The sequence below is a fragment of the Chenopodium album genome, chromosome 23, assembly GCF_948465745.1.
Source record: "Chenopodium album chromosome 23, dcCheAlbu1.1, whole genome shotgun sequence".
NCBI classification, from domain to species: Eukaryota; Viridiplantae; Streptophyta; class Magnoliopsida; order Caryophyllales; family Amaranthaceae; genus Chenopodium; species Chenopodium album.
Window position 1 is genome coordinate 1,009,642 of NC_137856.1, and position 131,589 is coordinate 1,141,230.

At 34.6% G+C, this 131,589-nt stretch overlaps 11 protein-coding genes and 2 pseudogenes across 14 annotated transcripts in view; 9 read left to right on the forward strand and 4 right to left on the reverse strand.

Moving 5' to 3' along the window:
* The window catches only part of LOC145609507 (FBD-associated F-box protein At5g60610-like), a 1,823-nt gene extending 339 nt beyond the window's left edge, over positions 1-1,484 (forward strand). The window contains exons 1-4 of the mRNA XM_081664973.1: positions 1-311; positions 478-616; positions 729-890; positions 1,044-1,484. The exon at positions 1-311 is cut by the window's left edge and continues 339 nt beyond it. Of these exons, the coding sequence (XP_081521099.1) occupies positions 1-311; positions 478-616; positions 729-890; positions 1,044-1,382 (951 nt within the window). The 3' untranslated portion in view covers positions 1,383-1,484. The remainder of the gene's footprint in view (positions 312-477; positions 617-728; positions 891-1,043) is intronic.
* Positions 1,485-7,444: 5,960 nt separating this feature from the next.
* LOC145609509 (putative glucan endo-1,3-beta-glucosidase A6 pseudogene) lies at positions 7,445-9,140 on the forward strand (annotated as a pseudogene).
* Positions 9,141-10,697: 1,557 nt separating this feature from the next.
* LOC145606619 (putative acyl-activating enzyme 16, chloroplastic) lies at positions 10,698-20,808 on the forward strand. Its single transcript, XM_081662426.1, has 18 exons — positions 10,698-11,091; positions 12,401-12,592; positions 12,864-12,978; positions 13,435-13,522; positions 13,983-14,194; positions 15,036-15,154; positions 15,839-15,988; positions 16,107-16,174; positions 17,005-17,110; positions 17,446-17,598; positions 18,258-18,311; positions 18,395-18,475; positions 18,596-18,733; positions 19,360-19,519; positions 19,892-19,971; positions 20,073-20,218; positions 20,296-20,353; positions 20,439-20,808. Exons 1-18 carry the CDS (start codon positions 10,891-10,893, stop codon positions 20,529-20,531), a joined length of 2,214 nt encoding a protein of 737 aa, XP_081518552.1. The 5' UTR covers positions 10,698-10,890; the 3' UTR covers positions 20,532-20,808.
* A 945-nt stretch (positions 20,809-21,753) lies between these two features.
* LOC145607992 (kinesin-like protein KIN-12B) lies at positions 21,754-29,294 on the forward strand. Its single transcript, XM_081663591.1, has 15 exons — positions 21,754-22,181; positions 22,974-23,111; positions 23,196-23,279; positions 23,374-23,499; positions 23,587-23,646; positions 23,726-23,872; positions 24,678-24,773; positions 25,282-25,427; positions 25,746-25,895; positions 25,986-26,118; positions 26,204-27,289; positions 27,372-27,470; positions 27,556-27,708; positions 27,807-28,625; positions 28,725-29,294. The coding sequence occupies exons 1-15, from the start codon at positions 21,858-21,860 to the stop codon at positions 29,115-29,117; spliced, it is 3,954 nt and encodes a 1,317-aa protein (XP_081519717.1). The 5' UTR covers positions 21,754-21,857; the 3' UTR covers positions 29,118-29,294.
* A 15,693-nt stretch (positions 29,295-44,987) lies between these two features.
* LOC145607741 (transcription factor bHLH62-like) lies at positions 44,988-47,969 on the reverse strand. Its single transcript, XM_081663332.1, has 8 exons — positions 47,044-47,969; positions 46,684-46,875; positions 46,514-46,579; positions 46,321-46,389; positions 46,140-46,211; positions 45,817-46,044; positions 45,616-45,697; positions 44,988-45,503 (listed from the first exon to the last, which is right to left on the reverse strand). The coding sequence occupies exons 1-8, from the start codon at positions 47,809-47,811 to the stop codon at positions 45,466-45,468; spliced, it is 1,515 nt and encodes a 504-aa protein (XP_081519458.1). The 5' UTR covers positions 47,812-47,969; the 3' UTR covers positions 44,988-45,465.
* A 10,341-nt stretch (positions 47,970-58,310) lies between these two features.
* On the forward strand, positions 58,311-72,743 carry LOC145607691 (DNA topoisomerase 3-beta-like). Of its 2 annotated transcripts, XM_081663281.1 has the most exons (15): positions 58,311-58,520; positions 58,611-58,667; positions 60,234-60,337; positions 60,647-60,740; positions 62,139-62,238; positions 62,549-62,792; positions 63,885-64,047; positions 64,166-64,285; positions 65,233-65,312; positions 68,131-68,409; positions 68,601-68,769; positions 70,267-70,395; positions 70,491-70,703; positions 71,214-71,393; positions 71,874-72,743. In XM_081663281.1, exons 1-15 carry the CDS (start codon positions 58,500-58,502, stop codon positions 72,504-72,506), a joined length of 2,586 nt encoding a protein of 861 aa, XP_081519407.1. In that variant the 5' UTR covers positions 58,311-58,499; the 3' UTR covers positions 72,507-72,743. The 2 variants fall into 2 exon arrangements, with proteins under 2 accessions (XP_081519407.1, XP_081519408.1); XM_081663282.1 differs by lacking the exon at positions 58,311-58,520 and having other exon boundaries at positions 58,650-58,667; positions 60,652-60,740.
* Positions 72,744-74,485: 1,742 nt separating this feature from the next.
* On the reverse strand, positions 74,486-77,459 carry LOC145606701 (ras-related protein RABA5d-like). Its single transcript, XM_081662524.1, has 2 exons — positions 76,934-77,459; positions 74,486-75,036 (listed from the first exon to the last, which is right to left on the reverse strand). The coding sequence occupies exons 1-2, from the start codon at positions 77,262-77,264 to the stop codon at positions 74,723-74,725; spliced, it is 645 nt and encodes a 214-aa protein (XP_081518650.1). The 5' UTR covers positions 77,265-77,459; the 3' UTR covers positions 74,486-74,722.
* A 3,238-nt stretch (positions 77,460-80,697) lies between these two features.
* On the forward strand, positions 80,698-85,553 carry LOC145606700 (uncharacterized). The gene is made up of 10 exons (XM_081662523.1): positions 80,698-81,117; positions 81,886-82,045; positions 82,560-82,621; positions 82,890-83,049; positions 83,137-83,257; positions 83,708-83,789; positions 83,893-83,993; positions 84,706-84,784; positions 84,877-84,927; positions 85,206-85,553. Exons 1-10 carry the CDS (start codon positions 80,824-80,826, stop codon positions 85,287-85,289), a joined length of 1,194 nt encoding a protein of 397 aa, XP_081518649.1. The 5' UTR covers positions 80,698-80,823; the 3' UTR covers positions 85,290-85,553.
* Positions 85,554-86,667: 1,114 nt separating this feature from the next.
* Positions 86,668-88,840, reverse strand: LOC145608812 (uncharacterized). The gene is made up of 2 exons (XM_081664407.1): positions 88,329-88,840; positions 86,668-87,224 (listed from the first exon to the last, which is right to left on the reverse strand). Exons 1-2 carry the CDS (start codon positions 88,449-88,451, stop codon positions 86,910-86,912), a joined length of 438 nt encoding a protein of 145 aa, XP_081520533.1. The 5' UTR covers positions 88,452-88,840; the 3' UTR covers positions 86,668-86,909.
* A 1,961-nt stretch (positions 88,841-90,801) lies between these two features.
* LOC145609511 (oil body-associated protein 1A pseudogene) lies at positions 90,802-92,681 on the reverse strand (annotated as a pseudogene).
* Positions 92,682-95,865: 3,184 nt separating this feature from the next.
* LOC145606811 (protein PHOTOPERIOD-INDEPENDENT EARLY FLOWERING 1-like) lies at positions 95,866-114,042 on the forward strand. 3 transcript variants are annotated; one of them, XM_081662641.1, is made up of 22 exons: positions 95,866-96,012; positions 96,617-96,704; positions 97,712-97,792; positions 97,924-98,031; positions 98,265-98,345; positions 98,448-98,536; positions 98,662-98,810; positions 98,922-99,001; positions 99,760-99,895; positions 100,036-100,065; positions 100,222-100,287; positions 100,421-100,494; positions 100,574-100,687; positions 101,653-101,691; positions 104,584-104,652; positions 104,756-104,818; positions 104,909-107,990; positions 108,816-108,880; positions 108,988-109,058; positions 109,191-109,983; positions 112,169-112,704; positions 113,057-114,042. In XM_081662641.1, exons 2-22 carry the CDS (start codon positions 96,645-96,647, stop codon positions 113,490-113,492), a joined length of 6,222 nt encoding a protein of 2,073 aa, XP_081518767.1. In that variant the 5' UTR covers positions 95,866-96,012; positions 96,617-96,644; the 3' UTR covers positions 113,493-114,042. The 3 variants fall into 3 exon arrangements, with proteins under 3 accessions (XP_081518767.1, XP_081518768.1, XP_081518769.1); XM_081662642.1 differs by having other exon boundaries at positions 100,421-100,452; XM_081662643.1 differs by lacking the exons at positions 95,866-96,012; positions 96,617-96,704; positions 97,712-97,792; positions 97,924-98,031 and having other exon boundaries at positions 98,301-98,345; positions 98,614-98,810.
* Positions 114,043-121,713: 7,671 nt separating this feature from the next.
* Positions 121,714-123,480, forward strand: LOC145609630 (uncharacterized). The gene is made up of 4 exons (XM_081665080.1): positions 121,714-121,960; positions 122,050-122,150; positions 122,542-122,661; positions 122,749-123,480. The coding sequence occupies exons 1-4, from the start codon at positions 121,744-121,746 to the stop codon at positions 122,794-122,796; spliced, it is 486 nt and encodes a 161-aa protein (XP_081521206.1). The 5' UTR covers positions 121,714-121,743; the 3' UTR covers positions 122,797-123,480.
* Positions 123,481-124,874: 1,394 nt separating this feature from the next.
* LOC145608640 (protein MIZU-KUSSEI 1-like) lies at positions 124,875-126,744 on the forward strand. Its single transcript, XM_081664251.1, has one exon. The coding sequence runs from the start codon at positions 125,767-125,769 to the stop codon at positions 126,568-126,570; it is 804 nt and encodes a 267-aa protein (XP_081520377.1). The 5' UTR covers positions 124,875-125,766; the 3' UTR covers positions 126,571-126,744.
* The last annotated feature ends 4,845 nt before the right edge of the window (positions 126,745-131,589 follow it).

Genomic DNA, 131,589 nt, shown 5'->3' on the forward strand with positions numbered 1-131,589 from the left:
TGCAATCAAGGTTGTTGCCCTGATATGGAACCTATGCGTTTGAATGACTGGTCAGCTTTTCCCTTAGCCAGAAAAGTCAGGGAACTTGACATTTATGCTCGTGTGAGGAGACCCAAAAACCTACCATCAACAATATTTGGTTGTCGGACATTGGAGTTGTTGAAGCTCAATGTCAATCTTCATCTTGACGTTCCTTTGTCTGTGTGTTTGCCAAACCTGAAAGAGTTTCATCTCACTTTAATCTGCTGCTTCCCGGATGATGACTCTGTGACTAGGCTAGTTTCGAGCTGTCCATCCCCTTCAACACCTTAGTCTGTATGGTTCCTGGAAACCTGAGGTTCCTCTTGTAATTTCTTCACCTTCTCTTCGTAGGTTAGCTATAGAGAATGATCATACCATTGCAGGCGGAAGGAGTAAGGTTGACTTATATGTTCCTAACTTGGAGTATCTAGATTATACTGACACATGTCCAAGGAGCTACTCTATAGCACGTCTGAATGCTCTAGTTGAAGCGGACATTGAAGTGTATGAAGGACCCTATTATGGTGGTGGAATTGAACTGGACCTTGTCTGTTCGATGTATAATGTTCAGCGTTTGTTTCTAAATGATTCCATTGTATATGTGCGTCCTTTTATCCCTTTCATCCTCATGAGTTCTGACTGGGCTTCAAATGTACTATTTTGTTACTTCGTATAGTATTACCTAACTAATTTGTCCATTGGTGTAGGGTTTGAAATTTGTAGATGCTTCTGAACTCAAGAGTAAGCTGCCAGTCTTTCGAAATCTGAAATGCTTGAAGCTTGGTTGTTCAGGCCTTCAGGATTGGAATAGATTGTTGATGGAGCTACTAAATTGTGCACCTTTCCTAGAAAAACTTACCATGACGCAAGTAAGTGTGAAGTTGGATTTTTTATTACAGACTCTCAAAAGTGACTAGCACTATAATTATTGTATTTACAGAGGCTCTTCTGATTTACAACTGCATATTATTACTCATATAATTGTTGCTAAGTGTCTGACTTCATCTCTCAAGTACTTTCAGGGAATCAGATTCGGAAGTGATGAAAGTGATAGAGATTATGTGACGGTGTCTGATCGGGAGTGTCAGGCTTGGAGAAGAACTCAAACAGTACCAGCTTGTTTGGGGTCTCATTTCAAAAAGCTTGTAATAAAGGAATATGCGCATTTAGAATGGGAATTGGAATTCATCAAGTATTTTATGAGAACCTCATTAGTGTTGGAGGAGTTGGTGGTTGTACTTTGGACTAGTTCTAGTTCAATTGCACAAGACGCAAGGACATATTATGAGAAGCTACCAAGAGCCTCGACTGCTTGTTCAGTAAAAATCAAGCTACCAAGAGCCTCGACTGATTCTCAGTAAAAGTCAAGTGATTTTATTTGGGTCTCATATTATGGGCGCTTTCAAATAATGGATGTAGATGTAGTACTCTTTAATGGTTAGAACAAATAGTTTTACTGATTTTATTGTATAGTCAGTATGGAGTCTGATGTTAGTATTAGATAGTGTCTTGTTTGTGGTTCGCGACTTTACAGTGATATTATAGTCAGGAAGGCATGACTATACTTTGGGTGCTACTATAATCAGGAATGCATGCATGACTGATTTTCAGTGTTTAGGAATCTTAACTTCACTTGCTAAACTTCTGTTGTTCTGCTAAACTTCCTGTTAAGCTGCAGATGATGAGGAAATTTAAAGTTCCTAATTCGAGTTCTGTTATTTTCTATTCAAGCTTCCTGTAGCTATTGGAATAATATAGTTGTATAATTTTTTAACTCCTTGTTTAGGTTATATGTTTCCGTAGAGATTTCCATTTCCTCCTTTGTTCATAGCTTGTAAAGATTTTTCTATCAAATATCAATACATACATTACTTGCTTTTCAAAAGAAAATTAAGTGTGTGTAAAAAAAAAAAAAAAAAAGGTCTGACTATCAGATGTTGAATCAGTTTCGATGGTTATATAAATTCTCTCTAGTTTCATATTCCTACTCCATACAATTTATCAAACAGCCAATGCAATCCTTTCTGAAAAAAGTTCAGTATTACCAGATACAACAGTTTTGAATCTCTTTTCCAGGCTTGTTTTTAGCTTGGTAAAGCTATCAATTGTTCTAGTAGTCTCTAACTTGTTCAAATATTGCCCGATTGTTCAAATACTCCACTACCCCACATACCTCTTATTTTATTTAAGTCAATTAAATTGCCTAAAACTATGTGCCGGTTAATATGTATCACTTAAAAAAACACGGAGGGATTAATATTAGTTAAAATATTTTAAAAGGCTTATCTGGAAAAATGTCGTGGCGTGACAATAGATCACTGCCCTAAAGTCGAATTTGCCCCGCACAGGACACACGGACTCGTAGCAATCGACCTCCAGGGATACACGACTCCAACTCTTCGGTGCATAACGGAGAGTTAGATTGAAAACACCTTTGAACAATGCTCAATAGAAAAGGAGGTCATAAAGAATCAATTTTTTAAGAGAGGATATTTTTCCCTTTTTCTGCTTCTCAAAGAGACAAATGGAGAGATGTTTACATAGCTATGGGAGTGAACTAGATACAACGAATCTGGACACAAATTAGACCAAATATGGCTTTTTTGAATGGAATAGGGAGGGGCAATAACTAGTCATTAAATACTGCAATTAAGTTAAAAGCAATTTGACTTATTGAGCATAAATCAAGGAATTGGCTCAATTTGGAAGTAATGAAAAATACTTTAAAAAGAGAAAAATTAACTCTTTTGAAGCACAATTGATTTGGAGTTTTGTAACTAAACTCCAACACTAATTGTTATAATTTGATGTTCTTGCGTTTGATTTTGTTTTAATAATCATGCCATTTTAATTAATTTAGTCTTGTCCTGTAGATTGTGATCTTGAGTACATATTTCAATTGTAGTTGTTGATGATTTTTCAATTTTTCATTCTTACATTTTCAATTTGATTTTGTTTTATAAATGAGTGTGTTCTTGAGATCAGAATTCTTGATTTATCTTCATACAAATAAATTTGCGCGGAATCTGATATGAATTCTTTTGAATGTTGCTTTTGTGGGTATTGAATTTTGATTAAATAAGTTGAAGAATCAGAAATTTAAATCTCAATTGACTGATTATATGATTATGACGATGATTATTATTGATAGTGCTATGATTTCAGTTTAGGGTTTTTTTTTGGAATATTGTGATTATGACGATGCCAAAGATAGATAGGATTAGCTATTTACCTGACGAATTATTGAATCACATTTTGTCATTCCTTCCTATGAAAGAAGTTGTGGCTACTCGTGCTTTGTCGAAGCGATGGAAGAGGATTTACACTTGGTTATCATGCCTCGAATTCAATGACTTGCCTATATGTCATTGTCAGAAACGTCCACATTTGATTGACTCTTACCATGTTTTTGAAATGTATGTTGATAATGTATTGAAAGCATCTCAATCTCAGAATATATAACTACTTTTAGACTTCATTATGGGGTCACTGTGAGATTAGATATCCGTCTTCAAGTTGCAATCGAGGTTGTTTTCCTAATATGGAACCTATGTGCTTGAATGCCTGGTTAACTTTTCCCTTAGCCCGAGCAGTTAGGGAACTCGACATTTATGCTCGTGTGAGGACACCCGAAAACCTACCATCAATAATATTTGGTTGTGTAACATTGGATTTGTTGAAGCTCAATGCTCCTTTGTCAGTGTGTTAGCCAAACTTGGAAGAGTTTAATCTCTCTCTGCTTCCTTCCTGGATGATGACTCTGTGATTAGGCTAGTTTCAAGTTTTCCATCCCTTCAACAGCTTGGTTACCTGAGGCTCCTTTTGTAATATAGTCACCTTATCTTCGTAGATTAGCTATAGAAATATTAAAACATTGTTCATATAAGATCAGAGGGCTTATACGGATATTCCTTGTATTGTTTAATATTGTGGTTAGAAATATTAAACCTGAAAGAATTTAATCTATCTTTAATTATTTCGCTTCTCGGATGATAACTCTATGACTAGGCTAGTTTCAAGTTTAAGATTAAGGGCTTGTTCTCATTGACTGAACTCAGCTGAACTGAAATGAACTGAACTGAACTCAGCTGAACTGAACTGAGCTGAACTGAACTGAACTCAGCTGAACTGAATTGAACTGAACTGAACTGAACTGAAATGAATATTTTATAAGAGAAGGAAATTAGGAGCTGAACTGAACTGAACTGAATTTCAACATAAGAGAACAGGCCCTAAGTTTAATAGTATTGATAACCAAGGAGTATCTAGATTATATTGACATATGTCCTAAGTGCTAGTTTAATGTTACCATACTGATCTTTGTGATTTTCTTCCTTCTTTGTTTTATTTGTGTTTGAAGTGCAGATGGCGGGTGTGCCCAGGAACATCACATTCTTTATTGACAAACTACCTCCTCTTTCTACACACCATGATCAATAAACCATCTTTACTTTTTCAAAATAATCCTATCAATGCCATAGAAAATAAATTCAAGTTTATAAGGCATTATCTCAACATTGTTTTAATGTATGCAGAATAATCCTATCAATGCATACAGCTGGGAACATGTTGCTGCTATATACCAACCAGTATGAAAACAATTGTTTTGTACTTCCTTTTAAGTTATAACTCAAGTTTTATAAGGCATTATCCAACATTGTATGTATAGGTTTTGAAGGGGATACTAGGAAGTAGACTCAATATGGCCGGCAAAATTGACTCTATCTATGTCAACTTTGAAAGCCAGGGATGGTTTCTTATACTTCCACAAGCTGCAGGAACTTTTGAGGATGTCACCCAACAAGGATTTGAGCGTATGATGGCTGAGGTTTTTACTCATGATAGAATCATACATCCTGATACTCATAATGAAATTTGGAGCCGTGTAAATAATATAACAGAAGAAGAATGGTGGGGCCGGTTTTGGGTTGGAGCTGCTATGAGGAGATTTGTGGGGAGAAAAGAAGAATCTGAAAGGAAGTGATAAGTCGGCCCCATAAACGGAAATAGTAACATAAACTATTCAGTGGTAGCAAAACCTATACTTTTTGGTTTTAGCCAGTAGTAAAATAAAATAAAAATTTAGATGGGTAGCAAAATTCAAATAGTGGTGTTTTTGTTGTATCAAAAGTCAAATTATCCTAACTTAATTTATATGCATCAAATATAATGTATAAATACAATTTCATGTAATTTGTTAATCTATAAATGATTTTACTAAAATTTGTTTCAGGTAGCGTGCGTAAAATGTTTCACTAGAGAGAAGTAGAGAGATGAGAAGGGGAAGAAAGGAGTAGAGAGATGAGAGGGAAAAAGAGAATTTTTATTGTTTTTTTAAGAAAAGATTTAACTTTTTCTTTTTTAAAGATAAGGTATTGGATGCGGACGGCCTCATGTAAAATCGATGCGGCTGACTTAGCTGATATATTTTACTTGTTCACTAATATGGCTCCAAAAGTGTTTTGGCATATAATATTGAGTGTTCATCTCCCACACCGTCGAGAAATGCTTGATCAAACGCTCTTTGCTCAGGATCAAGAAACTCGCGAAGAAAAGTGTAGTAAAAATTCACCGTAACATAGGTTTTTTTGCGCAAATTTCTACTTCAGAGTTTAATTTGTAGTAATACGGGTATGGTACTGGCGGCACCATTATTGAGATAGATGTAAGGACAAGAGATAGAAGAGAGGGAAAGAGTAGGAATGACAATTGAATGAGAGGGAAGCATCCGAATGTCGGAAAGACAAAATTTTGTATACTTTCTTATATATGGGATTGGGGTTTCAATGTTTTATATCCTTAGCAAATAACAATCTCACATGAAACTAGTTAATTGGGTAGAATAAGAGTCTGTTCTCTTACGTTGAAATTCAGTTCAGTTCAGTTTAGCTCTGTTCAGTTCAGCTAAATTCAGTTCAGTTCAGCTCCGCTCCTAATTTCCTTCTCTTATAAAATATTCATTTTAGTTAGTTCAGCTTAGTTTAGTTGAGTTCAACTGAGTTCAGTTCAGTTCAGTTCAATTCAATTCAGTTTAGCTGAGTTCAGTCAATGAGAAAAGGCCCTAAAAGTGAACATGTGCCGAGTAAATTAAGCTAGGGAATTACTTGGGCCAGTTGACACGATAATTTGGTAAAAAAATTACTTCGGCGACAATTTTGTCAAAGACTTAAGAGTCGTGGTCAGATCAACCCAAACATTATAGGCTTATTTTGTCAAAAAATAAAAAAAAATTAAAAATAAAATAAAAATAAAATCATATGCTCATTTTGTAATGATATTAATTTCTACCTTTTGATTTTGTAATAATGATATTAATGATGTATCGAGTTGACCTGTAAAATAGTTGTGTGTGCCAGTATTTAAATTTAATTAAGGCTAGGGGAAAAATGTTTAAAGTCGTTATATCTAAATAATTTTAGACCACAAAATAGAGTGTAATTGGCTCTTATACACTCACATACTTCATATCATTTACAATACTAAACATTACATAATTACGGACTAGCTAAATTATATTATCATACCAATATATTATGGAAACCAATTAAAAAAATTATTATTAAGGCTCGAGAATGAGTAAGTAAAACTACTAGAGCTTTGATATAATGGTTGAAGTTAGGCATTAGGTAAACTATTATTAAGAAGGATCAAGTAATAAGCATAAAGTAGTCCAAGTGAAACTGTCCATTTCAAATCTAAATAAAAACAAAAGAGTTACAGTAAACTCACTAAACATATGGGTTGCTTTTGATATTGAAGGAGAAGAAAGTATGGAGTGTGATTGTGTTTCCATAGAAAACAAGCAATATTCATATCAAGAATCATTTTGAAAGGATTAGGAAAAATTCCTTGGTCGTAGTGTATCATGGGCATGTTCGACGACTAGCTTTAAAATACTTCTTAAATTATTAATGTAACATGAGATGTCTAAAACGGACCGAATTAGAAAATGTTACTTACGACAAAGGTAATGTAAACTCTTTTTTTCTTCGTGGTTGAAATTTTGAAACTACTTGTCATCATTAACTAAGTAAATAATACTAAGGGTAGGTAAATATCATACACTTATACATGGATATATGTCCACCTACCCTAGTTTGTTTCAATTTGTATGTCATCATATATTTTGACTTTAGAAATCATATTTATTGATTATTATTAGAACTATATTAACTTAAGAAGTTAAAGCCATTATAAGAACAAACATCTTCAATCCCATTTTTGTGTTTTGGTACTTTATTTCTCACACCTAAAGTTCCTCTTATTTAACAAAGATCAAATACATTGTAGTTGAACAGTTTCTAACTAGATAAACTTACATCTTTTCCTTATATATAACCTAACATGCATCATATCATTACATGAGTCTCTTAGGATAGTTGATTGGAATCATATTAGTAGAACGTATATTGATCGATCATCGATGCCCCTTTCGAGGATTCAAGCTACAAGCATGACTAATAATCTTGCTGCTATATTGTTCTTCACAACTATCATTGCTATTTCAAGTGAGTTTAATTTTACTAAAGAGTTTAACAAATTCTACATTTTTTATGTTAATGTAGCCTATAAACTTGTAATTTTTAACGTGTTTTATTTCATTTTTTGTAGGTGCTCAAACTTCTACTCCTATTGACCGCATTGGTGTCAATTATGGGAAGCTAGGCAACAATTTGCCTACACCATTTCACTCCATAGAGCTCATTAAGTCCATGAAGGCTAACATGGTCAAGCTCTATGACGCGGATCCTGAGACCTTGAAACTACTAGCCGGAACTGATCTTCATGTTTCAATCATGGTTCCCAATGAGGATATTGTTGCACTCGCGGCCAATGACACCCTGGCTAACCAATGGGTTCATGAAAATGTCTTCGCGTACTACCCTACAACCATGATCCGGTACATCATGGTTGGAAATGAAGTCTATAGTAACCATAATATAGAACAATGGGATAGCCTAGTCTTAGCCATGCAACACATTAGGAACACGTTACATGCCCATGATATACATAATATTAAGGTTGGTACACCCTTAGCCATGGACATTTTAGGCTCAACTTTCCCACCATCCAACGGAACATTTCGTATTGATACATTAACAACTATTGTACCTCTCTTACAACTCCTTAATAGGACTGGCTCTTACTTTTTTCTCGACGTTTATCCATACTTTCCTTGGTCATCTAATCCAGACACTATAGATTTAAATTTCACGTTATTTAAGGGAAACATTACCTATGTTGATCCTACTAGTAACTTAACCTATACAAATCTCCTAGACCAAATGTTAGACTCGGTGTATTTTGCTATGTCAAAACTAGGATTTTCAAACATACCAATATTTATAGCCGAAACCGGGTGGCCTAACCAAGGTGATCTTGACCAACCTGGTGCAAATGAATATAATGCAGCAACCTACAATAGGAACCTTATTAAAAAAATTGTAGCAGACCCACCCGTTGGTACACCGGCTCGACCCGGTACCATAATACCCACATTCTTGTTCTCTTTGTTCAATGAGAACCTAAAAGATGGGCCGAAAACCGAGCGGTATTGGGGCCTTTTGAAGCCCGATGGATCACCCGTTTACCCGATCGACCTAAGCGGAAACCAAACAGTTTTTGGGCCCTTAAAAGAGCCCACTAACAACCATAGTTACAAAGGTAAGTTATGGTGTGTGGTAGACAAAATGGCTAATACAACTCAACTTGGACCTGCTTTAAGGAACACTTGTAGCCTATTAAATGGAACCTGTGAATCAGCTCTTGGGCCTGGAAAACATTGCTATGAGCCTGTTTCTGTTGTTTGGCATGCAAGCTATGCTTTTAGTGCTTATTGGGCTAAGTACAAAAATTGTGGCGAACCGTGTTACTTTGGTGGGCTAGCATCTCTCACTACCCGTAACCCAAGTGAGTTTTCCGTATACTCGTACTCGTTTAAATCGTGTGTATTACGGAGTATAAATTAAACAGGAAAAACTTTTTGAGACAGACGAAATACAGTATTTTTTGTTATATGTATTGACTTTTTAGCTCAATCCTTTTCCTCATGATGATTAATACTTGTATTTACTTGTGCAGGTCATGGTACTTGTCATTTCCCAAGTGTTTTACTTTGAAGATCACCAGCATAGCAGCAAATGGAGATTAATTAGGACTTAATTCTTATTTATTCAATTAAAGATTTGTAGTAATTTTAGGAGTATGGAAAATTTAAGAGTTTATCCATTGGATTAAAGCTTATGATTTTTTTTCCCTTTTAGTTTTGGGGAGTAGTGATGTTAAGATTAGGATCATTGGTTAAAGGTAAATTCAGCCAGTGTAATACATGAGTTTGAATAAAAATTTTCTACCTAATACCAAACTCTTTATATGAATGGAGTATAAAAGTAACTCATATGATACCCTATGACTCTATGAGACATGCAAGAGTGCATGGAATATTTAGCAATATATCTATTCAATACTTATATACAATGTACATTGGATTTAAATCATACGGAGTAATTTAAATTTGAAGATGTTAAATTAAGTATAATTAAATAAATTTACACTTCCTCAAAAAAATAAAAAAGAAATAAATTTACACTTGAGGATATAAATTTAGGAGTGGATGGATGGTAAACTGGTAAGTCCCTTCATATCTCACCGGTGTGATCAAGGTTCAATCCTCACCCCCACCACTCTTGTGATAAGAAGGGAAATTACCGTATAATAAATAAATAAATGAATTTACACTTCTCTTTCTTTAGATATCATGATACATATTTTCTTTTTTCAAATTTAGAGTGGTTGATACAATACGATAATTAAGTTTGAACTCAATAAGATGACAAATCTTATCAGTTACAACTTACAAGTATTTAATAGGCCCCACAATGGACCCGGACTTAAATTCCTTTTAAGGCTTTTCTTTGCACATTATGACAATTAACAATTGAAATAAACAACATTATACTTATCAACACATACAAAGGTTACAAGTGCCCTACACATATAACCAAACATAAATGAAAATAGGTTACAAGTGCCCTACACATATAACTAAACATAAATGAAAATAATGGAGAACAACGCATAGTTTCCTTAGGAAGTTGCAAGTGTAGTACGAGTATGTACTAGACTAAAAATGACGTTGTGGGATTGTGTGGAAGAAAAATATTATCCTTAGTTCGGAAAAGAGCATGTCGATTATAGCTAAATATAAAAAAACTACCAAATTAACCTACGAAATACCATTATCAATATTTAGTTTACTATTTCATCTATTAGAGTGTGAACTGTGTGCCAAACATATTCAATAACATAGTTACTTTGACATTTAACTTTAACTCTTTATTAGTTACTAGTTGATACAATATATTTCTAATTTCATAACTACTGACCATCGGAACAACCAATTTTATCGAATATGACCCACAATATTAACGAAATGTCATACTTCGTACTAGTAAAGAATGTAAACATCAATATCAAGCTAAGCTTGCTTACGTGGTATAGTTGTAAGGATTATAGTTCCAAATTGTTAAGTTGAGGGTTATTTCCTTAATTCTTACTCCGTATTAAGGACATGTAGTAACATACAGGTTTTGATCCGATAGGACAATTTATAGGAATGCTTAAATTGTCCAGCATGTTCTTACTCAAATTATCTTGAAATTTTCAAGAAATTAGTCAGTCAGTAGTTGCACTCCCATTGTCAAAGTCTCCTTTGTCCTCTTCTTTCCCACCATCATCACTCTTCCATTATATTAGGCGTAACAAAATCTTCACACTCTTTTACCTTCTTTCTTTCACTACTCATCTCTTTCTCTCTCTTCAAATTCTGTGACAAACCCACCAATTACAACATCATCTTCTGCAATTTCAATGGCGTATACTACCTGTAACATGACCAACATCTCTTTGAATTCTGGGTTGATTTTAAACTCTTTTAATCATCGGAAAATTGCCCTTAATTTCATTCCTTGTAATTCCAAATGGGTGTTCAACAATTTTACTCTTCGTTCTTGGACACAAAATGGGTCGTTTCGCCGTACCCTTGGTTGTGTTTGCTGTCACACTGCTCAGGTATATTAATTTTTTCATGATTTCGTAAATTATAGCAAAAATTTGGTTGTATTTGATAGTTTTAGTTATTGGTGTTCTTGGAATTTTAATTTGAATAATCATGTTTTTAGTTGGTTATTTTGTTATGGAATTTCTTAGTTGATTGGTAGAATTGAAATTAGGCTCTATTAGAATTCTGTTTAGATGATTTAGTTCTTGGTGTTGTTTTACCGTATAACCATTTAATTCAATTCTCGAAATGGTATAAGTTGGGAATTCATGACAAAATCACGCATAGGTAGTATTCGGGGTTTGTCAAGCAACAGGGAATGGTTGCCTTTTTGTTGTGGGAGTTGGCAATTTGGGTAGTCTAATAATGGTAGGTACTGTTATTATAGTACCTGAGGATTATTGTTAAGCAAATTCGGGTGGGGAGAAGTAATGTGAAGGTTTGTAATTGAGCTTATTTGCCATTAGGTTGTGAACTCTATCACTTGAGCTCGAATAAGGTCCTTGCGAGCTTTGATAATTGATTGATAATGGAGTGTGAACTTGGAAAGTTAGTGTGCAAGAGTAACAATAATTAATTTGAAGGATCCCAAATCCCTTTGATGCACAGTCTTAAATGGTGAATTTAAGTAGGTCACAATAGTGTAATGTGACAGATTATTTTCTTTATATTGAAATTACATAGCTATTTAGGTTCGTATCCTGAGATCGTCCTTGTGATAGTTTCTTGCTTGGCTTATCTGTGATGGGGATAGATAGATGATGGTGATCTTGTAAAATTTTCCTTCAGATTGCCCTTCGCAATAATGATGTTCAATTTACAGACTAGTATTTTTTATTTTATTTTTGTTATTTATTTTATCTGGGGGTGGGGGGCATACAAAAGTTTCTCATCATGTTATTGCCTGCTGCTATATAGGATAATTGCTTGCATCCTGTTGTCGGTTTGGAATGAAGAAGTGAGGGCTATAACAAAACATTTAGTCATTTGTTTGACCCTCTTCCTACTTAGGTGCCCTTCATCCTCATCAGTTGCCTAGGTTAGATTGGACTTTTTCTTGCTTTTGGACCTTTGCTGAACTGGAAGGGTCTATATTCTTCCATGCCATATAACTTACAGAGGGATTTGGTGGTTTCAGGATAGTTTTCTTTCATGAGGGATGTCTAATTTAGTACCATTAGCCCTCAATATGTTAGTTAATAATAAAATTTGAGCAGACATTTTAAGATCAGTGATTTTCTGCTACTGACAGGCAGACATCTTGCTGTCACTTGCATGAGAAGCTGCTGACACATTTGGTTCTAAAAATTTCTATCACAGACAGAGGAGTTGCAAAATAGGAAGTGTGCACCTTTACTAGAACATGAGATATTATACAATAAGGTGTTGTTGGGCTCTAGTGACTGGAAAGCAGTTCCTGATATTTGGAGAACAGCTGCAGAAAAGTATGGTGATCGTATTGCATTGTTAGATCCATACCATGAACCTCCTTTAGAGTTGACTTATAAGCAGGTAAATTCTTACGTGTATACATGTACTCTTTTTAACGATTTTTAATTCTCTTTTCATCGATAAATTTACAATACTGCTATTAGACAGTCATACTTTTCAATTTTTTATATGTTGTGTTGGAAAATTTATGTGACAAGAATGAAGTCATACTAATGTTGTGATTTGTAGGGGGGTAGGTTTTTTAGTGTATTCGAACTTCTGAGGTCTCGGTTAGAGGCTTTTCTCTTCTTGTATTGTTTAACTCTTGTTGGTTTGTTTGTCCTTATCACAGCTTGAGCAAGAGATTTTGGATTTCTCTGAAGGCTTAAGAGTTGTTGGTGTAAAACCAGATGAAAAGGTTGCCCTTTTTGCTGATAATTCATGCCGGTGGTTAATTGCTGACCAAGGTATGTTGTCATCGTTCCTCATTCTTTTCTGAGTCTCTGGTTTACAGCTTGTGATCTGTTCTTGTAGCTTATACTTACCGTTGCATGATATCCTTTGGCTAAATTCTTTCTTGGATAGCCCTGGATTTCTAATTTTATATACTTCAAATGAGATGGATAACATAATTTGGTCTTCACGAGGAATTGAAGTATCACCTTATGGAGAAAAGATTCAAATTTGCAAGTCTATCTACTGATTTTACTCCCTCCATCCTGGTATCCTATAGTCTTTGCTTGATATCTTGGGTGGTTGTGTGATGATCCCCCTCCCCCCCTCCCACCCACCTCCTCCTTGTTTTTTCTTTCCTATACTTCATGCCTGCCTCTGCTGATTGATAAATTAATGGGACGGTTTACATGCTCATGTTAATTATCACTCTTGCTTACCCACGGAATATTGTATCATCTTTGGTGCAGGAACTATGGCAACAGGAGCTATCAATGTCGTGAGGGGCTCAAGGTCATCCACAGAAGAACTGTTGCAAATATACAAACATTCTGAAAGGTTAACAAGAAACAAATTTCCTAATTAAAGTTACGGGGTTCAGTTTCTTCTAGTTTACACGGTTTTCACATAATTATCTAAAAGCTGTCTTCTGCCTTACTCAATTCTGTGGATTTTAGACTCTAAAGGTTCCTGAAATTTCCTCTGCACAAGTGCACAGTACGAAAAATCAAATTAGGGGGGGGGGGGGGGGGAGGGTAAAAACTAGTGGAGAATTTAGGAATATATGGAACTCTTCCTATTGAATACCGTTGATGGTTGAACAGTTTGCATTGTGGAGGGGCAGGTTGAGACAAAATTTTCACAAGTTGTTGCTTAATTGACAGCAGATTCTTGCTAAGTTTGTGTAAAGTGTTTTATGCTCCATGTATAAAACAATTATACGTTTCTCCTTTTCTTGCTCCTGCATTTCTTCCTAGGTAATGTCTGGTATCTTGATAAATTATAAATTTCTCTGCAGTGTTGCACTCATTGTGGATACTCCTCCGTTGTTTGATAGAATGGCAGACTTGTTCGTTGCCGGGGCAACAACGAAATTTGTGATTTTGCTTTGGGGAGAGAAAGCAGACTTGAATGTTGGAGAGTCTGATAGACTTTTAGTTTACAACTATAATGACATCATAGCAATGGGAAAAGAAAGTCGGAAACAACTGGCTGATTCTTATGATGCTAGTAAGGCGGGATTCTCTCATATACTTATAAAATACTTTTGCATATTAGAAAGGGGGAAAAAAGAAAGGGGGTTGTGACCGGAAAGTTTCTTGTTATGTGCTTGTTCTCTTTAGGACAATCAATTCTATACTAATAATTGAGTTTATGTTTTGTCCAAGTCTAATTAGAGCAAAACAAAATTGGTGAATTAAAACCTTCTGCTAAAGTGAGAAAATGTTAGTGCTTAAAATCCAGGTTGCTAAAGCAAATTGGGGTCTATTACAGCCTTAACAAATTCAAGGATGCACCATAAAAATGCTTCTGTTAATTTTATGTGTTGATTTAACGTTCTGTGTCTCTATCCTAAGAAATTATTCAACAAACAAATTCAAAGTGATGCTGTGCTTCTTTCATTATGTGTACCTAGTTCCATTATCAATATCTCTGAATGAAGTCCCATCCTTTCAGAGGAACATCCCTAGCGTCAAAATGAGAACTTTATTGATTGCAGTTCTCAATGATAACTTGATGTGTGCTTCTTATCTTCTGCCATAATTGGTCATTCCCTTATCTTTCAAAGCAGCTTCGTCTCATTAGAATGTTCAGATTCCTTGCTTCTGTGCTTGTTCCTCTTCCTCTTCTGTTTGTGCATGTGTTCTAGACACAGACCAACGGACCAAATGAAACTATGAAAGGGACAGAGAGGATTTCAAAATATTTATTTGACACTGTTAGACATATTGGAATGAATCTTCTTAGCATTATTAGTTCAAAATTGCACCTGGCATACTGCAAATGCTTTTTATAATGTCCTTTTTGATGAATGAACAGCAAGCAAGATTCATGATTCAAATGATTTCAGGGAAACTATTCAATTATGAGCCCATATGCTCCAATGACGTTGCCACACTGATGTATACTAGTGGTACCACGGGCAACCCAAAGGGTGTAATGATTACACACCGGAATCTTCTGCATCAGGTATAGTCCCTGCCTCCCTTCTCCGACTTCTCCCAAATCCCCTCTGTTCTTTTGTTTTCTCCTCATGGGAGGTCAGATTCTGGCACTTGGGAATTGGAATCTTCTATACAAATTGCACTTGCTCTTCAAGTTCCAACAATTGCTTTCTACTCCACTTGATGCTATATGTTTATATTCGTTAATATATACAAAGCAGATTGTAAAAATGAACTGTTCTGTGCGATGTTAATTACCTAACTAGTTTCATCTGAAATGTTGCTTAACAAATGACAACAATACTTAGTTTAGATCTTGCCATTGCAAGTCTACTTTGGTTAATCTGGTACACCTATATCCAAACCAGACTAATTTAAAGGGTTGTATCTGGAGTTATAACCAGTCACACTAAGCAATTAAAAGTTGGCTTGCATATTCAGTTGAATGCATCATTAGACAATAGTTTTATGTATTTATGATTTTATGTATGTATTGCCTTGTTACTAGTCTCTACTGTTTAGGCTTTTAAGAATAGATTGTGTATAACTTGACCTTCACAAACCTCACCTTAAGAGTAGCTGCATTTATGCATATATCAACGCCACCCCCCCCCCCCCCCCCCCCCACCAATCCCAAAAAAAAAATGAAGAAAAACCTATGGTCATACTGAGCATTGAGTGATCTGCAATTGTTTTGCCTATTATTTAGATCAAGAGTTTGTGGGATATTGCACCTGTTCAAGCTGGAGATAAATTCTTGAGCATGCTGCCTCCCTGGCATGCTTATGAGCGGGCAGCAGAGTATTTCATCTTTTCACGTGGGGGAGAGCAAATGTACACAACTGTGAAAAATTTGAAGGTATACAATTGGATTATATCTTATTTAGACTTGCTTTGCCAGTTTGGTAATAATGTAACATATTCGAAGTGTCCCTTTCCTTTCCAATGTGAACCTTTTGTTCTACTTGTGACAACAGGAGGATTTGAAAAATTATCAACCTGAGTTCCTGATTTCTGTTCCATTAGTGTATGAAACACTCTACAGGTTAGTTATCTTACAGAATACTGATTATTCATGTTAATTGGTCTGCTTTTGACATGCATGCAAAATATACTATTATCCATACGGCAATTTTGTGCTTATATGGATTCTGTAGCTTAGCTTCTATTTCTGGCACATACCGCATAGGACTCTGTTCTGAGCTTGTGTGGCATAAAAGCCTTCTGCAGTGTAAGTCTTGTGTCTGGCTGCTATTTTAGCCGTGTTTTTAATTATATTGGTTAGTTTGGTAAATAAGTGACAATTCTGTCCACTCTAATTATTCTAAAGAAATTAGAGATTATTCTTTTAGTTGCTAATCTAAAATTTTTAGAGCTGCTTTCAACAGATTTTGCTCCTTGGTCTGCAAATATAGACATAGAGAGATGTTGAAAGCTTGTACAATGATTTAAGTCCTGCACATGATGATATTATTTATAATTAGAGCTTTCCTGAGCATTGCAGCAGTTGGCCCTTTCAGTTTTTTAATGATGCTATCAAATGGCAAGTAAAAGAGATTGAAATATCAAAACCTAATGACGATGATATTTGAGAATTGTTGAAATTGTAGGGTATACAAAGAAGATTAATAGATGAAATAGAAATGGTGTGGTTTTTTGTAAAAATTAAAAATTCACCGCGTCCGGTGCACTTAAAAGGGCTAGTGTTTTGTAATTTTTTAATAATCTTTGGCAATATGATCTAAAGATTGACTTTTAAAATATTTTTTTCTTCTGCTGAATAAGCTGTTTTGCCTATCTATTTTATTTATTATTTGCAATACTAATTCTAGGGTCTCTCTGCGTATCCTTCAAATGCTTGCAATCTTCTTGCAGTGCGATTCAGAAGCAGATTTCTGCAAACTCTGTTGTTCGTAAAATCATTGCTCATGCACTCATAAAGATTAGTTTGATATACATGGAGCTTAAGAGGATTTATGAGGTTTGTAATTTGAGCAATTTGAGCATTTGCTGCTATTGTATACCTTGCATTTATATCTTGTAAAGCTGTGCATGTAAATCATATTTACAGGGGCATCACTGACTAGCATGAACCATTAGATCATACATTAGCAATGAAACAGGGCCTACTTTCTGGACTAAGAAACTAAATAGCATTAATATGCATATAGGCATATAACCCGATCTTAAACAATGATCTTCAGAGTTTGAAACTTACAACTTACAAGAATGAAAATTTAATTTATCAATTACAATTTTCAGTTCGGTGTTAGTAATAATTAATTATACATTGATTTCTGAAACCTTTTGATGTAGGGAAAATATCTAACTAAGAAGCAACAGTCTTTCCTCACTGCATTTGTTGACTGGCTGTGGGCAAGAGTGGCTGCAACGGTTTTGTGGCCAATTCATAATTTGGCTAAGATACTATTGTATCGTAAAATCAAATCTGCTATTGGGATATCAAAGGTACTTTTCTCTTCTGCTTCACTTCTATTGTTTTTTTTTTTTTTTTTTTTTTTTAATTTTATATATATATATATATATATATATATATATATATATATATATATATATATATATATATATATATATATATATATATATATATATATATATATATATATATATATATATATATATATACTTCCTCCATTTCCATTTAGTTGACGCGTTTGATTTAGGCACATATATTAAGGAGAGGAGAGAGAGTGATAGAGAATGAAAAAGCAAGTGGGGTAGCTTATAAATGCAAGGTAAAAAATTTGCCCAAAAAGGAAACGTGTCAACTAAAAAGAAACTTCCTAAAAAGGAATACGTGTCAACTAAAAAGAAACGGAGGTAGTATATATATATATATATATATATGTATATATGCTCTGGTTTCCTTATTTTTATATGGTTATTTAACCTTGAGTAGTGTACCCTGTAGTGTTTTTTATTCTCCATCTTACAACATTCTGAAGCATTCATCATTTCAAATCATTCTCAGAGCACGCAAGTAATAGGCCAAAACAGCTGCTTTTACATGGATTTGATTTCTGCTGTTTTAGAAAAATATTTCAAGTAGTGTACTTTGCAAATGAAGTTCTGAGGCGAATAGTTTTTTGTTTCTTTGAACTATGCAGGCGGGCATTAGTGGAGGTGGTAGTTTACCTATGTATGTTGACAAGTTCTTTGAGGTAAATACTCGCTGTTTATAGCTTTGTAGATCCCGGATTATATGCTGTTATATACTTGTATCAAGACTTTGCTACATTTGCAGGCAATCGGAATCATAGTGCAGAATGGTTATGGTCTGACTGAAGCTTCTCCTGTGGTCGCCGCTAGAAGACCGGCCTATAATGTTTGTAGCTCAATTTATATTCTCTCTTCATTAAGTATATTTTTATTATCTCCCTTGCAGTAATTCCACATTTGATACATGTTAATTGTGTATTCTCTTGGGTTTGTTTTACTTTTGAAGGTATTAGGGTCAGTTGGTCATCCACTTAAGCATACAGAAATTAAAGTTGTAGATGCTGATACTAATGAAGTGCTATCTCCTGGTTCAAAAGGCATTGTCAAAGTTAGGGGGCCGCAGGTGATGAAAGGCTATTTCAAGGTATAAATTGTGTTACATGCTATAACTGTTAGTGAAGTTTGGTCTTCAAATTTAATTTGATAAAAGTAATTTGAAATCACATATGTTTGACAGTTTCTTATTTCCTCACAAAAGAGAAGTATGGTGTAAGTGGGGGAAGGACCTTAGTTTTTTGCAAACATATTTCAGGGGCTTCTATTTAGGCAGGTCAAAAGTTCATCCATGATTGTAAAAGAATGAGAGTGCTGATTTCTATATTTTAGTTGTATGTACCTTTACCACTAATTCACTAGCATATTACAAAGTACATTCAGGCTATATTTCTCAGATGTCAGGAGTTGTATTTATTCTATGTCATAATTATCATAATTTCCAAGTCTCTGTCAAGTAGGAAACATAACAAGTAGTTTGGTTTTACAATTATGACCTAGGTGTAGGCATTGAAAGTTTCAGATTGTGTGTTTATACTAAATTATTAAAATTCCTTGTAGACAATGCTATATTGGGGCTTTTAGTCTAATGAAAATCCAGCATGTTGCTTGATGTTTTCCCCTCAGTGACTTATTGCAACTTCTATAACTTTAGCATTATAAATTGATCACAGCACATATGGGGATTTGGTTAATCTTTCTATGACATCTTTGCAGAATCCATCTGCTACGAGGCAAGTTATGGATGATGATGGCTGGCTGAACACTGGGGATTTAGGCTGGATATCACCTTCTCATTCAGCAGGGAGAAGTCGGCTTTGTGGAGGTGTTCTTGTTCTTGAAGGACGAGCTAAAGATACTATAGTTCTCTCGACAGGTGACTTAAGTCCACAATTTTCAATTACTTTACTTTGTATGACCAGCATGATTCATTTGACAAAAATGCTATTATATGCCTGAAAGATGCTTATACTCCAGTTTGAGCTGTCAACGGTGAAATGAGTGCAAGAACAATGTGATAAAAAGATGTGTTTCCTTTAGTATCTAGTTCCACCTCTCTGACCCATTTGCCACTTGTGATTTCCATAACTCAACTTTTATTTTGTTTGTAATTGATTTCTTTCTTAATACAATTGGAAAGTTCCTTCTATCAGAATCTCCCTGCTAACTGATTTTCATGTTCTCTCTATTATTTGTGTAGTCGTAAGCTTCTATCTGTATTTTGATGCTGATGTTTTATGTTGATTAGGTGAAAATGTTGAGCCTTCAGAGATTGAAGAAGCTGCCATGAGAAGTAGTCTAATTCAACAAATTGTTGTCGTCGGCCAGGTTGGCCTCTCTACATTTACTGAGGCCACTATTCCTTTCCCTTTTCTGCTGTTGTTTGCTGGTTTTAGTTTGCTGAATTCTATGGCTGGTTTCCATTTTAGGATCAGCGACGCCTTGGAGCTATCATTGCTCCGAACAAAGAAGAGGTTTTACAGGCAGCAAAGAAATTGTCTTTTATTGACGCGGATGCTAGTGAACTAGGGAAAGAAATGTTGACTAGCCTTTTACGGGAGGAGCTGAGGAAATGGTCGGTTTTGTAATTGTACATTTAACCTGTGACTGTCTTTCCATTCTTGTTCTTAGCAAGTTTCTTCCACGTTACAGGACTTCAGAATGCACATTTCAAGTTGGTCCAATTCTAATTGTGGATGAGCCCTTCACGGTATGTGATTTTTAGCATCATAGAATTATATAGTTGGTAATATGGTCATGTTCAGTGCCTTTTTACTTCCTTTATTGTATTGCAGATCGAGAGCGGTTTGATGACACCAACCTTAAAGATTCGAAGAGATGTAGTTGCAGATAGATATAGAGATCAAATAGCAAATTTATACAAGTGAACATACGAAAGAGATACGCTCATATAGGTTAGCTGTGATTCAGAGGTGTAGCAATTGATCGTACAGCCATATTGTTCTCTTCTTTACAACATTCTTTGCCTGAAAAGTTTGTGAATAGAAAATAATTGTAAAGGTGTTAAACCAATGCATCTTGTAATGAAAAAGCTGGCACTTTTGCCTTCATGTAAATGTTAATGATGGATTACTTTGGCAATTAACTGTTAATGTGTCAGTGGCTCGCTGTGGCAAATTATTGTTCAGTTCATTTACTTGATGATCGAGATTTTAACGAGCTTTTAGTGTATTTTTTACAACTAATACAACGTTTGTTTATAAACTTAATGAACGAGATAGAGGTTTTTATGGATATATTAGCTTTTTAGTGTATTGTTTACCGCTAATACAACGTCTGTTTATAAACTTGATGAATGAGATTTGAACGAGCTTATGAATTTGTTTTTCCGATTTTCCAGCCTTACAATATTACATAGTTGTACACTAGAGTTAGTAGTGTAAAACATCAAGCAAGATTTCATTGGTAATATCACATTCAAGCAAACATAGTACTATACAACAGTTCAATATACTTGTACACAAAAACTAGAATCTGTCTTGGACCATAAGGTCATAACAATGTTTTATGAAGTACCACATATATTTGTGTGAACAAGATTTGCATGAGATTTGTAAATTTTTTTTTTTTTTTAGAAAAAAAAAAAGAAAATTAGACCCATATTATCTCCATTTTGGATTTATTGCAACAAATTGAGTCACACACATATCAAGACACAAATTAGAATATTAGCTTTTGTAATTACTAGTAATCCTGCTAGTAATAATGTACCTGGTAGTATAATAATTTGATACGGAGTATTATGAAAATATACATTGTAAAGTCAAAATCAGAATATACGAGTACAAAATATACAATAATGCAAAAGTTTAATGTTGCAATTAATCTGAAACGAAGATGATACCAACTAAATTTTGTGGGATCGTAGTATGGGGCCAATGTGGGTCAATGCCCAATTGGTATAGCCGCTATTACACAAAACGGGCCAATTCTAACGGTTGTTCATATTCACCTCCTAAATAAAAATAATTCAATAAAGCTCCTTAGATCCAATACTCTTTTCAAAAAAAGTCAATAAAATCCAAAAACATTTTTAATTTCCCAATAATTTCAAATTCTTCCTTCAACGGCTAGTTTTCACGTTTTCCCCCCTTTTCCCCTCTTTCTCTCTCCTCCAAACTCTCCCTTCACATCTTCTTCTTCTCATCATCATCTTCTTCTTCTTTCTCTGAAATCTGCAGAATTCAACAACAATGAAGCACTTCATGCTCCCCAAATCAATTTCCCCATTATCGGAGCTTTCCACTCCAACAAACCCTAACCCTAACAATTCTAACCCTAATTCCCAAAAATCGAAATCTTCTCGGAAGCAAAAATGCCCTCCTAGAGATAAGGAGAACTCCGATCCTTGCGATGTTATCGCCGGAAAACCCTCGCCGGCGGGGAAGTTGAAGAGCCCTCTTCCGCCGCGACCGCCGCCTTCTTCTGCTAACCCTCTTAAGCGTAAGCTTAGTAACGACGCCGTTTTCGATGTTGCTGGACCTTGTTCTTCGTCTTTGATTGATTCTGGCGTTAAGGTGAACTCATTGATTTATTCATTTGGGTTTTTGGAGAACTATGTGATTTTTGGAGAACAATGTTGTTTTGATTTATTTTATTTTTATGAAATAAAAGAAACAAGTTTTTGTTAATTTGAGCTATTGTGTATGGATTGATGGGTAATCTTGAGTGTTGTCATTTTATTTTTTGTTTTTCTTGGATTTTTGTATAGTTGTTAGTTTGTTATAGTTGATGGAATGCAATTTTGGGAAAGTTTCTGATTATTTTCGAGCTATGATTTAAATGTGAGCTATTTGTGTAGTTTTTGGTGGCAATGTAAATCTGAAACTCATTTGTTACTGTTAATTTGCTGAATAATTTAATTGTAAACGTAATTTGAGCCATACAAGATGTTAATGTTAGTTTGTTAATGCTGTTGTTAGTATGTTAATGCTGTTGTTAGTTTAGATGATGGAATGAAATTTTGGGAAATTTTCAGAATTATTTTAGGGTTTTGATCTAAATTCGTGAATCTTAAAGTCTTTTGTTAATGTTAATTTGCTGAATTACTTGATTGTATTCTTAATTTGAGCCATACAAGATGTTTGTTTCCATTAGATTCAAAATATAAATCATCATTTTTCGCCAATTCGAATACTCAATTTGATTAATTAGTATGGGGTCAGCTAGCTTTTAGAAGAAATTGGAGCGAGACAAATGCTTTGAGCTTACCTTATTACCTTATAGAGTTCAAGTTTGCTTATTGGGAATTCAGGTTGAATAGTTGTTGCTGGGTGTTAAACTGGTATTTTGTTTTTATTCAATATTAGGTGGTAGTGCGAATGCGGCCATTGAACAAGGATGAGAGAGATGGGGAAATGATAGTTAAGAAAGTCTCAAATGATACTTTGACAATCAATGACCATACTTTCACTTTTGACTCTGTGGCTGATATGGAGGCAACCCAGGCAAGTTTGTGTTAAATTGTCTTTCCCCTGTAGTTTGAATATGTGTGAAGGAAAACTAATTATTTTCGAGATTGTCTCTTTCAGCTAGATATTTTCCAGCTTGTGGGAGCTCCTCTTGTTGAGAACTGTCTTGCTGGGTTCAACAGTTCTGTGTTTGCTTATGGACAGGTAATTTCAAAATTAAATCTCATTAGTCACCTTTTTATTGTATATATATAGCTGCCTATGTTCTAATCATATGATATTGATTTTGTCTGAATAGACGGGCAGTGGAAAAACTTATACTATGTGGGGACCTTCCAATGCTTTGCTGGAAGACAACCTAGCAAATGAGCAACAGGGGTTAACACCTCGTGTGTTTGAACGGCTTTTTGCTCGGATAAATGAGGTCAATATTTATCTCCCATATCCTTATAATACAAAGTTTAGCAAATAATAAAGAAGTATCTGTTCTCTTTGTTTTGTGGTGTTTCAGGAACAAATTAAGCATTCAGACAAACAGCTTACGTATCAGTGTCGTTGTTCTTTTCTTGAGGTACTGGAATGAGTCTATTTTCTTCCATTTTTCTGATTAGGTAAAACTACATACAATTCATATTATTTCTGCATTGCAGATTTACAATGAACAAATTACTGATCTGCTAGATCCAAGCCAGAAGAATCTTCAGATTAGGGAAGATGTCAAATCTGGTGTTTATGTGGAAAATCTGGCGGAGGAGTATGTGTCAACAGCCAAGGATGTGATACGGCTGTTGTTGAAGGTTTGAATGGCCTCTGTTTTTATATAGTTTCATTGTTAAAGATAAAGAAGATTTTTGCTGCAACAATTCTCTGTTCTTTTGAGCATCACTTATATTTCTAAAGTAGTTCATGTAGCACACTAGCAGATTTTAATCTGATATTCATGACAAAACATGCTGTTCTTCCATAATTCCTTAGAAAATTACTAAATGTATTCAAAGAATTAACACCAATTTCTAGTTTAGTTGTCTTATACAAAGTATGTACTTTCTCATTCAACAGATCAACCTTTCAGTTTCTGACTTGTTAATGATCAATTTGTTATATAGTCTGTAGTATGTTTAGCTTCTGTTATCTTGAGAGTGAGCATTCTCTCTGCTGGCAATCAATCAGAATTTGGAATAATATTTGAACTAGTCAGCTTATAAGTTGCTATAGACATTACTCAAATAAAATTTCTCCTGTGACTATCCAATATTGTGAATTTGTGTGGAAAAGCTTTTTTCTAAGTGTTCTGTCTCAAACATGCGTTTGATCCCAGCGTTGGGTAATACCTTTTCTGGTTCTTGTGATCTTGTCTAAGAGTTCTATTTATTATATAGAATCAAAAGATGTACAGTTTACGTTCATATTCTGTTTGCAATTGATTTGCTGCCATTGGACCTTCCAAAACCTTTTCTACGTGTTTCAATTACTATTGGACCCTTATCTGATTATGAACTCAAAAATGTTGTGATTTGTGTTCATTATGGTTTGCAACTAGTTTGAAGCTCTTTGCGAGATTCAGTGTCTCTATGTATAAAACCATTTATCTCAAATGTGCAGGGACTGTCACACCGCAGAACAGGTGCAACAAGTATAAATGCAGAAAGTTCACGTTCACATAGTGTTTTTACTTGCTCCGTTGAATCACAATGCAAGGTACTTTTACCAATTATTAGGGGGAGGAGGGGAGTTCATAGTCTTTATCGCTAGTCCTTGACACTGTGGGGGAAGGGGGGGTTTGAGCTGGTATCTGATATATTGGACATGTTATTTGAAATGTTATGCTTGGTTAAAAAAGATAAATGAAATGACATAGGTCAACTACTCTTGAAAAGGCCACTGGAAGACCAGTCTCGCGCTCTTCTTACCTCCTATAGGGTCAAAGCTGTGCTATCTCCCACTCCTCATAAGAGGAATATGGACCTTTTAGACCATTAGCATAGCTAATAATCCACTGTCTCTGTACTAGGTTTTGGCTGTTAGCACTATACAAAAGTAAAATAGACAAGATATATTAACCCTTATTGAAGTGAATTAGCTGGATATTATTGTATTAATGGGAGACAAAATGAAAAAGTGGTGGTGTTTTATTATGCAGCGCTAGGCTATTTGCAGTCTCTTACTTGGACATACTGATATTGATTTAGAGTTTTTTGTATTGTAGAGCATGTCTGATGGCCTGAGCAGTTTGAAGACTAGTAAAATAAATTTAGTTGATCTTGCTGGGTCAGAAAGGCAAAAGTTAACTGGTGCAGCTGGAGAGCGGCTGAAAGAAGCTGGCAATATCAATCGATCCCTTTCACAGTTGGGGTATGTTGTCTCTTAGCTTTGCTATTGAAATTTGTAACCATTGAGGAGCTATTTAGTTCCTCTATTTCTGCGTATTAGGTTATATCACATAATTTTTCAAATTGTTGATAAAAAAAACCTGATATTTTCAAAAACAGTAAACAATCCAATTGTTGTATAAATAGGGTTAGGTAGGTTGCATAAATATAGTTTACACAAGGGCAGGGTGGGGGGGGGGGGGGTCGATGGTTCCATGTTTAACTGCTGTTGCTGCATGGGCAATGCTAATTGCTAAGTATAATTTGAGTGCATCTTCCTCATATGCTAAGTGTATTGCAGGAATCTGATTAACATTCTCGCTGAAGTCTCCCAAACTGGAAAGCAGAGGCATATCCCATATAGAGACTCCAGATTGACATTTTTGCTTCAGGAATCTCTTGGTGGTAATGCAAAAATGGCTATGATTTGTGCTGTTTCTCCAGCTCAAAGGTGATGCTGTAGTCTTTTTCACTTTTAAACCTTCCGAACTCTTTGCCTCTCTCCAAATTGTTAATTGATGATTGTCTACTGATATTACAGCTGTAAGAGTGAGACATTTAGCACATTGAGGTTTGCACAGCGTGCAAAGGCCATTAAAAACAAGGCTGTTGTCAATGAAGTGATGCAAGAAGATGATGTCAACTTTTTAAGAGAAGTAATAAGGCAACTTAAGGTGGGATTTTATAAATTACTCATGGTAAACATGTCATCAGGTCTTTGGTGCTTAGATAATAACTTGTGCTTGGTACGCAATACAGGATGAACTACTTCGCATGAAGGCAAATAGAAACCAAAGTGATCCAAAGGCAGCATACGCAAACAGTTGGAATGCGCGTAGAAGCTTAAGTCTCTTGAAGATGAGTCTCAACCATCCAATGGTAATGCATCATTTAGATGCTGATGGTGACGAGGAGATGGAAATTGATGAGGCTGTTGAAAAACTGAGCAATGTAGTTCGTCAACAGTCAGGTGGCCTTGAAATTAGACAATGTAAGGACGAATGTATTGAGAAGCCAAGTTCTGAAATATCAGATGTGAGTATGGAAGAGGGAATTTCAGAAATAGATGATAATGAAATCATTGTTGATGGTGGGAATATGCTGTCTGCCGAGGGGAAGGACACAGTAAAAATAGAAAATAAAGCTGTGAGTGAATCGCAATGCAAGCTAATCGAGGATGGTTCTGCATTCTTGGCATCTCCAGCTAATATGGCAGATGCTGAGGCCACAAATAGTTCTTCAAATGGCTCCTTGGATACTCTAGTTCCTGAAGTAAATGTCATTCCTTGTGATGTTTCTCCTATTCTGCCATCTCCCCCTAAGAGTGTTTCCCCAAGAATTGTTAACAGTAGCAGAAAGAGTCTAAGAACATCATCAATGCTTACTGCATCACAGAAAGATGTAGAGAACTTTGGATTAAGCAAGAAGGATGCTCTTGCATCTTTGGCAAAGTCTTCTCTAAGGAACTCCCAGCTTGCTCTGACTATTATGTCAGGCAATAATGCACGTAGCTCTACTGATCATTTGGCAGCTAGCCTTCATCGTGGCCTTGAGATTATAGATAATCAGCGGAAGAGTTCTGCTTTCAGGAAGTCTGCATTCCGGTTGTCATTCAAGCCTGCAGAGTTGAAGCCAATTTTACCTATTGAGAAAGTTGATGTTGGTATTCAAACTCTATCAGACAGTGTTGAGATGCCAGAAATAGATGGAATCAAGTATCTTTGCAGTAATTGCAATAAGTCTCTTCATGGAGACGTGAAAGAAGTCAATGACCCCTCAAACCTTCAGTTGGTTCCTGTGGATAGGTCAGTGTCAGCTGAAAAGCCCAAGAACCAGGTTCCAAAGGTATGTAGTAGCTTGCATTTATGTGTCTTGTCTTTCCTTTTATAACATCTATTGAATATGGCATATGATACAACTACAACAGGCAGTAGAAAAGGTTCTGGCTGGAGCTATTAGGAGAGAAATGGCGCTTGAGGACTTCTGCTCCAAGCAAAATTATGAGATTGCACAACTGAATCGTCTGGCAAGTTCAATTAGAAATCACTCATTGCTAGTTATGGCTTGTTTATTTTCAGCAACTTTCTGACTATTCGTCCATTATCGAACAGGTTCAGCAATATAAACATGAAAGGGAATGCAATGCAATTATAAGTCAGATGCGGGAGGATAAAATAATTCGCCTTGAGCATCTTATGGATGGTGTGTTACCTACTGAGGACTTCATGGAAGAAGAATTCATATCTGTTCGTAGAGAACATGAGGTATGTAACACCTTTTTATTATTATTAATTTTGCAATATCAGCCTTGTTTGGCGCCTTACTGACCTTTATTGGAATTATACTTGCCTGGCATCTATAGCTTCTAAAGGAAAAATATGAAAACCATCCTGAAGTGTTGGAGACCAAAATTGAATTAAAGAGAGCACAGGATGAGTTGGAGAGATTGCGAAGCTTCTTTGATATGGGCGAGAAGGATGTCCTATTGGAGGAAATCCATGATTTAAGGAGCCAGCTTCAATACTACACAGATAGTTCACCCAAGGCTTCTAGGCAACGGAAGTCTCTTTTGAAGTTGACTTTCCCCTGTGAACAGAGTTCGTCTCAACCATTGAACACAATACCAGAATCAACTGAGGACAATGCTGCCGAACAGGAAAGGATTCAGTGGGCTGTTGAACAGGAAAGGATTCGGTGGACTGAGGTGGAAAGCCAATGGATATCTCTTGCCGAGGAATTGAAATTGGAACTCGAATCTTGTCGTAATCATACTGAAGACCTGGAGCGAGAACTTGAGTCAGAAAAGAAGTGCTCAGATGAGCTAAAAGAAGCCCTTCAATTAGCAATGGAGGGTCAAGCACGTATGCTTGAACAGCATGCAGACCTTGAAGAGAAACATATGCAAATGCTTGCAAGGCGTAGACAGATGCAAGACGGAATCGAGGATGTTAAGAAGGCAGCTGCTAAGGCAGGGGTCAGAGGAGCAGAATCAAAATTTATTAATTCTCTTGCGGCAGAGATTTCAGCATTGAAAGTTGAAAGAGAAAGGGAGAGGCGGTATTTCAGGGATGAAAACAAAATGCTTCAGTCTCAGCTAAGAGACACTGCAGAAGCTCTGCAGGCTGCTGGAGAATTACTTGTACGTCTGAAAGAAGGTGAAGAAGCAGTAGCTGCTGCTGAGGTTAGTAAAGATTAGTCTTTTTTGCTGTCTCTCATCATTCTGTTCCCTAATGTTTCCTATTAAGGTCATGCTAATATTAAACATTCAAAATTTTTTCAGAGGCGTGCTGCTGTGGCAGAAGAAGAAACTGAGAAGACTCGTAAGCAAATTGCTGAACTTAAGAAAAAGCATGAAACTGAAATTGAGTCATTGAATCAAATTATTGCTGACTCTCATATAGCAAAAGAGGCCTTGCAAGATTCTTATCGTGCACCCAGTGTGATCAAATTTGACACTGAGGAGCAACATAGTATACCAAAAGAAGCCTTACAAGATTCCTATCATGCACCCAGTGCAGTCAAATTTGACACTGAGGCACGACACAGTGCCGGTGATGAGCGGTGGAAAGAAGAGTTTAAGGCATTCTATGACAATGGAATAGATGATGAGCTATCATCTAAATTTGCAGAACCTTCTTCATGGTTCTCTGGTTATGACAGATGCAACATATAGGTAAAAAAAAAACTCAGTGGCCTCTCTGTATGTAAAATTACTAACAGTTGATTTGTTATATATTTCAATATAGTGTACTTGTATTGCTTACCAAGATTCAGTTCCATAGGTTAGAAATCCTCACCATTTGTGAGGCCCAATGTTTTTCTTAACTCTTTTGTAGTCCAATGTATTCAAATTGAGTTGCCTCAGCTATAAAATTCAATTTTTCTGTAGCTTAGTCCATGTTTTGCATATAGTGCCCATGTCGGATCCAATATACAAGTATAACTTTGGACTCCTTATTTTAAATAATGTGTCAATGTCGGATCCTTGACACTTGCACACATATCCATATTGGACATGGGTATACGAGTCCAAGCAACATGTATTTCTTATATGTATTATGGGCAAGAGGAGATAATAAATTGTTCAATTTGGATTGGGATGGTCCACCCATTGGTTTGAATGGTTTGGATAGGGCAGAGATGGGACAAAGGATCTCAAATGAAAGATGTTTTAAACAAATTCTTCATTTTTTTTTTATAATAGAACCTTGAAGAATTATTTAATTATGTTGGTTTCAGTGTCAAGAGGATGGCAGGCAATCTACAAGTGGATGAGTTGATCATGTCCATTTGCTTTTTTTGGTTGTGGTTACTGGTAAGACAAGAAGGAAATTAATTAAGGTCTACAAATTTTTCTTCAAAATTTTGCTATTCTTATTAAGACAAATATATATGAGCAATGGTTGTAACAGCAACTAGGGTGGTGGAGGTCGAAGGTGGTTGGGGAAGGAAAAACGGTGGGATGTGTGCTTTGTAGGGCCCTTTTAACAGATTCCATTAAGTAATAGCAAAATTATATAGCAAAACGTGTGCAATTTATCAATATTTATCGGGTATACTTTAATCGATACTCTAGTCAAGTACTCTCAAAGACTTAAGTAGGACATAACATGTTCACCTCATAGAGAGAGTATATGTGATACTTGCACAAAAAACTTCTAGTTAAAATGTAATGGATAATTGGATCAGTAACAAGTGATTACTATCACATCACTACTATGACATGGTGAAATAAATAAATGGGTGATGTACGTGATAATAAGGAAAATTTGTAAATTACCACCCAAAAAGAGGTCCAGTTTTGAAATTACCACCCATTAAAAACTTTATTTTAAATAACCACCCATTAAATTAAAAAATCTTTCAGATTACCACCCATTTTGATTTTCCGGTGGAAAATCCATTTGAGGGGCCCACCCTATTAACTTCCCTCCCTTTTTTTTCTTCTTTTCTTCGACCTAACTCCCTGACTGTTCCATTAACCACATAACACAACTTCTCTCTCCAATTTCCTCACTGAAATCATCTAAATCCATCAATTTTTCCCTCTTTCTTCCTTTATTTCTCTGTCAAATCCTCAACCACTCCTATACAATTGAGTCAAAACCCTAATTCTGAGGTTTTTTCCTGGAAATTGAATGCGTTTGGTGGACTTGCATGTACTGGTAAAGTCGCCATCTTGAAGTGATCTGGGGACCATAAGCGTGATTTTGAAGCTCCTGGGTACTGCTGATGTCAATGGCGACTACTGAGGTAAGCAATTTTGACCCTATTCAATTGAATTTTGTATATGTATGTTGTTGATGGTATAATTGCAATTATGCGAAAAATTAGGGTTAAATGTGTAATGGGTTATCTTCACAATTGTTTATTATTGCAATTTGAACTGTAATTGTTGTTTGATTGGGTGTTTATTGTTTAATTATGCCACATGTGTTGAATTGAATAAACTATGGTATTGTGTGGGTGAACTGTAGACTGCCAAGTATGGTTTATTCATTAGTGGCTTATTAATATGAACAGTTACCAGGTAAACAGGAATGTTTGGATGTTAAGGTTAGATTAGGTGGGGGGTTTGTGAAAAAAAAAATTAAAGGGAAGGAATATGGTTGTGTATGAAGGAGGATGGGAGTTTTGGAGGTATGGTTGTAAAGTGAGTGACTTGTCAGTGAGCTTTCTCAGAGAGTGTTGCATTTGGGGTTTTGTTAAACTAGATTTGCATGTGCCTAGTGTGTGGAATATTTGGTATAAAAAAAAAGGGAAAGCTTTGGTCAAATGGCAAAAGGGAAATTGTGAATGAAGAGGAAGTCAAGGGCTTTTTAGAGACCAAAAGTAAGGATGGGTTTGTTGTACTTTACTGTACAAGCCAAGACCAGTTTAGGGTTGTAACTGAAGAACCTAACACTGTTCTGCCTACCCAAAATAGTCAAAACAATGAATCCAAGCCCACTGAAATTAGAAGAAGCCCTAGGTTTAAACAGCAAACAAATAAGGGGGTGACTGAGGGAGAGGAAGCTGCTGATAAGGTTGGAGATAGGGTTCCAACAGATAGTGTTAAAGGGAAGGGGAAGCAAGGTGAGCAGGAAGGGACTTCCAGGGGGAAGAAAATGAAGGGAAAATCCAAGGGAAAGAGGAAGAAGACAAAGAGAAAGCTTGAGCTTGAATCAGTTAGTGGATCTGATTCTTCTGATTCTGAGGGGACTGATATAGATTGTGGAGCAGGGGAAGAGGAGTGTGATGATGAGGGAGTAGAAGAGGCAAGGCAGGTGGAGGTTAGTGGGAGGCAAATTTTGGAAGAAGTGAATGATAGTTTGAAGGATGTGCAAGACAAAGAAGAACAACAAGTGTTCTTGGAAAGTCAGCTGCTACAGAATGAGGTAACTTTGCAAAGAGAGTTCACCTCTGACTCTGAGGAATTGGATAGTCCAATAGGGTCTGATGATGAGCATGATAACAGCCCTTGGTTCCATGCTACAACAGACTTCAGCAAACCAATTCAATTGGTGAAGTACCAGAAGTTTATCAACAACAATGTGGTGAGGAAAACTCTGAGGGTTCATGCCATTGAGAACAGGTATGAATATTGGTATTTACATAATGACAGTAGCAAGATCACTATACAATGTAGGAAGAGGTGTCAATGTAAATGGAATCCCAAAAAATGTAGACTTCCTAGTTGTACTTGTGTAGGGGGTAGGAGATGTCACTTTAAGGTGGTTGTTAGGAGGTCTGTGAACCAGGATTTTTGGCAGATTAAGAGCTTAAATTTGAAGCATAACTGTCTAAGAGTTAGGAGCAATCACAACTTAACTGCTGAGTACTTAGCTGAGAAGTACATTGAGGAGTTCAGATCAGATCCTTTGTGGAAAATTAAAGGTTTCAGCAGGAAGGTTTTGGGGGACCTTGGGATTGAAATAACATATAGTAAAGCTTGGATGGCAAGGGCTAGGGCTAAACTGAAGATCTATGGCTCAGCATCAGAACAATATGCTCGAGTTTGGGACTATGGGAAGGCTGTTCTCAAGTATAGCCCTGGATCTGGTTGTGTAGTAATGGTTGAGGGAGTGGAGAGGCCTGAACCTCCTATGTTTTTGAGGATGTATATGTGTCTTGCACCTTTAGCCAAAGGGTTTTTATCAGGCTGCAGACCATTAATTGGGCTTGATGGCACTCATCTTAAGGGTCCATACCCAGGGCAGATCCTAGTAGCAGTTGGTAAGGATGGTAATAACAACATTTACCCTATTGCCTGGGCTACAGTTGAGATTGAGAACAAGGAAACATGGATCTTTTTTCTTGAGTGTTTGATGGGCACACTTAAGGATGAAGAAGGAGGGCTTGGCTACACTTTTATGTCTGATAGACAAAAGGTAACCCTACACTTTTATGTCTGATAGACACTTTTATGTCTGCACTTTAACTAACTTATTTTGTTGATTTGTGAACAGGGCCTGCTAGAAGCTTTGAATCAAGTTGTACCAAATGCTGAAACTAGGTATTGTGTGAGGCATATATGGGCTAACTTCAAGCTTCAATTCAGTGGCTCTACATTTAAGGAGCTATTTTGGTCAGCAGCAAGAGCAACTACCTTGGTAAGCCTAACTTGAACCTGTTCTTTTTATTTTACTCTAACTTAAAGCTTCTGACATTTGATATGTCTTGATTGTTTTTTTTTTTTTTTTGTTTTTTGCACTGCTGTTAGTAAGTCCTGATGTCAATAATGTAGGTTTGTTTGATATGTCTTGATTTTTTTTTTTTTTTTTTTTTTTTTTTGCACTCCACATGTTAGTTTGATTTTGAAGTTGCCATGGAATCCATTAAGTTCTTGTCTGAGGAGGCATATGAATACCTTGCTGACATCCCTCCTAAGCACTGGTCTAGGCATGCATTTAGCTCCTTTCCAAAGTCAAACATGCTTTTGAACAATGTTTGTGAGACCTTCAATGCTGTGATAAAAGAAGCTAGGGATAAGCCTATTTTGACACAAATGGAGTGGCTTAGGAGGTATATGATGAAAAGGAATCATGACAAGTGGGAGTGTTATCAGAAAATGGAGGGCAAGGTTACTCCATATGTGAAAAAAAATTTAAAAGAATTGAACCAGTTGCAAGGCATTGCATTGTGCAAGTATCTAGGGATGATGCATTTGAGGTTGAACTGAACTCTGATCTAGTTACAGTTGACCTAAGTAAAGGGACATGTACCTGCTATCACTGGGAGCTGACAGGTATCCCTTGTGTCCATGCATATGCATGCATCATGGACAAGAGAGCAGACCCTGAAGATTATGTGCACAGTGCATATGCTGTGGACACCTATATGTTGGCTTATAGGTTTGAAGTACAACCAATGCCTGGCCCACACCATTGGGACAAGGTCAAGCTCAAAGCACCTATGCCACCAGCCATCAAGATCCATCCTGGAAGACCTAAATCTAAGAAAAGAAAGCTGGCGCAGGGAGAGGAGGGTGCCCAAAGCCAAACTGTGCAGAAGCTTGTGAAAAGGAGGAGTACCTGCAAGAACTGTGGGCAGCAAGGTCACTATGCAAAAACTTGCAAGAACCCTACAGTTACTCCAGTAGCAGTTTCTTCACCAAAAAAAGGAGGAGGTAGACCCCAATCTGACAGTGACTGGGTGAAAGAACAAAGAAAGAAGAAAGAGCAGAGAGCATTGCAGAAGGTAACACTCAAAGCAAAGTGGATTTTTCTTTTTTTTTAGTACTTACCTGATCCCTTGTTTCTGACTACTCTTGTATGCCAAATTTAGGAAAGTGCACTAGGTGCTACTGCTGGACCTAACAGCATTGGGAACAGGACATTCCCTCAAGAGCAATACACCAAGGAGCAGCAGCAGAAAGCACAACAGAAGCAACAACAACAACAACAACAGCAGGAGCAACAAAGTCAGCAGAGTCAGCAGAGTCACCAGCAAGAACCTTTAAGTCAACCAAGCCAAGCCTCAACAACTACCTATGCTAACACTGTTCCAACTTCAATGAAATACAAGATTCAAGGTAGTACCAATTAGAAGGTGTTAGTGTTAGTTTGTCATATTTTGGATAGTATGTAATTAGAAGGTGGTAGTGTTAGGTTGTATTTTGTGACTTCTGTAAACTTGGATGATGTCTCAATGAAATTGACAGTTTGGTTTGGACAAAATTTGCCCTCATTTTGCTGCAACTGTGTTGATGAAATTGTGGTGGGCCCCTATTCTATTTCCTTTATGGTGGACCCTTTATTTCATTTTGTTTTTTTTTTTTATTTTCAGAAAAGCATCAGCAAATTTGGTGGGCCCTGCATTTCTTTTTTTTTTCTTTATTTCCTACAGAAAGCTTCACCACATATGGTGGGGCCTTTTTTTCTTTTTTTTTTTCCTTCAAAAACATCACCAAATTTGTTCAATGCATTACACTACTACTTCAGCCAAAGAAAAAGCATCAGCAAACATAACACATAAGCCAAATACATCAGAAACAGTTGTTCATTCCATTACTAAAATAACAAGTTCAACATTACAATCAAAAAACTACTACAACAACTACACCTCCCTTAAACCAGTTTATTAACTACAACACAACCTAAAACTAAAATTAAGGACCAAACAACAACTACAACAATCATCAGCTTGCTGTCAGGATTGCCACTGCCATTGAGCATCTTCTTCCTATCTCCACTTAAAGCCTTGCATTTCACTTTCAATGTATCCACCTCATTAAGAAGACACCTTCTCTGCCCACTTAAGTCATCAACATCCCTTTTCAGAGAGTTCACTTCAGCTTTCATCAATTTTTTGTCAAGCAAAAGATTGTTGATCACATCTCTTTGCCACTCAGTTCCATCTTCAGTGTCAATCCATTCAAAACACTTGCACCCTCTAGTTTCAGTGTTAGGGTCATAGAATTTGCAAGCCTTGAATTTCCTTCCTGGGTTCTCTCTGGTCCAAGATGTCAACCTAGCAAAGGGCAGTCCACAATTGCATTTCTTCTGGTTAGTGGGAGATGTGTTATTCCAAGACATTTTCTAACCTGCATTTACAAAGCAACAACTCAGTCAGTCTGTGCAACATTTCCAGCAAACAAGCAATAATATTATTCTAAGACAAGCAAACCTAGTCACTGTGGTGGTTGACCCCCATAATGAGGATAACCAGGGGGTGGCCAAGTCCCATTCTGTTTCATCCTGTACTCAATGATACAGTCAGCTAAGAACCCTGGGTCATCTGTGCTCCCAACATGTATGATGTACATATCCTTATTCCCCAACCTCCTAATCATCTTGAACACATCACCATCATCTTCTAAAGTCCTATACTTCCCTTTATAGATATACTGAAATATAGGATAAACAAGATCAATTGATCCTTCAATTGGATCTTCCATGTCACGAAGTTGATCTTCGAAAGCAATAATTGTGTCCTGTAAGTTACTGTTGCCTACTTCATACTCAAGGTCCACAACAAAACTCAAATATTTAAATCTGAAAATGTACTTATCCCTTCTTTCCATTTCTGCAAGACATCATTCAACAAAAAACAACACAAAACCAAGCTTACAACTTCATGCATGAATGAATCATTCACATCTTTATTTCAAAAAAAAAACAACACATTTGACACTATTATTCAACCTAATAAACAACCATTCACCAAATTTGGACAACACCAACAGCAATTACCAGAAAAATAACATAAACACCCAATTAATTACTTCCACGAAACCTAATTGCAAAATCCCCCAAATTAATTTACCCAGGAACCCTAATTTTTTAAGTTCAGGATTCTTACCTCAAATGCGAATTCAATTGGGTCTGAACTTCAATGGATTAATTCGTCGCACAGTACCAGTTCAAATTTGAGGAACTATGGAAGAAATTAGGGGAAGAATTTGTTAATTGGAGTTTTTTTTTTTTTTTTTTTTTTTGCAAGTAATTGTAGTTGGGGAATATGTAAACACGAAAAATCGAGGAAAAACCCAGTCAATTAAGTCAAACTAGCCATTAATAGTCGTTATGTGGGCCCCTCAAACGGATTTTCCACCGGAAAATCAAAATGGGTGGTAATCTGAAAGATTTTTTAATTTAATGGGTGGTTATTTAAAATAAAGTTTTTAATGGGTGGTAATTTCAAAACTGGACCTCTTTTTGGGTGGTAATTTACAAATTTTTCTGATAATAAACTTTGTTTATAATTGTTACCCAATAAAAATATCTCAATTTTCATGTCTTATTCTTCTTCTTTACTATTGGTGAATGGCACATATATAATACTATTATATAATAAGGTTTTAGCCAAAATGTACAGAAGAAATGTTTTTGTTAGGAGACCATAAAACTAGTGAGTTGTGGCCCTTGTCTATAACCGTGATAAAACCTGTGGCCTACAAAAATGGGACCAATATTGTTCATCTATCTCCACCACCCTAGCCACTCAATATTCTTATCATTTTTAAGAGAATGAACAAGAGACATCTTAAGACAAGCAACAAACATCATACAATGTGAATTTAAGATGAGAGATAATGGGTATGAAAGTAACATCTAGATAATGTCCAATGTTGCCATTAGGAAGGATATAAGAGCTAAGAAATGAAAGGTATTGGCTCCTTCCACTTCTTTTTTCCCTTGGGATGAGTAGTTTCGTTAGCTTGCTCGAATGTTCGATGTTTTACTCTCTACCTCATCATACTTGTATTAAAGTAACGAAATTGATTAAGAACTGATAAAAATAAAATAAAAAAGAAGAAAAAAAATCTAGGTGTAAAGATGGTTGTGAACTGTGCCTCCTATAGGGGTCGTGTGCCTTAGGCTTGATTACTCCCAACACATGGTTATGCACAGCCTAAAATTTCAAAAGGTCGGTCCAAGTAGTCCACGTATCATTTTGTCGTGTCATGTATGTGCTTGCATGCTTATGTTATATTTAACTTAGGCACCGTTATATTCACCTTATGTCATTTTTGTGTATATTAATTATGAAGTACAGAGTAGTGTATTAATATGGAAGACCTAAATGTGTTTATAGATATACATTACGAGTACTTTAATTTAGGATAAGAGTTGGAGGGGAATAGGAACTAGAAACTTAAAAAGTGTCCACTAAATAAAAGAATGTATAATATAAGTAGTGTTTGGTGTAAATCTGATTTGTACTAATACAGTGCAACTGATTTTAAAACAATGATTTGTGGTCTTAACTGCACAAACGTGACTGAATGAAGTACTATACTAAATTGGAAGAGTATAATTAGAGTGATTTCATGTGTTTGGTTCACCTTTTTTAGCTTTATTAATCTGGTGATTAGCTGCTTTAGGAATATCAACCCTAATGAGGCTGAGAGGAAGATAGAAACTATACACCAAATCAGAAGTTGGCATAAAATTGGGCATTTAATATATCTAACTATGTCCTATGGACATAGAACTAAAAACGTTTAGGTTTAGCTTGTGTCCACGTGTCCGAAAGGCGTCATTAGTTGCCTAGGTATCAAACACGTAACACACCGTTTGATAAAAAAAACAAATTTGTGTTACAGAGTAATTAAGAAACTTAAGCAAATGCAGTTAAATTATGAAAAAGTTTCGTGTTTTTTAACATTGTCATCCTTTTTTTATTTATATGATTATGATACAAGAAATTATATTGTACCCTACTAGCTTGTTCTTGGAATTGAAGGTTGTTGTCGAAATTAAAGTTCACTGAAAATGTTTGATGTACCATATATAATGATTTTGGTTAGCCAGTTTGGTGAAAGAAATGATAATTCTTCTAAGACAAATATTGTACGTACCATAAAGATTCATTTCAAGTGCTAAAGCTAATTAGGCTCACATATATTATTAGCTTAGCATATTTCATTCATAATAATAGTAACTACATAAATCCCTAAACATTGTCGTAGTACATTGACACGTTACATGTTAATAATTCAAATGGTTGTGATTCATCAATTGATTAGATGATTGTAGTTGAAATGAACGTACAAATTAAACTTTGGTACACACCGGAGGTTGATTCCAATTCATTACGTCTTTACGTATCCTTACAAGAAAAACAAATCGATTCGAGGCTTTAATTTAAAGAGGGGGGCACCTTGATATGAAAGAAATAGACGTAAATGAAGGTGATCGATATAATGGCAAAGAAAGAGTGACAGCCTGGTAAATGGACCTCTAGTACAGTAGTACTACTACTATTGATGCTAAGGGTTTTTCGTGCAAAGATTAAACCCACAAATAAATAAATAAATTTAAATAAAAACATCAAACATAATTAAAGTCTTTTTTATTATTATTATAAGTTTGTCAATCATTTTCTTTGAACAACCACCCTACAATGGACCCAAAAATGGCTGAATTGTGTAAGCTTAAGTAGCCAAAGACATTGATATGTTCCTTTCATATAAGGAAATGTACTTGTTGTGTGATCAATTGGAAACACTGTGTTTTCTTTGTAGTACCATTATTATTGTGATTTATGAGCTCTTCTTCATTGCCATGAATTTATACTTTGCTTCTCTACTTTGGCTTAATTTATAGATGTCCTTTCTTGCATCAATCTCCTTTTTTTGGTTACGTGTCGTCCCTTTAAAGGTCAAGGTCAAAGCTCAATAAAATAACTGCAACAACAACTTGTTTTGTATAGTACGTAGTAGACATTAAGCCAGTAAGTTTAAGAAATAAAAGTATCATGTCAATATCTATGGTAATGTTTTGTGTCATATAGGCGAATTTTGGATTGCTAACTTGGAAGTTGAAATTCTAAGTTAGGAGCTTTATTATAAAATGCATGTTTATGTTGATGATGTTCCATTAATTTATTACTTTACGATATATCCATCGTTGGTACGTATATTATGAGTTATTTCTTCAAAAATTTCCATTTTAATTTACTATAAATCCATCGTTTATTATCACCAGTCACATGAGTTGTACATATACTTCCTAGATACACAAATAATAGATTGTCAATTCCTTGTATTAAGTTGATAAATTAGAAAATAATATCATCATGGCATTTTAATAAGTGATGAATAGTGTAAGATAAGAAAATTCGAGTAAGTGAACAAATCGATTGAAAGGAAGTGAGTGGTGATAAATTACATTACAACAATAATAATGCCTTTTCATTCTTTAGCTTTATGAAATTGAAAGAAGAGGATAGTTTCTAACACTAATTAAACTCATGTCACTTCAATATTTTCAACATTCTATCATCATTTATCATTACGTCGTATGTCTAGCTTGCAACATTATTAGTATTTATATCATTATTGATGTATCATGTATGATTTTTAATATGTGAACCAATTGTAACCATTATGAGGACGAGTATCGAATCTAAAACCAAATGTATATGTATAATGTTTCATGTTACTCGTGTATGTGGAGTGTTAAAAGAATGTGAAAAAAGGTTTGGGCTGAGAATAGCTGCACATAAGTTTTATTCAGTTCAGTTTAGCTCTAATAAGTTCAGGTCAGTTCAGTTCAGTAAATTAAAACAGGCCCTTAGTTTAATTTTAAAACACATACATACTACTTGATCGAGTGGTAAATAATTATGTACTTAAAACACGTCATGATAAATAATTTGTGTTCAACAGCTTCTACCAATATAATTGGCACAAAGGATAATTGATTTGATGTTTAACTACTTGCATATCATGATCAAAATTATATGTAAACAAGTTTGAAAATATAAATTAATATACTTCTTCCAAGCTAGTATCTTCATAGTATCACACAATAGTTAGTTTAAATGTCACTATCAAATTGATAGAGGATATATATAGAGATTCTCAAAAAAGTTGCAAGAAAAAAAGTTAATTAATAATTAATTAAGGTCCATTTTCAATCTCTAAAAACGGTGTATTAAGTCAACAAATCTTCTGATTACACTAATCTAATCAAAAATATATCACCCTTAACAGAAGCAGATCTTCCCATGCAAAAACAGTTTTTTTGGTTGACTTTCTTGTATTTTTCCATCTCCTAATTATTGTTGTACGTTATAATAATAATAATGTAGTATCAATGTAAATTAATATTTTATTATAATACAAGTTTGACCTACTTATTTTCAATTATGCATGTTAATTAGTCTTATGCCATCATGTAGCATTATCTGGCCTATAAATAAATTAATGGTTCTTTCTTTGAATTTTCCACGTTAATTGTAGTCCTATATTGTTTCAAGCTTATAATTTTTATTTTCAGAAGAATTAATATTATAGTCTTATGTCACTCCCTCCACTTTTATAATTTGTTCGTCAATGCACATTATTTATCATTAATATTACATTAAGTGAAAATTTTCAAAGTTTGATTATGTTTTTTCTTATGTACTTCCAAATTTAATTTTAATTAATAGAAAGAACAAATAGGAACAGTGGGAGTGTTGATATATAAGCTACACACGTTCCAATTTTCAATCATTGAATGGGCCTATTCTGGTTACTAAGCTAAACTAAACTGATGAATTGAATTGAACTGAACTGATTGGAGCTGAACTGAACTGATTGGAGTTTAACTGAACTAAAGTGAAATGAATTGTTTATGAGAATAGGAAATTAGCAATTGGACTGAACAGATTAGAGTTGAATTGAATTGAACTGAACTGATTGAAGCTGAACTGAATTGAATTGAATTGAACTGAACTGAAATTAAGCTGAAGAGAACAGGCTTTAAGATAGAGTATATGTTTACACAAATATGACTACTTTTAAATTTCATATGCATTATATTGATTTCAATAATTTGATTAAAACATAGGAAATCAAAATGTGGATTTATTTAATATTTTATCAAAAACTTATGGAAAAAAGGTATTTAAAAAGGTGAATAAGTGGTTTATTGCCCCATAAAAACACAACTAGGGAGTTCTATTTGTTTGTTGGGCAAATCAACCGCAAAGAATCAACCCCAATATATATTTAGTGGGTGGTCTCTTTTAAAACAGTGGATTTGTATGACTTTTTTAAGATCTTTTTTTTTTTTTTTTGGTTTATCTTTTACATCTGTCTTGTGCTTTACTACTATTTATCATAACTAACATATACAAATCCCATCTACTAGAAAATGACTTATTAACTGTACATTTCCACTCATACAATTTAAACAATCTCTCTCTCTCTCTCTTTCTCTAATTTGCTGGATTTAAGTCCAATCCCAACTAGTAGCATCCAATGGAATCAATATCACTATAATATATATGCATGTCACATTACATAATCTAGTGGGATTTGATTATTTGGTAGGAATTGTGGATGGGACTGTAGAGATTGTAACATATGTCAATAATGTCATATCATTTGGGTTAGGCTTCGACTCATAGAGAATATTCTGATTCAGGTTATATTATAAAATTTTACATGGTATTATATAGCTATTGACAATTTAATTTTCTAAAAATCTCTTCTCGAGATTGACCTAACTCGAATCATCAAACTTGAGAAGTTGAGATAATTTGAATATTCGATTAGTATTGGTTGTTATAAATAAAAAGCCTAATTATATATTATATGTGAAAATGATTTTCCCCAAAATTTAGTCATCAAATTCAATGCAAGCTAAGTGACTTGTAGTTTGAGTGTAACTTGCACTGTACTTTAATTGAATCATTTTCAAGAGAATTGTTAGCCAACTCTAGTGGGATTAAGGGCCTGTTTTCATTGACTAAACTCAGCTGAACTGAGCTGAACTGAATTGAACTGAAGTGAAATGAACATTTTATAAGAGAAGGAAATTAGGAGCTGAGTTGAGTTGAACTAAACTGAACTAAGCTGAGCTGAAATGAACTGAATTGAACTGAACTGAACTGAATTTCAACGTAAGAGAACAGGACCTAAGTTCGATTTAATTATTAGATACATGATACTGCGTAGTAAATTTCTCAATTCAAACATGTTGATGAGATACTCGAATTGTGTCTTTAAGGCAATATCACACAGTCCAACATAATTTAAATAAAATTATGAATTGTGCCAAGATGGTGTGTTTGTATTTAAAAGAACCGTTAAAAGAAAACTAATTAAGGAAGTACATATTTATAAAATTAATCAATACTCGTAGATACTTTTATATATTGATAGTTGAAATGGTGCACAATCAAATATATCATGTCAAATGTTTATCTTATACATACATACCCAATTGCTTATCTATAAAATAATATATACATTAAAAAAATATACATGACCCAATTCAACCAAGCATATTTATTTTCCATTGAATAATTCTATAAAAAAAGATTTTTATTTCTATTTATAAATTTTAATAGGAACAGGTATTGAATGATGCAGAATTTTTCTTTTGTTGGCTTCTTGGTGTCTGGGAATTGGATTTCTCTGACAAATCTTTAATGGCTCGTAATATTATCCATCTTTTAGACAGGGTATGGGTATCTATCTCACAATCTCTTATACTTTCAATCTTTCCCATTACTTTTCCTTCTTCAATTCCTCCCAATTAATTCTCTAGTTTATTTTTAAAATTATCTACTCTATTTATTACATTTCAAAATTGTTTTAACTATATTAAAAAGGATTAGCCTTTGTCCACACATTAAAGATACAAGGGAATTCCTTGTACTTGTACGTGAGACAATTGTATGGTAAGATCAGGGCCTCATTGGTGATTATTTATGTGCCTCGTGTAATTATTACTTTTGGTCAGTATGAGGTACTTTCTCTATTTCATAATATTTATAACTTGGAAGTGCGTTTAATAATTTTATTTGAACTTATTAGACTTTATTATTGTAACTTATGTTAGTTCTAAGTTCTAAGTTGAAGTTTAATAATTTTCTATTAATAATATTGCCCCATCCGTTTATTTCAAAAAAAAAAAAAAAAAAAAAAAAGTTGAAGTTAGGTAGCCCATTAACACTCTAATAATCTGAACTTATATCTTAAATTGTCTTATTTGAACTTATTAATTCATATAAAAAATTCCTACAAATTAAAAAAGAAAATCATATAAAAATGTTTTTTTTTTCTAAGATTAGTGAAAATAATGTAAACAAAATAAGGGGGCATAATTTATAATCATTGCATGGACTTCTAAGAGATAAAAATTGTGGTTAGCTTATGTATTGTTATTTTTTTAATAGAAGAATAAGTATAAGAAGGGATTTATGTAACATTTAAGTTACAGTTCTCTTCACTTATTTAAGGTGTTATCGTCTGATTACATTAAAATCTTGTCTAATTTGATCGTGTTTGAATCTTTACAATCTTGTCATAAATATTCAAACTATTCCGAATCAAAGGGTGTAAGTGTGTAACGATTGTTTTTCATGTAACACCGTGATACCAGTGCACCAGTCTCATGCAGTCATGCAAGCTAGGATTCACCACCAAACAAATTCACAATAATAATAATATTCCTAATCCTAGCCAATTAATTGAGTTCAAAGTATATTACCAACATTACGATTACAACAAAAATATTTGTAAATAAAATATAAAAGTTTTAATTTTTTTCTAATAAAAAAGTTGTGCATTGATTCCCCTAGCCAAGTCAGAAATCACGACTGCCAACCTGGTCTTTTTTTGGTACATAATATTCTATGCAAGATGATTAGAAGAAATTAAACCCCCCCACAAAAAATAAAAAAATAAAATTAAAGTTTAAACTTTGCTGTCTTTATAATTCTCAAAGTAAAAATAAAAATTAAATTAAATTAAAAAAAAAAGGGTAGTTGTTTCTTTGGATTCCAACTCATAATATCCAATTTAAAAAAAATGCATCAAATTTGGACTTAAGGGGTTAAAATTGTCCCCACTAAACAGCTGGTTAGCAGTAAAGAATATTGTTACGTGAATATTAATATTTCTAAGGTCATTTCATGTAATCTTATTAACATCACTCAATATTATCCTTAGCCAATTAATGAAGACTTATGAATTTTGCTTTTATTATCTTGATTATGACACCAGTAATAGGATGTATCATTATCATTGCAACTGTTATGGTTTTGTTGATGTGAAAAAAGGGTTCAAGGGAAATGAATTTTTGGAGTTCACCTAGACACTTCACACTAGCTAGGTTTATCGTTTCATTTAATCTTTTGCCGCGTCCATGTTATATTCACGTGGATGGTCTCTATCTTAAAATATCGGGGTTTTTTTTTAGATTTATATAAAGTATATGAACAGAGTTATTTATAAATTTTGCCCTAGAAAAAGTTTATCGACTAAGTGACTTGTCATTGGACAATAAGGTGAATGCTAAAGACATTGAATTACTATGCAAGATTGTGTTTTGCTTTTGGTGTAGTGCACAACACTATGAAACAAAGGGTAGAACTTATCATTAATTTCTTCCTCTATGCATGCACATTGCTATTAAGTTCAAAACATTATCTTGTGTTTCACAACAATCTATCCCAACAATCGATATTCGCTATGATATTGTGAGATCAACTCATCGAGAGTGTATGTAATCCCCAAGAGTGTTAAAATCGATAACGAACACCCAATGAAGAAAAAACGATGAAATTCTCAAAATCACCAAGGCTATGGTGAACTATAAGCTAAGAAGAACTAAGCTTTGTAAAGGAAATGGCACTATTTATATATCTTCATTAATGAGAATTAGAGCCACAAACAAAATGGATAAGCAATGTAGTAAGTTCATATTACAAGCTAAGATAGTGTTGGGAATGAATGCTTTACTTGTCAAAAGGCGGTCGAAACCTTGTTGAACTCCAATCCCTGTATGTCTCTACTGCTACAACTTATGCTACATCTATTACATTTGATAATACAGAATTTTCCCATCTCTAGGATAGCAATTAGTTTCTAGATTATACAAATTTTCGAGAGTTATCTTCTAATGATTCTCGAAAAGAAAAAAAATGAATCGGCTTAGAGGCAATCTCCTGAATAGGGAGAGAAATATCGAGTCATGGTGGTGGATTGAATCTTGGTCTTGCTTGTAGAATCGTCTGTCCAAATGAACAATGTCGGTATATACATGTTTGGCCTTGTTGATTTGTAAGGCCAAAGTGGTTGAAGTTTTTAAGGGTCATAGCTCAACTTTCATTTGACCGTTTGGCAATGTACCTATAGATCAATTATCAATTAGCTGCATTAGAAAACAATCAAGAAGAATTTGCATCCAACAAATTTAAACCATATGACCAATTTTACACGAATTTTCGAAGATTAATCTCACCTGAAGGTACATTTTGTGTTTGATTTTGGGCAATTCCCATTTGAACAAGACTTTGGAGATCATCTTCCCAAAGATTTGGTAGCTATGACAAGACGAAAAATCAAACAATCCAAATCAGTTTTATGTTCAAGATAACAGCTCTCATATGCTAAGCATCATTAAGTAAAAGGGATAATTTTTCTTAAGACATTAGCAATGTACCTGAGTCATGGAGTCAATGAATCCCTCGATCGAGGGCATCGGAATGCTCGGGTTTCTCCGGATTCCGGGACCATTCATTGGGTTAGCTGAGAAGGGATTCTCAACACCATTTGGCAAAGGTAGTGACATTTGCTGGTTAGATTGGTAACCATAAGGAAATGCTTGTGCTGAATTCTGATCTATTTGGTACATTGTTTGTGGTACTGATGATCCTCTAGATTGAAACATCTAAAATAACCAAAATTCAACAAAATTTGATCAGAAAAATTGCCAAAAGAACATAACCTGACTCGAAAACTCGAATTCTTGCCAAAATAACTTACATCCTTGGAGAGAAGAGCTTCCATGTTAAACTCCATTCTAGGATTCACAGTAGCTAATTTCATGGAAAGGAACTACAGAGAAAAAAAAATTACAATCAATTTTAACTAATTTCACATTCAAGCAACAATTATTGAGCAACAACTAATTATTAATTATATTATTTCAATCAAAGTAATATACCTCAACTTGGCGTTGCAATGATTGCACATAATTTATGATTTCATCAAGAACAGTTGCTTTTCCTGTAACCTATGAACCAAAAATAGGAAATTTACATTCAATTTTATGATCATTTTTATAAAATCAACCCAAAATATAATAAAAAGTTGTCCAAATCTATGAAATTGAGCAGTCCAAAAGAACAAAAAGGTACCTTGTTACAACCAGGAACAAGATCTTGAAGAAACTTCATTCTTTCACTAATTTTTTCTCTTCTAACCTGTACATCCATAAAACCAAATAAGACCACCAATACAAATCCACGGTCTTTACCTCCGTTTTAAAAAATGTTGCAATTAATATGAAATTGCGCGAAAAAATTACCCTTTCAGCAAGACTGTGACTATCAGTAGCTTGGCCTCTCCTAGCTCTGACATGAATGTAGTCCTTTGGAGGCTCAGGCTTTGTTACTTCCTTATTTGACTCCCCTGCATTTTGCTCTGTATTTTCTTTTTTGCCATCTTTTTCATCTAATTTACTTCTTTTGGCATTTGATTCCTCATTTTCTACCTCAACCTAACAAAAACCAAAATTCAACACAATAAATAAGTCTCCCTGTCATCAAACACTATCCCGATTTAGTTGTCACATTATTTTAACTGCGAGTACTGTACTAATCTATTCAAATTACATAATCAACGCGACTATTAATCCCGAACAGTAAAAAAAAAATTACAAATTTACCTTGTCATCTTTGGGAGTTGTATCCTTGACTTTAGCCTTGGAAGCAGATTTCCTTTTCCTTGAAATTGGATCAATTTGAGGTTTAACCCCAATTTCAACACCTGGGTTTTGCTCAGAAACTGAAGAACCTTCTCTTGAATCACCCAATTCACCATTTTCACCCAATTTCTTATCAGAATGAACCCTAGATAATTTCCCAGATTCCAATTTCGCAACCAATCTATGATTATTATTATTATTATTAACACCAACAAAATCATCAAACCCATTTCCAAAACAGGACAATTTAGCAGCTCTTTCAACAAATCCAGGGTCAGCATTAAAAGATCCCAAATTAGATTGAATTGGGTAATTACTATGATTATTATTATTACCCATTAACATCATTAAAGAAGATAGATTGAATTTTGAAGGAGGAGAATTTAAGGGTGTACTATAACAAGAATTATTAGTACTACTATTATTATTATTATTATTATGATTATTTCCTGTTGCAGCAATGTAGGATTGTTGGGGTGAGACTTCACCAGCAGAATCACATATACTCCCTAACCTTCCGATTAATTCCCTGATCATCGTACCCTCACCAGGACCATTATTTTTTGAAGCTACGCCCGCCGTAGTAGGGGAAGATACAATGGAACTCAGGGCGGACTCGAAAGGGTCATTTTGGTCAATTGAGTTCTCCCAATTGGGGTGGAAGTAGCAATTTGAGAGTTGTTCACCTGAAATTTCCATCAAATTTGAGCAATTTAGTTCTTTTTCCATTGAATTTTGGGGTGAATTTGTGAGGTTTTTTTTTTAGTTGAAGGGATTTAGGAGAGAGAAAGAGTGAAGCACTTGTAGTTCACTCAATTGATAAAGAGATGGGGAAGAGATGGAAAGTGATAGAAGAGAGAGAAAGTAGAGAGAGAAAAGAGGTGGTGGAAAATGAGGAAAGTGAAATGGAAGCAAAGAGAGTTGGAACAAAGAAATACTCCAGATTTTCTCAACTTTTTTTTTATTTTTTATTTTTTAATTAATTATTTTCTTGTTTAAGATAGATTAATGGTTTTACTTTTCATCTTTTATGTATGCAATGGAAGTAGAAAAGTTTAGACATTGGTTTATTTTATTGTAATATTGTTCTATTCATAGGTGTCAATACTAGATAGTTGTAGACTTGTAGTGGTGGTGCTAAGGTGGTGGTCATGGGTTGAGTTGAGTCGGGTTACTTCTATTCAAGATTTGAATTTGTTGGTTTTCGGGTCAAACTTAATTATTAATTGTGCCCAAACTCGATGTTTTGGAACAAAAAGAACGGGCTTTTTGGGTTGCCCACAACTCAAACCAGGCCGATGATTCGAGCCCAAAAGATTTGCTCTTTAGGTCAAAAAACTATGCCAATGTCGCTAATATTAGCTCAAGTTGGTTCAGCTTCTTTAGGGCATTCCCTCAAAAAAAAAAAAAAAAAAAAAAAAACTTCTTTTAAGACATAGGAATGTAGATAGTCTAAAAAGAATGCCAAATAATGTTCATTAGGTGGATGAATTATGTCTATAGTTGGGTCGTGTTGAGATGATTTGTTTTTATTGGTGGTGTTTTTCGGAATTACTATTCTCCTCCCTTATCACAATTGAATTTAGTTTTCTAGTTTAGCTTTCTTCTCTCGTTGTGCACATAACAACGTGTAACTTTAGTTAAGTTGCAGATGGAAAACAAATATAATCATCTACATCATGAGTTACACTTGTACAATAGAGTACTTGATATGAAAATTCATACATCACCGCTAAATTTTATAATTTTGTTAAGTTTTTTATTATTAAACGCAACACATGATATAACTTATAAATTGCGCTTTAAATCATATATACTTCATAATATCTATCCAAAAACAATGAAATAGAGCATAAATGTTATTTTTCTTTTTCTTACCTTATATTTATACATTATTAAACCTTTCAATTTACACTTTTTTCACTTATCAACTAGCAATTACTATTATAACTATTCAAAATTAACTAAAAATAGTGCTAAGCAAGTATATTAAGCCGCTACAATGATTCTCCATATGGCTTTTAAAACATGACATTAGTTACATCAACAAAAAAAACCACAACCTATATTCAACATTTATATCATAATCCAAATGAACAAAAGATGATGTATCAAATATGTACCCGAGTGACACGTATCTGTCATACACAACATACATGATGTAAACACTGTAATAAAAACGCGGTAAGTACATTTAAAAATAGTAAGAACAACTACATTCAACATACATCTATGCATCAAAGTTTAGGACCACATACTTCAAGAAAACCAAACTCCCAAATACAATATGAAAACAAAGAAAAGAATGGTGTTAGTTTTGATGTTGGTATTTTTTTTCCCTCCTTTCTAAATTTATGTTGGGAGGTTAAATAAAAAGGAAAATAAAATTAAAAACTAGATAACGTTAAAGGCCTAAACGCCGTAATAGACGGTGGGTTAAATGCCGGGCCTTTAACGTCAAACCAACTCTTCTTTTTTGTGTTTTGCAGCCTTTCTAGTTAAATTGAGATTCCAACACACTTAACAGTAAAATTTTACAAAGTCAATGTCATTATACCATATAATCATCTTTTTAGGCTTCCTTTAAATTTAAGTAATTGGGTAAATTTTTTTTGTTTTCAATCAAGGGTAAAATCATGAAAAGAAAATTGTACAAATAATTGAGTAATTAAGCACCCAAAATCGATATCTATATATCATCATTCAATATAGATTGCTTAGAAATGTTCACTGAGAATATTTTTTTTGGGAGTTTTTATTAAGAAAGACTAAATTAGGTATCATTCGTCTCCATTGACTCTATAAAAATCGTAACCGGAACTTGCAACAAGATATACCTAGCTCAACTTGCTAGAATGTGGTACGTAAACTCATGACATTTATGTACAATCGTCGTTGTGTAAGCTATAGTTTAATATTCCGGTTTCACAAAATTTAAGATCTATCTAACTATATAGTTGGTTGTTCATTGAGCTAAAAGAAATCAAATTGCATTATTGACCTTTTAAAAATTAAAATGATTTTAAAAAATTGTTAGTGCACATTAATTTTTATGAGTTGAAATCATTTTGACCAATACATTACTTCAATCAACAAAGGCTAGTTTTATTTTATAGTGTAACATCCAATTCAGTCAAACCAAGCCTAATTAGCCTACACTTTTTAAGACTAAATTGAGCTCAAACCAATTAAGGTCGACTCAATCACATACAATGTGGCTTGACTACGCTCCCTATCTAGCTAGACTTGCTTATGTAACTAAAGATCAACGAAACTACGTACGGTACTTTCTCTAATTGTAACTTACTACCTTATAAAAGCCTACTCCGTACATTAAATTCAACTTGTACATATAGAGCCTTAGAGAGTCGCAACAAAAACAATGTAGACGAGATTTCATTTAACCTTAGCTAGATCTTTAGTAACTTTCTCAGGACTTAGCTTTCTTATAAAGTTATAAACAATTGACAATCAAAAATAGAGAACTAACATGATTTAAATATCTTTACTTTTTGAAAAATGACTAAAATCTAAGGGACTAATAAAAATATTAGTACAAAATAACAATAAAGAAGTCTATTCTACAATAATCACTCTAAAACAAGAGGAGAAACTTCTTGGCTAAAACTAGTACTAGCAAAAATGAATCTGCATAAACAACAATAATAATACTATTAATTTAATAAATAATTAAATAAAAACAAAGAAATTAATAATTAAATAAATAAGTAAAACAAAATAATAGTAGATGAGATGAGGAAGATGAAAAGAGGAATGTCTGAGAGAAAGAGGTACGAAGCTAAAGTTGTGGTAGGGGTTAAGTTGGCCTTAAGTGGCGCAGGACGATATTGGTTGCGTTTGTCATGGAGTAGGAAACTTCATTTTTATTTATTTGTAAAATTAATTTATTACACTATTAATTAATTAATTAATTAATTAATTTTATCATTTAACTATTGTTTTAATTTGTAGTTTAAGTTAATGTATATATTTGACTATTTGCTTGGTTTAGTTTAATTAACATATGGTATGGAATTAAGGGACATAACAGCAGAAAATAAGGTTGTAGATAGCGTGGCTTCAATTTTAATCTTTTTAATAAATATCAATCTTAATTCCCTTTTCTTTTATGATCAGTCATCTAGCTTATAGTTTATTTTGACCGCTTATTTAAAGTGAATTTTATATTGCATGATTATTTACGTTTTTTTTTTTTTTTTTTTTTGTGTTTGAAGAAGAACCACGAAGATGCTTTGTATGCGATGTGAGATTCGTAATCGTGTATCTATAGCTTGACTAACTTGATAAAACTTTTATCTTAAAATTCAATTTTAACTAATGAAGGGTGTGTGCTTGGAGGTGTATGCCCTTACCGATGCCTTCTATTTCTAAGTGTTTGATCCGTGAATATTGAACTAATTTAATAAAAGATCCATTGTACGTATATAAAACATTACTGTATATGTGGGTTGAGGATCGTTCAGGGTCTTACTTCACAGCTTAGCTTGAGTAGACATACATATATCATTTTTTTGTTGCTGCAAAATCTACATTGTATAATAGTATTGTGTAATAATGTAAACTAATAAAAAAATATCAAGTTATCATCACTATGATTTAGACAAGTTGGGATAGATATGTATGAATCATAGGGTGTATGTGAACAATCATGGAATAAGTTATTGCCACTAGATGTACTTTTACAATGACTTATTTGCTAATATAAGGTTAATAAACATTTTAAAATGTGGTTAATTTATTTAGGATTTATTTATACAAGTTTGTATAACAATCATGCGCTGTATAACATAACATAATGCGGCCATATGAATGTAAGTATGTACTTATTGTACTGCTATTTTTTTTAATTATAGTTTATGAGTACTTAATCGTTTTGTTAAACAATTAGTAATAGTAGTTGCATTGCACCTTTGAGTAGGTGTGAATTATTCTTTTGTAAGGTTCTCAAGTGATTTATTTGGCAAAAGTTTAGTGTGTAGTGATAATTCAAAACCTCATCTATAGTACATAAATCATTTAGCTTATTATTATTGTTGTCAATTATTACTAGGTGGCTTTCATAGACAATTATCTACATATATAAATTTCACAAAGCACAATAATTTCATAAGTATGATATGTAATAAATACCTATAATTTTGATGTATGTAATTAATTAGAAAGACACATTACTTTTATTTCAATCAACAAATTAAATAAAATAACACAACTGATACTCTCCACCCTCCTCCAACTGAAATTTTATAATATACGTACACTATATCTACTCAATTAAAAGTTTAAGGACTATAGTAATTTAGTCATGGTGATCAATATAATGATTTCAGTTCTTACCTATATATATATAGTTTGACGTTTCACCATAATACACTATAGGTCTATTCACTTCAGCTTAATTTCAATTCAGTTCAGTTCAGCTCCAATCAGTTCAGATCAGTTCAGTTTAGCTCAACTCCTAATTTTCTTCTCTCATAAAATATTCATTTCAGCTTAGTTTAGTTTAGTTCAGCTCCAATCAGTTCAGTTCAGTTCAGCTCCAATAAGCTCAGTTCAGTTCAATAAATGTGAACAGACCCTACATACATTAGTGTGAAGAAGGCACGCAGTTAATCATATAATTGATCAACATTTTATCTTATGTGAAAGATAACAGGCATAACCCATTAAACTTTAATCAAGTAAGTTAATCAACATTCATATAATCGTATCGAGGAAACAACTTAATTACATAACAATTAATTAATCAATCTAACCTACTCCACACTTCGTATTAGCTAGAGTAGGTAACAAATAAAAAGGTACTCAATATATATATTACGAGTATATTTTTTGTTACAATAAATAAAAATGGTGTACTTTGTAAATTAATGAAATGTAATTAAGAAAACTGGGAAAGGAAAAAGAAGAAATAGAAAAGGCTGGCAAAGCGTGTGGTGCTTTTGTCCTTAGATTAATTATCGTACAATTCCAAATCTGGGTTTTGGTGGTGACTAACTCTAACTATGATTGCCAGCCTTTTTCATCTGTTTTTTCTTCTTTTCCTCTGCACCTAAAAATTTAATCTATGTTTTCTTCTTCTTCGTCCATTCATTTTGAATTTTTGTTCTTATTATTTATTATTTTCAGTCAATTTTTAGGTACGATATCAAATCCAACTATGTACTATGAATTACATCATTCATAAAATCATAAAATCCAACATTATACTCTATGTAAGATTGTAAGTAAGCATTCATTGCATTTGATTTGCTCGAGATATGATCCATATAAATGATAATAATGTCATCAAATATTAGCTTGATTATTTCATTTTCTAGCTGGTTTAGTAGATTTTTACAATGAATTTGTGTAGTTGTACAGTGTTCGTGTTTTAAGCCTAGGCAGAAATCAAATATCGTACAAGTATATGTCAACTGGCTTAATTAGTTAATTAGAGTTTAGGGTGACATGAATCCGCGAAGTAGTGCTATGTATTAATACTAAATCAAACATATTTTTTTTTTTGGGTGTGTTCACTCGAATCACCCTTTGGGCTAATTCGGATTTGAGGATCAGTTATGGGTGGTTAGGTTCCAATCCCCTCCCAATTTTTGTTGCGGGAGATCAAACACAAGTTCTCCCTACCAAATGTAGGCCCTGTTCTCTTACGTTGAAATTCAGTTCAGTTCAGCTCAACTCCTAATTTCCTTCTCTTATAAAATATTCATTTCAGTTTAGTTCAGTTCAGCTCAACTCCTAATTTCCTTCTCTTATAAAATATTCATTTCAGTTCAGTTCAGCTCAGTTCAGTTCAGCTGAGTTCAGTCAATGAAAACAGGCCCGTAGTCTCAATCACCACTAAACTAACAACCAATTGGTTAAATCAAACATAACTTTAGAAGTACCTAATATTTGGATTTAATGTGACAATGTGAAAGAAGAAAGAAAAGTTAAACTATTCCATATCAATAAATTATTTAAATATTCTTCTATAAGATTCAAATTATGTTCATATATGACTAATATGAGTAGTTATTTACAAAGTAACCTCAAATTTGAATGTATTCTTTACTTAGTAATTAGATTGATTAATTACTGATTAAAAAAATCATTTAACAATTATAAAATAAATTTAAATCTGATAAATACATACATATCAATTTAAGCATACAAAAATTTCATTAGCTTTCAACAAAATCTACCATCGTTCCATATTGGACATTATTCATTTATACTTGTATATACCCTCTTTCATTATAAGGGAGTTATTGATCTGTTGTAAAACAAAATTCCAATCAATAAAAATCAGCTTTAATCAATTACAATAATACTCGTATAACCTCCAAGCCTAAGCTATCTACTTGATATATATTCCCTAATCCCTATGAAATAACCTAGCTTTGATGCTCTAATAATACATATGTCATATGTAATACTATAACAAGATTGTGTTTACATTTGACTAAAAAATCCAAATCCTTAAATAGAATAATAATTTACATACTAGTTGCTCCTATTAGTCTATTACACACACAATTGGACAATTGGTAAGAGTTAGAAAGCAACAAGCTAAGTTATAAGAAGCAGTTAAAATGCAATGCATATTTTCATGCAAAATCAAATAACGAAGAAGAATATAATATAAAATTATTGTCAAGATCCAACCACCCCTCAACCTTATACCTTAACACCTCTCCTTTGCTTGACTTACTACTCATCACCGCCCAACTTCTCTCCTATCTTCAACGTTTTTTTTATTCTATCAACTTGAATATGCTTCACCTTGTCGGCATATACATTTATAATACATATGCTAATAGATTAGTGTAATTTTATCGCATAAGAAAACACACCGTATTACAACTATGTGCAGAATTGTAGAATAGATCGAGAGTTAGTATTAGGGCCTGTTCTGATTGACTGAACTAAGCTGAACTGAACTGAATATTTTATGATAGAAGGAAATTAAAAACTGATGAATTAAACTGAACTGAAAATAATTTGAAGAAAACATGCCCTTAATTGAACGAAGGTTCAATTTGTAATATGATTTTAAGAGGTCGAGTCTTTTTAACTTATATTACAAGTGATTAGGGATGAGAATGAAATATGTTTATGAAATTTATTAATTAATAGACTAATCCCATTTAGGGAATTTTTTTTCTTTGTATATATATGTTTATGCAAATATGTACGATAATTTAATTATGTAACACAAATACACAATCGAATAATAACAGTAACATCATAAGTAGCTCTATTGGTCCAACTTCGAACATTAAATCTCATTCATAGCTTCAATATTGGTACAATTGTTAGGAATAGAAGGATAAAACAAAAAAATTTGTAGTGGAAATAAACTTAACTTTTTGATCGAATAATGCTTTATTAATTTAAAGAGAAATAATTAAAATACGATTTTAATTACTCTATTTAATTTCTACATTCATGCGACTTTATACCCTCTCTTACCAAAACAAAACTCAAAACAAATAAATTATGAAATTAATCAAAAGTCTTTACATGAACCTTTGATCTAACGTGATCATCAATCATTTAGAGCACACAAATTAAAGCAAATTGACTAAAATAAATTTAATTACTAATTAAAGTTTTGATACGGCTACGTGGCGATACATGCTTGGCTAGAGGGCACAGTACCCGAGGTTAAAGAATCATTATTGTTATAATGCACTAATTTAACCGACCGTTGCAGTTTAATCATTTGATATTTGTTTAATTTTGTTACTACTAATATGCTCCTATAATCAAACAAAAGGAAGTATCCTCTAATCAAAGGTTAAGTGGAATATATCATAAGATGTTAGGGAAAATAATGATTAGACATTGCTTAAATTTTTTTAATTACATGATTAATTTTATCTTATTTGTCATTGCATTAATTTTAATTAGTGTGTCAGAAATGTTTGTCAGAAATTAATTTATTTAATTTTATGATAGTTGTATATTGGTGCATTATTCTTCATTTTCAACCATCATATGGTTTGCTTCTGTGTCAAGTTGAGAAAATTTATGGTTTGATTTTTATTATTTAATATGTTATACATATTTTTTTAACTGTCGGCGAAGTCAATATTAAGGAAAGGGTCAAAAACTTTAGGGACAAGTTTTTTCTTTTTTTCTCCTTTTTTTTTCTAATTTTTGATAGAAATAACTTTGGGAACAAGTTAGTTGAGAGGTCATGCAATTCACAAGCATTAAATTTAGTACATTATGGTAAATCTTAAAATTCAATCGTTTTGCCTAACAATTTTAATATATCTTGCACTCAATAATCCTTGGGCTCAATTATTTAAGAAGACGATTGTCCTTTTAAAAAATTTTCAAAGTTATTAGGGTGAACGTTAAACATATATTGTTAGAACTTTTTTCAACCATAAGTAGTTACGAAAATAGCAAATTGATTTAAGTGTTTTATAAGTGTAATTGTGAGCATCAAGCTAGTTGACACGCATTGTATGATAAGAGCATCCACAATGGTTGCCTAAAAGGACTTGCTTGCAATTTCTAAATAATGTAGGGGTACATGCTAGCTTAGCCATTGTGGAGCAACATATAATAAGTTGTAGCTAAGCCAAACTACATAGCTCTATAGTTTCACCCCACCCAACACACATATATTGATTTGTTTAATATTTTTTTATGTATTTGTTTCTTTGTTTGTTTATTATTTTATTGTTTAATGGTTTATTTATTATAAAAGGGTGTGGCTTACCATTGTAGATGTTGTAGCTTAAATCATGTAGCTTAGGGATTAATGATGTAGCAGCCCAAAACTACATGTACATGTAGCTAGCCATTGTGGATGCTCGTAGTAGAAGAATTGTCAATAAGTAATTTTAGTGGGTGAAACTTCCTATTCCCAATTAGATTTATGATAAAATCTTATTATTTTCTCCTCTATTCAAGCATATTAGATTAATTAGATTGTTGATGTTGAATTAGGTTTTATAAGGAATGCAAGTCATATAACTTATCAAACACTTGAATGTTTTCTATAAACACAACCCTAATTCTTACATGACTACATTAATCACCAACTTTTATTTGTTGACATCAAATAGCAAAATATATTATTTAGTATAACAAACATAAAGTCCAAACCCCATAGGATCCGATGACCTGTCCTCTTCAACATTATTTTTTTCATTTATTTATATATTTATTTGTGGGGATGGAAGAAAGTTTTATGCATTGTCAAATTTAAATGGTTATTCAGTAGTCATTCAATTACACAAAACATACAATTTCCGAGAATTAGAAATTTTGGAAGTAGGTTGTTGGTTAATATATAATAAATTTCACAACATAATATAGGAACAAATGGATTTCTTAATAAAAAGCTATACATCAAAGTGTAAATTCATATGCATAACCAAACTACAATTCCTATTCAAGTCTCTCTTAAATTTCTTCTGTTTCACTAAAATTGTAACACTGTGACTTATGCACTATTCACATATTTAATGTTGACTAGCTTTGACTATGATTCAAGGTCTAGGAAACTATAGTACTGTGAAACCTTGTTAGATTCGCCTTTATAACTCTAAGATCAAATTATTGTATGATTTTTTCTCATTTACAATTGAATAGTTTATTATTTATATATTTTTTTTTGAGAAATGATAATTGTTCAATATGCTTTCACGTGTAGCCTTCGAATTACCCCAATCCCTTACTGAGTAAAATAATACATTAACAAGCATAAAATGAAAAATGTTGCAATTATACGGTAGATAGGTTAGTCCCCGTGCCATGCACGGAAAATTTTAATAACTAATTTTAAATTAACATTGTATAAGTAAATACATATGTAAATATTATGATGGATTATAAAATAGCCTATTTGTCAAGCAGATCTTTTAAAATATGCATTTGATTGTGGAAGGATACATGCATACATCAAATATTTTTATTTATGGATATAAGAAATTTGTTTTATATTTAAGTTTATAATTGGCAATAAATATTAGGACGGATCAAATCTTTTTATTTATGTATTTGTTTTTTAAATGGATTTTTTTAAACAAAATTTAAAAATATAATCGATACACCAGAAAATGACACGTGTCATTGCTGGTGTGTCTTTTAGTATATAGTATTGATTGATGATTGATAACATTTGATGGACCAAAATTTACCAAAACAAAATATTACGACCCAATACTAATTATATAGAATTCGGCCCAACCATACTACTTACATCTTCAATCTTTCCCCTAAATTCCCCCGCCAAATTAATCGATCAATTAATCAACCCTAAACCCTCAATTTCCATACCAATTCCATATGATTCTCTCTCTAAATTCCAGTAAAACTGAAGAAATTAGCGAATTCAACTTCACTTTATCTTCAATTTGAAACTTCTTTTACTCATTTCTCTCTCCTAATTTTTCATGGCTCCGAAAGTTCTAATGGTCAGCATTTCAATTTTATTTTTGTTTGATTTTTAGTTGATTTTTTGGGGCAAATTTGATGATTATGTATTGTTAATGATTGGATTGCAGGTTGCGGAGAAGCCGAGCATTGCGCTGTCGATTGCAACGGTTCTTTCCGGTGGTAAAGTGAGTTTTTTTCTGTCATTTTGAGCTTACATTTTTACCTAATTAATTGATTATTTGTTGCATTTTCACTATATATTAATATTCTTGTGTTATTATTAGAAGAAATGGATTAATTGAATGTGATCACACACTTTAAGTTGGAGGTATAATTTGAAGAAAATGGAATATTTTATGGAGAAGGGTTTTAAGGTGTGAGAGAGAGGGGGATATGGTAGTTCACACTTCATTAATTAGCTTGGTTTTGTGTGAGTTTTGATGATTTTAAAGCATGGATTGAAGAAAACCCGGTTGTGGCAACGCACGGTGTAAACTTTGATACTCTTAATTTGAAGGAAGTTTGATCAAATTTTGTAGTAGAAAAAGGTTAGGGGGAGGGGTTTTATACTTCCATGCCTTTTGTCTTTTGATGATAGGATCATATTATTATGACATTATTTGATTCCATTTTTGCTGATGAAATAGCGTTTGAGAATGTGAACATCATTGTAATGAGCTTTTTTATGGGTTTAAGGTTTTAACTACTTTAGGTAGTGAACGTATAGTTGGCTTGTAATTTTGGAACATTCTAGGTTTTTTCTTTTTCCTTTTCAAACATGGTTTTGAGTAGCTGGCTGCCTAATCATCGAGTTTTTCTTCTATCTACGTCATCTTGGCCCCTTGTGTATAGCATAGATTAGGTGTATAGTAAAGAGTTTATGTAAGGATTTGTAATATCCTTGGCCATTCCTTTCTTTGCAGTGTCCCTCTTTATTATATATCACTGTTTGAGGTTTCCACAAAGACTTGAGGGTTTTAAGTAGTAATTAGGACTTAAGAATCACAATATTGTGGTGTTTGTAGAGGAGGGTTGTTGATGCATTATACATTTTATATCCAATATCCAATCGTATCTGCATGTTGGTATATCGTCATCCCAAAACCACCTTTTAATAATGTTGTATCAGTTGATATGTAATATTCCTTCACAATTCAAAAAGTTCTCGTTCGTTTACTTCGCCGAGTTGGAAAAACTGTACATTTCAGCTGATACGTTGAGTATTACTACTGACCAAGATTCAGAATAGAAGGATTGATAGCAGGCTTACAAAGCTGTTTAACAATATTTTTTAATCTACTTTTGATGATTATGAGAAGTGTCTTTGCTTAATCTGGGATTATCGTCAAAAATACATAAATTCTGGAAGTAGAACTAGCTATTCTGATACATGGGTCAGTGTCCCTCATTTCAGCAGAATATATCTCAGAAACAAAACAAGTCTTTTAAATCCAGGATCTAAGACTTGTATCTTAACATAAAACTTGTTTTCCTTCACAATAATATCATATACAAAGTATATTTGACAAAGTGACATTACTTTCGCATAAGATTACACTTTTTTTTGGCAATAATATATATTCCTCAACTTTATCTCATGACATAGCTACAGACTCATTTTCTTTTTTGTCTTGTGTTTATACAAAAATGCTGAAATTGTCATGTTTCTCTATTGTCTTTGTTTCAAGTGTTTGTGCCCTGCTACTGAGTACACATTCTTAACTCTGCAAATCCTTTTTGTACCTTTTCAGATGTCGACCAGGAGGGGAAGTACTGAGGTGCATGAATTTGATGGGAAGTTTTTGGGTCATCACAGTTATTATAAAGTTACTTCAGTGATCGGGCATGTTTTTAGGTTAGGCTCTCTATTTCTATCTTCTGAGTTATGGCTTTTACCCCCTTTGCTATTGATGTATGTATCTTTCCATCATTTGCTTCCTTAATCTGCTTTTACAGTTATGGGGATCACTTCATGGTGTCGTGCAAACTTTTATAATTTATGATGAACTGATGATGAGCAATCTAATTGGAATTTCCAGTTTGTTTTGGGTGCACTTAATTGTTTGACTAGCCTGTAATGCTATAATTTAACTCTCATAGTCTCAGTAGCTTGAGCTATATAAAATTCATATATTAGGACTGATGATCATCTTTGTGTTTTTAGTGTAGATTTTCCTCCAGCATATCAAGACTGGAACACAACAGATCCCCTGGATCTTTTCCAAGCTCCCACTCTTAAATCTGAATCTAATCCAAAGGTGCGGATTGCTAAGTGTTAAATCTGTTATTTTCAACACATTCATTTATGGTTTATTAGTGATTTTAAACTTTGACCTTTTTTTTTAATATCTGTTGTATTACTACCTTTATGTGTATGTCATTGAAGTATTGATGGATTGCATATTGAGTTATTGACAATGCCAACTAAGTTAGAGAAGGAAATCAAAACATTATTAATTTAGAGATTAAATTGAAAAGGTATATTGTGATTGGTAATGTGGTTTAACAAAGATACCTTTTGTATAAAATCTAGCCTGTAAATATCATATTACCTAATACCTTCCCCCCCCCCCCCCCCCCCCCAAAAAAAAAGTCTTCTTTTTGGTGAATTGGAGCCGATTTTACATCCTATGGTTATATAAGCTTTACATTTCATAATAATTGATCACTAAATTAAAACGGCAAAGCGCTAACTATGCTCTATACTTCCTCCGTTTCTTAATACTTGCTACACTTAGAATTTTTACCTATTCAAATACTCTACTATGACTATGTATGATGATTTAAGTTCAAGTAAAAACACACTCATGTGGGATCATAATATTTGCCTCGATGTATAATTTTAATACATCAAATTTATACTTCCTCCGTTCTGTTAATATTGCAACAAGGAGGAAATTACGCATCCCAAAGCACATTTTATATGCTAAATATCTATAATTGTGTAAGAGTAAAAATTATAAAAAGTTGATATCGTGAAAGTATTTTATGAGACGAATCCAACAAGATCCCACATGACTATATTTTGCTTAACGTATAAATCATATTATATGGTCAAACAAGAGTGATGAATAGTGCAAAAAGTCCATTGTTGCAAACTTGCAATATTAATAGAACGGAGGAAGTATAATTTTACTTATGTAGAATAAAAGGTATCAATGAAATGCATTGGCAAGTGTGAAAATAGAAGTGTTGAAACTATAAGAAATAGAGGAAGTATAAAACTTGTTATGATTTTAGATTTCAGTGAAACTAATAAGGTAATAGCTTTCTGAAAAAAAAATATTGTTTGGCTTTAGCCTACTCTTTTGTATAAACTTCCGGACCATTTTGTGTTCATTTTGAGCTTTAAGGGTAAAGGCTTAGCTTTTCTTTGTGGTTGAGTTTGTTGAAAAAGTTTGCATACAATCAGAAACTTTTAGTGATTGTTAAATACTTGAAGGTAATTTTCTCTCTTTAGGTATCAATATTTGAAGTCTGTTTTGGATTTTTTTGTTCTGGAAGGTGTGCTTGGTAAAATTTTGGAATGTAGATGGCATTATTAGGTATTTAGGTGTGATTTTCTTCTTCTTTTTTTGTTTTTGTCTGTCTGTATCTTCTGTAAATGAGATTTTTTTATTTTTTTATTTTTAATAATTGTTGTCTTATATGTTCAGGCCCATATCCGGAGGCATCTGAGTCAAGAAGCTCGAGGTTGTAGCCATCTTGTATTGTGGCTTGATTGTGACCGAGAAGGGGAGAATATTTGCTTTGAAGGTACACATCCTCAATCATCATTTAGGTTCACAAGTAATTGGTAAAATCCTCATCTATGCATTCACAAAACCCAGTCTGCCAGACTGCCACAGGTTCTTACCTTGCCTGCCAAAAGGCAAGTGTGCCGCATTATTGATTGTTTTAACATTCGAACTATCACACTTTGCATTAGATTTTAATTGTTAATGAAATTCTTTTCTCTATTAACATAAAAATGGAGCTCTTCACCTATAGCTCTGTGTATATTTGCTGCCTAAATGGTAGAACTGGTTTCAGTCAGACAATGATGTAAGGTTGCTCTGCACTGCAGTTATTGAGTGCACTGGTTTTCATTTTAAAGAGGGGGAAGCAAGAGTTTATCGCGCTCGATTTTCCTCTGTTACCGAGAAAGACATTGCAAAGGCTATGGACAATCTTGTTGAACCAAACAGAAATGAGGCTCTGGCTGTGGATGCTCGTCAAGAGATAGACTTGAAAGTTGGAGTTGCTTTTACTCGCTTTCAGACTGGTTACTTTCAGGGAAAATATGGAAATCTGGACTCTCGAGTTATCTCGTAGGTTTCTACTCTTTGTTGTATTCTATGTGTTAGTATTATTTATCCTCAGCTTTCATGGGTAACCTTTATTTATGTCTGTTCAGCTTCCCCTTTGTCCTCTTAAGATGCCATTTATATGGAAATTTGGACTTTTGAGTTATCTCGTAGGTTTCTACTCTTTGTTATATTCTTTGTGTTAGTATTATTTATCCCCAGTTTTCATGAATAACCTTTAGTTATGTCTGTTCAGCTGCTGGGCTAGGCCCTCTTTCCCACAAAAAAATATGTCTGTTCAGCTTTAGCTTCCCTGTTTGTCCTCTTTGGAATTTAGATGCCATTTATCTTTAATCGTTTGATCTTTTTAAGTGCATGATTGATCGTTTCGTCTTAATGTTTCTATCGTGTATATAATTGTTTTTTCTCGTGGTAAAAATTTGTTTTGGGGAGGGGGGTGGGTAAGTATCCATCTTGTTGCCACCTTTTGGTAAAACTGTTAGAATTACCCTTTTTAACTAGGGAAATTTTACTTTATACATGTAATTCCTATAAAAAATGTAGAATTCTAATTAATCAATTGTTTCAGGGGCAAATCTAGAATATGAATTATTCAACTTTGAAAAAGAAAATGGGGCTTATTTTGTGGCATCCCAAAATAGAAGTATGGAGCATAATATTGAGATAGAGGGCGAAAATAAGCTATTATGCCTCATTGTTTCTTAGGGCTGCAGGAGCCTTCCTTTGTCTAGCACCTAGACCGTGGACACAAAAACAAATTGTTCTTGGTATGTTTGGAACTTGGCATCCCACTTATTTTTGTGTTTGGAGGATCTTTTCCTTTTATGTTTTTGTCTCATTTAGGCTGGAAATATGTATTTTACTCCCCCCCCCCCCCCCCCCCCCTCTTAATGGTGATGCAATTATGTTGATTTTAAGAAGCTGTGATAATTATGAGTGACTCATGAGTTAATTGTTTGAAATGCAAAGGATTTTAAATTTAAATTTTTACATAGTTGATATTGCAGTAAAATGTGTTGAATAGGGCCAGAATTTAATTAATATCATTTCTGAATTTGCTTTGGAGCTTGATTACTATGTCCTTCATCCTTGCAGTTATGGGCCATGTCAAACTCCAACTCTTGGATTTTGTGTACAACGCTATTTAAATATCAACACTTTTAAGCCACAGAAATACTGGGTTGTGCAGCCTTACATTGCTCACAAGGGCTATGAACTAAAATTGGATTGGGAACGTGAAAAGTTGTTCGACCTAGACGTGAGCATCATCCTGCTATAATTTATACTGAACTGGCTAGTTGTGAATTTAAATTTCTCAGTATCTTTTCGATATGTAAGTAAGGCATTGAATAATAACAATGGGAATTTTCCTCCAGGTCTCTTTGATGTTTCAAAAATTGGTGATGGAAGATGGCACTGTTGAAATTATCAATGTATTTAGGAAGCAGGAGCACAAGAGTAGGCCCGCCGGTTTGAACACAGTCAATCTTCTTAAGGTTTCTGCCCCCACTCCTTGCATGAGTTGCATCTGAAGTTGAGATTACATTATATTTCTTGTATCTTCGAGAAGCGTTCCCTTTCCATTCCTGGGCTTGTATTTATTGATAGTAAATTTCATGATCTAAGTGGAAGGATCTATTAGTGTTTTTAGTGTCAATCTTTGTGCAGACAGACATTGCCAAGTTCATATGTCTTAGGGCCTGTTCTGATTGACTGAACTGAACTGAAGTGAACTTATTGGAGCTGAACTGAACTGAATATTTTATGAGAGAAGGAAATTAAGAACTGAACTGAAAATAATCTGAAGAGAACATGCCCTTAATCTATAAAACCTCCTCATTTTAAAAATTTTATGGACTTGGAGTGGACAAAAAAAAAAAAGAAGACATAATTACTGCGTTGTTTCCTATTCTTACATGTCTTGATATGTATGATTGTAATGCAAAGTTTACTATAATTTGAATTTTGTGAATATTTTGAATAGCAGTTTTTCTAGAATTTTCATCATCTATTTTGGAAAAGTGAGAAGTTTGATTCTCTATTTGTGGAAATATTGTACTGAAGATGTTTTGCTAATGTATTGTCTGACTGTGTCAAAAGGGAGTTTGTGTAACTGTTCACTGCTATTTGTCTATGCTAGAAAGTAGGGTGTCTATAGCATGGTTAATTATGTTGAACTGGAATTTAAACTTTCAAGTACACTTGATAGTATATTTTGTGTCAAAAAGGAGTATACTGAAAATATTTGCTAATATATTGTGTCAAAAAGAAGTTTGTGCTCTTTTATTGATGGTGTCTATTCAGTCTATTGTTATTTGCCTATGCTTGAATTAGGGTCAGTATAGCACAGTTTATTGTGTTGAACTGTGATTTAGACTTTCAGAGTACACTTTATAGTACATTTGTGGGGCAAAAACTTACCTCATTTGTTATAATCTTTAAGGTTGCCTCAAGTTCGTTGGGCTTTGGGCCACAGATGGCTATGCAGATAGCAGAAAGATTGTACACTCAAGGTTTTATCAGGTTAATACCACCTTGTCTCAAAAGTTGTTTTATTAATGGTTGCGTATGTCAAAGACTTGTTCATTTTTCATTTTTTTGGAAAACCTGCTTAGTTTCCATTGTTGATGTATGGAAATTCAAGAAGTATTTATAAGAGTTTGAGCATTAAACATTGTTTGACACATAGTGGTTATTCAAGTTTATGCTGCTTAGCGATTTATCATGTTTGATACTACTACTAAGTATAGGATATAATAAAGATTCCAATTTTAGCCCCTTTTTTTTTTTTTAGCCCTGTGCTATTTTTGCGCATAACAGTGCAGTGAATGACATGATTTTCTTAAAATAGTATGATCTTATATGTTTTTTATAAGAGTATATGTATGCTGAATTGTTGATACATGAACTGAATTTTTTCATGCCGTATAATGGTACAATTGGTGTTAATATGGCACTAAATATGTACTTCCTCTGTTGGATTTGTCTTGTATTTTAAGTGCACACCAAATCACACCTTTCATTTTAGAATGTTCTTCAATAAACCATCTACTTTTGGTACATTTTCCTCTACATCTTTTCCCTAGTACTTACCATTGGAACCAGCACCCAACCACTTTTTCCCTCCACCTTTTACTCTTCTTAGGTATTGTTTTCTTCATTTGATTTTCAGTCATCTTATATTTCTATTATCGTATCATAATAGTCCATAACTTATCTTATCTGAATTTATTAGCCTTTATATTATCTTATATAACCCTTATCTTATACGGAGTGTTATTTTATCTGAACTCATTAAACCTTATTAGACTTTATATAAGGTGCTATTAGACCTTATTAGAAATTATAATTCCTTGTTTATCTAAATGTATTACCTTATATAGTTATATCATATTATCTGAACTTTATAGTCCTTAGGTGCAGGGAATTCAATGTCTTGGTGCGCCTTGAGCCTTTTTATGCATTGATCTGAATTTATTAAACATGATATAAATGAAGATAAGGTGATTAAAAGTATATAACACAGCCTTAATCTCCTTGCAAAAGATATAACGTTAACTTAATTATAAGATGGAGGGAGTATATAGGAAGATTAAATGAACTTAAAAGACTGAAACATACTAATACATGGACTGCTGGATGTTTGGTATATGGGATACAAATATGATTTGAATCTGGGAAGAGGTTTGTGTTCTTTGAGATACATATTGAAAATTTAATATTTTAAGAACCTAATACAAAAGAAAGCAATAGTGGTTAGATAACTTGGAAAGTTAAGTTAAAAGATGGAAAATTTAATTTGTTTGGGATACCAATGATGTATAGTAATGGTTGGAATTCTTGGAAGGTCAAGTTTAAAGATGGAAAATTGAAAGGTGTAAAGTTAAAATATTGTCTTGGGTTTAAAGATAGATCGTTTTAAAATTTAGTGTTGATGAGTTTATGAAGGTTCAAGTGCATGTTAACGTTGCTGTTAGAGTGAGAGGTGAGGCAAATTCTGAAATAATAAGATTGCTATCTCATTGTGTCACATTGTGTAATTTTATTAGGCTCTTAGCAGGTGTACAACGTACTGTGTCTGGTTTTACCAACTCCATATCCTTAATCATTTGTGCTCTTTTTCTTTGATTCCTAGTTCTCTACATATGATTTAGTTGCTTCCTTCCACCATCTTTCTAGTGCCTGTTAATTACTCTATACCTTACGTGTCATCAAGTGTTGCTGTTGATTCTGCTTTTGAACAGTGTTATACTTCAAGGCGTGACTGTTATGAGAAATTTCAAGCTCACTTCAATGCACATTCTACCCTAGGGAGCTTGATTTACTTTCTTGATCTTTAATTGTCCCAATTTTGTTATTTTCAGAGTTTCAGGTTAGAGCGTCTCTTGCTCTCACCTTAGTTTGCTACCTCACCCTTAAGCCTGAGAGCCACACCTGATTTCCATGAGTTATAAGCAAAGTTTTGATAGTTAATTTGTACCTCCAACGGTCTTTTTGCCATGCTGGTGCATGGCAGTTTTAGAAATGGAGCAGAAGGTGGAGGCAAAGTTGTTTATTGCAGAGGTGGTGGCTTTCGCATTATAATTTTTGATATGCAGCAATGATAGTAGTTGTGGTATTGCAACGCTGAAGGTTGAAGTTGTGTGGGGACGAGACAAAGGAGACTTGAGGGAATGCAGTAGCAAAACACGTGAAACTGTAGGGGTTTTCTTGTATTTTCTTTATATATCCCCCCCCCCCCTCCTCCCGGGTGCAATAACCTAAATGGCTGTCACCATTCATCTATGTAACTTGGGATTTTGAGATTGAGATCAGACAGAAGTAGAGTGGATTTTAAGTGTGTTCTTCTGGTCTATGGATGATGAGTATTGTCTTGTGATATGAGAATCTGTGTGGAGATCAGCAGACCTCAACAAAAGGTATATAGGGGTTAGTTTGGTGCTAAGCATACGTTAGTCAAGTGTTAGGCTACCTGCAAAATAGGACCTTAATTTTCTGTCTTAGGCTTGGATCTGGATAGACTGATATATGCTAATTTGTATGCATTTATGCTGTTTCTTCTGGGTGACATTTAGTATGAGTTATAGTAACAGGATAAATGATCTTCTATTTCTTATTACTATCATGTAAACAATGACCAACTTCCTGGCTGTAAAACCTCAAGTACGGAGAATTTTCTAAGGGCGATTGGCATTGCTCATGCATGCCTGACCCTGAATATTTCATGAAAGTAAAAATGATATAATAAAAATAATAATATAAATAAAAAAATTAAAAAAATCGATCCCTTCAGTTCTGGAATGTTAATGTCTTTATCCTGATGATTATGGTGCCCTTTCAGTTATCCTCGGACAGAAAGTACTGCCTACCCTTCTTCGTTTGACTTCCGAGGTGCACTTGTTACTCAACAGAGTAATCCCTTATGGGGTGGTTATGTACAGACCTTACTGGCTGATGGTTATCATAAACCTCGTTCAGGAACTGATGTAGGCGATCATCCACCCATTACCCCAATGCGCTCAGCTACTGAAGAGATGCTAGGTTATGATGCCTGGAAGTTGTATCAGTATATTTGTCAGCACTTTATCGGTACTGTGTCTCCAGACTGCAAATATATCAGGTACAATCTCTCTTGTTTTGTATTCTTTTGTCGCACTCGTAGAATCTTATAATCATACTTGTAATTGCTATTATAGCATGGTATAACACTGTGACTTGGTATGACAACATGTAGAAAGGTTGTAAGTTATCTTGTTGTAAAGTATGTGTTGTTCTGGTTGCCTTTTATTTAATGAGATACTTTCATTTCAGGACAAAAGTTGAATTTTCATGTGGCGGGGAATCATTTAGCTTTACAGGACAGTATGTCACTGCCGAAGGATTCACCTCCATCATGCCTTGGTTGGCTATAAGTGAGAAAAAGCTTCCTGACTTTGCAAAAGGCGAAAGAATTAAAATATCAAAAGTTGAACTATATGAGGTAATCCTCAAAGATCTAAAGGTTTATGATATACATAATTTCTGCTCTAAAGGAATTTAGGCTTTTACTTTTGAGTCCATGAAGCTGGAAAGGATTTCAGGATTATTATTTGATGATGCATGCTGGTGGGTTATAATATGCCTGTAAAAACTCAATTCAAGACATAGGTTTATGTAGGATATTTTTAACCATAATGCACCCTGTAAATCCAATCCATTTGATACAACCCAAAGCTCCTCACAATTATTCAATTAACATTTAACACTAAACACTTTGATTTTGGAAGGATGGTACCAAGGAAGAAAGAATTTTCATCCAGACTGGGTTAACTATGCTTGTCTTGGATAATTAGTGTTACTTCAAATGGTAGTTTAGATTTATTTGAATATATGATGGCAAAGGGGTGGTATAAGGTATGCAATGGCATTGTGGTGTTTTCAATTGATTTTATTTAGTTAGGGTGCTTTTTAATATTAGAAACAACTTAAAGATGGCTTTTTGTTTAAAATTCCTAGGAATTATGTTTGTTAACTTTCAAGGTCTGTCTATTGTGCATTGGTATGTTTGCTGAACTTAACTTAGGGAGTGCTCTCGTTTGTTTATGTTGACTTGTCTGAACTTTATGATATTGAGCAAATATATATTTTGAGTGTATCTGTTTTCTGAAATAATTCAAAATAAGCTGAGGTGAATAGAGTCGTAATTGTAAATAACAGTATTCATTGGTTAAATTTTAATTGGTTTTTCTTTTGTGAAGTATTTTGTTCAATAGCTGCAGCATGTGATGACAGTGTGCACCCTGGGGATTTAGCTACAGCTCTGTAAAGCCATTGCTAATTGCATTAACAAGTATTGGTAAATTGGAAAAACTTTTGTTTGGTAGATTCCGAGTTGAAATTTAAGTACTTTTTGATTTATAAAGTAATTAATTAGCAATTAAATCTTTTATAAGTCAATATTGCTAATTTCATTAGGTATTATTGATGAATGGAAAAAGTGTTGCTAATCAAATCTTTCGTAAGTCAACATTGATCTAAATTTTGATATTAGAGACACAATAAAAGGTCATGCTGCTTTGATATGTCCTACCAATTTTAGTATATGGTGCAAAACACTTGAATAGATGATGGTACAGAAATTTGTTGTTGGACACCAATTTATGCTTTGGATGGTAGTAATTGACTGCAATTCTGCAAGTATTTGTAATGGTTTAATAAGTAGTGCTTCTCGGTGCTATATTTAATAAGTGATATTAAAAGGTGAATAAGACTTGTAAGAGACAAGGTAAATGGAAAAGAAGTTTTGGAAGCTTAACTAGGGACTAAGACCCCTGATGTAAAGGTTGAACAAAGAATCTCCTCTTCTGTTTTGCTATATGATAAGGTCTTTGGGACTGTTTACTTCTATAATTAGGGTGATCTGGACTTTATGCTAGGAAAAGCTTCAAAGCTTGGATAAAAGTTTAGTACATTGATTTGTAGGCTTTGTATATTGTAGGGGAACACTACGCCTCCTGATTACCTTACTGAAAGTGAGGTCATTTCCCTCATGGAAAAGCATGGGATTGGTACAGATGCATCCATTCCTGTACACATCAATAACATATGTGAGCGGAATTATGTACAGGTCAATATCATTCCCTATGAATCTCTTTGATAATTATTATGCACTGTAATTGATATGTAAATAATTTCTATTCCGTTATATGCTTCAAAATCTAGGTGCAAAGTGGACGGAGGTTGGTTCCTACTGCGTTAGGTGTCACTCTTATTAGAGGTTACCAGTGCACTGATCCAGATCTTTGTCTGCCAGACATTCGGAGCTTTATCGAACATCAGATTACTCTAATAGCGAAGGGGCAAGCAGATCATTCACTTGTTGTGAAGCATGTTATTGAACAATTTACGCAGAAGTTTGTCTATTTTGTCAAGCAGGTGAGTGTTCTATTCTTTCCACCCACCTTTGATTTTGGAGGGATGGAACCAAGAATCTTCATCTAGATTGGGAAATCTGATTTAAGATTTAGGCACACTTTAAATTGTGTGTAATTAAAGCTGGAGAAGTAATAACACATATAAACAGAATAGCCACATACACACTAACTAGTAGTCATGGTGCCTGTGCAAAAGTGTAATCAGGTAGTTCTAATCTGGTTTTGTTTTTGGTCATATATGGGTGATGAATCATTTGGTCTGAACTTCTGTATAAGTCAGTTCTGTTTTTACCTTTTAGTTAATTTATCATGAAATAACAATCAGTATTAGAACTGATCTATATTTGTTCAGACTGTCTAGTTTTGGATGTAGTTCAGATCTAGGTGGGGTTATATGGGTCGGATTAGAATGCCAGTTTTAACGCTAATTTTTATTTTTTTTTATTTTTTTTATTTTTTTTTGGAAATCAGTTTAGTGACTTGTGATGAATATTTTTGTAACCTGATGCAGATTGAACATATGGATGCACTATTTGAAGCCCAATTCTCTCCGCTTTCAGAATCAGGGCGTGCGTTGAGTAAATGTGGAAAATGCGCTAGGTATATGAAGTACATTTCACCACAACCACAGCGTCTCTATTGCAATACTTGTGAGGACGTGTACTATCTTCCTCAAAAAGGCGCAATTAAGGTGTTATTTCTAATTCCCTTTTGCAGTGTACTAAATTTGTTGCAAACTCTCTTATCTTTCTCTGCTCTCTTTTTCTTAGGGTAGTTAGTGAGATCTTAACCCTTTCGATTTAGATTTTGGCAAAGTTTCGTGTCAACAGAGGTTTAAAAAGAGAGGGAGAGGAGGGGGGGGGGGGGGGGGGGGGGCAAAGAGTACAACCTACACAAAATATGGTATTCCCAAGGGTGTGTTAGGGGTAGCCAAAGTGACCAACCAATTTTACAAACGATCAATATGAAGTGTCAAAGGTCAGAAACTCCGCACTTCCCTCTAGAAAGTTAGGGTAGACAAGTTAGTCTATTAAGCTTTTCTCTCTTTTCTGCTATTGTTTTGTTTGTGCATCATGGATGAATCTATTGTTAAGTACTCATATCTTAATAAATATTCCTTTCTTTTGTTACTTCGTATCTTATTTCTGTTTCTGTGCTGTTTGCTTTGTAGCTGTACAAGGAAATTGTTTGCCCTTTGGACAATTTTGAGCTCTTGCTCTTTTCCATGCCTGGTCCAGAAGGCAAATCATTTCCCCTATGCCCTTGCTGCTACAACAACCCTCCATTCGAAGGTGTAGACAAACTCTTTGGTGCACCCAAGACTGGTCCTGGCAAGTTGGGAAAAGGTTCTGGGATGCCTTGCTTCCTCTGCCCCCATCCTACATGTCCGCATTCTCTGATAGCTCAAGGTGTTTGTGCATGCCCGGAGTGCAGTGGTACGCTTGTCCTAGATCCTGTCAGTGCTCCCAAGTGGCGACTTTACTGTAACATGTGCAACTGTCTTGTCTTTCTACCCCAAGGTGCTCACCGTATCTCAACAACCAAAGAGCGGTGCCATGACTGCGAGTCTACTATCATAGAAGTTGACTTTAATAAGAATAACACCCCTTTGGCAGATGGAGCTACCTTGCATGCAGGATGCATTCTTTGTGATGAGCTCCTTCATTCACTGATCGAAATGAAGCATGGGAAATCATCTTTCAGGCGTTTTGGAGGAAGAGGAAGGGGAAGGGGTAGGGGAAGAGGACGAGGACGGGGTGGAAGGAAGGATATTGATCCCAAAATGAGTTTCCGCGATTTCTGAGACATTAACCTCTTGTAATTTACATCTCTTTTTTTTTCCCTACATCGCTAGTATTTTAACTTACATAATTTAATTTTATTAATCAGGGAGAAGGTTATTTGTAATTTGTAGTACATGTCTCTTTTTGATCAAATTTTGCTAATCTTTTTCAGACAGTTCATGAATCAGAATTGATACGAGTCTGGTATAACTTTCCTTGTCCTTTCAGGAGGCTAATACCAAGAAATGTGCATCCTAATGTTGAACCACAATTTGAGGCGTAGTTTCCTGCGGTGTTATAATGCTTGTGTTTGAGCTATTGCTGACTTAGAATGTTGAGTATGAAGGACAGAAAATATTAAGGCCGACAGTTCTCTTGTAAACTCTAAGGGAGAGAGTAAATGTAGGCTACACCGCCCACGCTGGAGTGAAATAGAAATAAACTTGGAAAATGTATGTGACACTAAAAGGTGAAATATCATAAAGGAAACTATGCATTATAAAGTGAAAATTAAAAAACGAAAATGCTACTATAGTTGATTAATATTATTAAATATATATGTTTAATTGGCTTGATTTGGTGTTTGATTAGAATAGCAAGAGAAGTGCTGCTGTTGTGACGATGTTGATTACACACGTTCACAAGGCATGTGGCCTGTGTCTGGAGCAATTAATCTTTGATATGTACCATCTAACTGAGGCTGATTGGATGACCAACGGCGCATATATCGTGCACCCAAAAATATAGGGAATACTGGTGTAAGTGGATGCGTGTGTTCCCTACAGCTCCATGTTTTACACGTGTCTAGAATCTCCTAATAAAGCACCATTCTTAGTGCTCCTGGATGCATATAATAATTTTTGGATATCTTATGAAAATTGGAAGTGTTCTTGTGTCGGTGGATGCGAGTCCTCTAGTTTATGCACTACATCGTACACGTATCTAGAATTTCACTAGCAAAGCATCCTTCTCAATACTCTCGAATCAATTTAATAATTTGTGGATTATTTTATGAAAATTGGAAATGTTGATTGCATGTAAGTGATTAGTACTTTCAAAACATGCGTAGACAACATGATTTCAAGTTATGCATTATGCTATTCTAGATTACCATTATGAGCACCAAACAATTATGGAAGGGACTCGGAGACTTATTTAGATTTTTCCATCAAAAGTTAATAATTGTTAATAAGTTGATAATGCTTAAAAAAATGGATAATGTAAAGTGCACCTTTGAGAATTAGCAAATTAGTGTACAACGCATGCGATTAACAAAGATGCTAATTAGTTTTGCAAAAGCAATTCATGATGTAGTGTTGCGGTTAACCAAGACATATGCACGCCTGATACAAACAGGGTTTTGTGATAAATAATGTCTTAAAAAAGATATTTTTTGTAATTTGAAAAAATAATAGGGATGATATATACATCTCAAAAACGAGCAAAAAAATCCAATCTCAAAGGCCTATTTTTGTGTTCTCGGTGTATCCGTGTAGTACTTAGGGTTTTTCATGCTTAAAATAGATGTATTTATAGAAGAAAAGCCTTTTTCCTTTTATTTTATTTTTTATTTTTTATTTTTGGTGTTTTGAGAACCACAAGAGCGAGTGATGAGAATGAGATCTACTAAAACCGAGAGGGGGGCTCTAAGCACTTGAGCTATCCCTCACTCTCCAAGTGCAAAACAAAACCTTTGAGATTGAATGATTTTGTTCATATCGGAGTATCTGATTTGAATATTGTGACTTTGCCTTGATCATGATCTCAATTTCAATAATGCAAGAAGGCATCAAACACTCATTAAAAAAAGAAAAAGAAGAGGCTATCAGGCTGCACAAACATTCAACATGCATGTCAGAACAATGAAAGAGATCAACCTGACAATAATTGCCAACAAAAACGTGGTTACCTCACATTTCTTAGCTGTGCTTGTAATATGAAAAAATAGATTTAAATTAAAAATTGATCATATACATTAATATGATCATCCCTCAAATGGGACAAGAACAAAATTGAGAATCAGCATTCAGCACCTTAATTTTGGGCTGAGGGATGTCATGCATCTTTTACTATACCACTCAAATATGATTTGGAAATTATAATGTTTCGAGTACAAAAAATTGATATCGATATAGATTTAAAAAAAAATATATAATTAAAGATAAAAAAAACACTGACTGTAGGAAAAACAATTCAGTGTATTTCCGAGTGCAGACAATTTTGTGCTCGCGAAAATTCACCTAGAACAACAGGAATTATAGCCTTGGTTTTGTGTCTTTTCATCATTAACAATGCTTACCCTATTAAGAGATAACTGAGCCTTATAAGAGTCTGAATTGAGAACTCTCCTGCTCACACTGTTGTATATCTCCTTGATCACCATCTCAAAAGCCATCCTTACATTGGTCGAGTCTTTTGCAGATGTCTCCATAAAGAAAAGCCCGTGCTCTTCAGCAAGGTTCTTACCTTCTTCGACGCTTACTGACCTTATGTTGTCCAAGTCGCTTTTATTTCCCACAAGCATTCTTGCTACTGTTGTATCAGAATGAGCTGCACAGGAATCCACAATGGTCAAGTCTTGAGACAAAAATTAGAATGGTTCTGTATATAGGAAACGATAGCTAAGCTAAGCTAAAACACACATCTAGGAAGAAATTGTATTGGTTGCAAAAAACTTTAAAACTAATGTCAGTAGAAATTTTTTTTTTGACAAAAATGTCAGTAGAAATTGATAGTAGTCAATTGGTTAGATGTAGGGAGTACTCTGTATCATTTTTCAGGTTGTAATTCCCATGGATTTACATTGCCAGAAGTTGTTTGATTGAATGAACACAGGAAGTCCTCTAATACTATTAAACATACATAGGAGACTTAAGTATTCAACAACCACCAATGAGAAGAAGAATTACCCATGTCTTTGTCAACCAACATCGAGAAATTCATTTTTATCAAGAAGACCAAGTACGTAACAACCTACAATGTCAGCTAGCTTTAACCGTTGGGTGAGATCAGAAGACTAGAGTTCAAAATACTAGTGTTAATGGACCTTTGGCTAAGAGTTGAGTGAGCCCCGTCCATGAGAAGGCAGAGAGACCAATGTTTGAAATATCCTCTATCAGCTATTTATTGTTTCCCTTTTGTCGGATGGTGGGTGGCTGGGGTAGAGGCTGTGCAAGAGAAGGCAGAAAGACCAATGTTTGCTCACAGTGTTTCGCAAATGCTAAGGTCTCTAAAGACACTAGCTTAGCTATTTGAGAGTTGAGATCAACCAAGAATGTTGATAAGTACCAGATCTACTAAAGTTTTAATCTGGAGTAGACAATCAATGATGAAAATGCCAATAAACTGCACAAACAGCAGAACCTAGGAAATGCAAAATGCTTTAAGAGTGACCGCATTTATCCATACCACTCTAGCTGTTCCTCGATACTAGGTAAAGGTCACATGAAATGTATGATGAAACACATAATGGCTGTAACACCAATCTAAGGAGAAAGTAGAACTAAATTGATGTTAAGTTTGGTGGATTAAGTTATCACAGATTTACCAACAATCAAGCTCCTCAGATTGAAGAATTAAAGAATTCAAAAGCAGAATCTGTAACTACTAATCTGTAAGTCCCAAATCGCAACAGACGAATTTCTCAAGCAATCCATAAAAATTTCCTAAATTTCTGCCCAAGGGAATTTACATATTAAATGATGGCTTATCATAAACCATAAAGGTGGTGTCTGTACAAAAAATTATGGCTTTTCAATATTCATGTTGTTCAATTAGTTTCTCCCATTGAAACACAATGAGATCATCAATCCTAATCATCACACATAAAGTAAAAGCCGAATCTTCAAATGATATTCCAATCTAAACTCAGCAAATTCAAATTCAACAACCATTGCAAGAAAACAAAAGCAATACATAAATTAAAAGCAGCAAAAGCCAGCTACCCCAACCACTTACATTTTGCTAATTAATATCCTTTACAAAAATCCCAAATTTAATATTCAGGTACTTTTTTTTCAAACCCTAATTAATGCTTAACAATGTCTTCAACAAAACATAAAAAAACAGAACTTTCTTAAAATCCCAGATCAATTAGCCAAACAAATGAGCAACCCCAGAAAATTTTCTAGCAAATCTCCGAAATAACACAACTTTTTTAACATCAACAAATAAATTCAGATCATTCAACAAAAAAGATGTCAACTTTGAACTAAATTCAGCAACATAAAATCCAATGCTAACTTAAAAAATCTACAAAAAACACACCAATCACCAAAATTTCACCAAATCTGATGTAACAACATAAACCCACAAAAAATCAACCCAAAAACACAAAAATTATCAACAACCCAGATCAACAATCACATCAAAAAAGCAAACCCATCAACCAAAAAATCCAAAATAGAATTTAGAAAAATTAAAAGTAAATTAAAGTTGAACAACTTACTGGTAAGTTCATCAAGCCAGCGACCAATACTATCAAAAGTAGTTCTTCGAGAAATATCATAAACAAGAAGAGCACCAACAGCACCTCTATAATAAGCAGAAGTAACAGCTCTAAATCTTTCTTGACCAGCAGTATCCCAAATCTGAGCTTTTACTTCTTTTCCTTCAATTTCCATACTTTGTGTTTGAAATTCCACACCAATTGTTGCTTTTGAATGCATATTAAACTCATTTCTAGCATATCTAGATAATAAATTAGATTTACCAACAGCTGAATCACCAATTATTACAATCTTGAAGAGGTATTCTTCTGCTTCATCATCTGAAGACATTATGGCTTAAAAACAGGGGAAATTAGGGATTTAGTGGGGTTTGATTTGATTTATGGAGGAAATGTGGAGATTTTGGGGAATTGGGTATTGGAAAAGGAGAGATTTTGGGAAGTGGGTTTGTGTTAGATTTTGGAAAGGAGGAGAAATGAAAGAGGAAAGAGGAAAGAGGAAAGAGAAGAGAGAAGAGAGAAGAGAGAAGAGAGAAGAGAGAAAACAGGGGAGTGGACCTTTTTTGAGAGGGTTGTCTATGTAAGAAAGAGGTGCTTTTGAGGGGGAGTTTAACTGTTGAAATTGATTGTGTTTATATTACACGCTCAAATTTTGGTTGTGTGGAGGGGTGTATTAAAGATTTTAAGATACGGCGTATTGTGGAAAATTTTACGTGGTGACCCTGAATTTATCGTGTTTTTTGAAATAAATTTATAATTTATGGGAAATTTCTAACATAATGTTAATCTACTAAAAAAAATTTGATAATCTTAAGGTCTGTTGTGATTGATGAACTGAACTTATTTGAGCAGAACTGAATGTTTTATGAAAGAAGAAAATTAAGAACTGAACTGAACTTATGTGAACTGAACTTATTGGAACTGAACTGAAATTAATCTGAAGAGAACAGGCTCTTAGCTAATAACTTTATTAGTGTCCTTATGAGCATATTGATTTCTATTATGGTATCGTATAGAGATGTTTTGGTGTAAAGAGAGTCACAAAAAATAGTAATGTAAAACCTTTATTTTGGATACCAGTATACCACCACAAGACGTTAGCCAAGTTATAGTTGACATCTACTGATAAAAAAAGGTGCGTTGAAAAGACCTAAGACCATGTACAAAACTCGACAAATAAGTAAAATGTTGGCTAAGCATATCAACCTAAACTTGATGCAATGGATGTGTGGTTGCAGGCCATGGTTGGACCATCCTTTTGAAAATCGAGGCGTAATACTTAGCTCTAACGACTTGGTTGTGGCTCAAGCATACACCTCCAAAGGCTAAAGCACTTTCTTAAAGCCTCAATTAGTGAAGACATCACGAAATATCATTGGTAATGACATATCAATACTTCATATAATTCTCTTATGTTTATTTGAAATATATTTCTAATATTGTTTAGAAAAACATCGTGAATTATATATTATTTTAACTATTTATACTCTTATAAGATTAAGCTTTATGAAAAAAAAAATAAAAAAAAAAACCCAAGTTATTGATCCGACTACCCGAAATACATTATTAATTCTGGTCAAAAAATAAGAATAATGATGTAATCTGTAAAATGGAGTAAATGATAGAGGCGCGTGAGACATTAGCAAGTGATTAGAGAATTAGAGTACTTTGTTATTAATGGAGTCACACTTGAGTTTCTTCTATTCTTTAAGAGATTAGATTAGAGTATATCATCATATGTAACTTTGTTATAAATGGTGTCACACTTGACTGTCTTTAATTCTTCTTCTACTGCAATATCTGTATTTAAATTAAATGGGGTTGCAAAATAAAATACATGAAAAGAGGGGATTTTAGTGTTTGAGTTTGACCCATCTCTAGTCTGGTTGTTGATGAGTGATGACCTGCACGACCATCCTCATCAGCACTTTAGTTATCTGTAAAAAAAAACTCATACTCACGTATAAGGTCTATGATGTGCCGATTAATTAGTTTAGCTGATTAAAGTTTTGAACGGTGGTGTTCAAGAACCGAAATCATATCTCGTCTTCATCATTTGTTTTCATGACTCACTCTATGCCAAAATAATATACTAGTATTTCGTATAAGGTCTATGATATGAATGTGATTAATGTATGTTAAATCAGTACTTAAGAGTAGTCATCATCCTTTTGAGATTTATTGAGCAAGGTCACTACATTCAATCAATGTACTACGTATTTTGGCATTGTACTATAATCAAAATTCTTAAAGGGTCTTCTTTTTTTTTTTTTTTTTTTTTTTTTTTTTTAGGCAATAAAGGGTCTTCTTTCTAATTCAATATAATATGTATTCAATATTTTTTGATTTTCTATGTTAAATATTCTAAGGGCTTGTTCTGATTGCCTGAACTGAACTAAACTGAACTGAATATTTTATGTGAGAAGAAAATTAAGAAGTGAAGTGAACTGAAAATAATCTGAATAGACCAAAGTGAGTCACTTGGACAATAACACTCAAAGTGTTTATCATTTCAATTTAGTAATCATTTTTACTTGGCCAGTCTAAGAATCGGAAAAATGGAAATAAATAATCCCACCTTTGCCCGAATTGAAAATAACAAACCCACCTTTTGATATTTACGAAACAAACCCACCTTTGTATGTAATCTTCTTTTAATGAACCTTTTTACCTATAACCTGTTAAACAAGTTAAAATGTTTTTTTATTATATTTTAAAAGCCACGTGTCGCTCGATAATTGGTCCAAATAAAATAAGTTAAAGACAAAAAAAAAGGAAAAAAAATAGAAAAAAAACCACCACCCACCAGCCACCCCCCAAGCCTCCCCCAAGCCACCGCGAAACCCTAACCTTGCCCTAGCCCCAGCAAAAGCCGGCCGGCCGCCACCCTTAACCCCCGAAAACGGCCGCCCGGGACCCCCTTATACCAAAGCCACCCCCGAATTTCACCCCTGACTTACATCCTACCCCCGAAACCACCATAAACCACCACAACCGCCGCCCTTAATACCATCACATCCGCCGAAAACCCCTCTCTAACCGCCGAAAACCCCTAAAACCTCCCTACCAGCACCGAAAAACACCACCTAACCTCCCTAACCACCCTGAAAGACGCCATCTTAACTCCCTAACCACCCCGAAATCTCTCATTAACACCCTAAAAACCACCAAAACCCGCGAAGGTCCTCGGTTTCCCAGGTGGACTGGTGACGGCCGGCCGTTTTCGGTGGTTAAGGAGGGAGGCCGGCCGGTTATGGTGGTGGAGGGGGTAAAGTCTAGGGTTTCACGGTGGCTAGGTTTTTTTTTTCTTTTTTCTTTTTTCTTTTTTGTATTTTTTTTTTAAAAATGAAATGCACCAATTATGAGTTAACACGTGGCATTCAACCTACTAAACTCGGTCACCAACAGGTCAAGGTTCATTAAAAGAAGATTATATACAAAGGTGGGTTTGTTTCGTAAATATCAAAAGGTGGGTTTGTTATTTTCAATTCGGACAAAGGTGGGATTATTTATTTCCATTTTTCCTCTAAGAATCTAGGATATGTTCATATAACCATATGAATACATTGAAGTACTTTGAATATAGATCATGAAGTAGAGAATTACACCCAAGAAATTTGGGTAACCCAATATTAATCTTTATATCCACTTAAAACATAAAATACATGACACATAAATAATGGGTCCATATCTCAAATACCACCATTTTTTGTGGGCACAAATAAGACACATAGCTTTTAGACATTAATCTTTTTATTCATCACCACCAAAAAAAAAAAAAGAAAAAGAAAAATAGACCCTATTCAAGCTCACTCTAATGGCACAAACCCAATAAACCCAGAAAATCTATAATTTTTCCAACCCAAAAACAGAAAAAAAATATTCAAGAAATGCCAATTTTAAATGTATCATCTTTAGGTGTAGGCTCATTAACAAACCTTTGCTTTCATTCACAAAATATAGCCAATGATTCAATTACAAGTTCTTGTTCCTTATCTTATGTTTCATATAATTTCACACCATATATTAATAACAATAATGTTAGTCTCTTGAATTTGTACCGTAAATCTGGAATTAATAGATACCCAATTCAAGCTGCTCCAACTAATGCTTCTTCTGAAGCTCAAATTGATGAAAATTTGGATGATTCTACTTTGTCTCTTGAACCCCCTCGTCCAATTCGGGTGAGTTTTATAACTTTATTTCCGCTTTTCTCAATTTATGTTCTAATTTTTGCTTTTGTTGTGGATATTTGATAGAAAAGATTGCAACTTTTTAATTTTATTTTGGTGGGGTTTTTGAATTTTACAATGAATTTGCTGATTTAAGTTTCAAATTTAGTTTGTACCCACTTTCAGTTTGTTTAACTTAGCTATTGGCTTTCGATTATTGAATAATGATCGATTATTATTAGTCGATTGATGCCCAAGATATATTATAGATGATATGTAGCATTATTGCATTATGGTGTGCTTAAGTTGGTGCTGTGGTTTGATTATTGAGAGCTAAAAAAAATGAACTGTAAGAGTTTTAGAATGTAGATTTTTGTACTTGAGTTTTGTGAATTGATAGATTTTACATGGCATTTAAAGTTAACCATGTTAGTTGATTCCTTGTTTTGACTGTTCATGTCCAATGAAGTTCAAATATTCAACATTGTTTGGCTTTTGGATGTGATGGTATATATTTAGAAGAGTTATGGAGTATTAAATACTTACTTCACTATTTTTGATTGTGATGCTATAAATTTAGAAGAGTTATGGTGTATTAAAGACTACTTTTCGTTTATGGCAAAGTATAAACTTCACTATTTTGTAGGGATGAGTCCCTACCCTTGGAGTCTATTTTGAGGAATGTTAATGTTAAAGTTTCTTTTGAGTGATTAATTAATTTAGAGTTGGATACTTGTTTTGTTTCTATATGCTAATGCATCTATTGCTATGAAGAAATAGAGGCCTGCTGACTGGGAAGCAGCTAAGAAGTATAAAGAAACTGGATCTATCTACGAGGGAAGAGTTGAAGGTTTCAATAATGGTGGTTTGTTAGTTCGTTTCTATTCGCTTGTCGGGTTTCTTCCTTTTCCGCAGTTGAGTCCATCATATTCTAGTGAAGGTACTTCACTTTCTTTGTTCTATTCTGTTTAGCTTTGTCCTTTGTTCTGTACATGGGGTGTTGACTCATTCATTAATCAATTTTGCTTTGAATTATGAAGTGATTGAATCTTTCTTTGATTTATCATAGTTTGGATAACTTCCAGTCTGGTATTTCTCTTTTGTTGGCTACTCATACTGTAGAATTTTATCAACCTTTCACTATTATATTGTGCTTGTTATCAGTTTTATTATGTAACTGGTGAAATTTCTCCCTAGTTCATAACAACGATATCTGTTACATCTGAATCAATAAAATAGTCTATAGTTGATCCATGCTACCAATCTTGCAAGAAAGCCATGAACAAAATAAAAAAATGGTCTATAGTAACTTATTGTTGTCAGTTTGTCATCCTGTTGTTTACTCAAAACACTTTCACATTGTTAAAAAGCATGATTTTGGTTGCCATGTTGAATTTTTCACAAATATGGTTACTTTCAGTAATCATATTGCTGATGGCTTACATTTGATGCAGAACCAAATAAGACAATACAACAGATTGCAAGAGGACTTATTGGGTCTGTCATCTACATGAAGGTAACTAATATAAGCATTTCATTCTGGAAACCTTTGCGTTTTCTGATCTTGTCCTTTTAAGCCACAAGTAAAGTTTGGGTGCATCTCTTGTCACATAATATACCGGAGTAAAGATTGATCCTCAAAACTTGAATCTTGCCTACCAAACTTATGGATTGTTTCTATCATAATGTTTTGAACTGGCTTATTTTGCCATATAAGAATAGTTTTTGTTTTCAAACCCTCTTAGGATATGTTATCAAACTTTTATCTGCCGTTGTTGGAATAGGTGATTGAGGTAGATGAAGATAGCAAGAAATTGATATTCTCTGAGAAGGAGGCCACTTGGTCAAAGTACTCTGAGAAAATCAAAGAAGGGGATATCTTTGAGGCAAGAGTCGGTGTGGTTGAGGACTATGGGGCCTTTCTCAATCTGCGCTTCCCTGATGGTATATATATGCTTGAACCTTATGTTACTGTGATTTTTTTTCATGGTATTTTTTGGCATCCTGATGTACACAACTTATATTATGCAGGAAAATACCATCTTACTGGCTTAGTACATGTTTCGGAAGTCTCATGGGATTATGTTCAAGATGTCAGGGATGTATTAAGAGTGGGTGATGTTGTAAGAGTAAAAATTGTTAACATTGACAGGTAAAAATTACTAAAGTATATAACAATATGCTAATAATGTCATCTAGGAGCTTGGACAGTGGCTTACTAGAATTTGATAATCTTTGTAGTAATTTTATTTGGCATCTCCATGTTCTGTGGCTGTTTATCTGGAGGAGAAGACTTATGTTCGACATTGGTTAGGTTGCTTTGACAAAACTTGTCTGTGAACCTCATTCCCATTTTTTTTTTTCCCTTTTGTACCATATTTCATAAAAATGTCTTCTCTGGTCTTCCAAAAAACTTTACCTACTAGTCTTGACTTGTCATTAGTATTGTTGCCTAATTTTGGTGGTAGTGATTAGTTAAATTTGCCTTGGGTGGTAGTGATTGTTCATGTTGAATGAAAGTCTTGCTTTTTTTCTCTTTGGTTTGCATGATATTTCGGGTACTTCCACTGTATAGCTCCGTTCTCATAGAAGGTTAATGCAGGGAGAAATCAAGGATTACATTGTCAATCAGACAACTGGAGGAAGATCCATTGTTCGAGACCTTGGACAAAGTAATTCCTCAGGTACGAGTTATGATCACTTCAAATCATTTTTTCATTCATTAAAGGAACAAGTTTGCCCCCTTCTGATTTTTAAGTAAAAAGTTCAATCTGTATTTTGAAACAGGATGGAACAAGTCCTGGCTCAACAAGCACAAGTGAAAGCTTTGATATTCAGCCACTTCCAGGGCTTGAAGAAATTTTTAAGGAGTTGCTAGAGGAAGAGGGGTATTGCTTTCCAATCCTAGCTCTTTTTTCTCTCAATAAGTGTTAATGCGTGAGACAACATCCGCATCCTCCCCCCCCCCCCCCCCCCCCCCCCGGTCACCCTGTCCATTTTCTATAATGTGCAAATATTTCACTTATTGCTGCTATGTTAAGAACTTTAGACTTTTCATTTCATCTCAAATACCCGTGTTAAATCCTAAACCCTATGTCACGCATGAGTATGGACACTTGGCAGTTGGCACTTCATTTTGGACCGAAATAAAGGAAACTTTGCTCGAGTTGCCAAGTTTGATTAATGAATAGTGTCTTAACACTCTGACGAGTAGACGGTATCCACTAAGCATCATAATTACTTAGTATGTTGCTCATTTTTTTTCCCCTTAATTTAGATAGTGAAAGTGTCTTACTACACTTTATACTGCTACTTAATAATCACTGGCTGATTGGTCCTCCAATCATAAATTAAAGGTTACATCAGCTGGCTTTTGATCCATATGAAACACAAAGATCAGCTGTTAATTTGATTTATAAACATAAAAATACAATATACTCCAATTCTCAAGCTTTCACTAGTTTAAAACTTTGGTAGCACCTGCATTTGTAGTTTTAATTTTTTCTAGTTTACTTGGGTGTCTTTGCACATCATGAGTTCATTCTGCTGAATTTGCGACTATTATGTTACTGTCCTTCAAGAATTACTTTTTTTGTGCAGTATAAGTGAGGTCAGAATCAGACGGCAAGGCTTTGAGAAACGGGTTGTTTCACAAGATCTCCAGATCTGGCTTTCTAATGTTAGTGTATTTTCTGTCAACTAATCTAAGTGCTTAGCTGCCGTCTTTCATGCCATTGTCTGAGCCTTGAACTTCTCAATGTCATTTGACAGGCACCAGCAATTGACAACCAGTACATCTTACTTGCTCGTGCTGGAAGACAGGTATGTGGTTTCACATCTTTATCTCCTTCCCAAATAGGTTTATCCCAGCAATATAATGAAATTCAGACAGCAGACTCCCATACCTCTAAATTTGCCATATAACTATAAAAACTTGTCTGTGCATGAACTCAAGCATACCTGCACCGTGCATGGCCTATCAGCCTATCAGACTATCGGTGTCACTTCTTCTCACCCAGCCACACTCCACTAGTGCAATACTTCTCATCATCTGATCACTGCTCAATTGTATGTTATAGCTTTTTTCTTTTCTTTTACAGGTTCAGGAAATACAGATGACTACATCTCTTGATCAGGAAGGTATCAAAAAAGCATTACAGCGGGTTCTTGAACGTGTTCCATGATTTCAAGTGTCAACAATTTTCTCGCTATGTCTCTACCAGTGTACAGTACAGATATGAGCAACATATTTAATAGTTTTTGCACCTATAGATCCTTCCCGGCCAAATATGTTAATGTATTTATTGATCTTATATGGTTAATTGGTATAGACGGTGTGTTATGTCATGCCAGAAAATGAAGGGAAGCCAAAAGGGAGAAAGAGAGATTGTAATTCATATACTAAAAGGTCTAAAACATCAACAAATGTTTTCTTTTTTCTTTTCTTTTCTTTTTTCTTTTAACTGTTATCTTTCCCGTGCAAATCTTGTCTAAATATAAAGGGGCGTCTTTGGGAAGAAAAACCTATAGGGTGAAATGATTTTGTCCATCTTTAAGATTGGGTTATCATGGCTCGTGTTTAAGTTCGTAAGGTTACTTCATTCATGTATTATTGTACTCTTCAACAATGGCTAAGATCTATGTGGCCTACACTAGTGAAAGCTACGTAGCATTTGGTTTAGATAAAATGATTGAGAGCATGATCAATACAAGTTTGAGTATCTATATGTCGATACCTGGAAAGATTTGGTCTCACAATGCCACATGCTAAAATAAACCTACAACGGCTACAAGCCCACAATTTGTCGACTCAGCACAAGGCAAAGTTAATTTGATCACCTTAGAATTCTTAGTGTGTGAAGGATTTTATCACACACCACCCCAGATTGTGTTCATGCACAGATTAAACACCCTTTTGTCAAAATACTCGTATTATAATTTGGGTCAAGAGTATGTTAATTGCACTGTAAATCTGATTGACATTACTGTACTAATATATATTGTCATTAGTACATGGGTTCATTTACTTGAAATACAGCCCAGGGCCATTTGAGTGTTTGCTAGGGATCACAACGAGCCAAGCAATACTCGAGCTTGACTTGGCTAGTTGGATCGACTGGAAAAGCTATTACTCAAGCTCAAGCTTGAAACACCTTGCACAATTCAGCTTGCAACAAGATTTGAGCTCCAGCCTAACTCAAGTAATTACAAGCAATTTGCAAGTTTCTGCCTAAGAAATAGTAATAGCTTTGCTTGCAATTCCTAAAGCTAAATGTATAATAATACAGTACTTAGTTTGTAATTCCTATAACTCTATAAGCATTTAGGAAACTTTCACTATGGCCATTTGTTTAATGTTGAAATACAATGATAATAGAACGCAAAATAGACAAAAGTTGGAATGCCCTTTTATGAGCCAAGCACAAATAGACCTGTTATACCAAGTAAAGTTCAAGGCAAACTCGTTCAAGTCTAACCCTGATAGGGATTAACCCAAGTAACTGACGAGCAAATTACCACTAAGGCAATAATCACGCTACACAAACAAATAGCTCAAAATGGTAAAAAGGATAACCATGAGAATAATTACTCATAAAGCAATCGTTGAATTACAATTAGATCATAGAATTTATACACAAGATTCATAGTAAGATCTAAAAACCCCAAAAGGCAGGTCCATCCACCCCAAAAAGATCAAAAGGGGAAAACATAATTTTGGGGGGGTCAGTCTAAAATCTAAAAATTAAAAGGCATATTACTGAAAATGACAGATGATAAAAGGTGACCTAGTCAAATAAGCTTAATTAAGATTCATTAAGCTTGTGCTTTTTATCAACAGGGTTATCAACAGTGTTGTTGTTATTGTTGTTGTAATTAAGCTTCTTCGAAGAGCCCTTAGCGAGGTTAATTGGGTATTTAAGGGCATTAAGCTCAAGCTTTCTAAGGGCAGCTTTACCAAGATCAACCCCACAAATATCAGAGAGTCTTACAAGGTATAGTAGCACATCAGATAGCTCTTCTCCTAAATGTTGCTTTTCTTCTACCTTCCAACCTGGTAATCCTCTTGGCACCTCCCCTTTCCATTGAAATATCTCAGATAGTTCTCCTACTTCCCCAACCTAAAAGAAAATCAACGGCGACACTAATCAGTAAGAGTAAGGCGAAATAGCTAACATGTTAGCTATCAATTTATCGAACAAACAACAAGTCTAATATTACAAGTCTAATATTACTTTACTTGTTTGGCGGACAATTTTGTTGATTTATTAGGTGTTAGATTTAGATAGCAAACATAATTAACATCTTTTCTTGAAATTAGAAGCAACTAAATCTTCCCACAATATAGCTAATACATTCCTTGGATTGAACAAGCCCCACATCAATCAATTGTTCCTTGCTTGATTAAGGTATAGTTTTGTCAATTAGCATAGTTTCTTGGAAAATTGAAGCATTTTAATCCTCCTAGAGTCCTAGGTAACAAGTTAGCTATTGAATTATCGAATGAGCCTGACGTCAATCAATCGTTTGTTTACTTGATTATTAAAGGATGACTATGTCGATTTACTAGGTGTTAGATTGTAAACATGATAAAAAAAATCTTTTTTTGAACATTATAATCAAATTCAATTCCCACAAAAAAATTGTAATTATGTGCATGAGACACCAATTAGCTAGGAGTACTTTTGTCTCAGTTCATCTACTACTACTATAGTACAAGGACCACAAAATTTAGCCATTTTCGGAGTTGTTTGTATTTTCCTTCAATTTTCCACCTTTCATCTTAGAATCAAAAACCCAGAAAAACCAATAAATCTAACTCAAATGGGCATTCAAAAAATCCTTGAAATACTATTGAAATGATTATTTCTCGAAAAATCAAAAAAACAAAAAGTTGGTTCTATTTTTAAAAGCTAAAGAAAAATTCAAAGACCCAATAATTATTATGACTAGAAAAAGCTTTTGGGTTTCCCAGAAAATTGCAAAAGTAACAAACTTTGCTGAAAGCTCCCCTTTAAAATACAAAAAATTGATAAATGTACAAATGAAAAATATAATTCTACATTGAATAATTTATAAAAAAAAAAAAAGCAAGAACAAATGTAACAAAACTCGCATAATTAAAAAATACAACAACAAAAAATAAGAGGAAACAGATAACATGGTTTAATTGGTAGAAATTTCTAGGGTTTAACATAAAATAAAATGGGGTTTAAGAAAATTACCAAAGCTAAAAGGAGATTTCTTGGGCTATGAAATTGATCCCAATCTCTTTCCTTAGCAAAATCCGCCATTTTCAACTTCAAATCTTCGAGACTCACACTGTTTTTCTCCTCACTTCCTTCCATCTTTCTCTCTCTACAATTGGAGTTTGGAGTTTTGAGATTGGTTTTTATTGTGCAACTTTGTACAAGTATTGTTCTTGTTTGAACCTTTTCAATTAGTTGGTTTTGGGCTTTTTGGGGAGTGAGTAGACTTACTAACTTTCTAGTCAATGGCCAATTTCTTTTCTTTGGCTACGTGTAATTTTTTTTTTTTTTTTTTTTTTAGGCAACGGTAGAAAATAAAAACAACTACATGCCTAGCCTTCTGCATCTAGTGGCTAGAGTATGAGCCATGGAAACAGCTCCTCTGCTTGCTTTAATACACACCACAAATTTTCTCTTCTTAGCTTCTAAAATAATATCTCTAATTATGTTCCTTAGTTCCTCCAAGCTTTCTGCCGGGTCGATCAAACCTTGAATGACTTGGGAGCAATCTGACTTTATTATGATGTTGTTATATCTCGAGTCCACCTGTTGTAAGGCCTTCAAGATAGCTAAGCCTTCAGCTTGAGTGGGATAATTCTCGATTGAAGGCTCAATGCGCGACAAGGGTTTTTGGCTACGTGTAATTGTGTAAAGCATATTTTGTTTACCCCATTTTTTCGACCTCGGAAGTCTGAAACCGTTTCATACTAATTTATGGTATAAGGCCCTGTTTGATTCACCTTAAAAAAATAATATTAAGTAAAAATAATTTCAGTTCAGTAAAAATAAGTTCAGTTCAGTAAAATTAATTTCAGTTCAGTAAAAATAAGTTCAGTTCAGTAAAATTCAGTTTTCTTAAAGAAGAATTATAATAGAAAATCAGTAAAAATAATTTAAGTTCAGTAAAAATAATTTCAGTTCAGCAAAATTAAGGTGAATCAAACAGGGCCTAAATGTTTCCTCGGAAAAAAAAAATTATTGTATAAATGTATAAACATATGGAATACTTTCTAGTAAGTAATATGTACTCTCTTTGTTTCGGAATAATTGACACACTTGACTTTTTTTTTTTTAACTTTGAGTATAATTTATTGTTATTATACGGAGTATTACATCAAAATCTTAGTGATCACCACTTTATAGTTAAATTGTTAAATGACAACTTCTTTTTATTTATTTATTACCTCCTTTAATCATTATGTACAACTTTGAGATGATATATGTGAGATATAAAAATTCCAAAGTTACACATAATAATTAACGGAGGTAGTATTATTTATTTAAACAATAAGTTAGTTATCTGGTGAGAAATATGTAATGGGTTTATTAATAGTTTAAATTAGCTAAGTCCTATGGTTAATGAGTTTTTAATTTAAATAGTTTGGACAAACTCATATGATAAAAGTTTATTAAGAGTTATGATAGATTATAAAACATATCTATCAAGTTAGGTTCAATTAATAGCTTAAAAAAGTTTCAGTGAATCCAACAACGTGAAAGATCGAAAAGTAGCACGCAGGCATTGTGATATTTGTCAAGGTAAAGGAGGAGGATGAACAAAGGTGTGGATGCTCTCCTACACGATAAGAAAGTATCCTAAAAATTCCTATATGGCATATTTCTAGTTCATAATCTAATTTGTCAAATTGGAAAGAAAGAGACATAAATATGACAATGATATCTACTTATCGATTACAGGAGGTCTTGTCTACACGGGTAAAACGGCAGCACATACATGTAGTGCACAACAATTATAATGGATGTGCACAACAATTACTAGTATAATGGATGTACATACACAAATACAACTACACATTACATATAGTTTACGGCAATTATAATTGGATTCCCATCCACCAACTATATACATTTGCTTGGAAGTAGGGAATTCCCTTACCTTCCCCCTATACTCTCAAGCGTTGACCTATAAAGCTAGGCTGGCTTAACCTGCGAGAGATGCCAGTTTTGTAGGATCTTTTATTTTACCTTGAAAAAAAAAAAATTATAGTTGGTGTATATAATCAAACTTTTTTTTAAAAATTTTTTTTGTTAAAATTATTTAATTTTTGTCAAACTTAAATTATATTTACTATATATTATTTGAATAAGTTGAATATATAGAACATATATACAAGACAAAGCATTACATTAGGCCTATCTCCAAATTAAAGAGTACACCACTTTCAAGAGGTCATATGGATTTTTTTGAGTAGGAACCCATATCATGCATGATCTTATCCATATACATTACATTATCAAACACAAAATTGAAGCGCTAGATTGATACCGTAATTTACTTGCAAACATTTATAAGATGAAACATAAAATTACAAAATACACTGAAAAAAAGATATATCCGAACAACCCAAGTTCACTAGCATACACATATGCATAAAAAAGTTGGTACATACTAATCTATGATAGTATGATCAACACTACTAATTTATGCTTAAACAAAAACTCTAGGAGTAGAATGAGCTCCAGCACCACCATTGCAGTCCACCTCTCGTAGCTCCGTCCTTAGCCCTTTCCCTTCCGCGTTTGCCAAGGGATGGATTCCGTGCTCCAACCCCTTCATGTATGCGCGATTTTCTCTCTCTTTTTCAAAATTCACATTGTACTTCTTCTCCACATCTATATCGAAATGCAAAATTAAGCACATGAATAATTCAAGAAGTGTATTGCATTTAGTTAGTTTGAAATCCTTATTTAGGAATTTTATTTACTCCAAATGTATATGAGAAAAAAGTTACTCCCTCCGTTCCACAATAATGTTCTTGTTTGGAATCTTGGACTTTTTTAAGAAAGAATCTATAAGAATAAATATAGTCAAGTGGGATCTAGTCTGATTCGTCTCGGTGAGTAGATTATTAATATTTAACTTTTATAATTAATAATGTTCTTGTTTGGAATCTTGGACTTTTTAAGAGAGAATCTATAAGAATAATTATAGTCAAGTGGGATCTAGTCTGATTCGTCTCGGTGAGTAGATTATTAATATTTAACTTTTATAATTTTGCTAGTGTGAGATTAAAAATATTTGTGGTCAAAGTTGGGTAAAAATTTGCATCAATTTACAAAACAGAAACATCATTATGAAACAGAGAGAGTATCATTAACAACGTACAATATCAAAGCCTTAATCCCAAAATAAGGACAAAGGAAACCATTTTAATATTATATATCTAGGCCAACATCTAACAAACAACATTTTTCCTTTTCAATAATGGTTAAATTATGTGTCATCCATCAAACTTGTATACATCATTAAATTACCTATACATCTAAATAAAGCAAATTACGGTTTATTATGAAACATGCAATGAAAAACTCCGATTCGTAAGATTTACCTGAAGCAAGATGACTATAGAGTTGTCCATCACGAGTTAAAGCCATCATAATTTGGGGTAATCCTAAGGGGAGATTATCCCCGCGATCAACCTGCCAAAAATGGATAGTCTTCCCATACGTTTGAGCCACCTTAGCGAGGTCCGGGCGCTGCATAGCGCCCGGAACCCCGGGTAAGAAGAGAACCCCGCTCTTAACCTCGTACTCATGAGAATGCCAGAGCCGCTTCTCAGCATCAGGCAGCGTCATGAAGAGATTCTCCGATACGACGTACTCGATACCGATCAAGCGAGCATCGGCCTCGGGGCTGTCGTAGATCAAGCATTGACGCATTTCTTCGTTTTGGTGTCCGCAAAAGTGGTGCGCTTCTACTTGACGAGTCATGTCATTTCCGTAGAAGTGGAACCTGTAGAGAGGGCAATGTTTTGAGATCGAAATTAGGAAAAGTAATTAAGGATTTGCATGGAAATAAATTAATCAAATCTATTAAGCTAAGATTATTCTATGGAAAAAATAAAGTTCAAACGAAGTAATCATTAAGCTAAGATTATTCTATGGAAAAAATTCATAATCAATTAATTAATCATGTTGATCTCAAACTGAAAATTATATAACGACGTATGATTTTGTTAGACTCATTTCAATATCTATACGTAATATGTTTCAGAATAATATTTTAAATTTTAATTGAAGACAACTAAAAATATTCACAATCAAGTGAATCAACGCATTAGCAAACAATTATAAGTAAAATTATGTGTACTACTACGTTGCGTGTTAGTTAGTAAGCATAATGTCAAATCGTGCATGTTAAAATAAAAAAAAAATGCAAAAATAAATAAATTAGAGAAAAAATTACGCGCAGAGATGCTGGTGGATGGCGTTTATAGGGCCAAACTTCTGAACGGCGGCGGTGGCGGTTTCGAGCATGGTGGTGCTGGTCTTAGTCGGCTCGCCGGGAACTAGCGGATGAGTTGCCATCTTGTATGGTTGTATCTTTTTTTCCTCACACTTGTATATTTTTTATCAACTTATTATTGTACGTGTTCTTGTTCAAAGGCAAAACTATAGTAAGGTAGGTGTTTATATTTTTGGGAAATAGGATGGTTGTATTCAACACTTGGATTTTCATGCAACATTACACGTACATGCTTAAGATGAGATCTAGATATAACGTGGCTTCTTTGCCTTATTTTTATTTTCTTTGGGAATTCGCCATTTCCTTAGGATCTGCCACCCATATGCTCTTATGACTTATGACTTAGCCAAAGCTTACCCGGATTAATTAGCATCATAGATACTCCTTTCGTCTCTTAATGTTTGCTCTATTTGTCTTTCGATATTTGATCACGTGTTTTGATTATCTATAAATACAATTTATTTCAATTGTGTTCGTAGTTTCATACTATCTTAATTTTGCATAAAATCATGTAATTTACAATAGTAATGATCAAATGTGTTTCTACAATAGAACAAATCTTTAAGAGGTTTGTTCACTTCACACGTCATCATTACACAAACCTCTTTCCTAAGAGCAACTTCAATGGCAAGCCAATTGTCAAATTAGCTTGTCATGCCACATAAGCTTTCAAGCTAATTATTATGTTTGTAGCTAGTTTTATCCCCAATGACTAGCTATTAGCTTACTATTTAAATTATTAATTTATTATTTCTATCTTAATTACTAATTGACTTTTAACATTTTCTTTTTGGCAAGTTTTTTTCAAGCAAATTAGCTTGGCAAAGCTAATTTGCTTGATTAAGCTAATTACATATTTTGGCTCCAATGGTCAAGCTAGTAGCTAGGGACTATTTAAAATTGCAAGTAAGTCCCTAGCTACAACCATTGGAGTTGCTCTAATAAACCTTTCGTCAATAATAGATAAACCTATATACAGATTTATGTAGGGAACCCACTATCAATACAACTCATTAAATTCATCCAAACCAAAAGTAAAGAAAAAAAAAAGCTTAAATATTTTTTGCCAACTAAGCAAGTACAAACAGGTTTGTCTACACAAACCTCTCCATAACAAACCTCAACCAACAACAAGAGATTTGTTCACAATTTCACAAACCTCTAAATTGTTCCCACAAACCTCTTATTGCTATTGCCGAGATCGTAAAAAATCAAATGGGCCAAATTTTTCTACAAACTCCACCGTCAAAAAAAAAATGAAATAGGGTTTTTCTATATAATAGCCCTGTTATTTTCACTTTTCTACATTGTGTCCCAACATATATCACTTTCCACATTGTAACCACAATATACATTTTGTTTTCAATTTCCATACGGTAACCTTGCCGTTATAAATTTCGTTAGAACGGTCCACTATCAATTTTTAGTATTTTTTTATCGACTTGCGTGTTGGAAAATGTTTCGTTAAAGGTTTTGGGGGGTGTTTTAGCCCTTAAGTATCCAAATTGACCTTAGATTTGGCAAAAAAATAACGTAAGTGTCTCGTTTTGCTTATTAAGAAATGTCTTGATTTACGTGTTTACATTTTAATACACAAAACGAGGCACTTACGTTATTTTCTTGCCAAATGTGAGCTCAATTTGGACCCTTAAGGACTAAGATACCACCCAAAACCTTTACCAGAACATTTTTCAACGCGCAAATGGATAAAAAAATACTAAAAAATTGATAGCGGCCCCTTCTAACGGAATTTTTAACGGCAAGGTTACCGTATGGAAACAAAATGTGTATTGAGGTTACAATGTGGAAAGTGATATATGTTGGGGCACAACGTAGACTAGTGAAAATAACAGGGTTACTATATAGAAAACTCAATAAAATATTATGTTACCTTTTGGTTGGGCCTTGAATTGGATTATTGAAGTCCAATATATTGGGCCGGTTTTGGACTTTGTTGAAGCAACACCAACTAGCCTAGCCCAACCCACTTATTTATCAAGCACAGTAAGACTTAATAATAGGTTCGGAGTAGTTGATTAGTTGGTACTGTAATATACTGGATAACTGGAGTAATATGACGTACGATAGGGGAGTAGGGGACAACTCAAACCCTTGAAGAAGAATTCTGAAGAGAGACTGAGATCTTACTCTACTTTGATCTTTCAAAGCACTTCCAAGCTTTTCTTCAAACTTGTACTTCGTATATTTTAAGTTTTTAACCTTTTAATAATTAGTTATTTTACAGAGTACGAGTATATTTTAATTTATATTCTCCACCTTTTATTTATTTATTTATTTATTTATTTATATTTTTACTGATTTCTAGAAAATTAATACTCATAATTTCAAACATTACACAATAAATTAAGTTATTAAGATAAGCATGCATATAACTCAAGTAGCATTGTAGCAACGACTTTAGGTGCATAAGATTTAATGGACATTGGTGTAGTAATTTTATTTCTTGATGAACATTAGATACAAGGAATACTTCTACGGAGTACTATCGTATCCACCAAGGCACATGTAAATGAAAATACTCTACACTAGCCACTAGGGTACAACACTTAATATTTGACAACATTTTTCATGACTAAAAACTAGTCAATTACACATTTGTAAAATCATACAACACAAAAATCACACAAACAAAAGGATCATATGAAGTATGAGAGTTAACCTCTCAAAACATTATCCAAGCCAAAAAAATTAGTTACGAGTATAATTTCACCAAAATTTAAAAATGATGTTCATGCACGACCCATGACTCACCAACATGCCTCTCATAATGTGATATGTTTGTGACAAGTTGAACTACTCCTACCATCAAGAGATGGCTCAAGTGGTAAAAAACTTGATGTTGCTTAAGGGAGGTCTCGGGTTCGAGCCTCACTGTATGCAGAAACTCTTGTTGGGAGATTCACCCACCATAAGCTAGGTGTGCTACCCGAGTCGGATCCGGATGTAGTCGGAGCTAAGCTCTGGTGAACCGGGTGGGCATCCTAAAAAAAAAAAAAAAGTTAAACTACTCTCGTGCCATTGCATAACCATCCCTTATACTTGATCTGACCCGACTTGACCATGTCTAACAAATAACGAGTATGAAACTGTAAATCACCAAGGTATCGAAAAAGATCAAAAGTATAATAAGAAAATAAAAAATGCCTTATTTAGAATTGAACAAAATTTAATTGCGAATGAATTCTAACCGTTGATATAATCTAGATCTGACGTGTCAACGATCTTCCTCCTATGTTTTCATTTCTTCACCCTCTCTCTGGAGCTTTTCACTTTAACGCTGCACCTCTCTCTCCTCTCCATTGAAGCGTACTCCGAGTTCTCCATTGAAGCGGTTTTCTGAGCTTTCTCTCCTCCATTGATGCAGTTTCTGAGGTTAGATGTTTTTCCCATTTTGATTTAATCATCAAAATATCTATTTCACAATCTAGGGTTTAGTTTCGTACTGTCGTTAACATTTTTTGTCAGTAAAATCAATTTAGGGTTCTTTAAAGGTGGATTATTGGACTTCTGATTGTAATTACTGTAGTTTTGAAGGATTATAACGAGCGATTTTGTTGCTTGAATTTTGGTTTGTGTAAATTTACGTTGAATTATTGAACGAGGAGATTTTTTTTATGTGATTTCGAGTTTAATGTGAAAATTGAGTCAAATTTGGTTGCTAATGTGTCGCATTTTTCGAGCCGAATCGAGTCTACGAGCCGAGCCTTCATGAGTCTATTAGAGACCCTGCCAAGCTTGGGTTTTGAGGGTTGTTAGAGCTCTGAGCTCAAGGCTAAATCTGATTAAGCTCGAGCTGAGTTTACTGCCCGGGCCTTTTTTTCGGAAGGCCAGTGGGTTGGCTTGGATAACGTAGTGTTGCGTGCCCGCCCCTCCTGGCCTGGTTCAGGGACGGGCATGCATGAATGAATTGGCTAGATGGTTGGATGTTTGTTTATTAAAATGAGGGTGTTTTTTCTTGTTGTTATTGTTGATTCAGCTAGAGATTCGCGGTAGTTTTGGCAACTATGGCTTCGAAAGGTCCAAGGTCTAAACTTGATCACGAGTCAAGAGCTCGACGTCAAAAGGTTAGATGATTTTTATTTGTTATTCTCTCTGTTCAGTTTCAAGAGTTTCGGTTAATTTAAGTCTTATGTTGCAATACTTGCACATGCAGATAATCTATTTTAGGTGTTATAAGCAGAACATTGGAGTAATTGTCGTATGTTGGAGCTATAACGGAAAACGTGCTCGAATTATTATTTGATTTTTAAAATCTATAATTTGATGAACATTACACTTACATGTGCAAAATAACCTATATTTGTAGAGTGCAAGTTCAAATTCCACTTGGTGATACTGATCTGTTGGTTGTTGTATGCGTGAAAGTATTACAAATCGTGCTAATAAGATAGGATAGCCTGAGCTAGATACGTACTGATCATAATCCAACTGCTTTCATGCTAACATAGAGGGAACAATACAAGGGAGGTATCTGGGGATTACTTAAAGTTAGTTCCATTACTGGAAATCATTCTGGCTAGCTAAGATGTCTGGAGTTTCTGACTGAATAAAGCTCTTTTATTATTTAGCAAGAGGATACTTAACGTTTACAATATGTTCCGTAGAGGTGCCATGAGCCCATGATATATTGCTCGATAAATATTGTATTTACAACATTCTTCAATAATTCCATGGAGGCGCCATATGATTTTGAAAATTGTTTCACTTAGCATGTGATATTTATTTTAATTTTAATTAGTCTGTCATAGACAGGGCTTAAACAGTTTAACTCCCGCTATATAATAACATAACATAAATAATTTTCTTAAAATGTTACTGCATTGATATGAGTACCATGCTAAAAGGATTTATCAGCTGCGCCTTTCTTTACTAATCAAATCAAGAGTAACATAACTTCAGAATACATTATCCTTGTCTCCCGGAACCATGCTAAATGTCAACTTAACCATGGGTTATGTGTGATTTTGTTGCTTTAGTGTGCCTTGCCATCGGTTATGACTAGTTCCAGGCTCATCAATATATGGTATTACCTTTTATCTTCTGTTATAATATGCTGTACTATCTCTTGCAGGCACTTGAAGCACCTAGAGAACCTCGCCGCCCCAAAACACATTGGGATCATGTTTTGGAGGAGATGATCTGGTTATCAAAGGTCAGCAGCTGTGTTTGTGTGTTGTAATTGCTTTTGTTCTGAAGTGTTCTTCAGGTTTGCAAATTTAGAGATAGTGTGTCAAGCCAGCCCAAATTTAATTATGATTTTTTTTTTTGAAACCATTATGGCAGGACTTTGAAGCAGAGAGGAAATGGAAGTTAGCACAGGCAAAAAAAGTAGCTTTACGTGCAAGCAGAGGCATGCTGGATCCGGTTACGAGAGAAGAAAAGAGAATGAAGGTTTAGCTCATCAACTTTCTATTTAGTTGACAAAAGATTATAGTTCACTTGCACAAGCACGAATGTAAAATTGTTTGAATAGATTTGTTGTTGCATGTTATTAAGTCTACTACCTTATGCCAATTAAGACAATCCTTACTGTTGGCGCATTCTGTTGTACATACCTGTTAACAGTCTAAAATTATCGTCTTTCTCGATTTTCTCTCTTATGCCGGTCATTTTTAATTAAACAGGAAGAAGAGCAGCGAATGAGAAAAGTTGCACTCAATATATCAAAGGATGTCAAAAAATTCTGGACTAAAATTGAGAAGCTGGCAAGTTAAATAATATGTGGAATTGGTATTTTCTCTTAAGATAGCTGCCTTGATGTATGAAGCTCTCTAACTTTACACCTGCTCTGAAAATCACTTATACAGGTGCACTATAAGCATCAGTTAGAGCTTGATTGTAAAAAGAAGGCGGCGCTTGACAAGCAGCTGGAGTATCTCTTAGATCAAACTGAAAGGTGGTCTCGAAATGACCTTTGCATGACCTTTATTGTCTTTTTTGGTCTCCATATGTAAAGATTATATGGTGTTACAGTTGAGCATGTGGAATGATGAGGAATGAACAACTTGGTGGAATTCACAGGTATTCAACTATGCTGGCAGAGAATCTCTTGGGCACGTCAAACACCTGTCCTTCAGGACAGACATCAATTCAGGAGAATACTAGTTACTCTCAGCAGAAAGAGAATGATGAAAAACCAGTGGATGAAGGATCTATGGAATTGCTTGCTGGTAAGTGGCAATGTGGCGTATCTTGTTTTACTTGCAAAGAAGAGATATTTTGCTTGTTTTACTTGCAAAGAAGAGTGCCTTAATATATTGGTGATGATGCATTTTCTTCAGAGGCTAAATCAGATACAGAGATAAAAGTGGATGCTATGGATGCTGATGATGATTATGATGTGTCATCTGAGGATGAAACGGTGAGCTCACAACTCTTCTACTGTTGCCTAATATATGGAAATATGGTATAGTTTTCTTGTTTTCATTCTTTTGGAGATCCTATCATCAAAATTGAATCGATGAGAATCAGTGTGCTGTTATCGATCTTAGTTGGAAATTTAATGTTCTTCAAGAGGGTATCTTTATTAGTAAGAGCCCTTAGAGGTCTTGCCCCTTGTGCACATAATCAGTCGAGTTTATACATTTGGTAGTGAATTTACCTGGATTAGATGTTTTTTATTGCTATTGAATGTTAGATGTGTTCCAAGATGAAATATTGTATGTAGTTTTGAATTGAATGGTAAAACTTAATCTCAAAATTGAGCAGGCTTAGTGGACCAGAAGGAAAAATAAGTTCTTGTATTTCAGTTAGGAAAGTGAGTGTAACTCCAAAACTTTATAGTGAGTTGTTAAGCTGAATTTTGTTCTGTTTAGATTTAAACCTGTGCAATACTTGCTCTTTTCTTCATTAATATGATTAATTATATGCGTGATTAGATCCTTCGGTTTTGTGCTAGCTTTCAAATTGCTTCAGATATTCCTCCTTCCTTTCGGTCTTTTGGGTCTAGGGCTTAATCTAATTCCACAGTGGTGGTCTGATCCAACTTGGCTATTTACTTTAATGATGAATTATGCCCATGTTGAGGGCTTGTCCATTGTACTCATATCTTCAATTTTTTTTAAGCAATGTCTATCTCTTGTTTATGGTCATGTACTTATCTTCCATGATGTGATATAGGAAGATGACGAGCAGACTATTGAGGAAGATGAAGCTCTGATTACTGAGGAAGAGCGATTAGAAGAGTTGGCTGCCCTACAAAATGAAGTAGACTTGCCACTCGAGGAGCTACTCAAACGCTATTCAGTTAGTGAAGGTAATCTACTGTAAAAGTTGTGATGTCTTGTTTGGGCATTCCCATTTTTGTCGTGACTGCATTATTAGAGTGAACTATTGTTGAAGCTATCCTTTGTTTTAGCTGAAGAAAGTAATGCTGAGTTTTTCCTGTTGTAACAGGGAACTGTGATGAGGTTGGCCCTGCTCAGGGTAAGTCAACATCTTGATTGTTCCTTTTAAAAGTATTTATATATAGGCTCCCTTCATTTCTATCACATATTTTTTCCCTCAGTTACCAACTTAATTAATTTCTTTTATTCTGTTTGTTTGTACATCTTCCATGGTGGATTCTTTGCTTAATTTTAGTCAATGGAGAACATTATTCAGAGGGACGTCAAGTTTCTGTTGAAAGCCCTGATGAGGCTGATTCAGGTAAGAGTGTGATCTGTGAACTGACCAAGTTTCTGTTAGTTTTTGGATGTTACTAATTCTCAACACTAGAAAGCTCTTGGAGTTTATGATTAATCTGTAAAGCCTTTCATAATTGGTTTGTGACTTGCTATAGGTGATGAAACTGATACTCTTGCTGTAGCTAAGGTAGATGCTTACTGCTCATCAGAGTTCATTAGTCGTCGTTGTGTAAGTTGTATGTGTTTATATGTTGTTCTTTTGTTATGAAGGTTTAGAGACCTGTTTGATCCAAAATATTTTTTTCCAGGAAAAACGCAATGGCCATGTATCTGAAGTTGAGGTCTGTTCGCCCAAAAATTCACCTGATGTCACAACTACTTCTGATTATGTAGATAGGGAATATAATTCTGATGATGAGCTGGTATGTAGATTCTTTGATGTAGTTGACTTGTATCATCTTTTATTCCTTTGGCTGAGTGAAACTGGCAACTTACATTAGTTGATTTTGTTTTTTGTTCCAATCTTGTTGGTATGAATATTTGCTCAATAAGTCAATATATGTTGTCCGTATTAACAAAATGGGAAACATGTATTCAATTAAGGGACACAGTTACATTAGTATTGTGCTAGTTTTCCAGGAAAGTTGTATATTTTAAAAGTCAAACGATGGAGCTGAAAGGGAGATGGGAGTTTGCAGGCTGGCTGAATTTGCAAGGGATTAGGGGTTAGAGTGCCAACCAATAGGCTTGTGGAAATGGATCAGGAATTATAGGACTGATTTCTCTCCCAGAAATAAATTTACATCAAATTGTGTTTGTCCAGGAAAGCTCATATATGTTTTAATGACTCAGAAGATTGAGCTGAACAATAGACAGAAGTTGCAGGCTGGATATATTAGCAAGGGTTTAGGGGTGGGAGTATTGACCAGTAGGCTTATGGACTGGAGCAGGAAGTACAAGAATCCTCTCCCATAAATAAACAAAAAAAGGGAAAGATTGAAAAAGAGATTGAATGACTGTCTTGTTTAAATTCTGATTTTATTTTGCTTTGAATAATGTGAAAAATATACTATGCCATACAAAAGACCCAGTGTCCAGCAGTCCAGGAGAAGTAGAGTATAAGGAGCTCTGGAATTCTGGATGTACGCAGTCTTTTCCAGTTGCCCCTATGATGTAATAAGTCATGTGAAATGGGGCTTTTGGAGTCTGAAGATAGCTGCATCTTTTGCGCGTCTTCTGATTGACTTTGAGTGTTTGGGTAGTTTTTGTTGGATAAAATAGTGGTTTAGAGCAGATGCTTAATGTTTGTTTGCATATTTTCTGCTGCTTTCTTTTACCTTATTTGCTTGTTTCATGAAGCTTTGCTGACGTGTTCTGCACTGTCCAGGCAGATGACGAGTTTATCATTGCCACTGGAGAAGAGAAGGTATGGCTCTATGTAACATTGCTGATGTGTGACAGTAAGATGTTGTAAGCTGGTCCATGTCTACTTTACATTTGCTTTGTCAATTCGTCATATGCTATTTAGTTTTATGTTGGAATCTTCGCGATTGAACATGATTTATCTTGCACCATCTTCGTATCAACAAAAGTTGTTTACAATTAATATAGAGAATTATATTTCAATGCTCTTTCACTGCTCTCATAATGTACTTCATTTCTAAGTCCCTATTTCAGCCTTTTTTTTTCTTTTTTTTCTCATAAAAAGAATTTTGGCTCTTATTCAGTCTTTTGATTTGCATACATGAAAAACAATCTGGACTGATTCTGGCATGATTGGTTCTAGTCTATCAACAAATGAATGAGTAAATCTTTGGTTGTTATTTTCCTGGTAGAACCTTATAGACAAGTTTTGATTTTTCTTGAAGTTGATGCTTCAACCATAGAGTTTGGTTGCTGTTTCCATGAATTGTGGTAAAAGGTCAGTGACGCAGCATCTTATGAATTATCTAGATTACTGGATCTGTACAGTTTCTCTTTGTTCCCCTAATTTTAAACTTTTTTGATTGTTGGAAGAGAGAATGGAATGGAAAGAGTCTATGTTAGGAAAGAAAAGGGAGTTTGCTTTGAATTAGGGTAGTGAAAAATTTAATTAGTATTTAGTAGCTGAAATTACCAATTTTATGAGGAAATAAACTAAGAGATGAGTTAAGAGCTATAACCATCTATTTGCAACCATTATAATTGCCAAGGATTTGACTACTCCTGCTTACAAAGTTAGAAGTATAGGTAGGCTAGGATGTGCATAACCATAAGATGATGATTAGGGAGGATTTTGTGGTACATTTGAAAAGGAAGAACTTAAAGGTTCTTTAGGTTGTAATCCTCCTTGCCAATGTCCTTTATTTGAGCCTTTTGTATAGCCAAATCAAGGTATTAGGTTCTGGGTGATGTTGATGTTTCTTGATTTGTACCTAATTACTTCTAGATAGACAGATAGTTCAAGGGCATGAGTTTTCTAAGCTGTTAACCTTCCTTCTGTAAATGGGTGACACCCTGCTGGTATGTTTTGGATATATCTCCTTTATATGATTAGAGAGGTTATAATGGAATGAAGATATATCTGCTGCTGTGTGCTTTTTGGTTAATGTTTGATTGGGGGTGGAGGAGTTGATAACTTGTTGGAGAAATTCACTTCTATCTTTTCCTTTGGAGACTAGAGAAGAAAAAAAGGGGGTGGGGTACAGCCGGCAGAGGGAGGACAGGTGTGTTTTTTTTATTAGAGGGGGTGGGGTACAGCCGGCAGAGGGAGAAGGAGGTGTGTGTGATTTTTTATTCAAGAGGGGAGGAATCGACTTGCTTCAATTTTAATTCGTAAAATGCAGTGGTTCTTTTTATCTTAGATTACTGTTCGTAAGTTTGATGGGAGTTATGGAATTCTCTCTTAATGAAGTTGTTATTACTGTTTATATATGGGTATCAGCTGTATATGGGTTTAGTGTTATTCAAATAGGATTACCCTGTCCTTTTGTGATCTGTGACTATGCTTATTGATCTAGTCTTAAGCTTTTTGGATCGACTTAAATGGCTTCTCATCTAGTTTTATGAGGAGGCTTGTCTACGTATGGCAGGAGTAAAGGACTGCTATATAAGTGGAGTAGTGTGGTGCAATAGAGAAAAATGGATGTGCTATAATTTATCCAATAACTCACTTATATTAAAGCCACTGCCCACTGCCTTAAATAACATCTGGTGATGAACAATATCATTTAATCATCTATGTAGCATAGTGTTCATGTATTGTTATGGTTCTTCTTACTGGTAGCCTTGAAACAACAAATTGACAAATATTATTGTAATGATATGCAATGCATTTACATAGGAAATGGCGGACTCATTGAAAAATTTAGGGAGTTACATTTAAAGGGGTAAATGTTCCTAGCGTAGTTACTAGGGAACAAGTATTCTTTCTGGTGGATTTGGAGTTGATCATATTTATCCATTCTAAGTATTTTCCCATTTATAATGTCCAGTGAAGCTTATCATAGATTCACATGTCCTCTCTGGATGTGGTAATTGGATAGTAGGGGGAGAGAGGAATGAGATAGGTAGACAGATCTGACATCCTCTCACCTGTAGGTTCTCCAGCTGCCACCACTCTAAAGTATGCAGATCACCTTCATAACATTCTTCAAGCTATCATTGCTTATTGTCCGTGGTGTTTGCCTGCATCACTGACCTCTTATTTTATGCCTGAAATAGATCTGAGTGACTAGATCTAATAGAAGCCCTATTTTAAAGTGAGGGAAAGGAAGAGGAAGTGAGGTATTTACCACTTACCAGTGTCTTAGAGACAATGAGCCTTATGTTGGTGTTGGAAAATGACCTGAGATATTAAGATGATGTTATCTATGGTTGAAATTGTGGCAAGGAGGGGATGGTAAGGAGATACTTGGGTTTTGGGTGGGGGGGGGGGGGGGGGGGGGAAGAAGGGTGTTAGAATACTTGGAAAATATTGATTATCCTTACATGTGGAGGAGTAGATTACTTGTTCATTTGTTCAATTTATTACCCTCAATTGGTCAATCCACCCTTAAATATTTCCAGAATCGTTACTCTTTGATTATTGTTGCTCCTCTATTTCTTGGTTAAGGTACCCCTTTAGTCTCTGACATAGCTTGTCTATTTTATATGAAGGGTTTTATTTTATTTATCTATTTATTTTTGTAATTCAGTTGTGATGTCTTATGACATATCCCTCAAAATATCACTTCCATATCTATGCTCTTGTCCTGTTTGCCGTGGGTTGAAAATAACCCAAGATATTATGCAATTCTTACTGCTTCTACTTGGCTATAATACTGATTTGTATTGCTAGGATGATGAGACAACCTTGGTCGAGGAGGAGGAGTTGGCAAAAGCAGAGCTTAAAACATCTGAAGATGAGGTATGCACCATTGAATGCAAGCTTAGATTTTTTTTGTAATTGTTGTCTATTTAGGAAGCTTTTGTATATTAATTTTTTCTTGGTGTGTGTTGGTGTTGGGCAGATTGCATTATTGCAGAAAGAAAGCGAGATTTCCTTGGAAGAATTGCTTGCAAGATATAAAATGGTTGGTTTCATATCCTATATGCTTTTCACACTCCAATGGCATGGTAAACATGTTATATTTATCTTTGAATCATTGTGCTTCGTCTATCAGGATTCGTCCGAGGCTGGCTCTGCTGATGGTGAATCAGATTATTGTTCTGCTCACTCTGACATAGAGAGTCATCCAGCTGAGGAAGTGTCTGACAAGGAAGCCCAAGATATATCTGTAGCTGCAGATGACTCTGGGGAGATTAAATCAATTTCACCTGTCCCTGATGAAGAAGCTGTTGCTGGTTCTGTGATGAATTCTGAAGAGGAGAGTCAAAGAGAAGCTAGGATTGCTGATGCTGCCGCTGCTGCCAGGTCTGCACAACCAACAGGAAATACTTTCTCCACGACTAGTGTTCGGACAAAGTTCCCCTTTCTTATTAAATACCCTCTTCGTGAGTATCAGCATATTGGGCTTGACTGGCTTGTTACCATGTATGAGAAAAGACTTAATGGTATTCTTGCTGATGAGATGGGTCTAGGAAAGACAATTATGACTATTGCATTGCTTGCCCACCTGGCTTGTGAGAAGGGAATATGGGGGCCTCATCTCATTGTGGTGCCAACCAGTGTCATGCTTAACTGGGAAACTGAGTTTATGAAGTGGTGCCCTGCATTTAAGATCTTAACTTACTTTGGGAGTGCAAAAGAGCGCAAATATAAGAGGCAAGGTTGGATGAAACCCAACTCTTTCCATGTGTGCATCACTACTTACAGACTTGTTATCCAAGATTCAAAAATTTTCAAACGAAAGAAGTGGAAGTATTTAATTTTAGACGAGGCTCATTTGATAAAGAATTGGAAATCTCAGCGTTGGCAAACTCTCTTAAACTTCAATTCAAAGCGACGCATCTTGTTGACGGGTACACCATTGCAGAATGATCTAATGGAGTTGTGGTCTTTAATGCATTTTTTGATGCCCCATATCTTTCAATCTCACCAGGAATTTAAGGACTGGTTTTGCAATCCTATATCAGGCATGGTGGAAGGACAAGAAAAGGTGAACAAAGAAGTGATTGATCGCCTTCATAATGTCTTGCGACCATTTATTCTGCGTCGTTTGAAAAGAGATGTTGAAAAACAGCTCCCTATGAAACATGAGCATGTCATATACTGCAGACTCTCGAAGAGGCAGAGGAATTTGTATGAGGATTTCATTGCTAGTTCAGAAACCCAAAGCACTCTGGCTAGTGCCAACTTCATTGGTATGCTAAATGTTATAATGCAGCTACGTAAAGTTTGCAATCATCCTGACTTATTTGAGGGTCGCTCTATCACAAGTTCTTTTGACATGGAGGGGATTGAGATGCAATTGAGCTCAAGTGTTTGCTCAATGCTTTCACCTGGTCTATTTTCTTCCACAAATCTTTCTGGCTTGGGGCTCTTATTTACACATCTAGATTTCAGAATGACATCTTGGGAGTTTGATGAAGTTCAATCTATTGCTACTCCTCCTAGTTTGATTGAGCATCGTGTTTGTCATAGTAATCTAGAAATTGTTAGGCCTAGATTTAAATACAGGAAGAAAGGTTGTGGGACTAACATTTTTGAAAAGATTCAAAAGGAAATTCTTAATGTGAGATTAAAAGAAGCGGAACAGCGGGCTGCTGCCATTGCATGGTGGAATTCATTAAGGTGTGAGAAGAAGCCTGTATACTCAACAACTCTACGCGAGCTTTTGACAATTAAGCATCCTGTTTACGACATACAATGCCGCAAGGCAAACCCTGTGTCTCATGACTATTCGTCAAAGCTTGCAGACATTGTTTTGTCACCTGTGGAGCGATTTCAGAAGATGATAGATCAGGTTGAATCTTTTATGTTTGTTATTCCAGCTGCACGAGCTCCACCACCTGTTTGTTGGTGCAATAAATCTGAGACATCTGTTTTTATTGATCCAAGCTACAAGGAAAAATGCTCTCAAAAATTGCTGCCCCTTTTGACTCCAATACGTCCAGCTCTTGTTCGAAGGCAGTTGTATTTCCCTGACAGGCGTTTGATACAATTTGATTGTGGAAAGCTCCAGCAGCTTGCTACTTTGCTGAGGAGATTGAAAACAGAGGGTCATAGAGCATTAATCTTCACTCAAATGACAAAAATGCTTGATATTTTGGAAGCTTTTATAAATTTGTATGGATATACTTACATGCGTTTGGATGGATCAACTCAACCGGAGGAGAGGCAAACATTGATGCAGAGATTTAATACAAATCCTAAAATATTTTTGTTTATTTTGTCAACACGCAGTGGAGGTGTCGGAATAAATCTTGTTGGAGCAGATACGGTGATATTTTACGACAGTGACTGGAACCCTGCTATGGATCAACAAGCTCAAGATCGTTGTCATCGCATTGGACAGACACGTGAAGTCAACATCTACCGTTTAATAAGCGAGAGCACCATTGAGGAAAACATCTTAAAGAAAGCAAATCAGAAACGAGCTCTTGATAACCTAGTAATACAAAGCGGTGGCTACAATACTGAGTTTTTCAAGAAGCTTGACCCAATGGAGTTGTTCTCAGGTCACAGAATAGCTCCCATTAAAGGAATAGGAAAAGAGAATAATTCAGATAATGGTGCTGAGGTTCCTGTTTCTAGTGCTGATATAGAGGCTGCTTTGAAAAATGCTGAAGATGAGGCAGATTACATGGCACTGAAGAAGGTTGAAGAGGAAGAGGCTGTAGATAATCAGGAATTTACTGAGGAAGCAATTGGGAAGTTGGAAGATGAGGACCTGGGAAATGAGGATGTTATTAAATCTGATGAAGCTGCAGACCAGAATGCATTGGTCACTGTTTCGAATGTAGAGGACATTGCTGTTGCAAATGGGAATGATTTGGGTGGAGAGAAGGCTCTCACGTTAGCATGCAATGAAGATGATGTTGACATGATTGCTGATGTCAAACAGATGGCAGCTGCAGCTGCAGCTGCTGGACAAGAAGTTTTATCCTTTGAAAATCAATTACGTCCTATTGATAGGTATGCAATGCGTTTCCTGGAGGTTTGGAATCCCATAATAAACAAGGATGCAATAAATTATCAAGTTCAGTTGGAGGAAAAGGAGTGGGAGCTGGAGCGTATCGAGAAGTTAAAGGAGGATATGGAAGCAGAGCTTGATGACGACGATGAGCCTCTTGTGTATGAGAGTAAGTTTTTCCAAATCATAATGAATTTAAAGCAGTTTTCTGCTCTTTGCCATCATATTTTTTCCAATGATTCCTGCATTATTCTTTAGGGGTAATAGGATTTGCTGAGCTTGGTTACTAATAAGGATCTGAGGAGTGCACTGATTCTCTCACATTTTATTCCTTTGTTTAGTTATGCACTACATTAAATAATGTTATACTAGTCGCAAAATAATGTAAAATTATATTAGTACCCCGATTGTCTTTTAATCCCAACGTGAGGGATGCACAAGAGAGGAGAGGATTCATGGGGAGAGAGATAGTGAGAATCTTTGTCCAATAAAGTTGCAGTAATTTTACAAATTACAAAAAAGATTTACGTTGCAATTAAAAAGGAACCGAGGAAGATCTTTGATAAGACAAATAAAGTAGGGACATTATTTGAATGTTTCCATGGTGCCCATCTCCCCCAAAAAAGAATCAAGATGGCATTCAATTATTATTATTCATTTTTAGTCTTTGTTTCCCATGGTTTAGAAAGAGGCTGAATGGTTTTGAAAAGGAACTAGGACATAGACCAATAAATATTAAGGCAAGGATTTTCTTTCTTACCTCATACACTAAAAGCTGAAAATATAATATGATTGCTGGCCTTCGCTTGTTAATTTTTTCAGATCAAATCATGGATCTGTATACTTCTGTGATTTATTGTGTGATAGGCCCTATAATGGCTTGAAGTGCATGTGTTACATCTGGTAGTTTACATAGTCTATGAGCAGGTAATACCAACTTTGATATAAGCTCCAGCTTTCATTTAAAACTCTTATTTGAACTCCTTTTTATCAGAATGGGACGCTGAATTTGCTACCCAAGCTTATCACCAGCAAGTTGAGGCTTTAGCTCAACATCAGGTCGGTGCTCAACTTTATATTAGAAACAAAGCAGCTGAAGGGTCTTAAAGTTATTTGCTTGTAATATTTTGTTCTGTTGCTGATTTAACATTATATCTTTACTGTAGTTGATGGAAGAACTAGAAAGCAAAGCCAAGGAGAAGGAAAATGGGGAGGAAGTGAATGGTGATTTCATCAAGTAAGAGAGCACTCTGATGTTTACCTGTCTTTCCTTAAATGCAAAACTTTCAATCAAGCAGTGAAAATCATGAATTACTTTATCTATTTACTTTGGTTATAATCCTGTTTTGTCAAAATACTTTCAATGCAGGAATGAAGCATCTGGTGGTGGTAAATCTAAGCCAAAGAAAAAGAAACCAAAGAAAGCAAAGTTCAAATCTCTGAAAAAGCACTCTTTGTCCTCCGCATCCAAAGCTCTTAAAGAGGATGACGTAGTAGAACATCTGTCATCAGATTATGAAGATTATTCTCACGAAGCAGTTGATTGTGCAGATGTATGCCCAACTTTTATCATGTTAAAAAAGAAACGAAAAAAGAACGAAACTGCTGCTGCTGAAGAAGAGACATCCTCAAAGATCAAGCCCAAAAAGGCCAAGAAGACTGCTCTTGTACCCACATTGCCATCGATGGAACCAAATTTGTTAAGCATGTTCAATGAAGAATCAAGAGATTCAAAATCATGTGAGGATTCTACTCTTGATTTAGAGCTGAAGCCTGCTAGCAGGGGTAAAATGGGAGGGAGAATTTCAATTACAACTATGCCAATGAAGAGGATATATACTATAAAGCCCGAAAAGTTGAAGAAAAAGGGGAACTTGTGGTCAAGTGACTGTTTCCCTTCACCTGATTCCTGGTTGCCACAAGAGGATGCAGTGTTATGTGCTCTTGTACATGAGTATGGCCCAAATTGGAGCTTGGTTAGTGATACTCTCTATGGAATGACAGCTGGTGGTTTTTACAGGGGACGATTTCGACATCCGACTTTGTGTTGTGAAAGATTTAGGGAACTTGTCCAAAAATATGTTTATGGTGTCGCAGATTCTCTCAATAATGAAAAATCAAGCACTGCTGGACCTTCAAAGGGGTTACTGAGAGTTACTGAGGTAAGAGTTTCTTACAAGAATTTGTATCAAATCCCCCCTTCCTTCCCTAGCAAAAACACACACACATCCACTCTCCAGTTTGCTCAATCATATTTCTACAAGCTCTGGGGCTAGCTTACTTGTGGACTTTTTAAAACGAGTGCAAAAATCTATTCTTATATTAAATGTCCTTTTTTCAATGTTTTGATTTATGATCCATGGACTACAATATTATGTAGAATTTCTGACTTGTGGAAGTTGGGGATGCATCTATTTCAGCTTTCCATTTAGATATTTTAGACTGCTGGATCATAATTCATGTGGTTCATGTAAAAAGATACTTGTGGAAAAATAATGTTCAATTTTGGTGTTTCAAGATTTCTATATGTTTGGTGTGTATGTTAAGATGTGATTTGGGGTGACTTCCATGCTATTTGTGACTTTATACTTAAGCCTGGGTCAGTTATTTTCAAAATTCAATATGTCTTATCCTCATCTTATCCTGGTCTTCTGAAATTTGTGGTGTTTTCCTTCAAATATCATGATTGTTTGATGTTATCATATTTCCCTATCCTGTTCTTGCCCTTTGACCTGCCCGGGGAGGGAGAGGGTGGGGGGAGGGGGGTTTTCTTTTGAATTGTGACCTTGGACAGGACTAGAAAACCTAAGTAATGAAAATGAAAATTCTCAAAGGGATGGTGACTTGGTGAGTAGTTAGTGGAGTGGACATTGGACTCGTTCACATTTAACATTAGTATATAGCAATTAAATTTGAACTGGATGACAAAGCTTATATGTAATGAGTAATAATTGATGCACTATTAGTCCAAGCAAGGTTCCTATCCTGCACAGCTAGTGTAGCAGTGAAGTGGTGGCTGCCTCAATGATACTATTATGAGTACTTATTCCTTGATAACCTTTCTAAAGCCTTCTTTAGATTGAAAAGTTGGAAAAACTATTTATGTTCCCTCCATCCATTTTAAGTGCCACATCCCTCATCGGTATATATATATACCAGTTTAAGTTCCACAATTACATATTTGGAAATTGGATATGTTGACACATCGGTTGAATATGTTGTCTAAATTCAACAGTTAGCTTAATTACTTTGTGTTATGGGCATATGGGGTGTGTGGTTCTTATCTGCTTAAATCTTTAGTGAATATAGAGTAATGCCTTGTGGGGAGGATTCTAATCTTCATTGGAGCAGGAAGCACCCTGAGTTGAGTCAATATATAATTATGCAGAGCTTCATGTCCGCGGGTTGGACATTATTGATACTTGTGTGTTTAGCTTTAAGCTTAAGCTTTAGCTTTGAGATCCTGATGCAGGAGTGAATTCAGCTTTAGAGTTTAGTCTCTCGATTAGCTATTCAGAATCAGTTATGAGTTTGTGTCTGATAAATCACTTAAAACTCATTCACCATATATCAGATTCTAAGTTTTTAAATTCAATTCTGAGAACACACCCAATGTAGTGTAGGTGTGTAGCTTAAGCTTTGAGATCCTGACTCCAGAGTGAATTCAGCTATGGAGGTAAGTCTCTCTATTAGAGATTCAGAATTCGTTATGAATTTGTGCCCCTAATAAATCACTTAGCCGCCTTACACCATTATAACAAATTCTAGCCTAACTTTGAATTTAGAACACATCTAGAGTTTAAGCAACCTGTCAAATATTTTTAACATACCATCTTTTTCTAAAGAAACTGTTTTTCTGTAAAGCTACACTATTGTAATTCCTCTCGTTGAGTATTGGATGTACCAACTACAGAGCCCTTTTTAAGTCCACTTTGAAATTTGCGACTAATGGACTAAAAGTGAGAGCAGTCCATCAATTGAGTGTTTCTTATTACTTCCCTTGGCAGTTTTGTCAAGATCTATATTAGCAAAGTAAAATAGGATTGCTAGAAGGCAGAAGAAGAGATCTCCAGCTACTGACTCTAATAAGAAAATTAGATTCACCATAAAAGTAGGGACAACCTCGGCTCCTGTAGTCACAACTTCCTTTCCTAAAGATCGAAAGAGTAAGAGCTAATCTTTTTATCTAACCTTACATGGGGCTACCTGTGAACAAGGAAGAAGATTTTACAGCCAACTAAGGCATTCAGAGTATACTGGGGATTGACTTTCCCTTCCTAAAATATGTTATGATTCTTACGAACCTTTGCATTTTGTTGCAACTGCTCAGATTATATTTTGTGGCAGGATCACATTCGGGTCCTGCTAGATGCTGCTATGGAACAACCAGATTCCGAGTTACTTCTTCAAAGGCATTTCACTGCTCTGCTCACTTCAGTATGGAGGATGACATCCTCACGTGATCAGCAAAGAAGCCGTTCAAATGCCCATAACAGCCTGTATCCAAGTCCAAGCATAAGGTTGTTTGGTACATCTGTCAATCCAAATGCTCAAAATTCAACCAAAGGGATATCTAAGAAAAAGTTTGATTTGGGTCAGTGTGGAAAACTTATACATGGAGCACTGCTTGATGTGGAGAGTGTGGGCTGGAATGACAAAACCTCCCAGTCCAGCCAGATGGAAGAGGACCCACCCACTATTGAGAAATTGGATGTCACAGTGGAGTTCAGAAGAGAGAGAGCTGAGATTAGTGACTCCAATGTTGGTTTTCCATCTGTGGTACCATTGTCAATACCTGGCTTGGATCCATTACCACCTGTTAAATCACCTTCAAAGGAAAATCAACTTAGGTCAACTCAACATCTGGCTGAGAGTCGTTTCAGGTATGTGTTCTATTCCATGGAATTGGTTGCTGAAAGCAGTAGGTTTGTGGCCTCCTTGGCAACCTCCTAGTTGAGTTAAGAAACATATTAAACATTGTAAAACGACTCGTTTCTGTAGCATCTTCTTCATACTGAATGCATTTTCTTAAAACTTGAATAGATGAGGAAACCAAGCATTAGAATGTTTAACTATAGTTCTTGGTGCTTTGTTATTACTAATTTCTGGATCCCAAGTGGTGGTCCTTTAAGCGGGAACTCATGGACTCATTTTGGTGATGTCAGAAAAGATATATTTTTCAGGCCACAACACTTGTATTCTGATACATAATTCATTGAATATTTGTTTTTGCAGGGCCTCTTCAAGTGCATGTCTTCATGGTTTATTTGGTTGGGCATCCTCTGCTTTTCCAATAATTGAATCTCGTAACCGCTCGTCACTAAAATCATCTTCATCGGGGAAGCACAAGCTGGCTTCTGCTGAAACCAGTAGACCTTCCAAATCAAAGGTCAGAAAAGTTGCAGAAGCTGCTGAGGCTCATATCCCGTTTGCAGAACCATTGCTCCAGTTATTGCCCACCATACCTAACCCTCCAAGTACCATTTCTGGTTCAAATCCTTTCGGAATCTCAGATAGTTCTTTAGAGGATCATTCAATTGACCCTCCTTACATTGCAGAAGAAATTCCTTCATGTACAGAGAATGTTGAGATAATACCCCATTGCTATAATCCCTGCTTCATTTCAGGTCTTGAAGATTGTTCGTTGACTGATTTTACGGATATTGGGTAAATTAGGAACCAACTTTGGTATATGTTGAATTTGGGTTAGTTTTTAGCTAAGCTTGGCAATTGAGCCCCCAGCATGAAGAATTACCATGCTGGTTCTCTGGCAGTTTTGCGACCAACTGATTGTGCGTTCGGGTGCACTATTGAACTGCACAGTTCTTGCCCTCTCATGCTTGTGGTAGCTGCATTTTCCTCAGTTACTCAGGATAACACAAGGGCCTAAAGGCTAGCTTCCGGAGAGTCGTGGTGCACACATACAAATTTAGAAGGCCACTGAATATGCAAAGTACAAGAGCTTTGTGTTGGTGACACATTTTTCCTGATGTTGAGGCTTAGGTATGCAAACTAGCTTAGCGGCGGCATTCTTTGGAGAGTACAACTTCCAGAGTACACCATTTTGTAAAGTAGTTAGGCATCAGTAGTCCTGATGAATAGACGTAGCTGTTGTATATATAATATACTAATTTGATTCTAGTGTGTAATCAATGGTCTCTTGGACTCAAAATGCGTAATACCTCCTTTTTTCCTAATTTAATTAATTAATTATTTAATCATTCATCGTCCCTTCTTAATCACCCAAGTAGCATATGTTCCTTCTGCAATGCTAATTAGCCTTCTTAATCACCCAAGTAGCATATGTTCCTTCTGCAATGCTAATTAGCAACTTAGCACATACGATGATACGAAGTATACTACTATGTAGTATTTTGTAGCATTGTGGCACTTTGATTTTCTCCAAATGTTTAATGTATGTACTATTTCGAAAGTGTTGCGTCAAATGAGAACGACTATTAATTAAGTACTAAAATATGTGTACACAAGGGCTATGATAGTCTTGGACTCTTGGATGAACCTTTAACTTCGTCATCTAATTATTTCTAATTTATTCCCGTACTCTTAAGAACTTGATCTCTTCAATTTATTTAAGATATAATTATTTATTCTTAATAAAAATATATCAGATTAGATATATCCAGATCATACCAAAACTTTTAGTTATCATAGAAATGTATTATGTGAGAGTGAAGGACACCTCAAGTGGTAAGAGGCTAAGAGCTTCCTTCCCGATTTCAGGGGTTCTGAGATCGGTTCTCATCATCGCCCTTGAGGCTCTCTAAACACCCAAAAAAAAAAAAAAAAAATAAATAAAAAAATGTGTTATGCCAGAGTTAGTTATTTTGTTAGCAGTTGAGTTATTAGAAATAACAGAATCTGTTATTCTAGTTGTCTATGAATAAAGAGTTTGTACATCAAACTATAATTCATTCATCGAATTATAATTCAACTGCTAACAAAATGACTAACTCAACTCAACTGTTAATTCATTCATGGAAAAACAAAAAACTCCTTTATCTCTCTCTCTCTTCTCTCTCTCTCTTCTCTCTCTAAATCTCTCTTCTCTGTCCTATACAATACTGTTGTTTGAAGCAGTACTCCTGCATTATTGATATCAAAGCAAAACATTAATAATTCATCGAATTTGAGTTCAATCTTGCATATAAACTGTTTGATTAAATGCTTGAGTGAACCCAGTTCTTGAATTAGAATTTTGTTTGTACAATCTTGAACTTTGGCGCCAATTTCTAATTGGAGGAAAGATATGGATCAGCTGATTAAGTCTCTGGATAATCGGATGAATGCCCAGGAAGTTTGGAATGCAGAAATTTCCAAGAAGATGGATGATAAATTTGGAAAAATTGATGAGAAATTTGATGAATTGATCAAATTGTTGCAGACCATGAACAGTGCTGAAAGGCAGAATCCAAGTCCATCTTCTCCATCCAAGAGTTCAAGCAAATCACAACCATCATCCTTTTTTGACAGGAATAATGTGAGCAGACCTTTAGGTATGATTTCTAAAACTGAATTTCCTAAGTTTGATGGTAGTAACTAGTAATGCATCCATTTGGGTTAACAAGTGTTTCAAGTATTTCTGTTTTTGTAAGATTTCTGTTGAATAATGGGTTGATTTAGCTTCATTGAATATGATTGACAAAGCTGAAACATGGGTTATGAATTACTTGTCTGCTAGGAGAACTTTGGTGGTTAACTGGAATGGTTTTGTCACTGATCTTAAGGCTAGATTTAAAGAAAATAATTGGAATGTTGTTGAACTGACTTGAATAGTTTAGTAAGTTACAACAGGATGGTTCATTGGAAGATTACATAGATAATTTTGATAGTGCAAGATCTATGTTGATGGGTAGTCATGTGTTGCCTGATACAGTATGTTCTTGATAGCTTTATAAGTGGTCTTAAACCTTCTGTGAAACCATTTGTAAAAGCATTCAAGCCTGCAACTATTTCTCAAGCAGTTGAGTTTGCTAGATTGCAAGAAGAGTCGTTGAGTCGAGGGACAAGTCTGTTTTGAAGGGGGAAAGTGTGATGTAGATGCCAAGTGTAATGTTGAGTTAGTCATTCTGTTAGCAGTTGAGTTGTTAGAAATAACAGAATGTGTTATTCTAGTTGTCTTTAAATCAAACTATGATTCAGTCAAGAAATAACAATAATTCCTTTCTCTCTCTATCTTCTTTCTCTAATTCTCTTCTCTGTTCTATCCTGTTCCATGCAGTAAAGTTTAGTTCCTGCATTAAATCTTTCCGTTGTTATATTTGTTTTTTGTAGATATGGATTGGGATAATCTAGACAAGAAAGTTGTTCAAGTTATTACTCGAATTCCTGAGTATGGCATACCAGTGGATAAATTTGCTAGTACAGGATCCATTATATATAATGATGGTGAGCACACATTAATCCTAACTTGCGGGCATAATATAAAAGATTTTTTTGCTGTTCCAAATGTCACTTTTGTCATCAATTTTGGCAATAATGAGAGAACTCCGGCCAGTGTTGTGACGAGGATGGAGGATGTTAAAAAAGAAGTGAGTATCTTACATTGTAATTGCGGTCAAAATAGAGAGTATTTAGAATTTTTAGACGGTTGTGAGGTGGGTCAAATGCTTGCTATGAGTTCTCATGCGTACGGTTATACTAGGATCCTCCATACAGTGGGGAGGATTGCTTCTATTGAGCTTGCTGGTAGCATATTTGATTTGTCTATAAAAAACATCATTGAGTGTGATGTTGAAGGGGGTAGGGGTTCGTCCGGTGCTGCTTTAGTTAGTGGAGGAGGAAAATTAGTTGGCATATATTTCGGTGCGACTTTGGTTCCGTGTGTAAAATCAAAGAGTCAAAGGGTTGATACAACTGAATCAGATGGAGCGTTGTATCAATCAACTGATGACAAAGGTCACAGAGAGGTGTAGAAAGGAGAGGAGGAAGCACTGATTCTCATTAATTCAAGGAGTGCAGCAGAGCAGCTTACATTATATATACAGAGGTGCTCAACGGTAACAGAGTGCTAAAAAACAAAAAAAGGAATAATCAAAAAGGACAGCCCACCATTCTAAATGGCAGGCTGGAACAACACGCACAACAAGACAAAAGGTGAAAAAGCAGAATAAAGGAAATAGGTAGGAAGCTTCCTCTCATCACTCCCCCTCAAGCTTGGTGTGGTTGATCAATAACACCAAGTTTGTTCAGCAAATACTGGTGTTGTTGCACTGGCAGGATTTTCGTCAAAATGTTAGCAATCTGTTCTGAGCTGCAAACATATGCTGGTTTCACAGACCCGTCTTGAACTCTTTCTCTCACAAAGTGCTGATCAATTTCAACATGCTTGGTCTTCTCATGCAGTACTGGATTTGCAGCTATAGATATAGCAGCTTTGTTATCACATCTCAAGACAGTTGGCCCAATGTTTTTGATCCCTAAGTCCTTGAGTAGAGAATTCAACCAGGTCACTTCACAAATTGTAAGAGCCATTGCCCTATACTCTGCTTCAGCTGAGGATCTAGCTACCAAAGATTGCTTCTTAGCCTTCCAAGACACTGGTGAACTTCCCAAGAGTATACAATACCCTGTAGTAGATTTTCTGGTGACAGGACAACCTGCCCAGTCACTGTCACAATATGCTGTGAGAATTGCTGCTGTCTCACTTGCCAACAAAATGCCTTTATCAGGAGAATTCAAGAGATATCTCAGAACTCTCTTTGCTGCTTGTAAGTGCACTGTAGTTGGAGCTTGCATGAACTGAGCTAAGACTTGAACAGAGAAGCTTATGTCAGGTCTTGTGATTGTAAGATACAGCAACTTACCCACCAATCTTTGATAGATTTCAGCATCAGGTAAAGGATCTCCCAAGTCAGGTGTGAGCTTGATGTGAGTGTCCATGGGAACCTTCACTGGTCTTGCCTTTTCCATTCCAAATTCTCTGATTACATCCAAGGCATATTTCTTCTGTGATATGAATATCCCTGAGTGAGAGTGTTCAATTTCCAAACCCAAGAAATATCTCAAATTTCCAAGATCTTTCATTTTAAATTTCTTGGAAAGAAGAACTTTCAAATTGTCTATTTCCTGCTGATTGTTTCCTGCAATCAGTAGATCATCCACATAAACGAGCACAGCAACAAATTTACTGCCTGATTGTCTGGTGAAGAGAGAGTAATCAGCCCTGGACTGAGTATAACCAAAAGATTTCAGAGCTTCAGTCAATTTGGCAAACCATTGCCTAGGTGCTTGTTTGAGTCCATACAAGGACTTCTTCAGCTTTAAGACTTGATTTGCTGGAAACTCTTCTTGATTTGGATTAATAGGCAGTCCTGGTCCCACATATCCTTTTGGAATCTTCATGTACACATTCTCACTCAAGTCTCCATGAAGAAATGCATTCTTCACATCCATCTGGGTTGTAATCCAACTTTTCATGGCTGCTACAGCAAGTAATGACCTTACAGTAGTCATCTTTGCAACTGGAGCAAAGGTTTGATCAAAATCAATCCCTGGTCTTTGTCTGCATCCCAAAATCACCAATCTAGCTTTCTTTCTTTCCACAGTTCCATCTGGATTCAGTTTGGTCTTGAAAATCCACTTGCTTCCTATGGCTTTCTTACCCATGGGCAATGTGGTGTGTTCCCAAGTTTCATTTGCTTCTAGAGCCATCAGTTCCTCATTCATAGCAGATATCCAAGTTGAGTCATTTTTTGCTTCATTGAATGAGATAGGATCAACTTCCTTGGTTACACTTGCCAGAAAGCACCAGAACTCTGAGGTTATACCAACATTATTCTCCCTAGCCACACACACTGGTTCAAGTTCAGCATTAAATGCTATTTTCTTGTAATCCTTCATCCAAAAAGGTTCCTGTCTTGGTCTGGTGGATTTTCTGATCTCAGGCTGCTGAGTGTGCTGCTCTTCATGTTCAGTCCTGTGTTCTGAAGATAATTCAGGCAAGTCAGCCACTGGTGTACCAGGTGCAGCATTAGTTTCTTGAGTGACATCATCAGATAGACAGATAGGTGACAGATCTTCATATTGCAAAGGTGAGGGTGTTTGTGGTGTATCTGTAGGAACAGGTTGAAGAATGCTTTTGAGAGTGGCATTGTTGTAGGGAAAGATATGCTCATGAAATTTTACATCCCTTGAGATAAATCTCTTTTGATTGAAAAGGTTCATGAGAACAAACCCTTTGGTATTGGGTGGATATCCTAGAAAGATACATGGCACACCCCTAGGATTGAGTTTATCAGTTTTCAGTGTGGGATTGTATGCAAACACTAAGCATCCAAACACTCTCATTTCATCATAGGCTGGGGGTTTTTTATGGAGTTTTTGGAAAGGAGTTTGGTTGGCTAATATAGGTGTAGGAAGTCTGTTGATTATGTAGGCAGCTACAAGAACACAGTCACCCCAAAAAGCCAAGGGTAGTCCAGATTGGAATCTAATTGCCCTGGTAATTTCAAGCAAATGTTTATGCTTTCTTTCTGCTCTTCCATTTTGTTGAGGTCTCTCAACACATGAGGTTTGATGCACAATCCCATATGTTGCAAATAAAGGTTTTGCCTTAGTATCATCCAACTCAAGAGCATTGTCTGACCTAACTATCTTCACCTTCCTTCCAAACTGAGTTTTTGCATAATTCACAAAAGTTTCCAGAATATTCAAAGCCTGAGATTTTTCTTGCAGCAAATATATCCATGTGTATCTACTGTAATCATCTACTACAGTCAGAAAAAACCTGAATTTTCCCTTAAAGCTCACTTTATAGGGACCCCATATGTCAATGTGAATAACCTCAAATGGGAATTTTGCTACAGATTTGCTCAACTGGAAGGGTTGTTTAACAAATCTAGCCATGGGACATGTAATACAAGTGCAATCATATGATCCAACTTGATTAGCCAAGGCTGGAATCAGTCTCAGCTTAGGTGTGGGAGCATGGCCAAGCCTATTGTGCCATAGAGTGAATGATTCTACACTGGTTTGATTTTTACCAGTAGTAGCTTTACCCCCAAAGGCTGTACACAAAGCATTCAGGTTCACAGTTTCAGCAGATTGGTCTATGAGGTAATACAACCCATTATGAAGTTTACCCAGACCCACTATCTTTTGATCACCATTACTCCTTATCACACAAAAACCAGAATGAAATGTCACATTACAATCATTATCTCTACTTAGCTTATTCACAGAGAGAAGATTGTGTCTGAATGTGGGAACTCCCAAGACACCTTTTAGCAACAAACCATCAGCAAGATTTATATCACCAATATGGGATATTTTGGACACAGCACCATTTGGCAAATTGATACTAGGAATATTATCAACCAAAACAGAATTTTTCATAGTATCAATCCTATAGGTCATATGGTCAGATGCTCCCGAGTCAATAATCCAGACATTTTTATCAATAGAAGCATTACAACAAGTCACCATACCACCAAATATATGTTCCAACTCATCATCATTATCAATCACAGCAGAAGATGAGTTAGCAGTCATACCAGAAAATTTCTTTAGAAATTGATCGAATTGAGCAGCTGAGAAAGTTACAAAGCCAGCATCTGAGGAGCTTTCGGAGTCCACTTGTCCCATAGCAGCAACCTTGTTTTCTGTTTTAGGTTTGCCCTTCGTTTGTTGTTGTCTTCTGGATTTTGGATGCCACCTTGGGTATCCTACCACCTCAAAGCATTTTTTGGCGTAGTGACCTTTCCCACCACACACATTACAGATTAACTCAGAGGTTTTGCTAAACATTGCTGCAGTTTCTACCTCTGGTTTGACAGATTTAAGCACTTCTCTCTGTGATTCCTCTTGTTGTATGGCCGAGCAGGCCGTTTCAACAGTCGGAAGAGGTACCATGAGCAGAAGTTGGCTTCTCTGAGGTCCATAGTCTTCATCAAGCCCGTTCAGGAACTGGAACAGGCGACTCTCCTCCTGCTGCCTCTCCATAGCACGCAAGAAGGCTGTAATATCAGTACCCGTCGTGGTTATAGTTGGCAGAGCACTCATCGCTTCCAGTTCTTGCCAGAGACTACGCATATTGGTGTAATACTCATGTACAGGAGCTCCACCCTGCTTCAATCCATACAGATCTCTGCTGATCTTGTATTTACGCGACCCATCTGTAAGCGAAAATTGCTTCTCAAGGTGTGACCAGATCATCCTTGCTGTACTTAAGAAAAGTATCGAGCTTTTGATGGAGTCAGACACCGAAGCATGAATCCACCCTATGACGGTGGAATTGCAGGTATCCCACAATTCCGCCTTAACAGAGTCATCTGTTGGGCGACTTACACTTCCTGTCACAAAACCGAGTTTGCGCTTCGAGGATAGGGCAATTTCCATCGATCTTTTCCAGGTCCGATAATTGCCAGATCCAGTGAGCTTGGATATAGCAATGGTATGAGTACCATCAGAGGGATGAAGATAGAGTGGATTTGTGAAGTCCAAAGAAACATTAGAACTTGCTTCTCCGGCCATTTTGGATATTAGGGAAGAAGGTTCTGCAGATCTAGGTCAAATCAAAAAACAATTTGGGGATTTTAATCGAAAATTTGCAAACAACTCTTCTTCGAATACAGTGCGGCTTCCTACAGTCTACAGCTCTCAGAATCGAGTTACAGGCAACCTGGCTCTGATACCATGATGACAAAGGTCACAGAGAGGTGTAGAAAGGAGAGGAGGAAGCACTGATTCTCATTAATTCAAGGAGTGCAGCAGAGCAGCTTACATTATATATACAGAGGTGCTCAACGGTAACAGAGTGCTAAAAAACAAAAAAAGGAATAATCAAAAAGGACAGCCCACCATTCTAAATGGCAGGCTGGAACAACACGCACAACAAGACAAAAGGTGAAAAAGCAGAATAAAGGAAATAGGTAGGAAGCTTCCTCTCATCATCAACCCATGGCATGCGCCTTGGGATCCCAGTTGGAGTAGTATACGATGTGGTTCAACAGTTACATGCGAGCTATGGGTTGGTGCAATTTGAGCGGGTCAAGGCATCGAATGTGCATAATTTCTTGAAAGAAATTGTTAAAGAAAAATTTATTGCTTCTCCTCCTCCTTCCTCCACTTCGTCTGAAGAACAGGATAATTCATACACAGCAATGTGCTGTCTACTTTCAGGTATTCATGAACTAAACTCTCTTAAGTTATTTTCACCAGTAAGTTTTCCTAGCCTATATGAACTGATATTTTTACACATTTTATTAAAGGAAACAATGAGAGTGACAAGATTTGTAATCCAAATCTTCAAGGTATTCATGGACGATCACAGATGCTATATGAAGGATACACTGATTATCCCTTTTCTAAGGTTGAGTAATTTTATTGTTTTTTTTTTTTCTTTCTGCATTGCACTAATTTAGCTAGTTATTGCTCTTTTTTGGTGTTTTTGCCAATTTATCTCATCTTCATGTGCATTTGGTCGATTCTATTTCATGGTTAAGGTTGAGAATTGTGTATCTTATAAATTTTTTAACTGTATGATCAGTACTACTATGAGGTACTTGTAGTTGTTGAGTGATGTATGGAAGAATTGCATTAAGTGCATCTTTTTATCTTATTTTTAGAAGATGCAATTTTATTTTATTTTTCTTTTTGGAGGTGTCTTCAGAGTTTGAGAATTAAACATCTCAGTTTTTTGCTTTTCTAAAATTTTCTTCGATTTTGGTCATGACAAAATTATTTTGTGTTTCCCTTTTCAGAGCTTGGATGATTTAAATCCAATGCAATCTCTTAATTCAGTGAGGGAAGTACTGATGAAGGGTCTTCAAAGCAGCCTTCGGAATGATGCATCTGATGCAGCAATTGGAATGCATCAAAAGGTATAATTTGGATTTAAGAAAATGATCTTCACTTTCAAATCCATAAGATATAATCTCATGAAGTTGTGATTTGTCTTTCTATAACAGTCACCCTTGCAGTGGCATCTTTATGATGAGATTGGCCTTGGAGATTAGTCTTTTCTTATTGAAAGCAGGTATCTTTTCTGTCTAAGCTAGTTTGACAATTTTGTTGGTTCTCACTGTATTACAACTGCAACCCTTTTGTCTAAGCTCATTTGTCTTTATTTATTTTTTTTTTTTTTAACAATAATAAAAGTCATCTTGGAAGGATAATTATAAGGAAAAGATAATAAGAGTATCTTATTAAGATCTTATTGTTTGGAGGAAGATCAAATTCGGCTTTAATTGTAATTAACTTCCATTCTTCTCGTCTTTAGAACTTAAGTAGGACGTAATTGTAATTAACTCAATTCGTAGCTCTTTGGAGGAAGATCAAATTCGGCTTTAATAATTTTGTGAACCTGCTTCTGTAAGATATTTGTCTTCAATTGTTTACACTTGTAATGTCATTATGACTTTATTGCTTTAGCAGGTTTTATTGAACAAGATATGAAAATTGAACATTCATATCAATACTAATATACTAAAGTAATCCCCAACCCTATCCCCAAAGTACACATGTCGCGTTTGCATTAAAAAATTTCCTGCCAAAAAGCTTTTTTTTTTCCTCCTTTTTGTTCATGAAAATTAATAACATAGCTGATTTAAAAAAAAAAAAATGCAACCTAAAAAATAGAGCCAGCTATAACAACTTAAATAAATAAAATATTTTTTTGTATATTTTCTTGAATCTTTAAGTATTCTACATTACCGTATCTAATCTATAATAATTTGATAACATAAATAAATAATTCTCAAACTTATAGTAATTTATAAAGATAATTTGTTTTCTTGTGAATATCCGAGCACTGCTCGGGCAAAGAACTAGTTGCTTAAAAAAAATTTTCTTTACTCAATAATATTTTTCTTTGCAAAAAAATACAAACAAGGTCTTCAAACCCGCCACCTTCCATAGGGCTAGAGATTCTTCATCATAGGCCCAAAGCCCAATTACCACTAGACTATTTATCCATCCATTAAAAATACTAACAACTCAAAACATTTTGTTCACAAATGAAAATGTGTCATTTTAATTTTTCCTAAAATCAAAACACAATTTTTTTTTTCAAAGTAGAATTCATCTATGCTAATGCAAAAGATATAGTTTTTAAAGATAGAAATGACTCATTTCTTTGTTGAATATTTTTTTATATACATTCCGGTGCACTCAACTAACTCAATGTTAGTTTTCACTCTTCATTAAAAATGAGTAAACAAATACTCATGAGTGCATCGTGTACACAGATGTATTTTAACATTTTTTTTTTCTAATTAAAGTTGAATTTTACTATGGATGCACATTAATCTTGGTTAAACAATCTTTATATAAATAAAAACAATGTTTTTTTAAAAGTTTTCACCTAAATTAATCTTTAATTTTAAATAATTTTGTTGTCAAAATTTTTTTTAAAATAATTTTAACATTATTTTTATTTGTAAGTATATCACATATATTAGCAAGGGTATATTTTTATTTAATGCCGTTATCTTGATTTTTTAGGTGGTGCTCCATTGAACTATGCTAAGATCCTTTTGCCTAAGGGATGTCCTTCAATAGTAATAGCTGCATTACATGAATAAAATATGAAGGTCCCATAAATTTTTTTAAAAAAGGGTAGTCACTACTTCTAAATATGCACTGAGGGCACATGCATGGTCTGTTAATTGAGTGTTATTGTGCTTCTTGTTGTCATGTAATAACGTTGCTAATCGGAAAAAACAATAATATTCTAGAAAATTTAGCTAAAAATTAAAATATGCTAATTGTGAAGAACAATTTTGATAAATAAAGAAGAAAATTGAAAATTGGAAAACATTATCAAACATTGACTAATTAAACATGAATCTAATTATTTGCCCCGTTGTTGCCCCCTTACCCTCATATCTCTATTTGTTTCTCCATTGTATTGAAATTATTTATAAAATTTGACCAAAAGCAATCACTAATTTATAAGAAATACGAGTAATATTTATGCACGATCTTATTGGATTCATTTCATTGTATTAATTTATTATTATTATTATTATTATTATTATTATTATTATTATTATTATTATTATTATTATTATTATTATTATTATTATTTATTTATTTGCACAAGTGAGCTAGCATATACATGTTGATATGTACATTTTAAGCCGTGTCTTGAAAATCATAGAGAGCCAAATGGCGTAAACAATGCAAATAGTGACGGATGGAGTACCTTTTATAAAGAAGTTATACTTAAATTCTTGATAAGGATTAAGGAATAATCCTACATCCTCAAATAAGGAAGGTATTTTGAATCTAATTTTTTTGATTGATAAAGAGGGTATTATGGTGCGTGCCCAAATTAATTATTATTATTATTATTATAATTATAATTATTATTATTATTATTATTATTATTATTATTATTATTATTATTATTATTTTTGACCCAAAACAGCTTCTTTATTAAAAACGAAAGAAGTTAAGGTACATCATTAGCAACAGCACTAACCACACAAAGGGGCACCTCCTCAATCCACACCCTCAACTCTACATAACTTCTACTCAGATTTGCTAATTTATGTGCCCAAATAATATTGTACAAGTATAATTTTCCTTCACTTTCTATCTACAACTACATGTCTACATACTCTATATATGCCCCTATTAAGGGGAAAAAAAAAATTAAGGAAAGAAAGAAATTAAAAAGAGAACATTGTATGGCCAACTTTTTAGTTTTAACATGAGCTTTAATTCAAGGGGAGGGTCCTCTCATTATTAACATCCAACTACACAAAAAATGATATAAATACACCTTCAATTATACATCCTTGGTACATACCTGATACCTCCCCCTTCTTTTATAATCAACAAATATATAAATCTTAAATGACCACAAATCTTAAAATTCATTTCTATAACTCTAAATAAGATAAACTCCCTACTATATATATATCCTTATATTGCTATTATTCCTCCTTTTATCATCAAAAATACAAAAAAAAAAAAAAAAAATGCCATCAATTTATTCAATTCCATTCAAAAAACTCCAAAATCCATCTTCCTTAATTTCTCTTTTACGTAACACAAACCCTAATTATGAAACTTCATCCAAAAAATCAACCTCTAAACCCTCATCTTCTAAAGGCGGTCTTTTAAAGATGTTCAAGTTGTTCCCACTCCTTACATCCGGGTGTAAGGTGGTGGCACTACTCGCAAAGTCCCACCACCTTCGCCGTCCCATGATAACCGATCATGCAACCATCATCACCCTCTTTGGCACGAGGCGAGGTCGTATAACCCTAGCCATCCAAGAAAACCCGCATAGCATACCTTTTTTTATGATTGAGCTACCTATCCTTAGTTCAACTTTTTACAAAGAAATGTCATGTGACATTTTAAGGGTTGCCCTAGAAAGTGAGACTAAAACACACAAAAAAAAAGTAATGGAAGAATTTGTTTGGGCCATTTATTGTAATGGTAGGAAAGTAGGGTACTCCATTAGAAGGACTCAAATGTCCGACGATGAAGTCCATGTTATGCAAATGCTACACGGTGTGTCTATGGGTGCCGGAGTTTTACCTCCTTCACCTAATGACCAACATCATCAACAACGTCGTAGTCGTGATCATCGTAACGATGGTGGTGATGGTGATGAGAAGGTTGAGAAAGATGACGGTGATCAATTTACTTATTTGAGAGCAAGATTTGATAGGGTTGTAGGGTCTAAAGATTCCGAGGCATTGTATATGATTAATCCTGATTATTCTGAAGGGCCTGAGTTAAGTATTTTCTTTGTAAGAGGTTCATTTAAGTAAATTTTTTGTGTTATTGTTTGTATTTGATTATTTCAAATCATATAAATGTAATATTTTTAATTATTTGTCAAGATAAGTTCGTTGATAGAGAGAAAAGGTGCAAAAATCTACACGAATATATGTTACAATATTGCTATTTTAAAAATGCAAGGATTTTATTTGTTTTTTTTTTAATATTTTTTTTTTTGTTTTATGTCCACTAAAAACAAATTGTAAATTATTAGGAAGTAAATTAAACATGTGAAATTGGACGAAGGTCTAATCGCTTATTTTAAGTCCCTAACGAACTTAGTAAACAATTTGTCCTAACTTAGGATGCAGTAGGCAAAACCTTTAGTTCCAAGCCATGTTTTGTTTATTGTACTTGTCATAATTATTGAGTACATACCATGCACGAAGTATAAATTTCTTGTCTTGTAAAAAAAGGCGAATAATTATACAACGTATTTATTTAATAGCCGACATATCATACTCTTATATTATTCGTATGTCTACTATAAGAGACTTCATATCAAATTTTATCTATATATTATTTATCTTTAGGATGTAGCTTAATACTAATTTAATTATTATTGTTTAGGTCAATATTTTTACGTCGTAATATAAAATTTGCCAATAAGAGAACTTATGAAAATTATATTTTCACTTTGATTTGGGTTCAATTGGAAAGATTGAAAGATGGAAAATTTCTAATTGCTTACTTCTTTTGTAACTTTCCAAGCTTTTGATTATCAAATTGAGAGATGTACAGCAAGTAGGGATAGAAGAGAACCCATGGAGGACCCACACACAACACCTAATTACTTACAATAGTGTATTGAAAATACTAAGTTACTCTCCTTAAAAAAAAAAAAAAAAAAAACGAAGTTACTCGTATCATTTTGTTTTAACTGATTCAATGATAGTAGCTTCACATAATAAATAAAGTATTAAAGTACATAACCCTTAAGTAAAAGAATTTAAAAATTACTCTAATGGGTGAACCAAAAAAAAAAAAAAACATTGGCAACTACGTACTCAATCTTTTTGGTTAAAAATAAACAACTGTTCCATATTCACTGTCTTATTTATCCCTTATTATAAACGATGATGAGTTGACGCAATAATATAATGAGTCATGACATGCAAATTAAGATAGCAATAACAGCAATTGGATTATATTTGAGATGAAAATAATTGATGGGAAAAATTCGATCATAATTATGTCTTAACTAAAAATATAAGGGTATATAGTGTGTATGTGCTCAATAATTGGTTTAGGTGTGGTTTGAGTCAGATCATCAAAAGAAAAAAGTTAAGTGAGCCAGAAAATTTGGTAAGAGGCCAAATCAATATATATACCTTTCTCTATCAATAAGGGCTGGCTTTTAGAAGGTATGACATGTTTATGACTGTTGATTAGGGCAATGCAAGATTGATAAATTACCTAATTAAAGAGGCAAATTATTATAATAATTTGTGATGGATTTTGTTACTCTTTATTTATATTCTAAATGTATTTGAAAGAAACATGTGTAATTTTTTTTATTTTTTATTATATTTTTTTATAGATTATGTAATCTGGCCCTAACCAAGGGTTCGTTTGGCATTGTTGTGGTTTTCTGTTTTTTGGTTTTTTATTTTTTGAAAGTATATTATATATGCCACATAATGAATTAAAAATTATTTAGACTTATTAAAATTATGATAAATTTAAAAACTGACTACAAAAAAGTGGAAACAGCTTTTTCTTGTTTCCTGTTTTTGGTTTTTAGTTTTCAAAAAAAACAGAAGACTGAAAACTAAAAATGATACCAAACAAGCCCTAAATGATTGGTTTAGGGCGAATAAGTAGCATACATTAGAAGTGAGATAAGCGTTATATATATATATATATATATATATATATATATATATATATATATATATATATATATATATATATATATATATATATATATATATATATATATATATATATTTGAAGGAAGAGATAAGCGTTATATGATTTAATTTTTTTAAATATAGCTAGAATGTTGATGATAATTTACAATCTAGATTCTAGAGCTTACAATTATTATAACCAATACAACTAGACTCAAGAAGATTATTTTATCATATGGTGTTATGTCATAGCTTGTTCTTGAGAAAAATTTAACATTTTTTTTTATTGTTAAACCATTTTAATAAAAAAATAAAACAAGCAAAAATTTCAATGATTAGCTTACATCTATTAAAAGAACAAAGAACATGGTTCGTATGGGAGCTAGATTCGTGTCACATAATTGGTTGAAAAAGCATAGATATACCTTGAGTAAGCACTATTTATTAATTTCTCATTTCAAGTTCATTGTTTCCCTAAGGGTTCCACCAACTTTTTCATTTGTTTCTTCGTTCCTTTTTCTTTATTCAGTGGGTTGTTGTTTTCAAAGAAAAAAAAAAGGGTTAGATCATTCATGTAAATAAGGTGCATAGTATGTGTTTAGAATGACTAAAACTAACAAAAATGAACTCAGTGTTTGTTTTAAATTAACTTTGATTTGTAAACCTATACCTCTAAGTCTCTAACCATAAAGTTAAGGTTACAATAATAATTAAACTCAAGGAGGAGATAGCTCAGCTCATACCAAGCCTTGGACCTGCCAAATTAAAGAAAAGTACTTATTATTGAACAAAATCAAGCACACGGTATTAACAGTCAAGTTTAACACAAATATCATCGCAATTTAATTTCTAGTTCCAAACTCATACCATCTTATCTTATAGATTAGTATAAGCGAATTTCAAACTGCTTTTCAAGAATAAGTGATGATCAAACATGGGGCCTTACTTAGAATAAGTGGTAATGTCAAGATAAGATCATATGAACAAAGCATATATAAGTATATAATAAAGGTATACATGCATTTGAAGTGGGAAAGGAGGAAATAATGAAATTGAAAGGTCCTTAAAAAAAGATGAGATTAAAAGTGAACTGTTAATGTTGGGGAATTGCATGTGCTTCTCTGATCATCACATTGCATATCAACATCTCTTTGCTTTTTTTACACTTTACAATCCCATCATCTCTAAACCAAAACAAGAAAATGTGTGTTACTTCTTTGCATTTAGACTTGAGAGTGATTTTGATGGAGGTCATTGTACCTTTTGGTATATATGGGCCATGACCAACTAATAAGTTGTGGTAGGACTTGTGTTCGTTCTAAGTAGATGGTTCCATTTATATGAATGTGTTTATCGTAGTTTCGGACATATGTATATTTGCCTATTTGGGCAACGCGTGTATAAGTGTAGGAATGTGTTAATATAGGTAGACTTGGGAGCTGAGTAGAACATAATGATTTTGTTTCTTTACTGTAAAAAAAAAAACAAAAAAAACAAAAAAAAAAAGATTCTATAGATTTTGTTTAGGGTAATTTTACCCCCTGCCATGTGGTCCAATAAGAGGGTGACACATGTCACCCATGGGATGTCACCCATGGGTCAGTCCAAAGTGGACCAATCCTAGCTTGACACGTGGCACTCCAGGAAAATGGGAGAAATGGCGGCCTTCAAAGGGCCCAAATCCCGAGGAAGCTGCAACGCGGAGCAGCCCACCTAAACTAGGTTAGAATGACCTAATTAAGGGCACATATTCCCATGACCCTATAAAGAGGGAGATTTCCTCCATTTTTGGGACACATTTAATCATTTATTACAACCCATATTCTCTAACATCAGAGAACACCTAATCTTAGAATCCGAGAAGATCCTACCTAAATTTTCGCACTTATTACACTCTCTTTGAAGTACTAACTTGATCGTCGAAGGCGGAACTCCAACCACCATGAGTCTCCGTTGTTTTGCAGGTACAACTCGCGGCGGACCAGTCTTCGAGCTGTAACTCTCCCGAGGGACAAAAACACCCAAAACAGATCTGATATGACCCCAAGATGTATCCCCTAGGTCTCAAAGCTTTTCGCCACCGGGCCCCTAAACCTCAAAATTTCCTAAAAAACGTGGATTATAGCCTTTAATTTTGTAATTTTTTTATCTTTATTGCCCGGAAATAAAAATTACCGAGATGTTTTTCATGATCCCTAATACCCTCAAGGAGCCCAATTGGGTCGGTGGAACCATCCAAGTATGCCCTTAAACAATCATTTTACCCGTTCACAACTTGTAGTGATTTCGGAAACTCAAGCCTACCACAAACGTTTATGAAAACATATAATGATCATTTATGGTTTCAATCGGCATTATATGACCTCGAGATGTATCCCTTAGGGTCTCAAGGATTCTCGCCACGGGACCCCGAAACCTCAAAATTTCCTCAAAAAACATGGATTATAGACTTTAATTTTTTAAAAATTTTGACCTTTTTTCACCCGAAAATAAAAATTGCCTAGATGTTAACCATGGTCCCTAATACCCATTGGGAGTTCAATTGGGTTGGTGGAACCATCCAATATGCCCTTAAACGATCATTTTAGCCGTTCACAACTTGTGATTTCGTAAACTCAAGCATACCACGGACGTTTATGACAATAGTACATATAATGACCATATGTGGTTTCAAAGGCATTATATGACCCCGAGATGTATCCCTTAGGGTCTAAAGGCTTTTAACCACCGGGCCTCGAAACCTCAAAATTTCCTCAAAAAACGTGGATTATAACCTCCAAATTTGTAAATTCTGACTTTTGGGGCTAGTAGAAAAAACTAAATGGCAAGCGGTTCAAACCCCCTAATGGCAAGCGGTTTTGAACCGCATGATGTTGGGGGGCTTGCCAATAGCCTTTTAAATGGCAAGCGGTTCATAACCGCTTGCCATTTGTAGAGAAAGGGCAGCGGTTTGGCGCCAAAACCGCTGCCCATTATGACTGTAAAAAATAAATAAAAAAAAAATTTTTTTTTTGGGTTTTTTTCACTTAAATTAATTCACACACAATATATATGTAAAAACATTAATATTTGCATTAATAAATTGTTGTAATATTACAATTTCATCAAAAAAAAATTATTACAAATAACAAAATTAATACAAGGCAGTTTCTCAAA

Excerpts from the sequence above, each read along its gene's own strand:
- LOC145606619 (XM_081662426.1), top strand. The coding sequence starts at position 10,891 with ATGGCGTATACTACCTGTAACATGACCAACATCTCTTTGAATTCTGGG. Across the intron at positions 11,092-12,400 it reads TTTGCTGTCACACTGCTCAG|ACAGAGGAGTTGCAAAATAG; the intron begins GTATATTAATTT and ends TTTCTATCACAG. Across the intron at positions 13,523-13,982 it reads ATATACAAACATTCTGAAAG|TGTTGCACTCATTGTGGATA; the intron begins GTTAACAAGAAA and ends ATTTCTCTGCAG.
- LOC145607992 (XM_081663591.1), top strand. The coding sequence starts at position 21,858 with ATGAAGCACTTCATGCTCCCCAAATCAATTTCCCCATTATCGGAGCTT. Across the intron at positions 23,500-23,586 it reads TTTTTGCTCGGATAAATGAG|GAACAAATTAAGCATTCAGA; the intron begins GTCAATATTTAT and ends GTGGTGTTTCAG. Across the intron at positions 25,428-25,745 it reads CGATCCCTTTCACAGTTGGG|GAATCTGATTAACATTCTCG; the intron begins GTATGTTGTCTC and ends AGTGTATTGCAG.
- LOC145607741 (XM_081663332.1), bottom strand. The coding sequence starts at position 47,811 with ATGGAAAAAGAACTAAATTGCTCAAATTTGATGGAAATTTCAGGTGAA. Across the intron at positions 46,876-47,043 it reads CAACTCCCAAAGATGACAAG|GTTGAGGTAGAAAATGAGGA; the intron begins GTAAATTTGTAA and ends GGTTTTTGTTAG. Across the intron at positions 46,390-46,513 it reads TTGTTCCTGGTTGTAACAAG|GTTACAGGAAAAGCAACTGT; the intron begins GTACCTTTTTGT and ends TTTGGTTCATAG.
- LOC145607691 (XM_081663281.1), top strand. The coding sequence starts at position 58,500 with ATGGCTCCGAAAGTTCTAATG. Across the intron at positions 62,239-62,548 it reads GGAGAATATTTGCTTTGAAG|TTATTGAGTGCACTGGTTTT; the intron begins GTACACATCCTC and ends TCTGCACTGCAG. Across the intron at positions 70,396-70,490 it reads GTGAGCGGAATTATGTACAG|GTGCAAAGTGGACGGAGGTT; the intron begins GTCAATATCATT and ends TTCAAAATCTAG.
- LOC145606701 (XM_081662524.1), bottom strand. The coding sequence starts at position 77,264 with ATGTCTTCAGATGATGAAGCAGAAGAATACCTCTTCAAGATTGTAATA. Across the intron at positions 75,037-76,933 it reads CTGGCTTGATGAACTTACCA|CTCATTCTGATACAACAGTA; the intron begins GTAAGTTGTTCA and ends ATTCCTGTGCAG.
- LOC145606700 (XM_081662523.1), top strand. The coding sequence starts at position 80,824 with ATGCCAATTTTAAATGTATCATCTTTAGGTGTAGGCTCATTAACAAAC. Across the intron at positions 82,622-82,889 it reads GGTCTGTCATCTACATGAAG|GTGATTGAGGTAGATGAAGA; the intron begins GTAACTAATATA and ends TTGTTGGAATAG. Across the intron at positions 83,790-83,892 it reads TGGACAAAGTAATTCCTCAG|GATGGAACAAGTCCTGGCTC; the intron begins GTACGAGTTATG and ends ATTTTGAAACAG.
- LOC145608812 (XM_081664407.1), bottom strand. The coding sequence starts at position 88,451 with ATGGAAGGAAGTGAGGAGAAAAACAGTGTGAGTCTCGAAGATTTGAAG. Across the intron at positions 87,225-88,328 it reads GAAATCTCCTTTTAGCTTTG|GTTGGGGAAGTAGGAGAACT; the intron begins GTAATTTTCTTA and ends ATTTTCTTTTAG.
- LOC145606811 (XM_081662641.1), top strand. The coding sequence starts at position 96,645 with ATGGCTTCGAAAGGTCCAAGGTCTAAACTTGATCACGAGTCAAGAGCT. Across the intron at positions 98,346-98,447 it reads GGACTAAAATTGAGAAGCTG|GTGCACTATAAGCATCAGTT; the intron begins GCAAGTTAAATA and ends TCACTTATACAG. Across the intron at positions 112,705-113,056 it reads CTGGCTGAGAGTCGTTTCAG|GGCCTCTTCAAGTGCATGTC; the intron begins GTATGTGTTCTA and ends TTGTTTTTGCAG.
- LOC145609630 (XM_081665080.1), top strand. The coding sequence starts at position 121,744 with ATGCGCCTTGGGATCCCAGTTGGAGTAGTATACGATGTGGTTCAACAG. Across the intron at positions 121,961-122,049 it reads AATGTGCTGTCTACTTTCAG|GAAACAATGAGAGTGACAAG; the intron begins GTATTCATGAAC and ends ATTTTATTAAAG. Across the intron at positions 122,151-122,541 it reads CTGATTATCCCTTTTCTAAG|AGCTTGGATGATTTAAATCC; the intron begins GTTGAGTAATTT and ends TTCCCTTTTCAG.
- LOC145608640 (XM_081664251.1), top strand. The coding sequence starts at position 125,767 with ATGCCATCAATTTATTCAATTCCATTCAAAAAACTCCAAAATCCATCT.